General features: G+C 53.1%; 6 protein-coding genes, 3 long non-coding RNA genes and 1 other non-coding gene across 37 annotated transcripts in view; 4 read left to right on the forward strand and 6 right to left on the reverse strand.

Moving 5' to 3' along the window:
* Nucleotides 1-8943: 8943 nt before the first annotated feature.
* LOC140712253 (uncharacterized) lies at nt 8944-27307 on the reverse strand. Of its 5 annotated transcripts, none has more exons than XR_012093790.1 (3): nt 26987-27307; nt 14226-26571; nt 8944-14041 (listed from the first exon to the last, which is right to left on the reverse strand). It is a non-coding gene; the product is annotated as an uncharacterized lncRNA (long non-coding RNA). The 5 variants fall into 5 exon arrangements; XR_012093793.1 differs by having other exon boundaries at nt 8944-13979; nt 14104-26571; XR_012093792.1 differs by having other exon boundaries at nt 8944-13795; nt 13918-26571.
* ZNF623 (zinc finger protein 623) lies at nt 27294-48953 on the forward strand. 7 transcript variants are annotated; one of them, XM_038000034.2, is made up of 6 exons: nt 27314-27419; nt 28925-29095; nt 33602-33964; nt 34470-34620; nt 35124-35192; nt 42422-48953. In XM_038000034.2, the coding sequence occupies exon 6, from the start codon at nt 42492-42494 to the stop codon at nt 44013-44015; it is 1524 nt and encodes a 507-aa protein (XP_037855962.1). In that variant the 5' UTR covers nt 27314-27419; nt 28925-29095; nt 33602-33964; nt 34470-34620; nt 35124-35192; nt 42422-42491; the 3' UTR covers nt 44016-48953. The 7 variants fall into 7 exon arrangements, with proteins under 7 accessions (XP_007999988.1, XP_037855962.1, XP_037855963.1 ...); XM_038000035.2 differs by having other exon boundaries at nt 35124-35183; XM_038000036.2 differs by lacking the exons at nt 34470-34620; nt 35124-35192.
* Nucleotides 38408-38467, reverse strand: LOC119624955 (U7 small nuclear RNA). Its single transcript, XR_005241115.1, has one exon. It is a non-coding gene; the product is annotated as a U7 small nuclear RNA (small nuclear RNA).
* Nucleotides 48954-55510: 6557 nt separating the features above from the next.
* LOC140712254 (uncharacterized) lies at nt 55511-69300 on the reverse strand. The gene is made up of 3 exons (XR_012093794.1): nt 69263-69300; nt 66496-66650; nt 55511-56138 (listed from the first exon to the last, which is right to left on the reverse strand). It is a non-coding gene; the product is annotated as an uncharacterized lncRNA (long non-coding RNA).
* Nucleotides 68309-79544, forward strand: ZNF707 (zinc finger protein 707). 2 transcript variants are annotated; one of them, XM_038000033.2, is made up of 6 exons: nt 68309-68645; nt 68865-68992; nt 74388-74454; nt 75432-75558; nt 76572-76685; nt 77876-79544. In XM_038000033.2, the coding sequence occupies exons 3-6, from the start codon at nt 74440-74442 to the stop codon at nt 78733-78735; spliced, it is 1116 nt and encodes a 371-aa protein (XP_037855961.2). In that variant the 5' UTR covers nt 68309-68645; nt 68865-68992; nt 74388-74439; the 3' UTR covers nt 78736-79544. The 2 variants fall into 2 exon arrangements, with proteins under 2 accessions (XP_037855961.2, XP_072874579.1); XM_073018478.1 differs by lacking the exon at nt 74388-74454.
* Nucleotides 79545-89857: 10313 nt separating this feature from the next.
* CCDC166 (coiled-coil domain containing 166) lies at nt 89858-93848 on the reverse strand. Its single transcript, XM_038000032.2, has 2 exons — nt 92379-93848; nt 89858-92282 (listed from the first exon to the last, which is right to left on the reverse strand). The coding sequence occupies exons 1-2, from the start codon at nt 92820-92822 to the stop codon at nt 91407-91409; spliced, it is 1320 nt and encodes a 439-aa protein (XP_037855960.2). The 5' UTR covers nt 92823-93848; the 3' UTR covers nt 89858-91406.
* Nucleotides 93849-105808: 11960 nt separating this feature from the next.
* On the forward strand, nt 105809-112030 carry MAPK15 (mitogen-activated protein kinase 15). 6 transcript variants are annotated; one of them, XM_008001813.3, is made up of 14 exons: nt 105809-105962; nt 107198-107296; nt 107551-107580; nt 107716-107806; nt 108281-108411; nt 108507-108670; nt 108858-108997; nt 109578-109817; nt 110206-110350; nt 110509-110614; nt 110739-110919; nt 111038-111162; nt 111241-111369; nt 111550-112030. In XM_008001813.3, exons 1-14 carry the CDS (start codon nt 105897-105899, stop codon nt 111724-111726), a joined length of 1824 nt encoding a protein of 607 aa, XP_008000004.3. In that variant the 5' UTR covers nt 105809-105896; the 3' UTR covers nt 111727-112030. The 6 variants fall into 6 exon arrangements, with proteins under 6 accessions (XP_008000004.3, XP_008000005.3, XP_037855955.2 ...); XM_008001814.3 differs by having other exon boundaries at nt 109760-109817; nt 110213-110350; nt 111550-112029; XM_038000027.2 differs by having other exon boundaries at nt 107551-107806.
* LOC140712255 (uncharacterized) lies at nt 110234-112793 on the reverse strand. The gene is made up of 3 exons (XR_012093795.1): nt 112310-112793; nt 110491-110588; nt 110234-110338 (listed from the first exon to the last, which is right to left on the reverse strand). It is a non-coding gene; the product is annotated as an uncharacterized lncRNA (long non-coding RNA).
* Nucleotides 112794-115193: 2400 nt separating this feature from the next.
* FAM83H (family with sequence similarity 83 member H) lies at nt 115194-123612 on the reverse strand. 4 transcript variants are annotated; one of them, XM_073018480.1, is made up of 4 exons: nt 123414-123612; nt 119552-120013; nt 118576-118740; nt 115194-118508 (listed from the first exon to the last, which is right to left on the reverse strand). In XM_073018480.1, the coding sequence occupies exons 2-4, from the start codon at nt 119996-119998 to the stop codon at nt 115302-115304; spliced, it is 3819 nt and encodes a 1272-aa protein (XP_072874581.1). In that variant the 5' UTR covers nt 119999-120013; nt 123414-123612; the 3' UTR covers nt 115194-115301. The 4 variants fall into 4 exon arrangements, with proteins under 4 accessions (XP_072874581.1, XP_072874583.1, XP_072874582.1 ...); XM_073018482.1 differs by lacking the exon at nt 123414-123612 and adding an exon at nt 122565-123392; XM_073018481.1 differs by lacking the exon at nt 123414-123612 and adding an exon at nt 122200-123392.
* Nucleotides 123613-123667: 55 nt separating this feature from the next.
* IQANK1 (IQ motif and ankyrin repeat containing 1) overlaps nt 123668-137779 on the forward strand; it is a 59214-nt gene continuing 45102 nt past the window's right edge. For 2 of the 9 annotated variants that reach the window (XM_073018488.1, XM_073018487.1), the window contains exons 1-2: nt 125187-125686; nt 129551-129640. In XM_073018488.1, coding sequence (XP_072874589.1) covers nt 125200-125686; nt 129551-129640 — 577 coding nt within the window. In that variant the 5' untranslated portion in view covers nt 125187-125199. Of the gene's footprint in view, nt 123967-124873; nt 124956-125186; nt 125687-129550; nt 129641-130000; nt 133049-133528; nt 134634-137779 lie in introns of those variants that run through there. The other 7 variants (XM_073018489.1, XM_073018490.1, XR_012093797.1 and 4 more) reach the window with 7 other exon arrangements.

Consider the following 137779-nt stretch of genomic DNA (forward strand, 5'->3'; position numbering starts at 1 on the left):
CCCCAGAGTTACGGCGGGTCACGATGGGTGACAGTGGGTCACGGCAGTTTAAGGAGGATCACAGCGGATCACGATGGGTCACGGCGAGTCAAGGAGGGCCGTGGCGGCTCACAGTAGGTCCCACGGTCGCGCTGCCAGCCGCCAGCTGCTCCTGCCCTCGGCTCAGAGCCCAGTCCTGCTGTCTGGGGCGGGAGGGGGTGGCAGCCCGGCCCTGGCATCGGGAGGCCCCGGTCAACGTCTTCCGTCGAAGTGCAAGCATTTAAAAGCAGTCACGGCCAAGTGCGGTGGTGGCTCAGGCCTGTAATCCCAGCACTTTGGGAGGCCGAGGCGGGCGGATCATTTGAGGTCAGGCGTTCGAGACCAGCCTGGCCAACATGGCGAAACCCAGTATCTAATAAAAAAACAAAATTAGGCCGGGCGTGGTGGCTCACGCCTGTAATCCCAGCACTTTGGGAGGCCGAGGCGGGCGGATCACGAGGTCAGAAGATCGAGACCATCCTGGTTAACACGGTGAAACCCCCTCTCCACTAAAAATACAAAAAATTAGCCGGGCGTGGTGGCAGGCGCCTGTAGTCCCAGCTACTCGGGAGGCTGAGGCAGGAGAATGACCTGAACCCGGGAGGCAGAGCTTGCAGTGAGCCAAGCTCGTGCCACTGCACTCCAGCCTGGGCAACAGAGCGAGACTCCATCTCAAAAAAAAAAAAAAAAAAAAAAAAGGACATCCATAAAGCGATGGCTTTTATCTGACCGGAAGTCAGCAAAACATTAGAGATGACTGAAGTGAGTCGCTGCTGGGCATGTCCACCTGCTGTGGTGATGGGCAGGCAGCATTGCTTAGTGAAGACTTCATAATTTCTAAATTATTATATATTTCTTCCATAAAAATTGTTTTCTTGTCTCCTTTTCAGCAAAGTTACTAATTGTGTTATTAAAAAGTCACATAATTTGTATTCTATTGACCGTAATGTCCAATTACACAGTCTTTCTTAAGTCATTATACTTTTTTTTTTTTTTTTTGAGAGGGAGTCTTGCTCTGTTGCCCAGGCTGGAGTGCAGTGGCGTGATCTTGGCTCACTGCAAACTCCGCCTCCTGGGTTCACACCATTCTCCTGCCTCAGCCTCCGGAGTAGCTGGGACTACAGGCACCGCCACCATTCCCAGCTAATTTTTTGTATTTCTTAAGAGACTGGGTTTCACCATGTTAGCCAGGATGGTCTCGATCTGCTGACCTCGTGATCCGCCTGCCTCGGCCTCCCAAAGTGCTGGGATTACAGGTGTGAGCCACCACACCAGGCCTGTACTTCTTTTTTGTTTTCGGAGATGCAATCTTGCTGTATTGCCCAGGCTGGTCTCATATTCCTGTTCTGATCACTCAAATTCAAGCAATCCTCCTGCCTTCACCTCCCAAAGCTCTGACATTACAGGCATAAGCCACTGCACTCGGCTTGTACTTTTCTTTTAAAAATTGGTTCCGCAGGGCGTGATGGCTTACACCTGTAATCCCAGCCCTTTGGAAGGCGGAGGTGGGTGGATCACCTGAGGTCTGGAGTTCGAGACCAGTCTGAGCAACATGGAGAAATAATGTCTCTACTAAAAATACAAAATTAGCTGGGCGTGGTGGCTCATGCCTGTAATCCCAGCTACTCGGGAGGCTAAGGCAGGAGAATCGCTTGAACCCTGGAGGTGGTGGTTGCAGTGAGCTGAGATCCTGCCCCTGTACTCCAGCCTGGGTGACAGAGCAAGACTCCGTCTCAAAAAAAAAAAAAAAGACTCTGTCTCAAAAAAAAAAAAAAAAAAAAAAAAGATTCAATTTGGAGACTCTTTTCTGCTGAGTCAGTAGAAACTGAAATTATCAAATAAATCCATAATTTCTTTTTTTTTTTTTTTTTGCATGTTTCTCATGCCTCAGCCTCCCAAGTAGCTGGGACTACAGGTTCGTGCCACCACGCCTGGCTAATTTTTGTATTTTTAGTAGAGATGGGGTTTCACCATGTTAACCAGGATGGTCTTGATCTCCTGACCTCATGATCTGCCTGCCTCCGCCTACCAGAGTGCTGGGATTACAGGCGTGAGCCACCACACCTGGCCTCCATAAGTTCTTTCTTTCTTTCTTTCTTTCTTTCTTTTTTTGAGATGGAGTCTCACTCTGTTGCCCAGTCTGGAGTGCAGTGGGGTGATCTCAGCTCACTGCAAGCTCCGCCTCCCAGGTTCACGCCATTCTCCTGCCTCAGCCTCCGGAGTAGCTGGGACTACAGGCTCCCACCACCGCGCCCGGCTAATTTTTGTATTTTTAGTAGAGACGGAGTTTCACCATATTAGTCAGGATGGTCTCGATCTCCTGACCTTGTGATCCGCCCATCTCAGACTCCCAAAGTGCTGGGATTACAGGCATGAGCCACTGCGCCTGGCCAATACCCCCAAAGTCTTTATTTTATGGTAGTGTCTGTTTTGAGGGGCGAGGGACTGCAGAGCAAAGGACTATCAAGCACACAGCAAAACGAATAAATATAAAAGGACTTTGAAAATCTATTTTTGAAACCAAACATTTATACCTCATACCCATTAAGATGGTTACTATTAAAAAGAGAGAAAATGGGGCCGGGCACGGTGGCTCCCGCCTGTAATCTCAGCACTTTGGGAGGCTGAGGCGGGCAGATCACGAGGTCAAGAGATCGAGACCATCCTGGCCAACATGGTGAAACCCCGTCTCTACTAAAAATACAAAAAAAAATTAGCTGGGCGTGGTGGCGCCTGCCTGTAATCCCACCTACTCAGGAGGCTGAGGCAGGAGAATCACTTGAACCTGGGAGGTGGAGGTTGCGGTGAGCCAAGATCACACCACTCCACTCTAGCCTGGCAACAGAGCAAGACTCTGTCTCACATAAATAAATAGACAGATAGAGAAAATGGCTGGGTGCAGTGATGCACACCTGTAATCTCGGCAGGTGTGCCTCCCTCTTGGGAGGCCGAGGCGGGCGAATCAGTTAAGGTCAGGAGTTTGAGATCAGACTGGGCAACTTGATGAAACACTGTCTCTATTAAAATACAAAAAATTAGCAGGGCGTGGTGACGGGTGCCTATAATCCCAGCTAGTGGGGAGGCTGAGGCACAAGAATCACTTAAACCCAGGAGGCAGAGGTTTCAGTGAGCCAAGATCACATCACTGCATTCCAGCCTGGGCAACAGAGCGAGACCCTGTCTCAAAAATAAATAAATAAATAGAAAATAAGTGTTGAGGCGGGACACGGTGTCTCACACCTGTGATCTCAGCACTTTGGGAGGCTGAGGCAGGCGGATCACTTGAGGTCAGGAGCTCAAGAACAGCTTGGCCAACATGGTGAAACTCCTTCTCTACCAAAATACAAAAATTAGCTGGGTGTGGTGGCGGGTGCCTTAGTCCCCGATACTCAGGAGGTTGAGGCAGGAGAATCACTGGAACCCAGGAGGCGGAGGTTGCAGTGAGCCAAGATCGCATTGCTGTACTTCAGCCTGGGCAACAGAGTGAGACTGTCTTTCAAAAAAAAAAAAAAAATGAAAAAAGAAAATAAAAGTGCTAGCAAGAATATGGAAAAACATTTGTGCACTGCTGTTGGGATGTAAAATAGTGTGGCTGCCATCACCATATGATCCAGCAATCCTGCTTCCCAGTATATTCCAAAAAGAAGTGTAAGTAGGGACTCCAACAGGTATCTGTGTATATCCATGTTCATAGCAATGTTATTCACCAGAGCCAGAAGGTGGCAGCAGCCCCAGTGTCTATGGAGGGATAGAGCCAAAGGTGGCATCTACACATGTGGAATATTCAGCCTTAAAGGAGGGAAATTCTGACACCTACTACACCATGGATGAACCTTGAGAACCTTATCTTAAGTCAAATAAGTCAGTCACAGGCCGAGTGCAGTGGCTCTTGCCTATAATCCCAGCACTTTGGGAGGCTGAGGTGGGAGGATCACTTGAGCCCAGGAGTTTGAGACCAGCCTGGGCAACATATCAAGACCGCATTTCTACAAAAAATACAAAAATTAGCCAGGTGTGGTGGTGCATGCCTATGGTCCCAGCTACTTGGGAAGCTGAAGCTGGAGAATGGCTTGATCCCAGGAGGCGGAGTTTGCAATGAGGGGAGATCATGCCACTGCACTCCAGCCTGGGCAACAGAGCTAGGCCCTGTTAAAATAATAATAATAATAGGCCAGGCACAATGCCTCATGCCTGTAATCCCAGCACTTTGGAAGGCCGAGGTGGCGGATCACGTGAGGTCGGGAATTCAAGACCAGCCTGACCAACATGGAGAAACCCCATCTCTACTAAAAATACAAAATTAGCCAGGCATAGTGCTGCATGCTTGTAATTCCAGCTACTGGGGAGGCTGAGGCAGGAGAGTTGCTTGAACCTGGGAAGCGGAGGTTGCAGTGGGCTGAGATGGCACCATTGCACTCTAGGCTGGGCAACAAGAATGAAACTCCATCTCAAAAAAAAAAAAAAAAAAAAAAAATATATATATATATATATATATATATGGTGGGCACGGTGGCTCACGCTTGTAATCCAGCACTTTGGGAGGCTGAGGCAGGCAGATCACGAGGTCAGGAGTTCGAGACCAGTCTGGCCAACATAGTGAAACCCCGTCTCTACTAAAAATACAAAAATTAGTTGGGCCTGGTGGCACATGCCTGTAGTCCCAGCTACTCAGGAGGCTGAAGAAGGAGGTTTGAACCCAGGAAGGGGAGGTTGCAGTGAGCCGAGATCACGCCACTACACTCCAACTTGGGTGACAGAGCTAGACTCTGTCTCAAAATAATAATAATAGTAATAATTGTGTATGTGTGTGTGCGCGTATGTGTATCGGTAACTGATATGTATCTGTCTGTTTGTCTATCATTTATCTATCTGTCTATCCTAATTCTGTTTCTCTGGAGAACCCTGATTGATAACCTGGGTTCTCTTTACAGTGCTGGGTGGTAAGTGGAGTGTTCACCAAGGAAGACAAAAGAGCTGGAATAAAAATACTTGCAGGGCCAGGCACGGTGGCTCACACCTGTAATCTCAGCACTTTGGGAGGTTGAGGCAGGCAGATTTCTTGAGGCTAGGAGTTTAGCTGGCCAACACAGCAAAACCCCATCTCTACTAAAAATACAAAAATTAGCCAGGTGTGGTGATGTATGCCTGTAATCCCAGCTACTCGGGAGGCTGAGGCAGGAGAATCACTTGAACCCAGTAGGTCGAGGTTGTAGTGAGCCCAGATGGCGCCATTGTACCCCAGCCTGGGCAACAGAGTGAGACTCTGTCTCAAAACAAATAAACAAACAAACAAGCAAACAAAAAATAGTCGCAGAGTGTATTAGTTCGTTGTAACGCTGCTGATAAAGATGCACCCAAGACTGGGAAGAAAAAGAGGTTTAATCGGACTTACAGTTCCACATGGCTGGGGAGTCCTCAGAATCATGGCTGGAGACAAAAGGCAATTCTTACGTGGCAGCAGCAAGAGAAAATGAGGAAGATGCAAAAGGAGAAGCCCCTGATAAAACCATCATATCTGGTGAGACTTACTCACTACCATGAGAACAGTACGGGGGAAATCGCCCCATGATTCAAATGATCTCCCACCAGGTCCCTCCCACAACACGTGGGAATTAGGGGAGTACAATTCAAGGTGAGATCTGGGTGGGGAAACAGAGCCAAACCATATCACAGACTGAAAGAAATATAGCAGCATATTATATGGATAATATACAATGACCAAATGTGATTTATCCCAGAATACAAGTGTGGTTTAACACACAAAAAACTATCTGTATAATACACCACATTAGTAGAATGAAAGAAAAAATTCATAATCATGTCAACTGATGCAGAAAAGGCATCTGACCCAAAGCCAGCACTCTTTTTTTTGTTTTGTTTTGTTTTTTTTGAGACTGAGTCGCGCTCTGTCACCCAGGCTGGAGTGCAGTGGCCGGATCTCAGTTCACTGCAAGCTCCGCCTCCCGGGTTCACGCCATTCTCCTGCCTCAGCCTCCCGAGTAGCTGGGACTACAGGCGCCCACCACCTCGCCCGGCTAATTTTTTTTGTATTTTTTAGTAGAGACGGGGTTTCACTGCGTTAGCCAGGATGATCTTGATCTCCTGACCTCGTGATCCGCCCGTCTCGGCCTCCCAAAGTGTTGGGATTACAGGCGTGAGCCACTGTGCCCGGCAAGCCAGCACTCTTTCATGATAAAAACACTCAACAAACTAGAAATAGAGGAAAACTTCCTCATCCCGAGTTTCTATCTATGATGTGCAGTTCAAGGAAAGAAGCTGTCTCCATAACAAGAACGTGCAAGGTGAAGCAGCAGGTGCTGGTGGAGAGGCTGCAGCAAGCCATCCAGAGCATCTAGCTAAGATCACTGATGAAGGTGGCTACACTAAATGACACACTTTCAATGTAGACAAAGCATTTTCTACTGGAAGAAGATGCCAGCTAGGACTTTCTTAGCTACAGAGGAGAAGTCAATGCCAGGCTTCAAAGCTATAAAGGACACACTGACTCTCTTAAGGGACTAATGCACCTGTCACTTGAGTGCTCTGGTGGAGATGTACAAGGAGATTTATGTTGTTCTTACGCCTCCTAACACAACATCCCTTCTGCAGCCCGTAGGTCAAGGAGTCATTTTGACTTTCAAGTCTTTACATTTAAGAAATACATTTTGGGCCGGGCGCGGTAGCTCACGCCTGTAATCCCAGCACTTTGGGAGGCCAAGACGGGCGGATCACGAGGTCAGGAGATCGAGACCATCCTAGCTAACATGGTGAAACCCAGTCTCTACTAAAAAATGCCAAAAAAAAAACTAGCCAGACGAGGTGGCGGGCGCCTGTAGTCCCAGCTACTCGGGAGGCTGAGGCAGGAGAATGGCGTAAACCCAGGAGGGGGAGCTTGCAGTGAGCCGAGATCGCGCCACTGCACTCCAGCCTGGGGGACAGAGCAAGACTCCGTCTCAAAAAAAAAAAAAAAAAAAAAATACATTTTGTAAGACTACAGCTACCATAGATAGTGATTCCTCTGACGGACACCATACACTTAACAGCTTAAAACAATGTGCTGAGACCAGCTTGGTTGGAGAGACCCTAACCCAGTGGCGCTAGAGGAATTAAAGACACACACACAGAAATATAGAGGTGTGAAGTGGGAAATGAGGGGTCTGACAGCCTTCAGAGCTGAGAGCCCCAAACAGAGCTTTACCCATGTATTTATTAACAGCAAACCAGTAATTAGCATTTTTTCTACAGATATTACATTAACTAAAAATGGGAAATGAAGGGATGGGCCAAATTAAAGGAATAGGTTGGGCTAGTTAACTGCAGCGGGAGCCTGTCCTTAAGGCACAGATCGCTCATGCTATTGTTTGTGGCTTAAGAACGCCTTTAAGGGATTTCCACCCTGGGTGGGCCAGGTGTTCCTTGCCCTCATTCCCGTAAACCCACAACCTTCCAGCTTGGGCGTTAGGGCCATTATGAACATGTTACAGTGCTGCAGAGATTTTGTTTATGGCCAGATTTTGGGGGGCTTGCTCCCAATACGGTGCACATTTATTATCACATTTGTTTCTGTGGATCAGGAGTCTGGAGACAGTTTAGCTGGGTCCTCTGCTCAGGGTCACACAAGGCTGCAGATACTGGGTGCAGTGGTTCACACCTGTAATCCCAGCACTTTCGGAGGCCGAGGCAGGTGGATCACGAGGTCAGGAGTTCAAAACCAGCCTGGCCAAGATGGTGAAACCCTGTCTCTACTAAAAATACAAAAAAAAAAAAAAAAAAAAAAAAAGGGAAAAGCCAGACGTGGTGGTGGGCACCTGTAATCCAGCTACTCGGGAGGCTGAGCCAGAGAATTGCTTGAACCTGGGAGGCAGAGGCTGCAGTGAACCGAGACTGTGTCACTGCACTCCAGCCTGGGTGACAGAGCAAGACTCTGTCTCAAAAAAAAAAAAAAAAAAAAGCTGCAGTCACGGTGACAGCAGGGCTGTGTTCTCATCTGGAGGCATGACTAGGGAAGAATCCACCTCTAGGCTTGTTCAGGTTGTTTCCAGTCCCCATTTCCAGGTGTCTGTGTGACTAAGAGTCTCATTTCTTGCTAGCTGTTTGCTGGGGACCACTCTCAGCAACTATCAGCCACACCTACTTCTGCCATCTGGCCCTCCCACAACATAACAGGTTAGTTCCTCAAAGCCAGTGAGGGGTAATGTTTCTGTCCAGTCTGCTGAGACAGAGCCTTGTATAACATAGCCTCATCAAGGGGTGACATGCCATCACCTTCATCATATTCTATTGCTTAGAAGCAAGGCGGGTTCTCCTTAAACCCAACGGGAGGGGATTATATGGGTACGTGACTCATAGGAGCCACCTTTGGGTGTGCCTACCCCATTAGGGCGAGTCAGCTCAAAGTATTATCATTGTGACTGGTGCCTAATAAATTCTAATGGACTTAATTTGGAGGAATCTACACTATCCCAAACTACATTCAGAGACTGAGAAGCTTTCTGGCTTTTGTTTTGCACTGTATTTCTGCAGACAGTAAGCCCCCTTCCTGTGTGCTCCCCTCCCCTCTCTCTACTGAGAAGGTCATCTTTAAGGCATGGGTGAGAACTGTGCTGGGGAAATCCTGATCTGTGTCCTGAGAAGCTCCAGTTTCCATCAAAACTTAGCGTGGAGGGGCCGCAAGAACACTGGGCATTTATATTGCAGAGAAAGAGGATGCCCCTTGTTGCGTGCAGAACACCAAAGTAGATGTGAACTAGCTAACAAGGGACCCAGAAATATCCAAATGATAAACATCTCTTCATCTTGCAAGAGCCAGTGGAAGGGCCCCTGCCTGGAGGGGCTCGAGGTTTTGTGTCTACTCCCATCACTTTTTTTTTTTTTTTTTTTTTTTGAGACGGAGTCTCGCTCTGTCGCCCAGGCTGGAGTGCAGTGGCCGGATCTCGGCTCACTGCAAGCTCCGCCTCCTGGGTTCACGCCATTCTCCTGCCTCAGCCTCCCGAGTAGCTGGGACTACAGGTGCCCGCCACCTCGCCTGGCTAGTTTTTTTTTGTATTTTTTAGTAGAGACAGGGTTTCACTGGGTTAGCCAGGTTGGTCTCGATCTCCTGACCTTGTGATCGGCCCGTCTTGGCCTCCCAAAGTGCTGGGATTACAGGCTTGAGCCACCGCGCCCAGCCCCCATCACATTTTTTATTCTCTTTTTTACTGAGACAGAGTCTTACTCTTGTCACCCAGGGCTGGAGTACAATGGTGCAATCTCGGCTCACTGCAACCTCCGCCTCCTAGGTTCAAGCAATTCTCCTGCCTCAGCCTCCCGAGTAGCTGGGATTACAGTCACCTGCCACCATGCCTGGCTAATTTTTGTATTTTTAGTAGAGATGGGGTTTTGCCATGTAGGCCAGGCTGGTCTTGAACTCCTGACCTCGGGTGATCTGCCTGCCTCGGCCTTCCAAAGTGCTAGGATTTCAGGCGTGAACCACTGTGCCTGGCCACGTTTCTTCTTCTGTCTTATTGGGCAGTGAGACTGGGCCAGACTTGCCTGAGGTGGGGTGGGCACCAGTGTTGCATGGTCAGGCTGCCACCTGTGCTTTGTGCACTGCACTGAAGCAGGTCTATCCTGAGCAACTGACGCTGCTGGTTCACAGTCATCAGCTGCATCTTCAGGCTGGCCCCCAACATGGGTGCACTCTCCACCGTGATCTGCTGGGGACAATCCACTTGCACTGAAATAGGGCCATAATGCAGTGGCCACCGAGAGCCTGGGAGGCCAGAGAAGGGAGTTGGAAGGAGCCTTGGGAAAACCCCTCAAGCATGAATGTTTCACCTGGACTTAAAAGCAGAGACTAAGCAAAGAGGATTTCAGGAATAGGGAACAGCCTGAGCAAAGCCACCAAAAGGTGAAAGGGCAGTCACAGGCCATGGAGTGGTGGGCGCCTTGTGGCAGAGGCATGGGCAGTGGGCACTGAGTGGGGGCTCATAATCATTCTTTTAAGGCTTAAAATAATAGAGTTTCAACAGCTTAGAATTTTGAATTATTTATTTTCACTGATAATTTACAGCTTCATTTATTGGCAAATCACAAAATTATCTTATGTAAAAGAAAAAAAAATTGGCTGGCTATAGTGGCTCATGCCTGTAATCCCAACACTTTGGGAGGTCAAGGTGGGTGGTTCACGAGGTCAGGAGTTCGAGACCACCCTGGGCAACATGGTGAAACCCTGCCTCTACCAAAAATATAAAAAATTATCTGGGTCTGGTGGCAAGTGCCTGTAATCCCAGCTACTCGGGAGACTGAGGTAGGAGAATTGCTTGAACCTGGGAGGTAGAGGTTGTAGTGAGCCAAGATCACACTACTGCACTCCAGCTTGGGTAACAGAACAAGACACCGGGTGCGGTGGCTCATGCCTGTAATCCCAGCACTTTGGGAGGCCGAGGTCAGCAGATCACCTGAGGTCAGGAGTTCGAGACCAGCCTGACCAATATGGTAAAACCCCATCTCTACTAAAAATACAAAAATTAGCTGGTGTGGTGGCGAGTGACTGTAGTCCCAGCTACTTGGGAGGGTGAGGCAGGAGAATTGCTTGAACCTGGGAGGCAGAGGTTGCAGTGAGCTGAGATCGTGCCACTGCACGCCAGCCTGGGCGACAGAGCAAGACTCAGTCTCAAAAAAAAAAAAAGAAAAAGAAAAAGAAAAAAAAATTGCTCAATCTTTTCTGCTTTCTTTACACACTCTGTACATAAAATTGTTTCTCTCTATTGTGTCACCCAGGCTGGAGTGCAGTGGCATGACATTGGCTCATTGCAACCTCCGCCTCCCAGGTACAAGCAATTCTGCCTCAGCCTCTCAAATAGCTGGGATTACAGGCGCGTGCCACCATGCCCAGCTAATTTTTTTTTTGTATTTTTAGTAGAGACGGGGTTTTGCCATGTTGCCCAGACTGGTCTTGAACTCCTGAGCTCAGGTGATCCGCCTGCCTCGGTTTCCCAAAATGCTAGGATTACAGGCATGAGCCATGGCGGCTGGCCTAAAATTGTTTCTCTTATACCTAGTAGTTTTAATTACATATATTAATTACAATGCTAATTCTTAGTAACTCTAGTTTTCAGTGAAAACCACAGGAAATAAGCAATTTTAATTATGTACCAGATACAGAGCCCAAGATCAAAGTACAGCTGTAAAGACAAAGCCTGAAGGTTCCAACCCCTCCCAGCATGGCCAAGAGGCACAGCTGGATCAGAAAGGAAAGGGCCCAGGCATTGTTCCCAGGCCTCATGATGGCCACTTGTCTAGACCTCAAAATCTAAAGGCTCAAATCCAAGCATATAAGTTCATAAATTAAACAAGTATCAAAAAATATCATAAAACTGATAGCTTTATGATTTTAAAACATCTAGCAGAAATAGTATAAACAGGACTGACCAATAGACCCAGGAAAATGTCTAAATTAAATTCTGAACACATTTCTATTTTATTTTACCAATAATTTAAAAACTATCTTCGTTTATGAAAGATTACTGAAGTCACATGAACTTGAAAAGCATTTGGGTTGATTATTTAATTGATGAGTGCTCCTTTATTTATCAGTCAATGGTACCATATAGACAGTATACAAACTTGTATACATGCATATATAATGCAGATAGACACAAATAAAGACTTTAAGGATTTGATTTTAAAGTTTTGGCCATGGGACAGTAAAACTCACTACTCTAAAAGGACAGTTGGCTGGGCATGGTGGCTCATGCCAGTAATCTCAGCAATTTGGGAGGCCAAGTTAGGAAGATTGCTTGAGCCCAGGGGTCTGAGACCAGCCTGGGCAACATAGTGAGACCCCGTCTCTACAAACACGTTTTAAAAATTGGCCAGGCATGGCCGGGCGCGGTGGCTCACGCCTATAATCCCAGTGCTTTGGGAGGCCGAGGCGGGCGGATCATGAAGTCAGGAGATTGAGACCATCCTGGCTAACATGGTGAAACCCCATCTCTACTAAAAATGCAAAAAAAGTAGCTGGACGTGGTGGCGGGCGCCTGTAGTCCCAGCTACTCAGGAGGCTGAGGCAGGAGAATGGTGTGAACCCAGGAGGTGGAGCTTGCAGTGAGCCAAGATCGCACCACTGAACTCCAGCCTGGGCAACAGAGCAAGACTCCATCTCAAAAAAAAAAAAAAAAAAAAAAAATTGGCCTGGCATGATGGTGTGTACCTGTGGTCCCAGCTTACTCAGGAACCTAAGGTTGGGGGATTGCTTGAGCCTGGGACGTCAACGCTACAGTGAGCCATGATCATGCCACTGCATCCAGCCTGGATGACAGAGTGAGACCATGTCTCAAAAAAAAAAAAAAGAAAAAAAAACAACAACCAGAAAAAAAAATTAAAGTTGGATCCAAACTGTGTCTTTCTATATGGAAAAGGTTAAAGTGTATCTGTCCCACATGCTGAAGCCCTTACCTAGACTTAGGAAGCACAGGGTAGTAAATTTACATCTCAAAGCACACAGAGAGAATTTAAGCTTTTTAAAAGGAGTCTGAGTGTGTTAGAAGATTAAAATAACATAAAATCATAAGAATTTACCATAGGATTTTATAAGAAGACCAACTTCATTAAAATAAGTACCTTTTAATTTATTCTGTTTTCCAACTGAGCCACTGAGCTCAGGGTGGAGACCATTAAGGAACAGGTCCAACAAAGCATTTGCAGTTCTTAGGGCCTAGCAGTTTAAATATGTTGCAAGCAGGCACAAATGGAAGGCAAAGCATTTTTTAAAATCTTTGATAATTCTGGCTGGATGCAGTGGCTCATGCCTGTAATCCCAGCACTTTTGGAGGCTGAGGCAGGTGGATCACTTGAGCCCAGGAGTTTGAGACCAGACTGGGCAAAATGGTAAAAACCCATCCCTACAAAAAATACGAAAATTAGCCAGGCATGGTGGCTCAAGCCTGTAGTCCCAGCTACTCTGGAGTCTGAGGCAGGGGGGTTGCTTGAGCCCAGGAGGCAGAGGTTGCAGTGAGCCGAGAATATGCCACTGCACCCCAGCCTGGGCAATAGGGTGAGACCCTGTGTCAAAAAAAAAATAAAAAATAAAAAAATCAGGAATTCCACTTTTATACTGAATTCCATGTCCCCCAAAAGAAGGAAGCACCATGGGACTGCGCCACGCGATGCTTTCACAGCACACTCTGCTACTAAGACATTTCTCCAAGTGTTTACATGGCGTCTTAGTGATCTAAATGCACAGCAAAATGCATAGCCCCCTGTGTAATAAACACTCACTGTAGACCACTGCTGTCGGCCACCTCCAGAACTGCACAGTCCTCTGTGTAATTCACACTCACTGTGAACCACTGCTGTCGGCCACCTCCAGAACTGCACAGTCCTCTGTGTAATTAACACTCACTGCAGACCACTGCTGTCAGCCACCTCCAGAACTGCACAGTCCTCTGTGTAATTCACACTCACTGTGAACCACTGCTGTCGGCCACCTCCAGAACTGCACAGCCTCTTGTGTAATTAACACTCACTGTAGACCACTGCTGTCGGCCACCTCCAGAACTGCACAGTCCTCTGTGTAATTAACACTCACTGCAGACCACTGCTGTCAGCCACCTCCAGAACTGCAGTCCTCTGTGTAATTCACACTCATTGCAGACCACTGCTGTCAGCCACCTCCAGAACTGCACAGTCCTCTGTGTAATTCACACTCACTGCAGACCACTGCTGTCAGCCACCTCCAGAACTGCACAGTCCTCTGCATAATTAACACTCACTGCAGACCACTGCTGTCAGCCACCTCCAGAACTGCACAGCCTCTTGTGTAATTAACACTCACTGTGAACCACTGCTGTCGGCCACATCCAGAACTGCAGTCCTCTGTGTAATTAACACTCACTGTGAACCACTGCTGTCGGCCACCTCCAGAACTGCACAGTCCTCTGTGTAATTAACACTCACTGCAGACCACTGCTGTCAGCCACCTCCAGAACTGCACAGTCCTCTGTGTAATTCACACTCATTGCAGACCACTGCTGTCAGCCACCTCCAGAACTGCACAGCCTCTTGTGTAATTAACACTCACTGTAGACCACTGCTGTCGGCCACCTCCAGAACTGCACAGCCTCTTGTGTAATTAACACTCACTGTGAACCACTGCTGTCGGCCACATCCAGAACTGCAGTCCTCTGTGTAATTAACACTCACTGTGAACCACTGCTGTCGGCCACCTCCAGAACTGCACAGTCCTCTGTGTAATTAACACTCACTGCAGACCACTGCTGTCAGCCACCTCCAGAACTGCACAGTCCTCTGTGTAATTCACACTCATTGCAGACCACTGCTGTCAGCCACCTCCAGAACTGCACAGCCTCTTGTGTAATTAACACTCACTGTAGACCACTGCTGTCGGCCACATCCAGAACTGCACAGTCCTCTGTGTAATTAACACTCGTTGCAGACCACTGCTGTCGGCCACCTCCAGAACTGCACAGTCCTCTGCATAATTAACACTCACTGCAGACCACTGCTGTCGGCCACCTCCAGAACTGCAGTCCTCTGTGTAATTCACACTCACTGCAGACCACTGCTGTCAGCCACCTCCAGAACTGCACAGTCCTCTGTGTAATTCACACTCGTTGCAGACCACTGCTGTCAGCCACCTCCAGAACTGCAGCTCTCACTTGTGACTAACTAAGCAATCACACACGCAAAAGCACGTAGTCTCTCACAGTACAAAGTAATCTCTGGTGGTCAGGTGCAGTGGTTCACGCCTGTAATCCTAGCACTTTGGGAGGTTGAGGCTGGTGGATCACCTGAGGTCAGGCGTTCAAGACCAGCCTGGCTAACATGGTGAAACCCCATCTCTATGAAAATACAAAAAGTAGCCTGGTGTGGTCATGGTTGCCTGTAATCCCAGCTACTCAGGAGATTGAGGTGGGAGAATTGCTTGAACCCAGGAGGTGGAGGGTGCAGTGAGCCGAGATCGTGCCGTTGCACTCTATCCTGGGCGACAGAACCAGACTCCATCTCAAAAAAATAAAAACCAAAAAACAAAGTAATCTTTGCAGAGATGAGTTCAATTCCTGGATATCCTTGTTAACTTTCTGTCTCGTTGATCTGTCTAATGTTGACAGTGGAGTGTTGAAGTCTCCCATTATTATTGTATGGGAGTCTAAGTCTCTTTGTAAGTCTCTAAGGACTTGCTTTATGAATCTGGGTGCTCCTGTATTGGGTGCATATATATTTAGGATAGTTAGCTCTTCCTGTTGAATTGATCCCTTTACCATTATGTAATGGCCTTCTTTGTCTCTTTTGATCTTTGATGGTTTAAAGTCTATTTTATCAGGGACTAGTATTGCAACCCCTGCTTTTTTTTGTTCTCCATTTGCTTGGTAGATCTTCCTCTATCCCTTTATTTCGAGCCTATGTGTGTCTCTGCATGTGAAATGGGTCTCCTGAATACAGCAAACTGATGGGTCTTGACTCTTTATCCAATTTGCCAGTCTGTGTCTTTTAATTGGAGCATTTAGTCCATTTACATTTAAGGTTAATAATGTTATGTGTGAACTTGATCCTGTCATTGTGATATTAGCTGGTTATTTTGCTCGTTAGTTGATGCAGTTTCTTCCTAGCATCGATGGTCTTTACATTTTGGCATGTTTTTGCAATGGCTGGTACTGGTTGTTCCTTTCCATGTTTAGTGCTTCCTTCAGGATCTCTTGTAGGGCAGGCATGGTGGTGACAAAATCTCTAAGCATTTACTTGTCTGTAAAGGATTTTATTTTTCCTTCACTGATGAAACTTAGTTTGGCTGGATATGAAATTCTGGGTTGAAAATTCTTTTCTTTAAGAATGTTGAATATTGGCCCCCACTCTCTTCTGGCTTGTAGAGTTTCTGCCGAGAGATCTGCTGTTAGTCTGATGGGCTTCCCTTTGTTGGTAACCCGACCTTTCTCTCTGGCTGCCCTTAACATTTTTTCCTTCATTTCAACTTTAGTGAATCTGACAATTATGTGTCTCGGAGTTGCTCTTCTCAAGGAGTATCTTTGTGACGTTCTTTGTATTTCCTGAATTTGAATGTTGGCCTGCCTTAATAGGTTGGGGAAGTTCTCCTGGATGATATCCTGAAGAGTGTTTTCCAACTTGATTCCATTTTCCCCCTCACTTTCAGGCACACCAATCAGACGTAGATTTGGTCTTTTCACATAATCCCATATTTCTTGGAGGCTTTGTTCATTTCTTTCTTTTTTTTTTTTTTTTTTGAGACGGAGTCTCGCTCTGTCGCCCAGGCTGGAGTGCAGTGGCACGATCTCGGCTCACTGCAAGCTCTGCCTCCCGGGTTTACGCCATTCTCCTGCCTCAGCCTCCCGAGTAGCTGGGACTACAGGCGCCCGCCACCTCACCCGGCGAGTTTTTTTTTTTTTTGGTATTTTTGTAGAGATGGGGTTTCACTGTGTTAGCCAGGATGGTCTCGATCTCCTGACCTCGTGATCCGCCCATCTCGGCCTCCCAAAGTGCTGGGATTACAGGCTTGAGCCACCGTGCCCGGCCTGTTCATTTCTTTTTCCTTTTTTTTCTCTAGACTTCTTGCTTCATTTCATTCATTTGATCTTCAATCAGTAATACTCTTTCTTCCAGTTGATCGAGTCGGAAGCTTGTGCATTTGTCACGTATTTCTTGTGTCATGGTTTTTATCTCTGTCAGTTCATTTATGGCCTTCTCTGCATTGATTATTCTAGTTATCCATTCTTCCATTCTTTTTTCAAGATTTTTAGTTTCTTTGCGCTGGGTATATAGTTCCTCCTTTAGCTCTGAGAAGTTTGATCGACTGAAGCCTTCTCCTTTCAACTTGTCAAAGTCATTCTCCATCCAGCTTTGATCCGTTGCTGGTGATGAGCTGCGTTCCTTTGGAGGGGGAGATGCGCTCTGATTTTTTGAATTTCCAGCTTTTCTGCCCTGCTTTTTCCCCCATCTTTGTGGTTTTATCTGCCTTTGGTCTTTGATACTGGTGACGTACTGATGGGATTTTGGTGTGGGTGTCCTTTCTGTTTGTTAGTTTTCCTTCTAACAGTGAGGATCCTCAGCTGTAGGTCTGTTGGAGATTGCTTGAGGTCCACTCCAGACACTGTTTCCCTAGGTATCAGCAGCAGAGGCTGCAGAAGATAGAATATTGCTGAACAGCAAGTGCTGCTGTCTGATTCTTGCTCTGGAAGCTTCGTCTCAGGGGTGTACCCCGCCGTGTGAGGTGTGAGGTGTCAGTCTGCACCTAGTGGAGGATGTCTCCCAGTTAAGCTACTCAGGGGTCAGGGACCCACTTGAGCAGGCAGTCTGTCCGTTCTCAGATCTCAGCCTCCATGCTGGGAGATCCACTGCTCTCTTCAAAGCTGTCAGGCAGGGTCATTAACATCTGCAGAGGTTTCTGCTGCTTTTTGTTAACTATGCCCTGTCTCCAGAGGTAGAGTCTACAGAGACAGGCAGGCCTCCCTGAGCTGTGGTGGGCTCCACCCAGTTCAAGCTTCCCCGTGGCTTTGTTTACCTACTGAAGCCTCAGCAATGGTGGGCACCCCTCCCCAGCCTCGCTGCCGCCTTGCAGTTAGATCTCAGACTGCTGTGCTAGCAATGAGGGAGGCTCCATGGGCGTGGAACCCTCTGGGCCAGGTGTGGGATATAATCTCCTGGTGTGCCGTTTGCTAAGACTCTTGGTAAAGCACAGTATTAGGGTGGGAGTTACCTGATTTTCCAGGTGTTGTGTGTCTCAGTTTCCCTTGGCTAGGAAAAGGGATTCCCTTCCCCTTTGTACTTCCCAGGTGAGGTGATGCCTCGCCCTGCTTCAGCTCTGGCTGGTCGGGCTGCACCAGCTGACCAGCACCAATTGTCCAGCACTTCCCAGTGAGATGAACCTGGTACCTCAGTTGAAAATGCAGAAATTACCCGTCTTCTGTGTCGCTCACTCTGGGAGCTGGAGGCTGGAGCTGTTCCTATTCGGCCATCTTGCTCCCGACCTATAGTTTTTTTTAAAATTCAACTTGAATTCACATTCTCATTTGAAATATTCAAATAAGTATTCAAGGAGGAACCTACTTTTGGTTTGAGGGCTTATATTGTTTTCCAGATTGGGTTCTTCATCTGTTGCATGGAAATTTCTTCTCTCATTGTATTTCTTTTTTTTTATAGTAGGTTTGATAGTTGCTATGTCATTTTTGTTTATCTTCTTCATGTTACATGTGGATAGCTCTGTTTACACCTTTTTGTTTGTAGCTACAGAGTATAGATGAAATATCCTTGATATGTTTCTAGTCTTCTTTGGGACCTATCTCACCCACCCCTGCTCATCCACTATGGTTAGTTGTCGATTGTTGCTTTCATCCTCTTTTCATTTTTCTTTTTCTTTTTCTTTTCTTTTTTTGACATGGAGTTTTGCTCTTGTTGCCCAGGCTGGAATGCAGTGGTGTGATCTTGGCTCACTGCAACCTCCACCTCCCAGGTCCAAGCAATTCTCCTTCTTCAGCCTCCCGAGTAGCTGGGATTACAGGCATGCACCACCATGCCCAGCTAATTTTGTGTTTTTAGTAGAGGTGGGGTTTCACCATGTTGGTCAGACTGGTCTACCTCAGGTGATCCACCTGCTTCGGCCTCCCAAAGTGCTGGGATTACAGGCGTGGGCCACCATGCCTGGCCTCATCCTCTTTAACCTGAGGATATGTGCTGTTGAGAAGCTTGCCACTGAAGGGTTCAGTTATTTTTGGCAGATCTGAGTTCTGTTCTTTTTTCTAAAATCTTTTTAAGTGTGCCATATCCAGGGGGTATATTCCATGTATTTCCGTAGGCTTTGGCTGGTTCTCTCAACTTGGCTCAGTGTTCTGGAAGATGATAAGTTTCAAATACTCACACTGCTTTTCCTGAGGTCCCACTGTGGTTTGTAGAAGTTCTTAATCTTGATGGAATATTTTTAAAACTTTCACAGAATTGCCTCTTGACTCTTCAGTCTCCTCTTTTCAAATTGGAAAATATTTCATATAAGCGTACTCTCCTTTCCTTCTTGCATTTCATTTTGTAAACGTTTTTCCAGTCAGCTGTCCAGGTATAAGAGTTGTATCATCCTATGCTTTAAAAAATTATTATTTTTCGTCTGGGCTCAGTGGCTCATGCCTGTAATCCCAGCACTTTGGGAGGCCGAAGCAGGTGGATCACGAGGTCAGGAGATCGAAACCATCCTGGCTAACACGGTGAAACCCCGTCTCTACTAAAAATACAAAAAACTAGCCAGGCGCAGTGGCGGGCACCTGTAGTCCCAGCTACTCAGGAGGCCGAGGCAGGAGGATGGCGTGAACCCTTAGGTGAAGCTTGCAGTGAGCCGAGATCACACCACTGCAGTCCAGCCTGGGCCAAACAGCAAGACTCTGTCTCAAAAAAAAAAAAAAAAAAAAAAAAATTCAGCTAGATATGATGGCTCATGCCTGTAATCCCACACTTTAGGAGGCCGAGGCAGACGGATTACTGGAGGTCAGGACCTCAGGACCAGCCTGGCCAACATGGCGAAACTCTGTCTCTACTAAAAATGCAAAAATTAGTCGGGTGTGGTGGCAGGTGCCTGTAGTCCCAGCTCGTTGGGAGGCTGAGACAGGATAATCGCTTGAACCCAGGAGGCGAAGGTTGCAGTGAGCCAAGATGGCACCATTGCACTCTAGCCTGGGCAACAAGAGCATGATTCTGTCTCTAGAGGAAAAAAAAAAAAAAAAAAAATTGGCCATGCGCGGTGGCTCACGCCTGTAATCCTAGCACTTTGGGAGGCTGAGGTGGGCAGATCACTTGAGGTCAGGAGTTCAAGGCCAGCCTGGCCAACATGGTGAGCCCCCATCTCTACTAAAAATACAAAAATTAGCTGGGCGTGGTGGTGGATGCCTATAATCCCACCTACTTGGGAGGCTGAGGCAGGAGAATCACTTGAACCCGAGAGGTGGAGGTTGCAGGTTCCATCTCCTTTTTTATTTATTTATTTATTTTAATTGTTAGCCCATCTCTGCTGGCAGGAACTTACGGTTTTTTTACCCAGGAATCTTGGGCATGTATCTTTAAAATGTTTACTAATATAGAAAAACAATATTTGCATGTTTGTAATTTAAAGGAGCTTCCTGCAGTATGGACTAATCTCATTTTGATATTTCAGTTTTCCATGTTAAAATTCCTTTGCACTTCCCTCCTTTCATGTGAAAAAACATTTTAAATGGTTTGTTTTCAAGGCATGATAAATCTAAGTACTGGCAGCTGGCCTGCAAATGTAACAAACCACACAGCTCATGTGCCTAGGAGGTCACAATAAGTGAACCGAATGTAGAGGAGGGATCCGCCCATAAAAGGGAAGAAAGTTTCCTTATTGAGAAATCAAAACTTAAGAGGGGAAGGGAATGGGGTATAACCTTATAAGGGGGATAATAAACTTTGGCAACGTCCAGGAAGATTGTCACCCCACAGTACTCAACCACTGAGGAACTGGCGGAGGGACTTGTACGCTAAGAGATAGATTACCTGTTGTGACTGTCCCAGTGTGCTTGCCCACCAAACACCTGATCTTGCAAGACCATTATTATTATTATTTACTTATTTATTTTTTTGAGATGGAGTTTCACTCTTGTCGCCCAGGCTGGAGTGCAATGGCGCGATCTTGGCTCACCACAACCTCTGCCTCCTGGGTTCAAGTGATTCTCCTGCCTCAGCCTCCTGAGTAGCTGGGATTACAGGCATGCACCACTATGCCCAGCTAATTTTGTATTTTTGGTAGACACGGGGTTTCTCCATGTTGGTCAGGCTGGTCTTGAACTCCCAACCTCAGGTGATCTGCCTGCCTCAGCCTCCCAAAGTGCTGGGCTTACAGGCATGAGCCACTGCACCTGGCTAGACCATTATTAAAAAGTCTCACATTTGCTGTTTTTCGAGCCTCTAAGTCCATTCTTTGGGTTGGTACGGTGAGTGTGTTTCTCATCATTTCACATCCCACCCCCATATATTTTTTACAGCTGTATTTGAGCTGGGAAACCTGAGAAGAGGTTAGATATAAGAAATTCTAGGCCGGGCGGGGTGGCTCAAGCCTGTAATCCCAGCACTTTGGGAGGCCGAGACGGGCGGATCACGAGGTCAGGAGATCAAGACCATCCTGGCTAACACAGTGAAAACCCGCCTCTACTAAAAAAATACAAAAAAACTAGCCGGGCGAGGTGGCGGGCGCCTGTAATCCCAGCTACTTGGGAGGCTGAGGCAGGAGAATGGCGTAAACCCGGGAGGTGGAGCTTGCAGTGAGCTGAGATCCGGCCACTGTACTCCAGCCTGGGCGACAGAGCGAGACTCCGTCTCAAAAAAAAAATAAATAAAATAAAAAACAAAAAAAAAAAACAAAAAAACAAAGTAATCTTTGGTGCCCCCCAAAGCCAAAGAGATCAGGTGATACAATACAAAGAGAGCAGAGTTTTAGACCTGAAAGGACCCCGTCCATGACTCTTCAGCCTCCACAGGAAGAAGACCCAAAAGGGTGTGAGTGGCGCCTTTTTCTGTGTTCCTTAAGGGGTCTGAGACATTGCACATCTTGTGATACCAAAGACAGCAGAGGAGGGAAGAGCTTGAACCTCAGCTTTCAATTAGGTCAACTTTTGACCATAGAGTTTTTTTTTTTTTTTGTAGATGGGAGTCTCACTCTGTCACCCAGGCTGGAGTTCAGTGGCAAGATCTTGGCTCACTGCAACCTTCGCCTCCTGGCTTCAAGCGATTCTCCTGCCTCAGCCTCCCAAGTAGCTGGGATTATAGGTGCACATCACCACGCCCAGCTAATTTTGTATTTTTAGTAGAGATGGGGTTTCACCATGTTAGCCAGGCTGGTCTCAAACTCCTGACCTCAGGCGATCTGCCCGCCCCAGCCTCCCAAAGTTTTAGGATTAGAGGCGAGGGCCACCGTGCCCGGCCAGAGCTCTTAAAAAAATATTTTTGATGAAGGGCAGGCGAGTCCCCAAATTGTGGCTTAGCCCGTGAGGATTCTTGGCTTTGCCCAGGAAAGATTTCAAGAGAGAGCCCATGGTGTTAGATAGCACCTTTGACGGAAGTGGCCGTGTACAGCAGCAGCAGAGGGACTGCTCCTTGCAGAGCAGGGCTACCCTATAGGCAGTGAGCCCAGAAAAGCAACTCAGAGGCACTTCTGCAGTCATATGTATACCCACTTTTAATCATATGCAAATTAAGGGATATCTTATGCAGAAATTTCTAGAGTTAGGCCAGGTGAGGTGGCTCATGCCTGTAATCCCAGCACTTTGGGAGGCTAAGGCAGGCAGATCATCTGAGGTCGGGCGTTCAAGACCAGCCTGGCCAACATGGCGAAAACCCATCTCTACTAAAAATACAAAAATTAGCCAGGTGTGGTAGCGCACGCTTGTAGTCCCACTACTTGGGAAGCTGAGGCAAGAGAATCACTTGAACCCAGGAGGCAGAGGCTGCAGTGAGCTGAGACCACACCATTGCACTCCAACAGAGTGGGCAACAGAGTGAGATCCTGTCTCAAAAAAAAAAAAAAAAGAAAGAAATTTCTTTAGAGTGAGACTCTGTCTCACCAAAAAAAAAAAAAAAAAAAAAGGCTCACACCTGTAATCCCACCACTTTGGGAGGTCGAGGCGGGCGGATTTCCTTAGGTCAGGAATTCAAGAACAGCCTGACCAAGATAGCGAAACCCCGTCTCTACCAAAAATACAAAAAATTAGCCAGGCGTGGTGGCGGGGGCCTGTAGTCCTGTAGCAGGACAAGCCACAGACAAAACTCCTCAGACACCGGATTAAAGAAGGAAAAGATTTTTTATTCGGCCGGGAGTGTCGGCAGACTTGTGTCTTAAGAGCCAAGCTCTCCGAGAAAGAAATACCTGGCCTTTTTAAAGGCTTACAACTTTAAGGGGTCCACGTGAAAGGGTCATGATAAATCGAGCAAGTGTGGGAAACGTGACTGGGGGCTACATGCATCAGCTATAACAGAACAGAAAGTTTTACAACGCTTTTTTCATACAGTGCCTGGAATTTACAGATAACACAAGTAGTTTAGGCCAGGGGTTGATGTTATTATTACTTTGTTTAACTCCTAGGGCCGGGTGGTGGTGCCAAGGTTGTCTGGCTATTTGTCTTACTTTTGTTTCTTTTTCTCTTTACTCCTGTCTTGTGAACTAGGCAAGGTGGGGGGAGGAGGGCAGCAGGAGTAGTAGTGGTCTCCTTCCTTAGTCCCAGCTACTCACAAGGCTGAGGTAGGAGAATGGCATGAACCCGGGAAGCAGAGCTTGCACTGAGCAGATTATCACGCCACTGCACTCCAGCCTGGGCAAGAGCGAGACTCAATCTCAAAAAAAAAAAAGAAAGAAATTTCTAGAATTCGCGTGGTAAGTTCCGCATTGTCTGGTTGTTGCCATGGAAAGAGGCGGGAGCTTCCGGTGCTGTCATGGCAATGGTAAACTGACATGGCACACTGGTTGGTCTGCCTCCTGGGAGGCTCTTCTGCCCTGGACCTGTTTTAGCTAGTCCTCAGTTTGGTCCCGTGTCCAAGCCCCGCCTCCGGAGTTGAGCTCCACCTCCTACCTCATTTTCTTTTTTAGAGACAGAGTTCCACCCTTGTTGCCCAGGCTGCAGTGCAATGGCATGATCTTGGCTCACTGCAACCTCCGCCTCCCAGGTTCAAGCAATTCTCCTGCCTCAGCCTCCCAAGTAGCTGGGATTACAGGTGCATGCCACCACACCCAGCTAATTTTTGTATTTTTAGTAGAGACGAGGTTTCATCACATTGGTCCAGCTGATCTGCCTGCTTCAGCTCCCAAAGTGCTGGGATTACTGGCAAGAGCCACCGCACCCGGCATCATTTACTTTTGGATGTGCTTTGCAATAGTCAGAAGAGACCTGCCTGCAGGCCACCCCCACCTTCTCTCTCCACCTGCAGGCACCTGAGTCCACCTCTGTCTCATCCATCCTGAGTCCAGTGTGGGCTCAGCGATGCTCCTCCTTGCACGCATCTCTCATTTCCTCCTGGGGTCTGTCCCTCAAGATAGCCACTACTGCCACAACTCCCATCTGCTCTTGTCTCAGGTTCCTCTCCAGCTACCAGAAGATTTAAAAAATCTTTTAATTGTTTGGCCTCACTTAGCAACAAGGTCTCAAATGCCCCAAAGTGGCCTTCTGTTCTTCTTTTACCTTTCTCCCACCTGCCCCACCCTGTGTCACCATGGATGTCAGTTTCCTGTCCACTCCCCACCCTCCTGTGGACCCTCCCTCGGCCTTCAGAGCCGGTCCCTGCCTCTCCTTCCTGGCTCAGTCCAGTCTCACCCCGGCTGTTCTTCTGTGTGGCTGCAATTGCCACCGTCCTCATCCTGTCCTCTGTGGTCACTTCGCAGCCAGCATCACTTTCCAGCATCATTTGGCTTTTGTCACACTCCTGCTCAGAAGCCCGCGTGGGCTTCCTGTGTGGCTTGGACCGGGACCACACAATCTGCCCCACCCAGTTACCTCAGAAAGACTGTAATTCCCAAGTTGTCTTCAGTCCTCCATTCATATCAACTTGTCCCCAGACTCCATTCGCCCAAAGCAGGAAAGCTTTGCTCATGGCTTGAAGGCACAGTGGCCTTCCTCGGGGACTTTCCCAGTTTTGTGCTTGCTCTCACACCAAGACCACCCATGGCCTGTTTCCAAACTCCACATCCCAGATAGCTTGAAACTATGTTTTAGGATCTTTTATCAGAATTTCTGCTTTGTCTTCAGAATGGCTCCGTGCCCTCAGATCTCTACAAATTCCCTTTTTGGTTAAATGCAGTTTCTTTGGACAGCTTTCCTTTCTTGAGCTCTGGTTATGGCAACAGCATCAGCCTCATCTTGCATGGCAGCCTCCCCTCAGGCCTTTTGCCTTCCAGGTTTCGGCTTTGTATTTGCTGTAGGTCAAGGGCTTTGGCGGCAGATAGCCACACCTGTGGACTCCTCCAGCATGTCCTGGCTGATGCGTTAGGTGAGTCATTTGGCTTCCCTATTTCTCAGTTTCCTCATCTATAAAATGGAGATAATATTAGAAGTCACCTGACAAAGCTGTTGTGGCTCAAGGGGGTTCCTAAGCAGGGAGCAGACTTATTGCCAAGTGGTATTGGGCCTGTGGAGGGGAAGACACAAGAGGCAGGAGTCAGGCTGTGATGCCATCAAGCATAGCGGATACTGATTCCCTGCAGGGAGCTCTGCAACAGAAGTGGCTCTCAGGGCTGTCCTCGGTTGGACCAAGATGGCCAGGACTTTGCAACGTGAGCTGTCCCAGGGAACAGTGTGACCCTGGTGAGTTGCAACTGATGGCTGAAGACCGCTTACCACACCCTGAACAACTAGGACACCCAGCCTGTCACTGGAGGGGTCTCCCTGGGCCTCTCATCACAGCATCCACCACAGTTGCTGACATTCACATGGGCCAAGCACTGGGCTAGACATGGAATGAGACGGGGGTCCCTGACCTCACGGAGCTTCCTTTCTACTGGCAGGGACAATCAGTACCAAACAAGTAAACTCAAAGTATTAAGTGCCACGATGCAGCCATGTGTTAGCTGTTGGTGGGGTTGAAGTGGCATTTGTCAGGTGTACAAGGCAGATGTTGATCTGTGACAACCTACTCAGGTGGTGTTCTCAAGCTCTTTGGGCCTGCAGACAGAGAGGCTGAAAGGTCTGTAAGCCCTGTGGGGAAGAGGCCCCAAGCCCTTCTTGCCTTAAGAGCTGGGTCCCATGGTAAGCTGGCAATAGGGTTGCAGCAGCCGAGGTCTCCAGGCCTGGATGAAAGGTGGGGTTGCTCAATATAGGGCTTTCACACACAGCCCTGGAACACAGAAGCCTTTCCAAGAGTCGGGAGCCCCTGGAGAATCACAGCAGGACTTCCACATGGACTCTGTCCTGGAATTCCTGTAGACAGTCTTTGGATGAGGGCACGCGCCTAGCGTGTCCCGTTGGCCACAGCTCCTTCTCCCACGTTGCTTCTCTTCCTTTGTTCACCCTGGTACCTGGCCCTGGTACCTGGGCTGTCCTCCTCATCAAAGGGATAATTCAAAACTCTGCAGTTGATTTTAAGAAAGTAGGTGAATTTATTGGCTGGGAAAGATTTAATGTAGTTTTGCACTTTAGGTTACTTCTAATTCTTTGCTTCTGTCAAAATGTAAAAAGGACCTATTCAAGTGGTCAACTGACAGGTCATTACGTACACTTGGTGATAAACTGCTGTTATGTTTTTTGAATGTAAGTCAGAAGGAGCTAAAGAAATTGAGAGTCGACTGGGCACAGTGGCTCACACCTGTAATCCCAGCACTTTGGGAGGCCAAGGCGGGCGGATCACGAGATCAGGAGATCAAGATCATCCTGGCCAACATGGTGAAACTCCGTCTCTACTAAAAATACAAAAATTAGCTGTGCGTGGTGGCGTGTGCCTGTAATCCCAGCTACTCCAGAGGCTGAGGCAGGAGAATCGCTTGAATTAGGGAGCCGTAGGTTGCAGTGAGCCGAGATCACGCCACTGCATTCCAGCACTACAGCCTGGTGACAGGCGAGACTCCGTCTGGAAAAAAAAAAAATTGAGTGTCATTGCTAAAACAAAATTCCTCCCAATCCCATCTAACAATTTAGGTAATCAAGTTCCCTCAGTGCTAGCAGAAAAATGGAAAAAGAAAACCAAAAATACGAATATAATTTTTTTTGGGGGGGGGCAGGGGAATGTAATTAGTTCGGACTGTGACTCATTCTAGCAATGAGTAATGTCTACTAAGAATCAAGGAGCCGGCGCGGTGGCGCGCGCCTGTAGTCCCAGCACTTTGGGAAGCCGAGACGGGAGGACCACCAGAGCCCGGGAGGTCGAGGCTGCAGTGAGCCGAGATCGCGCCACTGCACTGCAGCCTGGGCGACGGAGAGAGACCCTGTCTTAAAAAAAACAAAACCCGAAAACCAAAAAACCCCACAGCGCGCCGCTTCCCCACCTCTCTGGGGCGCAGAAGGAGGTAGTTTGGCCCTCACGGTATTTACTTCCCCTGGGTCCTCGCCTCCTGAGAGGCTGGTCTTGGGCTGCAGCCGGGCCTCGCCGCGAGTTCCAGGCCCGAGTTTCCGAGCCCGCGCTTCCCGGCCCGCAATCCTCTCAACCGCGTAACGACGCCCCGCCCGCCACACGCCCGGCGACCCTCCGGGGGTCTTAGTCCCCGCGGCCGGAAGATCGCACCACCGAGAGGGGAGCCGATCCGTAGCGCTCCTAGAGCGCCACCGGAAGTTTCCCAGGCGGGGCTTCTCGCGACTTCCGGTCGCGGCGGGCTGGCTGAGGTGCGGGCTTTGTCGGCGGGTCTGCTGGGCCCGCGCCCGCGGGGTCCAGTCAACGGCTGCGGGGTCGGGCTGGCGCCGTCCTCTCCCCGCCTGCGCCGGGTGAGTGGCACGTTCCGGGCGGGGGCGGGCAACGCCTTAGTTGCAGCACCGGCTGGCTCCGGAGCCCGGCGGCCTTGCCGGGGCAGAGTCCGCCGGGAGGGCCGGGCGGGGTCCGCAGGCCGCGGCCCGCCCCGCAGGGCGTCCAGGAGCAGGGCCTTGGCTAGCCGGTGTCCCGGACGCAGCCACGGCCGCCCCCGCGAGGCTGCAGCGTCTTTCCAGCGAGCCCACCTCGGACTCGAGCCTGGGGTCTTCTCCCTGAGGAGCGCCGTGTGGGTCCCCCTGGTTCCCTCCTCTTGCCCGAGCCGTAGAGCCGCGGGCTTGAGTTTCCGCGTCGCCGTGTTCAGGCCCGCCAGGCCTGCGTGAGGTTGATGCCGCAGAGATGTTTTACGGTGTGACGGGACTGGGTGTGGGCGTTCCCGCGGCTGTGCCTGAACCCTTCCTCCGCGCCCTGGGGCCTTGAGGCTTCCCAGTGCTGGAGGAGATGCAGCGCCAGCGTCTTCCATGCTGTTGGGGATAGGGGTGGGGAGGGAACCGTGATGAGCAGAATTAGAATTAAGTACAAGACTTGGTCCTGGAGGAGAATTCCCAGATGGGAAGAGGTGGTTTGGCAATCCTGCGTTTTCTCGAAGGTACCCTTTCCTTTCAAGTCTTTAAGAATCCCAGTGGCGGCCGGACGCGGTGGCTCAAGCCTGTAATCCCAGCACTTTGGGAGGCCGAGACGGGCGGATCACGAGGTCAGGAGATCGAGACCATCCTGGCTGACACAGTGAAACCCCGTCTCTACTAAAAAATACAAAAAACTAGCCGGGCGAGGTGGCGGGCGCCTGTAGTCCCAGCTACTCGGGAGGCTGAGGCGGGAGAATGGCGTGAACCCAGGAGGCGGAGGTTGCAGTGAGCCGAAATCCGGCCACTGCACTCCAGCCTGGGCGACAGAGCGAGACTCCGCCTCAAAAAAAAAAAAAAAAAAAAAGGAATCCCAGTGGCTTTCTCTGTTCTTATGTCAAGGCTGTCTTGTCCCCTTTACACATAGGCTACGTCATGGTCCAGCGACCCTCAGGGTCTGAGCAGCGCCTGGATGCGAGCCTCAGACTCGGGTAGTTGGTGTGAAACACCTCAGGGAGCTGCTGAGCTTGTTGGCGCTGCTTCAGGGTCATGGAAGATGACCCAGGAGAGGACACGGGGCTCATCGTTATTCTTAGGCAGAGCCCTGAGCAGCATGCTGGTAGCAGAAGCCAAATGGCCTGCGTGGGGCGGGGGCAGTTGACAGCTGGCTCCAGTTCTCTGACCTTACGCTTGTTACCTCCCTGAACCTCTGCAGCATCTTGGGGAGCACTAGGAAAACAAGCGCTCCCTGCCTAGCGTGTGGCGCACGGTAGGCCCCTTGGTGTGGGGCGGGGCAAGGAAGTCCAGATGTTGGTGGAGCTCTAGTCCTAGGCCCACTCGGCTGCCCTCTGGCTCTGCTTTTCCTGTTTCCTAAGGGTGAAGCTTGGTGTTAATTTCTTCAGGCTGTAAGCAACACACAGTGACTCTGGCTGGGAGTTTGAGGCTGGAATATCCCCTTACCAGTGTGGGTGTAAGAGCTGGGGGCTTCTAGTGCCGGATGGGACACCCTTGGACACCCCAGGGCTGCTGTGGCTTCTGATGATACACAACATCTGCTGTTGAGACAATTTCAGGTGATTTTTATTTATTTTTTATTTATTTATTTATTTATTTGAGATGAAGTCTTGCTCTGTCACCCAGGCTGGAGTGCAGTGGCATAATCTCGACTCACTGCACCCCCAACCTCCCGGGTTCAAGTGATTCTTCTGCCTCAGCCTCCGGAGTTGCTGGGACTACAGGCATACGCCACCACGTCCGGCTAATTTTTGTATTTTTAGTAGAGACAAGGTTTTACCATATTGGCCAGGCTGGTCTCAAACTCCTGACCTCGTGATCCGCCCACCTCGGCTCCCGAAGTCCTGGGATTACAGGCGTGAGCCACCGCGCCTGTCCTCAGGTGATGTTTTATTCAGTAAATTCTGTGTTATAACAGGAGAGGGGTCCATGCTAGCCAGTTTGTTGCGTGGAGCCACAAGTCAGGTGGCTTCTTTTTTTTTTCATTTCATGTCAGTTTCTTTAAATGAAAGTGTATTGATTTAATTTTACTTAAATTCATAAAAGAAAAAGGAGCTAAGCAAAAACTGAAGATAGCTATTTTGAGATAACTGTTTCTTCGAAGCAAGATATTTGCAATTTTAAAAACTTTCTCTAGAGGCAGGCAGATCATGAGGTCAAGAGTTCGAGACCAGCCTGACCAACGTGGTGAAACTCCATCTCTACTAAGTACAGAAGTTAGCCAGATGTGGTGGTGTGCACCTGTAATCCCAGCTAGTCAGGAGGCTGAGGCAGGAGAATCGCTTGAACCAGGGAGGTGAAGGTTGCAGTGAGTGGAGATCACACCATTGCACTCCAGCCTGGGCAACAGAGTGAGATTCCGTCTTAAAAAAAAAAAAAAATTTTCTCAAAAGTTAAAAAAAAATATGAAAATCATTAAGAGGCACACATATGGCTTTAAGATATATTCTTGTAAACAGAAACAGCTTGTTTCTGGCTGGGCGTGGTGGCTTACGCTTGTAATCCAATCCCAGCACTTTGGGAGGCTGAGGTGGGTGGATCACTTGAGGTCAGGAGTTTGAGACCAGCCTGGGTAATGTGGTGAAACCTCATCTGTACTAAAAATGCAAAAAAAATTAGCCGGGTGTGGTGGCAGGCGCCCGTAATCCCAGCTACTTGGGAGGCTGAGGCAGGAGAATAGCTTGAACACACAAGACAGAGATTGCGGTGAGCCGAAATTGTGCCACTGCACTCCAACCTGGGCGACAGAGCGAGACTCCGTCTCAAAAAACAAACAACAACAACAAAAACAGCTTATTTCCAGGTATTATAACAGCCATTTTAAAATTTAAAATCAGAAGGCATCACTGAGTTCCAAAACAAATAAGAAACCAACATCTCCAGCCCACCGTCCCCCCACTTTTTTTTTTGAGATGGAGTTTTGCTCTTGTTGCCCAGGCTGCAGTACAATGGCGCAATCTCAGCTCACTGCACCCTCTGCTGCGCAGTGTCAAGAGATTCTCCTGCCTCAGCCTGTTGAGAAGCCGGGATTACAGGTGTGTGCCACCACACCTGGCTAATTTTGTATTTTTAGTAGAGATGGGGTTTCACCATGTTGGCCAGGCTGGTCTTGAACTCCTGACCTCAGGTGATCTGCCTGCCTCAGCCTCCCAAAGTGCTGGGATTACAGGCGTGAGCCACCATGCCCGGCCCATCTCCTTTTTTATTTTTACTTATTTTTAATTTTTATTTATTTATTTATTTTTGAGGTAGAGTTTTGCTCTTGTTGGCCAGGCTGGAGTGCAATGGCGCCATCTCGGCTCACTGCAGCCTCCACCTCCACCTCCACCTCCACCTCCACCTCCCGGGTTCAAGCGATTCTCCTGCCTCAGCCTCCCTAGTAGCTGGGATTACAGGCATGTGCCACCGTGCTCAGCTTATTTTGTATTTTTAGTGGAGATGGGGTTTCTCCATGTTGGTCAGGCTGGTCTCGAACTCCTGACTTCAGGTGATGTGCCCACTTCAGCCTCCCAAAGTATTGGGATTACAGGTGTGAGCTACTGTGCCCAGCTTACTTTTTTTTGGAGATAGAGTCTTGCTCTGTCGGCCAGGCTGGAGTGCAGTGGCGCAGTCTCGGCTCACTGCAAGCTCCGCCTCCTGGGTTCACGCCATTCTCCTGCCTCAGTCTCCCCAGTAGCTGGGACTACAGGCACCCGCCACCATGCCCGGCTAATTTTTTGTATTTTTAGTAGAAACGGGGTTTCACCGTGTTAGCCAGGATGGTCTCGATCTCCTGACCTCGTGATCCGCCCGCCTCGGCCTCCCAAAATGCTGGAATTACAGGCGTGAGCCACTGCACCAGGCCTTTTTTTTTTTTTTTTTTTTTTTTTTGAGATGGAGTCTTGCCCTGTGACGCAGGCTGGAGTGCAATGGCGTGATCTCGGCTCACAGCAACCTCTGCCCCCTGGATTCAAGTGATTCTTCTGTCTCAGCCTCCCGAGTAGCTGGGATTACAGGCATGCACCACCACGCCTGGCTAATTTTTTCTCTCTTTAATAGAGATGAGGTTTCACCATGTTGACCAGGGTGGTCTCAAACTCCTGACCCTGTGATCCTTCTGCCTCGGCCTCCCAAAGTGCTGGGATTACAGGCGTGAGCCACTGCATCTGGCCTCTCTTTTTAAAACAGAGACTGTGTTTCACCATGTTGACCAGGCTGGTCTCTAACTCCTGAGCTCAAGTAGTCCACCTGCCTCAGCCTCCCAAAGTGCTGGGATTACAGGTGTGAGCCACCATGCCTGGCCCAGTTTGAATATCATCATGGGGAGAATTGAATCTGAATATTTGAGTTGTATATTAGCATTATTTAAGACGTAGGTTAAAGTTGCTGTAACAGATTCAAATATGGTGTTTCAAATAAGAAATTTTAAGAAATTTGAGTTGTCTTACTCTCTCTTTTTTTTTTTTTTTTTTTTTTTTGAGACGGAGTCTCGCCGTGTGGCCAAGGCTGGAGTGCGGTGGCCCGATCTCGGCTCACTGCAAGCTCCACCTCCCGGGTTCACGCCATTCTCCCGCCTCAAGCTCCGAGTAGCTGGGACTACAGGTGTCCGCCACCACGCCCAGCTAGTTTTTTGTATTTTTTTTTTTTAGTAGAGACGGGGTTTCACCATGTTAGCCAGGATGGTCTCGATCTCCTGACCTCGTGATCCACCTGCCTCAGCCTCCCAAAGTGCTGGGATTACAGGCTTGAGCCACCACGCCCGGCCATCTTACTCTCTCTTAAAGGTAGGGGGTGGCCTCCAGGGACTCTGGCTGCCCTGCCTCATCAGCACTGTGGGGAGGGGAGAGAGCGGACGGCATGCACACATCACTTCCCTTCTCGCCTCAGCTTGGTCACAAAGCCACCTCAGTTAAGGGAACACTAGGAAGTGTCATTTGTGGGGCAATCATTAGTAATTTGATGGGGTTTCTAACACTGAAAGGAAGGAGGAAACAGGAAGGCTGGGGAACCACAGCGGCCACCCAAGTGTCCAGTGGACCTTTTATCCCACACATGGGGATGTGCCGGTGTGGGTCCAGATCACTGCGATAAAGTGAATAGCAAAACAAAGCAAGTCACAGGAACTTTTTAGTTTCCCAGTGTATATAAAAGTTAACGTTTAAGCTATGCTGTGGTCACTATTAAGTATGCAATAGCATTATGTCTAAAAAAATGTAAATAATTTAAAGATATTTTATTGCTAAAAGATGATCATCTGAGCCTTAAGTTGTAATCATTTTGCTGTTGGAGGGTCTTGCCTCTCTTGATGTCCCTCCACCTCCCGGGTTCAAGCGATTCTCCTGCTCACTGATCAGGGTGGTGGTTGCTGAAGATTGGTGTGACTGACAGTTTCTTAAAGTGGGACGATGAAATTTGCCACATCAATGGAATCTTGCTTTCACAAAAGATTTCTCTGTATGTAGCGTGCAAAGCTGTTTGCTAGTATTTTACCCACAGTAGAACTTCTTTCAGAATTAGAGTCAAGCCTCTCAAACCCTGCCTGTGTTTTATCAACTAAGTTTATGGAATCTTCAAAATCCTTTGTTGTCATTTCAACAGTGTTCATGGCATCTTCACCAGGAGCAGATTCCATCTCAACAAACTTACTTGTTTTGCTCGTCTCTAAGAAGCAACACCTCAGCCAGGCACGGTGGCTCATGCCTGTAGTCCCAGCACTTTGGGAGGCTGAGGTGGTGGGTGGATCACCTGAGGTCAGGAGTTTGAGACCAGCCTGGCCAACATAGCAAAACCCTATCTCTACTAAAAATACAAAAATTAGCCGGGCGTGGTGGCAGGCGCCTGTAATCCCAGCTACTCAGGAAGCTGAGGCAGGAGAATTGCTTGAACCCGGGAGGTGGAGGTTGCAGTGAGCCGAGATTGTGCCACTGCACTCCACCTGGGGAACAAGAGTGAAACTCCGTCTCAAAAAAAAAAAAAAAGCAACACCTCATCCGTTTAAGTTTGGTCATGAGATTGAAGCAATTCAGTCACATGTTTAGGCTACACTTCTAAATCTAGTTCTCTTGCTGTTTTCACCACATCTGCAGTTGCTTCCTCCACTGAAGTCTCAAACCCCTCAAAGATTCATGAGGGCTGGAATCAAGTTTTTCCAAAATATCAAATGTTGTTATTTTGACCTCCTCCCACGAATCATGAATGTTCTTCATGACGTCTATAATGATGACTCCTTTCCAGAAGATTTTCAGCTGACTGCCCAGATCGATCAGAGGAATCATTATCTATAGCAATTATCTACAGCCTTGTGAAACATATTTCTTAAATAATGAGACTTGAAAGTTGGAGTGACTCCCAGCCACGGGCTGCAGAATGCACGTTGTGTTGGCATAAGAAGAACATCAGTCTCCCTGTTCATCTCTGTCAGAGCTCTTGGGTGACCAGGAGCATTGTCAGTGAGTAGTGTTTCGAAAGGAATATTTTTTTCTGAGCAGTAGGTCTCATTAGTGGACTTAAAATACTCAGTAAACTGCTGTAAACAGATGCGCTGTCATCCAGGCTTTGTTCCATGTCTAGAACACAGGCAGAGTGGATTTAGCATCATTCTCAAGGCTCCTAAAATTTTTAGAATGGGAAATGAGTGTTGGCGTCACGTCACCAGCTGCATTCGCCCCTAACGAGAGAGTCAGCCTGTCATTTCAATCTTTGAAGCCAGGCATTGACTTCTCTCTAGTTACGAACATCCTAGATGCTGTCTTCCAGTAGAAAGCAGTTTTATCCATACTGAAATTATTTTTACAGTAGCCACCTTAGTCAGCCATCTCAGCTAGATCGGGAGAACTTGCTGCAGTTTCTCCCGTAAAACTTGTGACTTCACCTTGCTCTTTTATGTATGGAAGTGACTTCTTTCCTTAAACCTCATGAACCAACCTCCGCTGGCTTTCTGCTTTTCTTCTGCAGCTTACCTCACCTGTCTCGGCCTTCATAGAATTGAGGACGGTTAGGACCTTGCTGTGGATTCATCTTTGGTTGCCAGTCACACCAACCGTCAGGGAAAGTTGTTGTTTTAATCTCTCCAGACCACTCAGACTTCCTCCACATCAGCAATAAGGTGGTCTTGCTGTCCTATCATTTGTGTGTTCACTGGAGCAGCTCCTTTAATTTCCTTCGGGGGCTTTTCCTTTGCATTCCCACTCGGCCATTTGATGCAAGAGGCCCGGTTTTCTGACTGAGTTTTAGACATGCCTTCCTCACGAAGCTTAATCATTTCTAGCTTTTGGTTTAAAGTGAGAGATGCGGGATTCCTCATTTCATGTGAGCACTTAGAGGCCTTGGTAAGGTTACTAATTAGCCTAATCTCAATATTGTTGTGTCCAGGGAAGAGGGAGGCCGGAGGAAAGGGAGAGAGATGGGGAACAGCCAGTTGGTGGTGGATGTAGAAAACACACATTGATAATTCAGCTGCTTTTATGGGTGCGGTTTGTGGTGCCCCAAACAGTGACAGTAGTTTTAGATTCCTGTTACCTGCCCGGTACCTGGCATGGGTGTGGAGGGCAGAGTTCTGAGGTGGCCTCTTAGATTCCTGGCCCCTAATGTACACACCCCTTCTTCCAGTTACTCAGACACTCATCTGGTACTGCCGTGAAGAGACTTGGAGATGTCCAGAAGTCCCAGGTCAGTGAGGTGAGAAGGGAGGCCGTCTGGGAGAGCCTGACCTAATCGCACAGGCCCTGGGAAGCAGAGGTTCCTCCATCTGGTTGGAGAACAGAGGCTGAGATTAGACACCTGAGAAAAATGTGATGTGCTGTGCCTGCCTTGAGGCTTCAGGTGGCCCCTAGGGGCAGCTCCTGCTCACAGCCAGTAAACACACAGGGTTCTCAGTCCTACAGTTGCAGGGAACTGGATTCTGCCACGAAATCTGAGTAAGTTTGGAAAGTAGTTTTCCCCAGGGCCTCCAGATGAGAACTCGGCCCGATGACATACAGTTGCAACTTTGCGTGACCCTGCGTGGAGGTCCCAGCTGGCCTGGATGTGTGACCCGCAGAACTGTGGGGTGACAAATGCATGCTGCTTTAAGCTGCTGAGTTTGTGTAAATTGTTTTTGGAGCAGTGGATAACTGAGTGGGAGAGGGCTTGGCACTGGGCGGGTGGAGTCCCCTTCTTGGAAGCAGTTCCCAGAGTGGAGATTTCCAAACTGCAGGCAGGGGCATTGCCCTCAACAGCGGGACTGGGTAGAGCATCCCAGTGCCTGCGTGAGGTCGCATAATCCCGGGCCTGACTTTTCCATAGTGAGCACCAGTGTGACCCAGGGCACCATGTGCCCCTGCCAGCCACAATGTCTCCTGAACACCATTGCAGCTTACATCCTCCCACCGGGGATTGGCTCTCTGTTTTCTAGCTTTATGTAAATGGAGTCATACAATATGAGCTCTTTTGTGCCTGTCTGGTTTTGCTCAGCACTTCGTCTGTTGTGAGGTCCACCTGCGCTTTTGTGTGTGGCAGTTTTTTTCTGTGCATTATTGTTTTGTGTGAGTCTTCTGTTGCTATTTAGAGTGTTAGAATGCTGCTAAGTGGCCGGGCGCGGTGGCTCAAGCCTGTAATCCCAGCACTTTGGGAGGCCGAGACGGGCGGATCACGAGGTCAGGAGATCGAGACCATCCTGGCTAACACGGTGAAACCCCGTCTCTACTAAAAATACAAAAAAACTAGCCGGGCGAGGTGGCGGGCGCCTGTAGTCCCAGCTACTCCGGAGGCTGAGGCAGGAAAATGGCGTAAACCCGGGAGGCGGAGCTTGCAGTGAGCTGAGATCCGGCCACTGCAGTCCAGCCCGGGCTACAGAGCAAGACTCCGTCTCAAAAAAAAAAAAAAAAAAAAAAAAAAAAAAAAAAAAAAAAAAGAACACTCTAGCTACAGCCTTCTGCAGGGCAGGCTTGCAGTTTCTCCAGCAACCTAATTCCCTTGAAAATATCATCACTGTTGGCGCTGCTTGCTGCCAGTGCATCCCATGTCACAGCTCTGGTTTTGTTATTTTTTATTTTTATTTTTTTAAATTTTATTTGTTTTGAGATGGAGTCTCACTTTGTCACCCAGGCTGGAGTACAGTGGTGTGATCTCTGCTCACTGCAACCTCTGCCTCCCAGGTTCAAGTGATTCTCCTGTCTCAGCCTCCCAAGTAGCTGGGATTATAGGTGCACGCCACCACGCCCGGCTAATCTTTGTATTTTTAGTAGAGATGAGGTTTCACCATAGCCAGGCTGGTCTTGAACTCCTGACCTCAAGTGATCCTCCCACCTTAGCCTCCCAAAGTGCTGGGATTACAGGCTTAAGCAACTGCACCTGGTGCAGCTCTGGTTTTTAAACCAGCAGAAAAATCTCCAGTTTTATTTACTGGATTCTGGGCTGGGCTGATCCCCCCTCTCATTATACTGGCAGTGGCCTTGAGGTATTGGAGACAGTGTAGTGGGTGCGATCTTGGCTCCCACTGCCCAGCAAGAACCCCAAAGAGAAGGCTCTTGAGGCGAGACAGTCAGCTTTCTCATCCTGAGAGCCGCATTAATGGGTCCTCAGTGCATAAGCAGAATATATATGGAAATCAAAAAGGGAATACATGGCCGGGTGTGGTGGCTAACCCCTGTAACCCCAGCACTTTGGGAGGCCAAAGTTGGTGGACCACTTGAGGCCAGGATTTCGAGACCAACCTGGCCAATATGGAGAAACCCCATCTCTACTAAAAATACACAAGAATTGCTTGAACCCAGGAGGCGGAGGTTGCAGTGAGCTGAGATCGCGCCACCATGCAATCAGCCTGTGTGACAGAGCAAGACCCTATCTTAAAAAAAAAAAAAAATGCTGGGCGCAGTTGCTCAAGCCGGTAATCCCAGCACTTTGGGAGACCGAGGTGGATGGATCACCTCAGGTTGGGAGTTCGAGACCAGCCTGACCAGTATGGAGAAACCCCATCTCTACTGAAAATACAAAATTAGCCGGGCGTGGTGGTGCATGCCTATAATCCCAGCTACTTGTGAGGCTGAGGCAGGAGAATCGCTTGAACCCGGGAGCCGGAGATTGCGGTGAGCTGAGATCGTGCCATTGCACTCCAGCCTGGGCAATAAGAGCAAAACTCTGTCTCAGAAAAAAAGAGAAAATACAAATCCTTGGCTGGGCGCTGTGGCTTACTCCTGTAATCCCGGCACTTTGGAAGGCCGAGGCGGGCGGATTATGAGATCAGGAGAGGGAGACCATCCTGGCTAACACAGTGAAACTCCATCTCTACTAAAAATACAAAAAAATTAGCTGGGTGTGGTGGCAGGCGCCTGTAGTCCCAGCTGCTTGGTAGGAGAATGGCGTGAACCTGGGAGGCGGAGCTTGCAGTGAGCAGAGATGGCGCCACTGCACTCCAGCCTGGGCGACAGAGTGAGACACTGTCTAAAAAAAAAAAAGACAAATCCTCAGACTTCAGGCTGGTAAAGTACAGGCGCCAAGAAAGAGACTTTCTCTCAAAGCAATCACCGTTCCTTTGGTCTCTGCTTTCAGAGAGTGGATTCTGGCTTCCTCCCTTTCCATGGCAGAGCCTCAAGTATAGTTTCATTATAACATCTATGAGGGAAAAAGTGATTCCTGGCTGTGAACACCATGTGTGGAGTGTGCACAATCTCCCCACGACTGCCTGGCTTTCCTCCACGTCCCCAAGATGTGTCCATTAGGTGAATTGGGTGTCTCCTTAGTCCCACCATGAGCGAGTTTGGGTGTGTGAGTTGCCCTGCAGTGGGACCCTGTCCTATCCAGGGCTGGTTCTCACTTTGCACCCTGAGCTGCCAGGATAGGCTCCAGCTACCCAGGACCCTGCATTAAAATAAGTGGGTAAATAATTATCTTGTTTTTCTTAATTTTTTTTTATGGGAGATTTTCCAGTAAAAACTGAGAAACCTGCTAGACATTCTAAAAGAGCTGTAGCAAGCACTATTAATCTTTCTTTTTTTTTTTTTTTTTTTTTTTTTTTTTTTTGAGACGGAGTCTTGCTCTGTGCCCCAGGCTGGAGTGCAGTGGCGCGATCTCGGCTCACTGCAAGCTCTGCCCCCCCGGATTCACGCCATTCTCCTGCCTCAGCCTCCTGAGTAGCTGGGACTACAGGCGCCCGCCACCTCGCCCGGCTAATTTTCTTGTATTTTTAGTAGAGACGGGGTTTCACCATGTTAGCCAGGATGGTCTCGATCTCCTGACCTCGTGATCCGCCCGTCTCGGCCTCCCAAAGTGCTGGGATTACAGGCTTGAGCCACCGTGCCCGGCTAATCTTTCTTTAAGGTATGTATAACTCACATTTATTTCAGCGTTTAATACTTTAGAAGTGTTGGAGCTTTTTTTTTTTTTTTTTTTTTTTTTAAGCGACAGGGTCTCACTCTGTCACCTAGGTTGGAGTGCCATGGCACAGTCATGGCTTACTGTAGCATCAAACCTTTGGGCTCAAGTGATCCTGCTGCCTTAGCCTCTCAAATAGCTGGGACCACAGGTATGCAGCATCATACCCAGCTAATTAAAAAAATTTTTTTAGAGATGGGGTCTTGCTGTGTTGCCTAGCCTGGTCTCGGACTCCTGACCTCAAGTAGTCCTCCTCCTCTGGCCATTGGAAATGCTGGGATGATAGGCATGAGCCACTGTACCTGGCTTATTACCCTCTATTGAGTGTATTATGTATGCCTGATTAGAACATTCATTCATACAACAGATATTTATGAAATGTATTACTTTCTGCCGGGAATTGTTTGGGTTGCTGAGGATAAAGAACAGAACAAAGTTCCTGCCCACACAGCACTTACATACTTGTCGGAGAGACAGCAAAACACAGTTTGTTGCCTGTGGGGGAGGGGTTGTGTGTGTGTGCTCACGTGCGTATGTGTGTATATATATCACAATTCGTTGATTGTACGACACACTTTCTCCATATTTTAATATGTCTGAAATTGAGTTGCCTGTTAGAATTGATGGAGTGTTTTTTGTTGTTGTTTGAGACAAGGTTTTACTCTGTCACCCAGGCTGGAATGCTGTGGCACAAGCACAGCTCACTGCAGTCTCAACTTCCTGGGCTCAAATGATTCTCCTGCCTCAGTCTCCCATAGCCGGGACCACAGGTGTGCTACCTTGCCTGGCTGTTTTTAAAAATGTTTTTTGTAGAGATGGGATCTCTCTACCTTGCCCAGGCAGACATTGAACTCCTGGTCTCAAGTGACCCTCCTACCTCTGCCTCCCAAAGTCTTAGGATTACAGGAGTGAGCCACTGTGTCTGGCTTGATGGAGTGTTTTCATTTAAATTGGTACTTTTATTTTCCTTCATGGTTCATAAAGTCGTGTCACATCTCACAGTCGTTGGCTGCTTTGATTGGGTGACTTGTGATTGGTCAGGTGGTCAGAACTGTGCAGAGGAAGCAGAGGCAGGAGAGAGGGCATGCTGAGGGTGAGGGTGCCTGGCTGTTTTATAGCGTGACTAGGAAGGACTCCGATCAGGTGATGTCAACACAGACACCTGAAGGACATCTAGGAGTGAACCATGCAAATATTCTTGGAGTCTTTCTATGAAAGGGCAAAGGCTCCAAGGGGGCTTCTTTGGTCACACTGACCAAAGAAGAGGGAAGGGGAGGGCAGGGGGAGCAGCAGGAGTCCAGGCCCGGTGGCCCTCATGGGGCCTGAGTAGGGGATGGGAAACCCTTGTAAGTTTTGCGTAGAAAAGTGACATCTGATTTATGATTTTAAAGCGTAATTCTGCTGGCTGTGTAGAAAAGAGCTGAAGAAGGGGAGAAGTAAGAAGGTGGGAGGCAGTCACACTTCATGGTGAAAGGCGATGGTGCAGATGGCAGCCTTGTAGGCTGTGGGCATCTGGCGCTGGGCATGGTTTTGAACAGATGTGGTTGGAGGAGTTGCTGGCAGCTCTCAGGCCCCATGAGGCAAGTAGTTAGAACAAAAGGAAAAGGAGTCAAGGGCTGTTGCAATGTCTGTGGCCTGAACAAATGAGACAATGGAGAAGACTATAGGAGGAGGAAAGTCAGAAGTGAGGCAGGACGCGTTAGTGTGGAAACTTCTGGGAGCATCCGATTGAAGGTGTGGGGTGGGGAGCTGGTCAGGTGTGGGGACTGGAAAGAGGGCCAGGTTGGAGGCAGGCATGTGAGTCTTCAGCATAGATGGCATTGCTGTCCGATAATGAGTGCACTTCCCTCTGTAATGGACAAAGATGAGGGCTGAGTCCTAGACACGCCAGCGCTTTGAGGCGTCAGGGGACACTGGGAGGAGCTGTCAGTGAGGCAGGTAAGGAACAGAGAAAGGCTGTCCCAGATTCACATAAGGAGAGTGACTTCTGAAGGAGCGGGGCTGTGTCAGTGCTGCCGCAGGTTGAGTTGGAAGTGTGGCCATAGCTGACCCCTGATGTGGTGACATGGATGTTTGGGGTGAGAGCCCTACTGCAGTAGGCACAGGGGAAGGAGGAAATCGAGAAATCAAGCGTGGGGTGGGGGCTCTGTTAATGTGGCTGTGGAGGAGGAGTGTTATGGGATTGTAATTGGTGGGACATGGGGCCCATGACGTGCATTTTTCAGGTAGTTGGGAACTGGTGCACTTCATGCTGACGGGAGTGGTGGGCTTGGAGGGCAAGGACTTCAGGATGGAGGAGAGGGGTGGGTGCTCAAGTGCTGTCCTTGCATATGTGAGAGGGAAAGGGAGCTCACATACAAGTAGTAGTGTTGACCTTAAGTCAGATCAAGGGCAGTTTAACCCAGGTAACAAGCCTGGCAGAGGATGGGTGGAGATACAAGCTGGCAGGAGATGTGGGAGGCAGTGGATGTCCTTGCCTGATTTCTTCTGTTTTCTCGTTGAAACAAGAAGCAAGGTCACCATTGGGGAGGGAGGAGGGAGTGCTGGGTCTGTAAGAAGACAGGAGAAGTGGAAGGTCCTGTAGGGAGTGGGAAGGGTAGGAGTTGATGGCAGCTCTCAGGCCCCATTAGGCAAGTAGCTCTGAATTTAAAGAACTCAGCTGGCTGGGCATGGTGGCTCATGCCTGTAATCCCAGCACTTTGGGAGGCCAAGGCCAGCGGATCACCTGAGGTCAGGAGATGGAGACCATCCTGGCTAACACAATGAAACCCCGTCTCTACTAAAAATACAAAAAGTTAGCCGGGCGTGGTGGTGGGCGCCTGTAGTCCCAGATGCTCGAGAGGCTGAGGCAGGAGAATGGAGTGAACCCAGGAGGTGGAGTTTGCAGTGAGCCGAGATGGTGCCACTGCACTCCAGCCTAGGCGACAGAGCAAGATTCTGTCTTTAAAAAAAAAAAAAAAAAAACTCAGCAAGAGTGCAGGCGCAAATCAGGACACAGCCTCGTTTTAACCAAAGCTTGGACTTTCCCATCCGAGTATGATGGAGGGAGAAAAGGGCAGGGGAGTCTGGATTCTGTGTAGGAGGGTGATTCTCATGTAATTTACAGTGAACACAGTGCCCCACACCATGGGGTTTAAGCTAGGTACAGAGGGGAGAAGAGGACATGAAGGAAGGAATGAGGAACAGGGAAGAGGTGGCAGGGCTGATACATTTATACGTTTGTTTAAAATACCTGTCTTGGTTTCTTAATGGAGTCCAAGCATATCCCCACCCCTCTGCAACTCATCCAGGATTCACTAACGGTCAGAGGAGTGTGGTGCACCACAGGCCAGTCTGTCCTGGTGTTGTATGTTAAAAGTGGAGCCACAAAGAAGCCATCTTATGTGGGACGGGCTTGGGTGTGAGGCCAGAGCTGTGGGTAGCAGCACTTTGGGTCAGAAGTGAGGAGCAGAGGAAACACTTTCCACCTCTTGGATATGAATTTTATCTGACCCTGATTCAGGGGATCCCCATCTGTTAAGTAAGGGGAAAGATGATTTTGTTGTCTTTTGTTTCAGATTCTAATGTAGGAACTGGTGAGAAGAAGGTGATTGAAGCTGGATTTCTGAGGATGAAAACTCACATAGGATGATGTCAGACAAACTCACAGTGATGGAGCTCCCTTCTCCCGAGTCTGAGGAAGTCCATGAGCCCAGATTAGGGGAGCTTTTGGGAAATCCAGAAGGTCAGGGCCTGGGGAGTTCCCCCTCTCAGGACAGGGGCTGCAAGCAGGTGACAGTGACCCATTGGAAGATCCAAACAGGAGAGACAGCTCAAGTGTGTGCCAAGTCAGGAAGAAACCCTATTCTGAACTCAGACCTTCTTCTGCTTCAGAGAGAGCTCATAGAGGGGGATGCCAATCCTTGCGATATCTGTGGCAAAACCTTCACGTTTAATTCCGACCTAGTTAGGCATCGGATTTCGCATGCTGGGGAGAAACCTTACAGGTGCGATCAGTGTGGGAAAGGCTTTGGCCAGAGCTCACACCTTATGGAGCATCAGAGAATTCACACTGGAGAGAGACTCTATGTCTGTAACGTGTGTGGGAAAGACTTCATTCACTATGCAGGTCTCATTGAGCATCAGCGTGTTCATTCAGGAGACAAGCCCTTCAAATGTGCACAGTGTGGGAAGGCGTTTGGTCACAGTTCAGACCTGATTAGGCACCAGAGAGTTCACACCAGAGAGAGACCTTTCGAATGCAAAGAGTGTGGAAAAGGCTTCAGTCAGAGCTCCTTACTTATTCGTCATCAGAGGATTCACACGGGAGAAAGGCCCTATGAGTGCAATGAATGTGGGAAATCCTTCATAAGGAGCTCGAGCCTCATTCGCCACTATCAGATCCACACAGAAGTGAAACAGTATGAATGCAAAGAATGTGGGAAGGCATTCCGTCATCGCTCAGACCTTATCGAGCACCAGAGGATCCACACCGGAGAGAGACCTTTTGAATGCAATGAGTGCGGGAAAGCCTTTATTCGGAGCTCGAAGCTCATTCAGCATCAGAGGATCCATACTGGGGAGAGGCCTTACGTGTGCAACGAGTGTGGGAAGCGCTTCAGCCAGACGTCAAACTTCACCCAGCATCAGAGAATTCACACTGGAGAAAAACTCTATGAATGTAACGAGTGTGGGAAAGCTTTCTTTCTGAGTTCATACCTTATTCGACACCAAAAGATCCACACTGGAGAGAGAGTGTATGAATGTAAGGAATGCGGGAAAGCGTTTCTCCAGAAAGCCCATCTCACTGAGCACCAGAAGATCCACTCTGGGGACAGGCCCTTCGAATGTAAAGACTGTGGGAAAGCCTTCATCCAGAGCTCCAAGCTGCTTCTGCACCAGATCATTCACACTGGAGAAAAGCCCTATGCCTGCAGTTATTGTGGGAAAGGCTTTATTCAGAGGTCAAACTTCCTTCAGCACCAGAAAATTCATACTGAAGAGAAGCTCTATGAATGTAGTCAGTATGGGAGAGATTTTAACTCAACTACAAACTTTAAAAATAATCAGAGTGTTCACCAAGAGGGACTCTCCTTGAGTAAGGCCCCCATACATTTGGGCGAGAGGTCTGTGGATCAGGGGCAACACATAGATAACTTACAAAATAATTAGTCTCCCGCCCAATGAGTGATGTTTGGAAATGCGTGGAATTAGGATTCATGTGGTTTCTAAGATTTGGACATGTCAGAATTTTGTGAATCATGGATGGAGCTGCTTTTGGAGTGGATGCCACCTGCCACTGTGCAGCACTAGCAGGCTCACCCTTCTCCTCAGCTGTGAGCACTGTCCGCGGGAAAGTCACAGGGCTTGACACCTGACTCTGAGCTGGAACAGTAGGGGCAGGGAGGAGACAGGTCTCAAGAAAAGGTTTTTAAAAAATTTTATCCACATTACAGTCCATCCTTGAGTTAAATCCCTTTTAGAGCAGAACTGTGTATCTAATCTTATTACTTAGGAGAATGTTACCTAGGAAATTTTGATCTATTAAGTTGAAGAAAGATAACTTGTATACAAACCCCCGAGCCATTTCCCTGTTGTCTGGAGGAGGAACTCCAGGTCCCCCATCCTGGGCCCCAAGGCCTCCTGTGTCCTGGAGCCTTGCCTCCCACTGCCTGACTTCCTGCCACACAGTTAATGCTGCAGCAACACCAACTGCTTCATCTTCCCTGTGCTCCACGTGGCTTCCTACCTCTCTCGCCTTTGTTCTTGTTAAAGGGTCTCCTCAGCTAATTAACTCCGAATCATGGTTCAAGACATGCCTCAGGCATCATGTCAAGGGATGTTTCCCTCAGGCTTAGTTGGCAGCGCTTTCCACACTTCTGTGGCTCAGCGATTGCTACTATCACTGTATTTACTTGCATATGTCAGAATGACTTGGTAGACTATCTCTGCTGTTATACTCTGAGTTCCTAAGGACAGTGATCATATCTGATTGATTTACATGTGTCCACTGTCTCTCACAAGGCAATAAAAAATACACCCCTAAATCTACGTGTGATTGGCATCTGTCTTGCTTTGTCCTTTCTATACTGCCATTCTAAAAATTTTCAGCTGTTAGCTGTTTTTTTTTATTATTTGTTCATTTTGTATCAGTATAATCTATGACTCTGTTAGAAGTATCTTCTCAGCCCTGCTACTGTCTGCTGCTCCTACTTAACTCAGAAGTTGCAGGCTATTGCAATAGCCTGTGCACATCCATGCCCTCCTGTGTGCCGCCTTACAGCTCATGCAGAACTGTCCACTTGATCTGGAGGGCATTGACACCTGACTCAGCTGGAGCAGTGGGGACAGGAGGAGGCAGGTCTCAAGAGAAGGCCTTCACTCACTTGTCTGTATCTTTCTGTCTCACTGGAAAGGCACAGTCTCAATGCACTACATAGCTCTTCTGTTTTAGCAGTTCTAAGGTTGAACTGAGCTCTTGTCATTTTCCATGCTGTCTGGCTCATTTTCTTATTTACTTAAAAATGTATTGATATCTATAAGGAATAGTCCTAAATGTTGGGAAAACAGATGAGCAACCCACTACCCCGAAGTCCTCCACAGTGTAGTGGGGAAGACAGAGATCACAGTACGATGAGTCAAGTGTGTGCTCTCAGTTGTGAAGGAGCACAGGTGAGGGGGTGACTGATGTGGCACAGAACTGGGAAGGCACAGAAGAGTGACATTTCAGCTGGGCCAGAGAGATCAGTAGAGATCAGCTAAAGAAAATAGGATTGGAGAGGGAATCCCTGCAGAAACATGGAGTCATGACAGATGGCTCTTTGGCTAGGACTGTTCAAAAGCAGGGGAGGTAAATAGTGGACAGCCACCTCGCAAAACTGTTAGTCTTTGCCTCTGAATTTCATCTGAACATGAACTCCAAAATCCAGTTTTGTAACCATATAGTTTTTCTTTTTCTCATGAGGCCATATTTTGAATTCTTAAATAACTACCAATCCTGAAAGCCTCGGGACAAGTAATTTAAAAAGATGTACATTTTCTGGAAAATGAGCATGACTAGAGATGTTTCACATGTAGATTTTACCAGACCATTTTAATCAACAATTCAATTTTTATATAGTAAAACACCTATTTTAAGTGTACAGGGTTTTGGAAAATCCATACACCTGTGTAACCATCACCACCTGTGTAACCACCACCAACAGAACCAAGAACATTTCTGTCACCCAAAAAGTTCCCTTTTGCCTTTTCCTAGTTAAGCCCAGTCCAGCCCCAGGTAACCACTTTCTATCCGTATAGATTAGTGTTGCTTGGTTTAGAGCCACGTACAAATGGATTCATTTAGTATGTGTTCTTTTGTGTCTGATGTCTTTCACTGTGGCATGTTTTTAGACTCAACCCAGCTGTTTTTGTGTTTCAGTAGTTCTTGCTGAATAGTGTTCCATTGTATAGATAAGCCATCATTTGTTTATTCATCCACATGTTAATGGGTTTCCAGTCTCTGCTCTTAAAACTATGAGCATTTGTGTAAAAGTATGTATTTGCACATGTGTTTTTATTTTGCTTGGGTAAGTACTTAGGACTTTAATTGCTGTGTTGTAAGTGTCTTAGTCCATTCAGGCTGCCATAACAAAATGCCACAAACTGGGAGGCTTGTAAACAACAGAAATTTATGTCTTACAGTTCTGGAGGCTGGGAAGTCCAAGATGAGAGTGTCAACATTTGGTGTCTAGTGAGGGCCTACTTCGTTTTAAGTAGATGTCTTCTCACTGTGACGGTACGTGGTGGAAAGGGACTAGAAAACCTACCCCATTCATGAGGGCTCTCCCCTTGTGATTCTGTCCCCTCCCCGAGACCCCACCTCATATCATCTTACGGGTTAGGAATTTGACATGAATTGTACAAGGATGTAAACGTTCAGTCCATTTCAATAAGTGTTTTTAACTTCCTAAGAAATGGTCACACAGGTTTCCATAGTGGTTGGATCATTTTACACTACTACTACATTATAGGAAGATTTCCAGTTGCTCCATATCTTTGCTAACACTTGGCATTGTCAGTCTCTTCAAATTTAATCAACTCTAGTCTCCTTATGATTTTAATTTGTATTTGCCCACTGAATGATGTTGTATGTCTATGATTTCATCTGCTTATTGCTTTTCTGTGTCGTCTTTAGTGATGTGTCTGTTCATACCTTTCGCCTATTTTTAAGTTGGGATGCTTATTGTTGACTCAAGTTCTTTCCATATTCTAGATGAAAAACATGTATAATATATATAATTGTCTCCATTTGTGATGAATATATATTGTGAATATTTTCATGTTTGGTTTGCCTGTTCATTTTCTTAATGGCGTCTTTTGAATATTTTTAAAGTCTAATTTATCAAATATTTGGGTGAGGTGGCTCATGTCTGTAATCCCAGCACTTTGGGAGGCCAAGGTGGGCAGATCACCTGAGGCCAGAAGTTTGAGACCAGCCTGGCCAACATGGTAAAACCCTGTCTCTACTGAAAATACAAAAATCACCTGGGCACAGTGGCGCACCCCTGTAGTCCCAGCTACTCAGGAGGCTGAGGCAGGAGAATCACTTGAACCCAGGAGGCAGAGGTTGCAGTGAGCCAAGATAATGATTTATGAGATTTTATAATTGAGTTTAAGAAATTTGCCTACTCAAAGGACATGATTTTTTCCTATGTTTTTTATTTTATGGAGCTTTTACAGTTTTTACATTTAAGTCTGTGATCCATTTTGAGTTCACTTTTGTGTACCATATGCGATGAGGATCAAGATTCACTTTGGATCTGTGTGGATAGTTGTTTCGGTTCTGTTTGTTGAAAGAGTCTACTTTCCCAATGACCAAGTCTTCACAGGTTGGTAAAAACTTAACTGACATAGAAGTGGTCTGTTCTGGACACCATTCTTCTTGTATGTGTAGCTTTACACCAATATGACACTATATTGATTACTGTAGTTTTATTTGAGGCAGAATCTCATTCTGTTGCCCAGACTGGAGTGTAGTGGCACAATCATAGCTAATGTAACCTCGAGCATCTGGGCTCAAGTGAGCCTCTTGCCTTAGCCTCCCAAGTAGTTGAGACTGTAGGCATGCATCACCACGTCTTGCTAATTTTTTATATTTTTTTGTAGAGATGGGGTCTCACTATGTTGACCAGGCTGGTCTTGAACTCCTGGCCTCGAGATCCTCCTGCCTCAGCCTCCCAAAGGGATTACAGGTGTGAGCCACCACTCCTGGCCAATTGTAGTTTTATAATAAGTGTTGAACTCAGGTATTGGAAGAGCTTCCGTTTTTGTTCTTTTCCCTTTTTTTTTTTTTTTCTGTTTTTTGTTTTGACTTCTAGATCTTTTGCATTTTCATATAAATTTGGAGTCAACTTTTATCAACTTCAGGCTGGTCCGATGGCTCATGCCTATGTAATCCTAGCACTTTGGGAGGCCAAGGCAGGCGGATCACTTGAGGTCAGGAGTTCAAAACTAGCCTGGCCAACATGGTGAAACCCCGTCTCTACTAAAAATACAAAACAATTAGCCGGGTGTGGTTTTGGGCGCCTCTAGAATCCCAGCTACTTGGGAGGCTGAGGCAAGATGATTGTTGAACCTGGAAGGCGGAGGTTTCGGTGAGAGCTGAGATTGTGGCATTGCACTCCAGCCTGGGCAACCAAGAGCGAAACTCTGTCTCAAAAAACAACTTTTATCAGTGTTTACAAAAAGAAAGTCTTCTGGGATTTATAGTTCAATTTAGGGAGAAATGACATTTTAACAATTCTGAGTTTTCCAATTGTTGAACATGGTGTACTGCCCCATTTATTTAGATCTCTGGATTTCTCTCAGTTTGCAGCTCTTACACATTTTGTTACATTCATGTATTTAATATTTCTGCATGCTATCGCAAGTGAGAAGGTTTTTTAAAAGCTATTTTCTAGTTGTTATTGCTGGTATATAGAAATGCATTAGACTTGTACATTGATCTTGTATCAAGCAACCTAGATCAGTTAACTTATTAGTTCTAGTAGCTTTTTTCTAGATTCTTTAGCATTTTCTATGTAGATAATCATGTCATCTGTGAATAAAGTATTTTACTTTTCCAATTTATATGGACTTTGTTCCTTTTTCTTATTGTACTGACTAGGGCACCTTGTTCTGTTTTCCTTAGAATTGGTAAGAGTATGTCCTTGTTTTGATATCAGGATACTGTTACTCTCAAAGAATTGTGAATTATTCTATCTTCATCTGTTTTCTGAAGTTGCTTATGTAATATTGATACTATTATTTCTTCCTTAAGTGTTTTCTTCCTTCCCTTCCTTCCCTCCTTCCCTCGCTCGCTCTTCTTTTTTTTCTTTTCTTTCCTTCCTTTTTTTTTTTTCTGAGATCCAGTCTCACTCTGTCACCGAGGCTGGAGTGCAGTGATGTGGTCTCGGCACACTGCAACCTCTGTCTCCCAGGTTTAAGTGGTTCTCCCACCTCAGCATCCCGAGTAGCTGGAACTGCAGATGCTTGCCACCGTGGCCGGGTGTTTGTATTTTTAGTAGAGACAGGGTTTCACCATGTTGCACAGGCTGATCTTGAACTCCTGACCTGGTGATCGGCCTACCTTGGCCTCCCAAAGTGTTGAGATTACAGGAGTGAGCCACTGTGCCCAGCCATAAATTCAATTTTTTTGAACAGCTATAATACTTAAGGTTTTTCTATTTCTTCTTGTGCCAAGTTTGGTAACTTTTATCTCTCAAAGAATTACTCATTTCATGTAAAACAGTGAATTATTGGCATAAAATTCAAAACATTCCATTGCATTTTATTTGACATTCTATTTTAATTATATTTAAAAGGATGTCTTCTGGCTGGGCGTAGTGGCTTACTCTGTCGCCCGAGCTGGAGTGCAGTGGTGTGATCTCGGCTCACTGCAACCTCTGCTTCCCGGGTTCAAGCGATTTTCCTGCCTCAGCCTCCTGAGTAGCTGGGAATACAGGCGCCTACCACTATGCCCAGCTAATTTTTTGTATTTTTAGTAGAGATGGGGTTTCACCATGTTGGCCAGGCTGGTCTCAAACCCTTGACCTCGTGATTCGCCCATGTCGGCCTCCCAAAGTGTTGGGATTACAGGCGTGAGCCACTGTGCCCGGCCAAAGTAGATTAATTCATTTATGAGAGCTTCACCTTCATGATCCAATCACCTCTTAGACTCCAGCTCTCAGTACTGCCATATTGGGGATGAAATTTCTTTTTTTTTTTTTTTTTCTGAGACGGAGTCTCGCTCTGTCGCCCAGGCTGGAGTGCAGTGGCCGGATCTCAGCTCACTGCAAGCTCCGCCTCCCGGGTTCACGCCATTCTCCTGCCTCAGCCTCCCGAGTAGCTGGGACTACAGGCGCCGCCACCTCGCCCGGCTTTTTTTTTTTTTTTGTATTTTTAGTAGAGACAGGGTTTCACCGTGTTAGCCAGGATGGTCTCGATCTCCTGACCTCGTGATCCACCCGTCTGGGCCTCCCAAAGTGCTGGGATTACAGGCTTGAGCCACCGCGCCCGGCCGGGGATGAAATTTCTACATGAGTTTTGGAAGGGCAGATACTCAACATAGCTTTCTGTCCAAGACTCATGTCCTTCTCACAAACAGATTTGTTGCAATCCCATAGTCCTCCGATTTTATTCCAGCACTGAATTAAAAGTCCAGAGTCCAGAGTCTCATCTGTGAGCCTGTGAAATCGAACAAGTTACGTCCTTCTGAGATACAATGATGGTGTACAGGCAAAAGACAGATATTCCCACTCCATCAGGGAGGGGTAAGCAGTGAGAAAGGCTTAGCAGGTCCCAAGCAAGTCTGAAACCCTGCAGGGAAGGCCTTAAATTCTGAAGCTGGAGAATCGTCTCTTTTGACTCCATGTGCCACTTCCTGGACACCCCAGGGTGAGGTTGGGTCCCCCAAGGCCTCAGGCAGCCTCACTCTGTGGCTTTGCTCTACCCTCTATGGGTTAGAGTCTGGTGCCTGAAGCTTTTCCAGGCAAGCATGCATGCTGCCAGTGACTCCACAGTTCTTGGTTCCAAGTGGTGGTCCCACTCCCATGCCTCGCTAGACTACCCTGGTGGGGACTCCCCAGCAGCTCCAGCTCCTCATTTCCACTCAGCATTGCTTTAGTGGGGATTCTCTGTAGTGGCTCCACCCCTGCCACAAGTCTCTGCCTGGGCCCCTAGGCTTTCAATGGTATCCTGTGAAATCTGGATGGAGGCTGTCAAGCCTTCGCAGCTCTGACTTTTCTGTAAGTCAGCAGAATTAGCACCACATGGATGCCACCAAGGTTTACGGCTTGTGCCTTCTGGAGTGAGGCATTCACATCTGGGCCTGCTTGAACAGTGGCTGGGTGACCACGGAGCACTACGCTGTGGTGCCTGGAGCAGAGTCCTAAGGTGGCCCTGGGCGAGCCTGTGGAGGGCTCCCAGGGTCTGTCCCCTGAAAGCATTCTGGCTTCCTAGGCCTCTGAGCCTCTGATGGGAGAGGCAGCCTTGATAACCTGAAATGCCTGCTGGGTCTTAGTTTCATTGTCTCGGGAGAATTGCACCTGGCTCCCTTCTATCCAAGCTAATTTCTTTGACAAACTTCACTGGGCTATACCCTTAGTTTCCTCTCCTGAACACACTTTTACTCTACATGGCCAGCCTGAGTTTTCCAAATCTTTCCACTCTGCTTTTAAATTATAAATTCTATTTTTAAACTATTCCTTTGCTCTCCAAGCTCAGCGTAAGACGCCAAAAGTAACCAGCAGCTCCTTTTTCTGTTGTTTTTTGGTTTTTGGTTTTGTTAAGATGAGGTTTTGCTGTTGTTACCCAGGCTGGAGTGCAGTGGTGGGATCTCGGCTCACCGCAACCTCTGCCTCCCGGGTTCAAGCGATTCTCCTGCCTTAGCCTCCCGAGTAGCTGGGATTACAGGCACGCTCCACCACACCCAGCTAATTTTCTATTTTTAGTAGAGATGGGGTTTCTCCATGTTGGCCAGGCTGGTGTCGAACTCCAGACCTCAGGTGATCCGCTGGCCTTGGCCTCCCACAGTGTCGGGATTACAGGTGGGAGCCGCCAGCCTTGGCCGCCCAAAGTGTTGGGATTACAGGTGGGAGCCGCCGCGCCCGGCCTCCCACAGTGCTGGGATTACAGGTGGGAGCCGCTGCGCCCGGCCTCCCACAGTGTTGGGATTACAGGATTAACGCGCCCGGCCACCAGCAGCTCCTTCTCTTTTTTTGCTGCCAGATATCCTAGTTCATCACTCTCAAGTTTGACCTTCCACAAAGCCTGCAAGCATGGACACAATTCAGCGAAGCTCATTGCCAATTTATATTAAGGATGACCTTTACTTCACTGTCCAACACCTTGTTCCTCTGTTCCATCTGAAACTTCATCAGAATGGCCTTTATAGTTCATATTTCTATCTGCATTTTGGTTGTGACCACTTAATGGATCTCCAAGGAGGTCCAGTCTTTCCTTAGTCTTGTCCTCTAAGCTCTCACCAGAATCTAGGCCTTTTCTAGCCTGCTCCCCCAATTCTTCCAGCCTCTGCCCGTTACTCAGTTTCAAAGCTGCTTCTACATTTTTGGTTATTTTTTATTAGCAGCATCCCACTCTCAGTACCAATTTTCTGTCTTAGTCCATTTTCTGTTGCCTACAACAGAATACCTGCAACTGGATTATTTATCTGTTTGTTTGACAGAATCTCACTTTGTTGCCCAGGTTAGAGGGTAGTGATGCCACCCTAGCTCACTGTAACCTCAAACCTCTGGGCTCAAGTGATCTTCCTACCTCAGCCTCCCGAGTAGCTGGGACTACAGGTGTGCAACACCATACCTGGCCTGAAACTGGGTAATTTATAAAAGGATTTTATTTTTTACAGCTATGGAGGCAGAGAAGTCCAAGGCCAAGGGGCTGCATCTGGTGAGAGTCTTCTTGCTAGTGGGGACTCTGCAAAGTCTGGAGATGGTGCAGGGCATCAATGGTGAGGGGCTGAGCATGCTTATGGGATAGCTCAGGTCTCTTCTCTTCTTGTAAAGCCTTCAGATCCCCTCCCTGATAACCCATTGATCTATTAATCCACAAATGAGAGCAGGGTCCTCGTGATCCAGTCACCCCTTAAAGGCCTTACCTCAGTACTGCCACATTGGAGATTGGAGATTAAATTTCTTTCCTTTCCTTTTTTTTTTTTTTTTTCTTTGAGACGGAATTTCACTCTTGTTGCCCAGGATGAAGTGCAGTGGCATGATCTCGGCTCGCTGTAGCCTCTGCCTCCCGGGTTCAAGTGATTCTCCTGCCTCAGCCTCCCGTGCAGCTGGGATTACAGGCTCCCACCACGCCTGGCTAATTTTTTGTATTTTTAATAGAGATGGGGTTTCACCATGTTGGCCAGGCTGGTCTCAAACTCCTGACCTCAGGTGATCTGCCCCCCTCAGCCTCCCAAAGTGCTGGGATTACAGGCATGAGCCACCACACCCAGCTTTTTTTTTTTTTCTTTCTTTCTTTTTTTTTTTTTAAGTCTCGTGCTGTTGCTAAGGCTGGAGTGCAGTGGTGGGATCACAGCTCACTGCAGCCTCAACCTCCTGGGATCAAGCAATCTTCCTTCCTCAGTCCCACTGGTAGCTGGGCCTACAGGTGTGTGCCACCATGCTGGGCTAGTTTTTAAATTTTTAGTAGAGACAGGGTCTCATTATGTTGCCCAGGCTGGTCTGGAACTCCTGGGTTCAAGCAATCTTCCCGCCTTGGCCTCCCAAAGTGCTGGGATTACAGGTGTGAGCCACCATGCTCGGCCAAGGTCTTTCAACTTCTATCTTTGGAAAATATTTTGATTTTGCTTTCATTTTTGAAGGATGTTGCTGCATACAGAATATGTAATTTACTTTGCCTCAGTGCTTGTAAGATTTTCTGTTTATCACTGGCTTTTAGCTGTTTGATTATGATGTGCCTTGGGGTGGATTTCTTTGTTTTTATCCTTCTTGGGGGTTATTGATCTTGGATTTGTGGCTCTATTTTCCTCTTATTTGGAATCTTTTCCATCACAGTTTCTTTCTTTTTCTTTTTTTTTTTTCTTTCCTTTTCTTTCCTTCTTTCCCTTCCTTCCTTCCCTCCCTCCCTCCCCTCCCTCCTCTCCCTCCCTCCCTGCCTCCCTTCCTTCATTCCTTCCTTTTTGAGACAGAGTTTCACTCTTGTTCCCCAGGCTGGAGTGCAATGGCACGATCTTGGTTCACTGCAACCTCCGCCTTCCAGATACAAGCAATTATCCTGTCTCAGCCTCCCGAATAACTGGGACTACAGGTGCCCACCACCACGCCCGGCTAATTTTTGTATTTTTAGTAGAGATGGGGTTTCACTATGTTGACCAGGCTGGTCTCAAACTTCTGACCTCAGTTGATCCACCCGCCTTGGCCTCCCAAAGTGCTGGGATGACAGGCGTGAGCCACCACTCCTAGCCAGGAATTGCAATTTTTTTTTTTTTTTTTTTTTTTGAGATGGAGTCTTGCTCTGTCCCCCTGGCTGGAGTGCAGTGTCGTGATCTCAGCTCACTGCAAGCTCCGCCTCCTGGGTTCCCGCCATTTTCCTGCCTCAACCTCCTAAGTAGCTGGGACTACAGGCGCCCGTAACTGCGCCCGGCTAATTTTTTGTATTTTTAGTAGAGATGGGGTTTCACCGTGGTCTCGATCTCCTGACCTTGTGATCCGCCCGCCTCGGCCTCCCAAAGTGCTGGGATTACAGGCGTGAGCCACCGCGCCCAGCAGGAATTGCAATTTTAGGTAAAGTTTGCTTTCTGTTGCCCTCGGGGCACTGTGGCTCTGTTTGCTGCTGCCTTCCTGCCCCTTCGCTTGCTGTGCTGCAGTGTGGTCATGTTCTGTGGGTTTGTCTTCAAGTCCGTTGACCTTTTCTTTTGCCTTTGAGGTCTTTTTTGTTTGTTTATTTTATTTTGTTTTTATTTCCAAAAGGTCTCCTTGAGTTCAGAAGCCTCTCTGGTCTCATGTTCATTCCACCATTGAATTTTTCATTTCAGATACTAGGTTTTTCAGCTGTAGAAGTTCCACTGGATTCTTTTTTTATACCTTTCATTGCTACATTACCATGTTTTCCTTTAAACCTGTGAGATTACTCACATGGCTTTTTAAAAGTTCTTATCTGACTGGGCGCGGTGGCTCACGCCTGTAATCCCAGCACTTTGGGAGGCTGAGGCAGGTGGATCACGAGGTCAGGAGATCGAGACCATCCTGGCTAACATGGTGAAACCCCGTCTCTACTAAAAATACAAAAAATTAGCCGCACATGGTGGCGGGTGCCTGTAGTCCCAGCTACTCAGGAGGCTGAGGCAGGAGAATGGCCTGAACCCGGGAGGCGGAGCTTGCAGTGAGCCGAGATTGCGCCACTGCACTCCAGCCTGGGCAACAGAGCGAGACTCCCTCTCAGAGAAAAAAAAAAAAAAAAAGCAGGCTGCAAAGAGTCACAGCGTGACCCTGGAGCGACGGCGTTTCCCTGTGCTTTGTGCTTCCTGGAAGAGCTCACAGCCAAGGAAAGGTGAAGACGGTGCGCTGATGCGTGTCTTCCAAGGAAGGGTGAATGCCCAGACCAGCTCGGTCAGGGAGACCGTAACCCAGCGGTGCTAGAGGAATTAAAGACACACACACAGAAATATAGAGGTGTGGAGTGGGAAATCAGGGGTCCCACAGCCTTCAGAGCTGAGAGCCCAGAGCCCCAAACAGAGATTTACTCGTGTATATTAACAGCAAGCCAGTCATTAGCATTGTTTCTATAGATACTAGATTAAAAGTATCCCTTGTGGGAAATGAAGTGATGGGCCGAAATAAAGGGATGGGTTGGGCTAGTTATCTGCAGCAGGAGCACGTCCTTCAGAAAGCGTGTGTAACTGTGTCATAGAGTGATAACATCCAGGCATTATTGCCAGCCAAGATTGATAAATATGCCCAATTAGTATAACTGTTCTCCGTGTCAGCCTTTGTTGAAGGAATACTCATGGCAATGGTGATCATCACTATCATAGCTACCATTAAATTACTCATTGTGACTAGCTGTCCTGCTTTCCTCAGGTTTTCTTCTGCCGTCGGTGACAGCTTCTTGATCTGTCCCCAGGTGGGTGGCTGTGTTCGACAGGTGTTGCTCATGACAGTTGGGGTCCTCCTCAGTGTCAGTCTCAACATGGCTGCAACCGGCGGGGGGGTACTCGGGATCCTCCCAGAATCTCTTCCTTGGCATCTGGCTCATGATAAGGTTTCAGGTGTCTTGATGGTATCCAAATCGGCTGCTGATTTTGACCTGGAGAAATATAAGCATAACCTCTACCCCAAGTTATTATTTTACCTATTTCCTAACTTTTTGTTATCGGATCTCTCCACCAAATCAATTGTTCTGCTTCTTTCTTTGCAGCTGGTTTCTGTAGATGCTGTTCAGCTGCTGATAACATCTGGCCTTTGGGCAGGCTCAAAAAATTGACAGTTAATAATGCTAGATTCAGTTGTGTATGGGCTGTCCCATAATCCCTATTTCTCCCCCTTTTTTGTTTTTGTCATCAGTTGTTTATCTGCATGAAATAGTAACTGAGCATTTTTAATTAACTGTGTGGAGTGAACCACATATGAAGAATCACAAATCACATTAATGGGCATATCAAAAGCAGTCAATACCTCAATTACAGCTACAAGCTCTGCTTTTTGAGCTGAAGTATAAGGCATCTGGAATACTTTTAAAACCAGAACAATAAGCTTTACCATTACGAGTCCCATCTGTGAAACAATGAAAACGCTTAGCAGGCTGCAGGTTGTTTACTGCAGGAATTGTACATGCAAACTGTTCACAGTCTTGCTCAGCTAAGGGCATAGTAAAAACAGTCTTTTAAATCTGTGACTATTAAAGGCCAATTTTTTGGAATTATAGCAGGAGAAGGCAATCCTGGCTGTAATGCTCCCATAGGTTGTATAATGGAATTGATGGCTCTTAAGTCAGTTAACATTCTCTGTTTACCTGATTTTTTCTTAATTACGAAAACTGGAGAATTCCAAGGGGAACATGTTGGAGCTCTGTGCCCATTTCCTTTTTTTTTTTTTTTTTGAGATGGAGTCTCGCTCTGTCGCCCAGGCTGGAGTGCAGTGGCGCAATCTCGGCTCACTGCAAGCTCCGCCTCCCGGGTTCACGCCATTCTCCTACCTCAGCCTCCCCAGTAGCTGGGACTACAGGCGCCCGCCACTGCACCCGGCTAATTTTTTTCTATTTTTTAGTAGAGACGGGGTTTCACCATGGTCTCGATCTCCTGACCTTGTGATCCGCCCGCCTCGGCCTCCCAAAGTGCTGGGATTACAGGCGTGAGCCACGGCGCCCGGCCGCCCATTTCCTAATTGTTCAGTAACTAATTCCTCTAACGCCTCCAGTTTCTCTTTACTTAGCGGCCATTGTTCTATCCAAATTGGCTTATCTGTTAACCATTTTAAAAGTACAGGTTCTGGAGGCTTAACAATGTCCACCATCAAAAATGATATCCTAATCTTTGGCGGGAACTTTGTCTTTCTGCTTGAAGCTGTTCTTTTAAACCTTGCAAATTTTTTTCTAGTCCCATACGAGGGACATACCCCATTTCATACATTGTATGTTGACTTTGAGGAATACATAATTGTTCTGCAATTAGAACTTGTGCTCCCCATTGTTGTAATAAATCTCTCCCCCATAAATTTATAGGTACAGAAGTTATAATTGATTGAATAGTCCCAGGTTGTCCATCGGGCCCTTCACAGTGCAAAATACAACTACTTTGATATACTTCAGGGGTTTTACTGAAAGGAATGAGGCACATCCCCCATATATCTCCCAACTTCCTGAGCCCAGCACAAATACATTCCTCCATATTTCTCTCAAAACTTCAGAAAAACATCACCTGGGAGATCTCCAATAAGGAATGCTAAATGTATAATGTTAACCAATTGTAATGCTGTAACTAAGAGAATTACCTTGTTCCCTGTAACTTTACATATCCTGTTTACATCGGGCTATAAAAAGCAAGCACTCGCATTGTTCGAGGCCCTCTTGTATGCTGTGGAATGGAGGGACCAAGTTCGAACTTGTAGTAAAGATCCTAGCCGCTTGGCTTTGACTCTGGACTCTGGTGGTCTTCTTTGGGGAACAAACGGTCTGGGTATAACATCTGGGGGCTCGTCCGGGATTCCCCAAGCCCACCAGACCCCTGGTCAACGGATCTACTAGGATCGATCTACTGATAGGTGAGCCGGCTCGTCTCCGTTTGTCTGTCTGTGTCTGTTCTGAATCTGAATCTGTGACTCGCGAGGTCTGAAACTGGAGCTGGCGCCATCCTGGTGGACGCGCTATAAGATAGCCAGCAGAGACTGGTAGGAGATGTCCCCTGGCTCTCGTCTGATCTAAATTGTGATCTGGGCTGTTGGAGCGCGATCACGACCCGAGCAGCTAACTCTGACCCGGGCTACCGGTGCGCGCTTGCGATCTGGGCTGCCGGAGCGCAATCGCAACCCAAGCGGCTAACTCTGACCCGGGCTACCGGTGCGCGCTTGCGATCTGGGCTGCCAGAGCGTGATCGCGACCCGAGCGGCTAACTCTGACCTGGGCTACCGGTGCGCGCTTGTGATCTGGGCTGCCGGAGCGCGATCGCGACCCGAGCAGCTAACTCTGACCCGGGCTACCGGTGCGCGCTTGCGATCTGTGCTACTGGAGCCGCTTGTGATCTGTGCTGCCTGAGCACCATTGCGATCCGAGCAGCTGATTCTGACCCAGGCTGCTGGAGCGCACTTGCGACTAGATATTATTATTAAGCCAGATTTCCTTTACAGGGATTCTAACCCATATTCCTTTACAGGAAGAGACTACAAATTAGTACAGGATGGGTAATACCCAGAGCACTCCCCTATCTCTCCTTACAAGTAATTTCAAAGATGTAAGAGCAAGGGGCCATGATCTTAGTTTGGAAATCAGGAGGGGAAAGCTCATTACCCTATGCCGCTCCGAATGGCCTGCCTTTGATGTGGGGTGGCCACCCGAAGGGACGTTCCGACTTGCTGTCATCACTAAAGTCCAAGATTTTCCTACCTGGGCGTGCAGGCCACTTGGATCAAATCCCATATATCCTCATATGGCAGGACCTAGTTGAGAACCCGCCTCCTTGGCTGTCACCTTTCCAATTAGCCCCTGAACCTTGTAAGGCACTGGTTGCTCGACCGCTAAAATCCAAGCAGCCGATTGCCCCCCCCATCCTGTTTTACCTGATAGCGGGGACCCACTGTTCACAGAACCCCCTCCGTACCCCTCTGGGCCATAGGCCCCCGCCCCCCGGGCTGAGCCGCGGGAGGGAGCAGGCGGATAGGTGGCGGCCGGCACACATGGACCCGCTGAGAGTGAAAGTAACTCTGAAGGGCTGGCGGGGCGGACGTGAGGGCGCACTTTGCGGGCTAGCCCCCCCAGCCGCCTGACTCCACAGTTGCTCTACCCCTTCGGGAAATAGGACCCCCAGATGACACGGGAATCCCCAGGCTCCAGTACTGGCCATTCTCTACCAGTGATCTGTATAACTGGAAGACCCAGAGTGCTTGGTTTTCAGACAACCCCAAAGATTTAATGGCTTTACTGGATAGTGTCATGTTCACCCACCAGCCCACTTGGGATGATTGTCAGCAGCTCCTCCAAATCTTGTTCACAACGGAAGAGTGAGAGAGAATACAGGTAGAAGCTAGAAAGCTGGTCCCGGGGGACGACGGTCAACCGACTGCCAACCCCGACCTCATAAATGCGACTTTTCCTCTGACCAGGCCGGCGTGGGACTACAACATGGCAGAAGGTAGGGGACGGCTACGCCTTTATCGTCAGACTCTAACGGCGGGTCTCCGGACAGCTGCTCGCAAGCCCACTAATTTGGCTAAAGTATACTCTGTTCTGCAGGGAAAGACAGAGAGCCCAGCTACCTACTTAGAAAGATTAATAGAAGCTTTTAGACAGTACACCCCCATAGACCCAGAGGCTCCAGGAAGTCAGGCAGCTGTTGTAATGTCTTTCGTAAATCAGGCAGTGCCAGACATTAAAAGGAAACTCCAGAAATTAGAAGACTTAGAGGGAAAGCGGATTCAGGACCTCCTTCAGATAGCCCAGCAGGTTTATAATAACAGAGATACTCCAGAGGAAAAGCAAATAAAGGCCACTGAAAAAATGACCAAAGTCCTGGCAGCAGTAGTACAGAAAGAGCATCTACAGCCAGAGAACACCCAACCTAGGCGGTTCCCCAGATATGATAATCTGAGCAAAGACCAATGTGCCTACTGTAAGGAAGCTGGCCACTGGGTAAGAGACTGCCCCAAAAAGAAACAACGAGGACAGGGACCCCCTAGGTCTACACCCATACTAGTCACTCAAGACGAAGACTAGGGAAGACGGGGTTCGGACCCCCTCCCCGAACCTAGGGTAACTTTGCAAGTGGAGGGGTCCCCAGTCCAGTTCTTGGTCAATACGGGAGCACAGCACTCAGTCCTAGTTAAAACTAATGGAAAATTATCCTCCAAGTCCTCGTGGGTACAAGGGGCCATAGGAGTTAAGAAATACCCATGGACAACACAAAGGACAGTAAACCTCGGAGCCAGGAATGTAACCCATTCTTTCCTGGTCATCCCTGAGAGCCCCTGTCCCCTATTAGGGAGAGACCTGTTAACTAAAATGGGAGCACAGGTCCATTTCCTCCCTGAGGGGCCCGTCATGACCAACTCCCACCATCGGCCCGTATCCGTCCTGACTATAACCCTAGAAGATGAGTACCGGCTCCACCAGGAGCTAGCGGCCCCTGACCAGGACATGGCAACCTGGCTCCAGCAATATCCAGAAGTTTGGGCGGAAACGGGGGGCTTAGGTCTAGCAAAACACCGTCCTGCCTTGTTTGTTGAACTTAAGCCTGGGACAGACCCTGTGCGGGTACGCCAATACCTGATGCCCCTAGAGGCCAGGAAAGGAATTGCCCCGCATATCCGCTGGCTCCTTGACCAAGGGGTCCTTCGCCCATGTCACTCGCTCTGGAATACTCCATTGTTGCCGGTACGAAAACCTAATAGTGGAGAATACAGACCTGTACAAGACTTAAGAGAAATCAATAAGAGGGTTGTGGACATACACCCAACTGTGCCTAACCCGTATACCCTCTCGAGTACCCTAAACCCTAAACATCAATGGTACACTGTTTTAGATTTGAAAGATGCTTTCTTCAGTTTGCCTTTAGCCCCTCAGAGCCAAAAGCTCTTCGCCTTCAAGTGGAATGACTCTGGAAGGGGCATAAGTGGCCAACTGACATGGACCAGGCTGCCGCAAGGATTCAAAAATCCCTTGTACCCACGAGGACTTGTCCAATTAAATGGCTGCTGCCCCCGTGTTGCCTGATACAAGGGTTTAGCCAGTTCTGCGAACCCAGGTATCCATAGTCTACAAAATCCCGCCGACCCCAGGAATTCCCTCACTTGTCGGGTGGATTGTGGCCCAGGGCATCAGAAACCAACCACTCCAACTGCTCAAGGCAACTTTCTGGCAGACCAAACTGCAAGAAATGTGGCAAAGGCTCCCAGCCAACTCCTTGCACTCCAGCTCCCTGACCCGGGCCCCCGGGACTTGTCATATTTCCCTGATTATTCAGAACAAGATCTCCAGTGGATTGACAAACTTCCCCTGAAACAGATCCAGAAGGGGTGGTGGACTGATACTAATGACCAAACCATCCTACCAGAAAAATTAGGACAAGTATTAGAACACATCCACCGAACCATCCACCTGGGTGCTCGGCAGATGATAGACCTGATCAGACGCTCTAAGCTCAAATTCAGACATGCAGCCTAGAAGGCCAGCAGCATCGTGGCAAGTTGCAAAGTCTGCCAGCTTAACAACGCCTACCCCCAATCCCAGACTGCAGCAGGAACAAGCCTCAGGGGAACCAGGCCTGGTATCTACTGGGAAGTAGATTTTACTGAAATAAAGCCAGGAAAGTACGGGTATCGGTACTTACTTGTCTTTGTAGATACTTTTTCAGGGTGGACTGAAGCATTCCCAACCAAAAGAGAAACTGCTCAGGTTGTAGCAAAGAAAATTCTGGAAGATATCCTTCCCAGGTATGGCTTCCCCGTCCAGATAGGGTCAGATAATGGGCCCGCCTTCGTCGCTAAGGTAAGTCAGGATTTGGCTTCCATCCTTGGGGCAAATTGGAAACTACATTGCGCTTACAGGCCCCAGAGTTCAGGACAGGTAGAGAGGATGAATCGGACCTTAAAAGAGACCTTAACTAAATTGACTATGGAGACTGGCGCTAATTGGGTGGTCCTTCTCCCCTACACTCTGTTCCGGGCCCGTAATACCCCTTACAGACTGGGCCTTACCCCTTACGAAATCATGTATGGCAGACCTCCACCCCTGGTTCCCAGCTTAAAAGACGATCTGCTTAAGTCTGAAAGAGAAAATGTCTCTGAATTCTTATTTTCCCTACAAGCCTTGCAGAAAATTCATCAAGAAATCTGGCCCAAGCTGAAGGAACTATATGAGACCGGTCCCCCACCGACACCCCATCCATACCAGCCGGGAGACTGGGTCCTGGTTAAGCGACACCGACAAGAGACCCTAGAACCCAGGTGGAAGGGACCACTCCAGGTACTCCTGACCACACCCACCGCCCTAAAGGTAGAAGGCATCGCATCGTGGATCCACTACACCCACATCAAGCCAGTGGACCCAACCTCCGACCTTCTGGGACCAATCACGGCAGCGGCTGAAGCACCGGCCACGTGGACTGTGGACAGAGCTAAGAACAACCCCTTAAAACTCACCCTGCACCGGCAACATAGCTCACTGCAAACATGCAGTTAGGTAGTCTAGACCTAACGTTAGCCGCCCTAGTGGCCGCTGGGGAAAACACCAAACCAGCATCTAATCCCTTTGTCTGGAGATTCTGGCTTTATGAAAACTGAACCCACCCTAGACAACCTCATAAGCCCGGGAAATTATTGGCCAGTGCTGATTGCCCCTCCTCAGGGTGCAATAGCCCAATCTTACTAAATTTTACTGGCTTTCAAATAGCCAAACCAGTGACACCAATAATATGTTTTGAGTTTGATCAGACTGAATACAATTGTAAACACTATTGGTGGCACCAAAATGCCGGCCGTCCTTATAACTATTGTAACATCCATAGGTCCCGTTATTGGGGAGAGAAAAAACAGTTAGACCCTAAGTGGCCCTTCCATCGTAGACGGGATGGAGACTTTTCATATACATGGATAGTTAGAGACCCCTGGAACTCCCGCTGGACCACGCCTCAACATGGGGCTGTATACTACTCCCCCTCCTCCACATGGCCTAGCAGTCACCTCTATCTGTGGCGAGGCCTAGTGCAAGTACTGCCCCGAGACCACGGGAATATCCAATGACAGGAAAACAGACTAACACAAGACTTACGTCCTTTCTCCTGGTTAAAATTATTACAAGAAGGACTAGAGCTTGCTAACCTTACAGGACTTCACAGCCTGTCTGGCTGCTTTCTGTGTGCCACCCTAGGGCATTCACCGCTAACCGCTGTCCCTCTGCCATGGGGATCCTCTACCTCTGCCCAAGCTAACAACCTCCGAAACCTCTCATATGCCCCTATCCTAAACGTGCCCCTATACCTAAACCCCAGTCAGAAGAAGTTTCCCTACTGCTTCTCAGGAACCAATTCCAGCCTCTGCAGCATCACTACAGTGCCCCCTAATATCACCCTAAGGGCTCCACCGGGCATATTCTTCTGGTGTAACGGGACATTATCTAAGGACCTATCTAGTCCCTCTGTTACCAACCTACTGTGTCTTCCTGTCACATTAGTTCCCCGGTTGACTCTACTAATTGCTGGCGAGTTCCTAGGGTACACCGGTAACTGGACTAGTACTGCTATTCACCCAGTCCCTAGACTGAGACCTGCACGAGCCATATTTCTCCCCCTCATTGCAGGAATCTCCCTCACCACATCCCTCATTGCAGCCAGGATGGCGGGGGGAGCCCTAGGTCACACCCTCATAGAAAGCAACAAGTGGTACCAACAATTTGCCGTTGCTATGGAGGAGTCAGCTGAGTCCCTTGCCTCCCTTCAGCGGCAGCTCACGTCCCTAGCCCAGGTAACCTTGCAGAACTGGAGGGCCCTAGACCTACTCACTGCTGAAAAAGGTGGTACATGTATGTTTCTGAAAGAAGACTGTTGTTTCTACATAAATGAATCAGGGCTTGTAGAAGGCCGGGTCCAACAGTTACGCAAGTTAAGCACTGAAGTAAAAACACAGCAGTTTGCTTCAGCTGCAGACCAATGGTGGAATTCCTCTATGTTTTCTCTGTTAGCCCCCTTCCTTGGACCCCTGCTAAGTCTACTATTTCTGCTGACCGTAGGACCTTGTGTTGTTAACAGAATTTTGCAGTTTGTCAGAGAAAGGTTTGACACTGTTCAGCTCATGGTCCTCAGAGCCCAATACCAACCTGTAAACGGTGAAACAGAGTCAAACTTATAAGACCCAAGATTGGCTCTAGAGTTACCTGAAAAGAAGGGGGGAATGAAAGGAATGAGGCACATCCCCCATATATCTCCCAATTTCCTGAGCCCAGCACAAACACATTCCTCCATATTTCTCTCAAACTTCAGAAAAACATCACCTGGGAGATCTCCGATAAGGAATGCTAAATGTATAATGTTAACCAATTGTAATGCTGTAACTGAGAGAATTACCTTGTTCCCTGTAACTTTACATATCCTGTTTACATCGGGCTATAAAAAGCAAGCACTCGCATTGTTCGAGGCCCTCTTGTATGCTGTGGAATGGAGGGACCAAGTTCGAACTTGTAGTAAAGATCCTTGCCGCTTGGCTTTGACTCTGGACTCTGGTGGTCTTCTTTGGGAACAAACGGTCTGGGTATAACATTACCAACTCCAACTATGTTAAATTGAGCAGGTTGAATTGGCCATGCAGACGGCCAGTGCTGTAGAGAAATGATTGAAATATCTGCTCCTGTATCTACCGAACCTTTAAATTTCTTTCCCTGAGTAGTTATTTCACAGGTAGAACTTTTTTTTTTTTTTTTTTTTTGAGACGGAGTCTCGCTCTGTCGCCCAGGCTGGAGTGCAGTGGCCAGATCTCAGCTCACTGAAAGCTTCGCCTCCCGGGTTTACACCATTCTCCTGCCTCAGCCTCCCGAGGAGCTGGGACTACAGGCGCCCGCCACCTCACCCAGCTACTTTTTTGTATTTTTTAGTAGAGACAGGATTTTACCATGTTAGCCAGGATGGTCTCGATCTCCTGACCTTGTGATCCGCCCGTCTCGGCCTCCCAAAGTGCTGGGATTACAGGCATGAGCCACCGCACCCAGCCTCACAGGTAGAACATTTATCAGTGATTTGATTTACCCAATAAGCTGCTTTGCCTTGTTTATTTGTGCTTCCAAATCCTCCTGTTCATTTAATTTCACTTTTTCCCATTCTCACATATGGCACAATCAGGAGCTGTGCTATGCGCTCTCCTGGCTCTGCTTTCCAGGGAACAGAAGTAGATATAACAATGTGAATTTCCCCGTTATAATCTGAATCAATGACTCTTGTATGTATTTGTACCCCTTTTAAACTTAAACTAGACCTTCCTAGACGTAATCCTCTTGTCTCTGCTGGCAAGGGTCCACAGACTCCTGTTGGGACGTTTTGCGGGAGTTCCCCAGGCAGAAGACTCACAGCTTTTGTGCAGCATAAATCTACTGCAGCACTACCGGCTGTGGCAGGGCACAGACATTGTACAGGGCTGAGGGAATGGCCTGAGCTGGAAATGCCCCGGTTTGGAATGGGGCCTGGGATGGGCCCCTCATGGCATTTCCCGAAATCAGGTTCCCATCTTTATCAAACTTAGAGTGACACTGACTAACCCAGTGTTTTCCTTTTTTACATTTTGGACATATTTCAGGCTCAGCAGTTTCCTTTTTTCCCCTATCTGGCGGCCTGACTCACTGATTTTTTTCTACATTCTTTTTTAGTATGACCATGCTTCCCACAGTTAAAACAAGCTCCAGGAAATGGAGTATTTCCTTTATCCACTCTCAGTCCTGCCACTGCCTGTGCTAGCAGAGTAGGCTTGTGCAGATTACCTCCGATACCATCACAGGCCTTGATATAATCAACTAAATGTGCTTTCCTGAATTTTAAAAAAAAAGGCCCAAATGTAGCTATAATATTTCCCTGTTGATCTTGGGGGTGTATTCTAAGAACTGCCAAGCCTCTAAATCACCCTCTCTTCTAGCTTGCTGAATTTCTGCCTGAATAGAACTGAGAGCGATCGCTTGAGGCACTGCTCGAACAGTCACTGGGGCAACTACTTTTCCCCCAGTGTCCTCTGGAAAAGAAGATCTGGAGGGTCTTTTTCTTCAAAATAATGAGGGGGTGTAGAAGGGTACAGATGAACCTCTCCCTCCTTTGCTGCTTTAGCTTTAGCTGGCAAATAAACCTGCTCTGTACCCTCTTCTGTTACTTCATTATACTCTCCTTCCTCCTCCTCATCAGTGTGAAAAAGCTCCAAGGTGGAATGAACCAGACCCCACACTTGTCCCATTGTTACCCTGATGCTTCCAAGCTCCCCTTCTTACTCACCACGGGCATTGCTTTAAGAGTACTTGGGTGTCCTTCATTTTAGTTCCACGTTCTCTAGCCATCGCTCCGGCAACCCTTCCACCTGGATTGGAGCTCCCACGATGGACGCCACTTGCCAAGACCAGTTCAGTCAGGGAGACGCTAACCCAGTGGCACTAGAGAAATTAAAGACACACACGCAGAAATATAGGGAAGTGAAGTGGGAAATGAGGGAGTCTCACAGCCTTCAGAGCTGAGAGCTCTGAACAGAGGTTTACCCACGTATTTATTAACAGCAAGCCAGTCATTAGCATTGTTTCTATAGATAACAGATTAACTAAAAGTATCCCTTATGGGAAATGAAGGGATGGGCCGAAATAAAGGGATGGGTCTGGCTAGTTATCTGCACTAGGAGCACGTCCTTAAGGCACAGATGGCTCATGCTATTGTTTGCTTTAATTGGTTTTCCGCCCTGGGCGGGTCAGGTGTTCCTTGCCCTCATTCTGGTAAACCCACAACCTTCCAGCATGGGTGTTTACAGCCGTCATGAACATGTCACAGTGCTGCAGGGATTTTGTTTATGGCCAGTTTTGGGGCCAGCTTATGGCCAGTTTTGGGGGGCTGTTCCCAACAGGTGAAGACTGCGCTGCAGGGCGTGGCTTCTAGGCTCTGGAGCTCTAGCACTGGCTTTTGGTTTGGGGACCCGCTGGGCCACTGTGAGGTGGGCTGGAGCTGCCCTTCACCGACTGCCTTGCCGCAGGAGCCCTGCTCTGTCTGGAGGGCCTCAGAGCACACCGGGCCCCTCCATAAGCCAGGTATGAGACTACCCGTCTCCTGCAGCAGGGCTCAGGGACCTCTCCATGGAGCCACAGGCGTGGGCTTGGGGAGAGGCCCAGAAGACAGAGGGTGGCACGGGGACCTGGGCCATCCTTGTGTCTTCTGGACCTGCCCAAGCCCAATCCTAGACTCCACTTCCATCTCCTAGTAAACTGCTGGCCCCTTGGATGTGCGACTGGTAGCTCCAACAGCACCCAGTCATGATGGGCAGCACCAGTCTCATAAACACCTTGGCCTCCACAGTCAGGGCCCAACACTTGTTTGGCACCACCTACTAGCTGGTAGAGTCCCCTGCCCTGTGCCAGCGCCCTTGGGCCTGGGCTGCACATCCTGCATTGTCTTGTATGTGATAAATATCAGCGTGCCCAGCCGTTCGGGGCCACTAACAGTCTCCGCGTCTTTTTTTTTTTTTTTTTTTTTTTTTGAGACGGAGTCTTGCTGTGTAGCCCGGGCTGGAGTGCAGTGGCCGGATCTCAGCTCACTGCAAGCTCCGCCTCCCGGGTTCACGCCATTCTCCTGCCTCAGCCTCCGGAGTAGCTGGGACTACAGGCGCCCGCCACCTCGCCCGGCTAGTTTTTTGTATTTTTTAGTAGAGACGGGGTTTCACCGTGTTAGCCAGGATGGTCTCGATCTCCTGACCTCGTGATCCGCCCGTCTCGGCCTCCCTAAGTGCTGGGATTACAGGCTTGAGCCACCGCGCCTGGCAGTCTCCGCGTCTTGATGGTAGTGGTCCCCTGGGTCCAGCTGTTTTCTCTTTATCTCTTTGTCTTGTGTCTTTATTTATTACAATCTCTCGTCTCGGCACACGGGGAGAACACTCGCTTAGCCCCACAGGGCTGGACCCTACACCCTTGATTGGCTGAAACTGAGTGACTGGTACCAGAGCAAGTGATAGTCTGTTCACACCTCCAGTTAGGTTACAGTTCACTTTGTAGGAGAAACCTTTAGGCCAACTTTAGGTTACGAGGGCCGGGCTCCGTGGCTCACGCCAGTAACCCCAGCACTTTGGGAGGCCAAGGCAGGCGGATCACCTGAGGTCGCAGTTCAAAACCAGCCTGGCCAACATGGTGAAACTCCTGTCTCTACTAAAAAAACAAAAAAATCAGCCGGTCGTGGTGGCGTTTGGCTGTGATGGGGAGGGACCTGCTGGCCGGGGCAGAGCCACAGGCCGGGCCAGACGGGCGGCCTGGACGGACAGCGCGCACCACCGAGACGTGGGCTCCTAGAGGGGCCGGAAGCTGTCGGATAACAACTTCCGCTGGGGAAGTTTGTAAAAGTCTGGGCTACCGGCGCGGCGTAGCGGATGCAGCATCCTTGTTGAGGACGCCCTGGTGGTGAGTGCGCCGTGTCCCCGCCGCCCCTCTGTCCCTGCGTCCCTGGGTCGTGGGCTGTCTGACCTTCTAATTCTGCGGCCGCCCCAGGGCTGTGAAACCCAGCGTGGCGGCTGCTGGGACAGACCCGGGAGGCTGCCTGTGACCCGGGCTATTCGGGGGCTGTTCTTCGGCTTCTTCCGGCTCAGCCTCCTCTTCTCTCCTCGCCCCTTACACTTGCAGGTTTGTCAGGACCCAGTTGTGTATCCTCTTGAAGCTGGTTTCTCCCCGGCTGACCCCGTCCACGATCGTGACCGCATTATCCCTCATAGACACTTTCCACACCTGTGCCTCCAGCCCGCACCGCTCCGGTGAGACCCAAGCGCTTAGACTTAGTTCATAACACTCAAAGCTCCCCTGCCCCAGGCTGAGCTCCTGTAACCTCCACCCCCCACCCACTGGTCCTCCCAGGCATTCCACCGCGAAGGGGAGGAGGCAGAAACCCGAGATTCACTGCTTCCCCTTTCCTGCCCACGCCCAGCCGCACAGTCAGTCACTGGTGCGTTAGCTCCGTAACTGAACCATTTGCCTCCTTGCCATTCCCACCCTGTAAGTCCCAATCCTGGCTCTTCCTCTCTCACCTGATCGCCTCCCTATGTCTCTTCCTCTCTCACCTGATCGCCTCCCTATGGCTCTTCCTCTCTCACCTGATCGCCTCCCTATCTTCTCCCCACCCCCATCTTGTTTTGCTGCTTTCTCATTTGTTCATCACAGAGGATCTTTTTAAAAATGTAGCTTAGCCAGGAGAGGTGACTCCCGCCTGTAATCTCAGCACTTGGGAGGCCGAGGCAGGTGGATCATTGAGTCCAGGAGTTCGAGACCAACTTGGCCAGCATGGTGAAACCCCGTCTCTACAAAAAATACAAAAATTTAGCCGGGTGTGGTGGTGTGCACCTGTAATCCCAGTTACTCTGGGGAGGCTGAGGCAAGAGAATCGTTTGAACCTGGGAGACAGAGGTTGCACTGAGCGGAGATCACGCCACTGCACTCCAGCCTGGGCAACAGAGCGAGACTTCATCTCATTAAAAAAATAATAATAATAATAATACATTTTAAAAATGTAGCTTAGGCCAGATGCTGTGGCTGACGCCTGTAACCCCAGCACTTTGGGAGGCCGAGGCCAGGGGATCTCTTGGGGCCAGGAGTTTGAGATCAGTCTGGGCAATATAGTGAGATCCCCTCTCTGCAAAAAATTTAAACAATTGCAGGACATGGTGGTGCATGCGATTTTGGTTCCAGCTACTGGGGAAACTGAGGTGGGAGGATTACTTGAGCCCAGGAGGTCGAGGCTGCAGTGAGCTGTGATTGGGCTACCACACTCCAGCCTGGGTGACAGAGCGAGACCCTGCCTCAGAAAAAAAAAATCCTGTGTTAATTTGCCTGGGGAAAAAAAGCAGCTATGACAGTATCCTTCTGTTCTCCTGTATTAAACTTCTGTCGCATTACACATGAAACCATGGCTCAGAATGCCTTGAATAATCTGACCTTAGCCCCTTTTCTGGCCTATCTCACGGTTCTCCCCGACTCTGCTTTCCAGGCTGGGAAGCCCAGCCCAGGTTGTAGTGCAAACACAGCTGTTCAGCTGAGGGGAACTGGTGTTTTTGTTTTTGTTTGAGACAGAATCTTGCTCTGTCCCCCAGGCTGAAGTGCAGTGGCACAATCATGGCTCACTGCAACCTCCGCCTCCCTGGTTCAAGCAGTTCTCCTGCTTCAGCCTCGTGAGTAGCCCAGCTAATTTTTTGCACTTGTCGTAGAGACGAGGTTTCACCATGTTAGCCAGGCTGGTCTCAAACTCCTGACCTCAGGTGATCCACCTGCCGTGGCCTCCCAAAGTGCTGAGATTACAGGCGTGAGCCACTGCACCTGGCCGGGAGCTGTTATTTTTATCACTGTGGTCATTGCTACTTGCTAGAGGAACTCAGCAAGTCGTTTGATTGGAAAACACCACCCATGACCCGTGTGCTCAATGTGCCTTTTCATGTTTTTATAGACCGTTGTATCACTTTGGTTGAAGTGTCTGTTCTAATATTTTGCCCAGTTTAAATTTTATTTTTCTTTTTTATTGATTTGTAGGAGTTACAGTTCTTTATATAAGTCGTTTGTCAGATACATGTATTGGGAATATTTTCTCTTATTCTGTGGCTTGCCTTTGTGTCTCTTTTTAAAAAAATTTTTTTTAATTAAATAGTAGAGACAGAGGTCTCCCTATCATGCCCAGGCTGGTCTCAAACTCCTGGCCTCAAGCAATCCTCCTGCCTTAGCTTCCCAAAGTGCTGGGATTACAGGCATGAGCCACTGCACCCAGTCTCCTTTATTTTTTTTCTTGACTGCCATGATAAACAAAAATGTTTAATTCTGATAAATCCAATTTGTGATTTTTTTTTTTTTTTCTTGAGACAGAGCTTTGCTCTTGTTGCCCAGGCTGGAGTGCAGTGGTGCGACCTTGGCTCACCACAACTTCCACCTCCCGGGTTCAAGCAAATCTCCTGCCTTAGCCTCCTGAGTAGCTGGGATGACAGGCATGCGCCACTATGCCCAGCTAATTTTGTATTCTTAGTAGAGAAGAGGTTTCTCCCTTCTCGACTGAAGAGAGAGCCTGTTGGCCAGGCTGGTCTCGAACTCCCCACCTCAGGTGATCCGCCCACCTCAGCCTCCCAGAGTGCTGGGATTACAGGCGTGAGCCACTGCACCCAGCCTGAATTTGTAATTTTTTAAAAATGCTTTTGGGGATCCATGAAGGAAATGTTTGCCTACCCCAATGTTGTGAGGACAGTCTCTCTGTGTCACCCAGGCTGGAGTGCAGTGGCACAATCTTGGCTCACTACAACTTCTACCTCCAATTTGTGAATTTTTTTTTTTTTTTTTGAGATGGAGTTTCGCTCTTGTTGCCCAGGCTGGAGTGCAATGGTGCGATCTTGGCTCACCGCAACCTCCATGTCCTGGGTTCAAGCGATTCCCCTGCCTCAGCCTCCCAAGTAGCTGGGATGACAGGTGCCTGCCACCATGCCTGGCTACTTTTTGTATTTTCAGTAGAGACGAGGTTTCACCATATTGGCCAGGCTGGTCTCAAACTCTCCACCTCAGGTGATCCACCTGCCTCAGTGCCCCAAAGTGCTAGGATTCTAGGCATGAGCCACCACGCCCGACCTACTTCTTTATTTGTAATCTTATGGCTTTATGTATTTTTTCTACCTCCTTGCACTGGCTCAGGCCTCCAATAAGGTGATAAAGAGAAGCAGTGGGTACACAGCCCTGCTTGTTCCTGGTCTCAGAGGGAAAGAGTTCCATAGTGGCCCATGAAGCAGGTTGTTGGTTGCAGGTTTGCCGGGATGAGGAAGTTTTCTTCTGTTCCTTGTTTGCCGAGAGTTTTTGTTGGGATTAGGTCTTGAGTTTTAATAAATGCCTTTTCTGCATCTATTGAGATAATAGCTGTCATATGGTTTTCTCCTTTATTCTGTTAATGTGGTTAGTTACGTCGTTTTCAAATGTTCGGGAAGTCATTGTGATTAAAGTTGATGCCATGCTGTTGAAAGGGTGAAAAAAAAATCTCAAGTTGAAAAGTATATTCCTGAAAACATGTAGCAGTTAATGTAGCCACCCGTGAGTGTCAGAAGGAGAAAGGGAAGGTCTGTGTACCTGCTGTGCTGGAGGTGGGAGGGACGAGGGGCAGGGGTGAACACCGAGGGAGCTGCCCCCTGCAGTGAGTGTTGAACACACGTGGTGGAGGGAGCCTCCTGGGCACCAGCTGCAGCTAATGGGGATCAAACCAGCTGTGTACTCTTAGGGTCCACGTCACTTGGTCATGACCGAGAATTCTTTTTATAAACTGCTGGATTTGGCTTCCTAATATTTTTTGAGAATTTGTGTTTATGAGAGTTTGATAAGTAATTTTTTTGTAATATCTTTTTCTTTTTTTTTTTTTTTTTTTTTTTTTTTTGAGACAGGGTCTCAGTCTGACACCTAGGCTGGAGTGCAGTGGCATGAGCTCAGCTCACTGCAACCTGTGCCTCCCGTATTCAAGCAATACGCCCACCTCAGCCTCCTGAGCAGCTGGGACTGCATATGTCCACCGCCACACCCTGCTAATTCTATTTTTTATAGAGACAGATTGGGCAACTCCTGGCCTCGAACAGTCCTCCTGCCTCAGTCTCCTAGAGTGTTGGGATTATAGGTGTGAGCCACTGTGCTTGGCCCCTTGTAATATCTCTATCAGGTTTTTGGTTTGGGTTTTGCTGGCCTGATTAAGATAGACTGAATAGGCCGGGCGTGGTGGCTCAAGCCTGTAATCCCAGCACTTTGGGAGGCCGAGACGGGTGGATCACGAGGTCAGGAGATCGAGACCATCCTGGCTGACACAGTGAAACCCCATCTCTACTAAAAAATACAAAAAACTAGCCGGGCGAGGTGGCGGGCGCCTGTAGTCCCAGCTACTCGGGAGGCTGAGGCAGGAGAATGGCGTAAATCCGGGAGACGGAGCTTGCAGTGAGCTGAGATCTGGCCACTGCACTCCAACCTGGGCCACAGAGCGAGACTCCGCCTCAAAAAAAAAAAAAAAAAAAAAAAAAAAAGACAGACTGAATAGTGTCTGCTCTTCCTCTGTTCACTAAGTAGCTTCTAAGATCAGTACTGTGCTTCCGTAGGCTTTGGCGGAGCTTACCAGGGAACCCAGTTGGGTGTGGTATTTTCCTCATGGGAAGGGTTCAAGTTACATTTTCAATTCCCTTATCAGAAGAAAGGCTGTGTGGCTTCCCTTTCGTCAGTTTCATAATCCTGTGTTTTTTGTGGAGTTTGTCCGTTTCATCTCAGTTGCTGAACCTGTTTGCATGAGTTGCTCCTGACAGCCCTTTATGATACTTCCGTGTCTGTAGGGTCTAGAGCAACATCTCCTCCCCTCCCCTGACAAGGTAACCAGGCATGGGCCATCTTCCTCCAGCTGGTTCTGTCTCTTCTCAGGGGCGCCTGTGAGGCTGGCCTCTTCTGCATATTGGGGCTCTGAGCTTTACTCAGGAAGGAGGCAAGACCCACTGTGGCAGGAGGGCAGTGGGATGCCAGGGTGGTTCTCCACAGACCTGGGGGTAGAAGCTGGATCTCAGTGGGCCCGAACCCTAAGGTTTAGGGGAGCTCGTGGCTTGACCTGGAGACTGAGTGAAGATTAATGGGATTTCTTGGGGCTTTTTTTTTTTTGAGACAGGGTCTCAGTCTGACACCCAGGCTGGAGTGCAGGTGGGTGAAAACTTTCCCCCAGGTTTTCACTTCGGGGAAGGCTGCCAGGTGGCCTCCTCATAGTGTACCCGAGAGCATCCTCCGGGCACAGCACCGCGGGAACGGCTGCATGCCTGTCTCCTGAGGAGGAGCCCCAGACGCCTCAGTTGCAGTTAGACTCTCCGGTCATGTGTTTGCAGCCAGCAGTGGCTGGCGTCTCTCCTCCTCTGGTGACAGGCCTGGCTTGCTGTCTGGTATTTCAGAGTTCTTGTGTGTGGCAGGTGGCACACCGCACCCAGCTGTCCCTTAAAGATATGTTGACTCCTCAGCACTGCCAAATTTCCCCACACCTGGTGGCTGTCGGTAGTTACAGAGCAGACCCTGCGTGTGCATCACTCATTTTTCCTGAATTCCCCTTGATTTGCTGAGTGGGGGGCTCCTACGGTCAGGTGGGGTGGGCATTCCTGGGCCGGCTACGCCCGCTTACATTTCTTTTCTCCGAAGATCTGCCCTCCTTGGCGCTGTGCTTCCCCAGAGGTGTGGCCTCGCTGTTCCCATGGACATGGCCCAGGTGAGCCCTGCCGCTGCCGAGCGCAGCCTCCCTTCTGCCCTGCTGGCTGCCTGAGACCCCAGCACACACGCGGGGAGGGTCTGTGGCAGCAGCTTCCCTGGCACTGTGCCCATGTCTGCCCTTTTGCCTTCTCTCTTAAGGGGTGGGGAAAGAGAAAAGAAAATTGGGGCTGGGTGCATTGCCTCATGCCTGTAATCCCAGCACTTTGGGAGGCTGAGGTGGGTGGATCACAAGGTCAGGAGATTGAGACCATCCTGGCTAACATGGTGAAACCCCGTCTCTACTAAAAATACAAAATATTAGTTGGGCGTGGTGGCGGACACCTGTAGTCCCAGCTACTCGGGAGACTGAGGCAGGAGAACTGCTTGAACCTGGGAGTTGGAGCTTGCAGTGAGCCGAGATCACGCCACCGCTCCAGCCTGGTGACAGAGCGAAACTCCATCTCAAAAAAGAAAAGAAAGAAAAGAAAATTGGATTCATTGACACTAGGAGAGTAGTGGCTGTTGTAGGAAAATAGACTAGATTCTCTTAGTCCACTAGAGCTGCCGTAACCAAGTACAACACACCGGGCAGTTTACAGACGTGCACTTCCTCTGTTCTGAAGGCTGATGTCCAAGATCAGAGTGCTGCAGATCTGGTTTCTGGCGGGGCCAGTGGCCTGCTTGCAGACAGCCACTGTTGTGCTGTGTTGACTCGTGTTCGGTGAGGGAGGCGGGGAGCTCTCTGGAGTCTCCTGTGAGGACCGGGCCCATGGGTCAGGGCCCCACCCTTCTGACCTCACTTAACCTTAATCTCTTCCACAGAGGCCCATTTCCAGACACAGCCACTCGGGGCTCCGGGCTTCAGTATATGGATTTAGGGGACGCAAACAATCAGTCCACAGCAGGGCCACCCTGATTCCCCCTTCCCGCCCAGACCTGTGGGCTGAGCCTTCTTTTTCTTGGGAATGGCCACTTCGGGAGCTGTGTGTGTTGCAGGAGCCGGTGACCTTCAGGGACGTGGCCATCTACTTCTCAAGGGAGGAGTGGGCGTGTTTGGAGCCCAGCCAGAGGGCCCTCTACCGGGACGTGATGCTGGACAACTTCAGCAGTATGGCTGCCCTGGGTGAGCGCGGGCCGAGTGCTGCGTGAGCGTGGGGTGAGCGCGGGCCGAGCGTGGGGTGAGCGTGGGGTGAGCGCGGGCCGAGTGCGGGGTGAGCGTGGGGTGAGCATGGGGTGAGCGTGGGGTGAGCGCGGGCCGAGCGCGGGGTGAGCGTGGGGTGAGCGTGGGGTGAGCGTGGGGTGAGCGCGGGCCGAGTGCGGGCCGAGCGTGGGGTGAGCGTGGGGTGAGCGCGGGCCGAGTGCGGGCCGAGCGTGGGGTGAGCGTGGGGTGAGCGCGGGCCGAGTGCGGGCCGAGTGCGGGGTGAGCGTGGGGTGAGCGTGGGGTGAGCGCGGGCCGAGCGTGGGGTGAGCGTGGGGTGAGCGTGGGGTGAGCGCGGGCCGAGTGCGGGGTGAGCGTGGGGTGAGCGTGGGCCGAGTGCGGGGTGAGCGTGGGGTGAGCGTGGGGTGAGCGTGGGGTGAGCGTGGGCCGAGCGTGGGGTGAGCGCGGGCCGAGTGCTGCGTGAGCGCGGGGGTGAGCGCGGGCCGAGCGCGGGGGTGAGCGTGGGGTGAGCGCGGGCCGAGCGTGGGGTGAGCCTGGGGTGAGCGCGGGCCGAGTGCTGCGTGAGCGTGGGGTGAGCGCGGGCCGAGTGCTGCGTGAGCGTGGGGTGAGCATGGGGTGAGCTCTGCTGCTGCCTCAGCGCCTGGCTGCTCCAGGATGGTCGTGGAGCCTCCCAGCCAAGGGGGCTCAGAAGCTGGAAGTTCTTGGCCTGTGTAGACAGAGGGGCCCACTCAGCGTTTCTCTCAGGCTCCCTGGAGGCATCCTCATCTTCCTTCCTGTGACCTTGCCAGGGCCTTCCGTGGGCCTTGGTGTCCAGGCCCCTCCCTTCCTGTCATCTCTGCTTCAGGGTAGCTTCTCCAGGGCCGCCCCGAGGGCTGGGCTTGCCTGGCCTCTTAGGCTAATGCAGAACTGCTCTGAGCCTCAACCCTCACTTTGTCCTCAGTACAAGTAAAATAGAACCTTTTCTCTCCTTTGAAAAGGATTTTGCAGCCCCAGACCGGACCTCGTCTCTCGCCTGGAACAGTGGGAGGAGCCGTGGGTTGAAGACCGGGAGAGCCCTGAGCTCCAGGCAGTGCAGAGGGGCCACTGGCCAGGTGAGTGCTGGGTTGTTTGGGCTCGGCTGGCCCCGTCCCTGCGGCCACAGCTCCTGGGTGAGTGCTCAGCACACTGCAGTGACCGAGGGTGCGTCCTTCCCATGGGAGAGTGGGACACACAGCCGCTCCCTAACTTAGGCCTTAGAGACATGGGGCAGCCACGCTCCTGCCCTGATGGCCCTGGCCAGGGGCCGGGGCTCGTAAGGCACGGTGGTGCAGGATGACGTACAGCTGCAGCTTGGGAGGGGCCTGAGGCCAGAGTGACACTTGAAGGCTGCACCTAGCCACCCAGGTGCTGTCTGGCGGAGGCCGTTTGTGTAGGTGTCTGAACTCCCTGTGATGGCCACGTGGGGCCACAGGCCTGGTACTGACTGCACGTGAGGGTCTCCAGGGTACTGACCGGTGCTGACTGCACGTGGCTCTGGGTAGGAGTTTGCTCCACATCCCTGTTTGCAAAACTGGGACAGTGGCCGTGCTTCCCTCCATTAGGTGAGGGGTGCTCTTGGGCCAGTGGTCAGAAGGGGTTTGCTTTTTACTTAGATTTTCAGAATGGGATGGAGCAGCTATGTGAACACGAGCCCTGGGAAGTCCCTGGGCCTGTGGAGCCCCCGGCTGGGGAGTGTCGGGTCCCTGGGCCTGTGGAGCCCCTGGCTGGGGAGTGTCGGGTCCCTGGGCCTGTGGAGTCCCCGGCTGGGAAGTGTCGGGTCCCTGGGCCTGTGGAGCCCCCGGCTGGGGAGTGTCGGGTCCCTGGGCCTGTGGAGTCCCCAGCTGGAGGGAGCTATGGCTCCGAGGCTGAGTGGTTGAGAATCACGTGGAGCTACCCATCTTCCAGATGATATCCTGGCACCACCTCCACCTGCATGAGCGGGGCTTGCTGGCGTGGACAGGGTGAAAGGACATTCTCTTGGCCCAGTTGCTTCTGTTGATTGGCAGCCATGTGTCGGTGCTCCCTCACGTAGCAGTGCCAGGTGTCCTGCGTGCCACCGGGGCTGGGGAACCATCTGAGCTCATCTTGGTTTCCGCTGTTGATCTTTGTGGCTCATCTGTGTTTCTTTGAACGAGTTTTCCTGATCACTTGTAGCCACGTGGAATGAGCTGAGTAGATAGAAGCCAGTTGACGCACACAGCAGGAGGCACTGCCTGGCCATGGGCCACTGGCTTCTGTGTAAGGGTATCTGTTCCTTCCACAGGGGCAAGGAAATCTGCAGACCCCAAGAGACACTGTGACCATCCAGCTTGGGCTCATAAGAAAACCCATGTGAAGCGAGAAAGAACCAGGGAGGGAAGCAGCTTTCAGAAGAGCTTCGGGGTGGACACGGATGACGGGCAGCTTCCCAGAGCTGCTCCAGAAAGGACAGACGCCAAGCCCACGGCTTTTGCTTGTCAGATGCTCACGAAGTGTTGTGGGCAGCGGCCGGGCCGCAGAGAGCGCCGGAAGCAGTGCGCCATGGAGCTGTCGTTCATCTGCGGCACGTGCGGGAAGGCGCTCAGCTGCCACAGCCGGCTGCTCGCTCACCAGACGGTGCACACGGGGACCAAGGCCTTCAAGTGCCCCGAGTGCGGCCAGACCTTCCGGTGGGCTTCAAACCTGCAGCGTCACCAGAAGAACCACACGCACGAGAAGCCCTTCTGCTGCGAGGCTTGTGGGCAGGCGTTCAGCCTGAAGGACCGCCTGGCCCAGCACCGCAAGGTCCACACCGAACACAGGCCCTACTCGTGTGGCGACTGTGGGAAAGCCTTCAAGCAGAAATCCAACCTCCTCAGACACCAGCTGGTGCACACCGGGGAGCGGCCGTTCTACTGCGCGGACTGCGGCAAGGCCTTCCGGACCAAGGAGAACCTCAGCCACCATCAGAGGGTCCACAGCGGGGAGAAACCCTATACCTGTGCCGAGTGTGGCAAGTCCTTCCGGTGGCCCAAGGGCTTCAGCATCCACCGGAGGCTGCACCTGACAAAGAGGTTCTACGAGTGCGGCCACTGCGGGAAAGGATTCCGTCACCTGGGCTTCTTCACGCGGCATCAAAGAACTCACAGGCACGGGGAGGTGTAGGGGCCCCTGAAGCGTGGGGTGCTGTACCGCTGTGGGAGTACTGGGCCCTGAGGGAGAGCTGCAGTGAGAAGTTGCTCTTCAGCCTGGAAAATCAGCCTGAAAAGAAGCCTTCTCAGTCCTCAAAGCTCTCCAGTCCCCCGAGAAGTTTTACTGGGAAAACTGCCAGGTGGGAGAAGCGAATCCATGGGTACGCCGGAGATGGTGGGGGCTCTGGAGATGGCAGGGGCTGCACCCCAGTGCCGGGCACCCTGGGGATGTGCTGAGAGCATGTGTGACCACAGAGCCACATGCCAGGCCAGGCGCAGAGGTGGAGAAGCCTGCCCGGTGCTCACAGCTGTCTGGCTTAGGGACTCCACCCTGGCCCTGAGTCGCTGTCTGCTGGGCCTTTCCTTCCTGGCTCTGCACTCCATGTTTGCTGCCTGGTCTGGCTTCCCTTCCTGTCAATGTCTTGGGCGAGGCATTGCACAGAGGCAAAGACCCTCCTGCAGCCTCTTCACTGGGCCATAGAAACAAGAGCCTTTGTAATACTGAGCCTTATTCAAGGATTAGGGAGTGGTGCTCAGCCGGTTAGGTCAGGGCCACCCCCAGTGTTGCGGGGATGGCCCCCACCTAGCTCTGTTGGTCAGAGCCTGGGTCACACACCTGAAATTGGCAGATCGAGTTGGGTCTCAGGGCAGTGAGGTGGCCATATTCACCATAGTGCATTTTGTGGAGAAGAGGTGACCTCTTTGTTTGAAACTTAAGGTGTCCTATCCAGCCAGAAATAAAAATCTGCCAGTGGTGATCCCAAGGGAAGACCCCTGTGGAAATGGATCGGGGACACTGCCGTGTTTCAGGTTAGCTGAATTGTTGAAGGATTTTTGCTTTTGACTGTTTTTCTTTAAGAATTGCAGCCAGGCCAGGCGCGGTGGCTCACGCCTGAAGTTCCAGCTAGTCGGGAGGCTGAGGCAGGACAATCGCTTGAATCCAGGAGGTGGAGGTTGTAGTGAGCCAAGGTTGTGCCACTGCATTCCAGCCTGGGGAGCAAGACTGAAACTCTGTCTCAAAAAAAAAAAAAAAAAAAAGATTTCCAGCCAACACATGCACACGTAATGCTGGAATCAGAAACGAGTTTACAAGAAACAGGGGGACCAGGAGAAGGTTGAACACACCAAGAGGAAGCCCCGAGCCAGACCCGGCCGGAGATGCCACCAGAAGGCAACCTTTCCTCTGGAAGCCGGGCACACAGAAAGGCCGAGCAGGCTGTATGTGACCCTGATATGAACAAACCAAGTGCAAAGTCACTTTTGAGACAATCGTGGAAATGTGGGCAGGGGCTGAGTCGGGCGGGTGGGCTGAGTCGGGCGGGTGGGCTGAGTCGGGTGGTTGGGCTGTGAGTCGGGCGGGTGGACTGAGTCGGGTGGGTGGACTGAGTCGGGTGGGTGGGCTGAGTCGGGCGGGTGGGCTGTGAGTCGGGCGGGTGGGCTGTGAGTCGGGTGGGTGGGCTGAGTCGGGCGGGTGGGCTGAGTCGGGCGGGTGGACTGAGTCGGGTGGACTGAGTCGGGTGGGTGGGCTGAGTCGGGTGGACTGAGTCGGGTGGGCTGAGTCGGGTGGGCTGAGTCGGGCGGGTGGGCTGAGTCGGGTGGACTGAGTCGGGCGGGTGGACTGAGTCGGGCGGGTGGGCTGAGTCGGGTGGACTGAGTCGGGCGGGTGGGCTGAGTCGGGCGGGTGGGCTGAGTCGGGCGGTTGGGCTGTGAGTCGGGCGGGTGGGCTGAGTCGGGTGGTTGGGCTGTGAGTCGGGCGGGTGGGCTGAGTCGGGCGGGTGGGCTGAGTCGGGCGGGTGGACTGAGTCGGGTGGACTGAGTCGGGCGGGTGGGCTGAGTCGGGTGGACTGAGTCAGGCGGGTGGGCTGAGTCGGGTGGGCTGAGTCGGGTGGGCTGAGTCGGGTGGGCTGAGTCGTGTGGGTGGGCTGAGTCGGGTGGACTGAGTCAGGCGGGTGGACTGAGTCAGGCGGGTGGACTGAGTCGGGCGGACTGAGTCGGGCGGGTGGGCTGAGTCGGGTGGACTGAGTCGGGCGGGTGGACTGAGTCGGGTGGGCTGAGTCGGGTGGACTCAGTCGGGCGGGTGGACTGAGTCGGGCGGGTGGGCTGAGTCGGGCGGGTGGGCTGAGTCGGGTGGGTGGACTGAGTCGGGTGGGTGGGCTGAGTCGGGTGGACTGAGTCGGGTGGGCTGAGTCGGGTGGGCTGAGTCGGGCGGGTGGACTGAGTCGGGCGGGTGGGCTGAGTCGGGCGGGTGGGCTGAGTCGGGTGGGCTGAGTCGGGTGGACTGAGTCAGGCGGGTGGGCTGAGTCGGGTGGGCTGAGTCGGGTGGACTGAGTCGGGCGGGTGGGCTGAGTCGGGTGGACTGAGTCGGGTGGGCTGAGTCGGGTGGGCTGATTCGGGCGGGTGGGCTGAGTCGGGTGGGCTGATTCGGGCGGGTGGGCTGAGTCGGGCGGGTGGGCTGAGTCGGGTGGACTGAGTCGGGTGGGCTGAGTCGGGTGGGTGGGCTGAGTCGGGCGGGTGGGCTGAGTCGGGTGGACTGTCAGGTGGGCTGAGTCGGGCGGGTGGGCTGAGTTGGGTGGTTGGGCTGTGAGTCGGGTGGGGTGAGAAATTGGCTGTTGGCAGTGATAGTGACACAGGGTTACCTGAGAATCCTCACTTAGATGCATTTGGACATGTTTGTGGGGAAATGACGTGGCACCTGGGATGTGCTTTAAAATTCTAATAAAAAGGAGAAAGAACAGTATTGGCTGAACATTGACAGCTGTTGAAGCTGGGAGGTTGGTGTGTTTGAAAATACCCCAGATCTTTTATTTACAGCATGAATATGAGTGTTTTCGTGCTCACTGAAGATTGGAGAGAGCAGCTGTTGGTCATGGAGTTACAAGGCTGCCTCACCAGGACACCGCAGGCGGCAGCACAGAGAACACGGGTTTATGCGCTCCAGCTCTGTGGGCTGGAAGTCCGAGGTAGAGGTGCCAACAGGGTCCGTTTCCGGCGAGCGCCTCCTGGTTCAGAGGTGTTCTGATTTGGGGAGGGACCTTGGTGTCATCTCTTCCTTGTGAGGGCCCAGATTCCATGGGCAGGGCCCACCCCATGACCCCATCGAAGCCAAATCACCTCCTAGAGACCTCCTTATACCATCACATCAGGCCCAGGGCTTCCATGTGGGAATTTCAGAGTGACGATTCAGCCCGTAGCAGAAGCTCCTTTGGGTCTGTCCTGGCCCACAGACCCTGTGCAGGAAAAGCACCTCCGCCTGCAGGGCAGGCCCTGGTAGAGCCCAGTGAGGCCGTGAGGGCCCTGCAGGGTAAGTGGAAATCTCCCCAGGGGGATATGTGGGTGCCTTTCTGTTACAGAGTCCAGGCTGGTAAAAGCGCGTGTGTGTTTTGTGTCTGGTTTGTCCTCTGCCCAGTGGGCTCCGTTGGAAGGGCCTTCAGGTGCTTGAGCGCAGGTGGGGACGGAGCAGCTGATGTCTCTGCAGTAGACACAATGGATCACAAAGACTTGGGTTTTGAGCGCCCTGCAGGAAGCTGCTGGCCGCATCCAGGGTCACCTGTGCCTGGTTGTTAGTCCTTCACGATGCTGTCACTTTGTGATGCACTTGTGCGGGATTAAACGTGAATAGCAGAGATGTGGGCAATGCGCTGCCTCAGCGGATCATGGTCAGTTGTCCAAGCGGGCTGCCTTGGCTCTTGGCCCCGTCATCCAGGGCTCACACACTGGATGGTTGGGCCATAGTCGCGGTGCCCCCCAGGCTGCACCCAGGCTTTCCACCCTGCTTAGCAGGGCTCTGGGTCTCCGGGTAGAGCAGGGGGGTCCCTCCCTTGACATTTCCCCAGGGAGGAGCACGGCCACGCTCAGCTGCGGTCAGGCTGCTGCTCTTAGCTGTCTTTCCTTCTAACTCTCAGGCTTCCCTTCCTGCCTCCCTGGGTCGCTGGAGAAGGTCAGGCCCCACAGAAGAGGCCTGGGGAGAGAATGGTGGTGAGGCCGTGGGGGTGTGGAGGTCTCTCCCTGGGGAGAGAATGGTGGTGAGGAGGCTGTGGGGGTGAGGAGGCCTCCTGGCCCCACATCTTGTCCTGTTGGCTGCCTCACCACGAGCTCCACCCTCCCGGGCGGGGGTGGGGTGACAGGAGGGGCTCACAGCAGGTGTCCCGTAAGGAGCACCTTCCTTCCCAGGGCCAGCAGCCATCACTCCCTGTGGGCCTGTAGAACCGAGTTTTCTCTGCATTTACCGGGCAGAGGATGCATGAAGCTACTTTGTGGCCAGAATGGGTGCACAGCAGCGTCCATTGACAGCCATGCCTGTGACCTAGCCTTCCACCCCTCTGTCTCCAGGGAACACTTGCCTGGCCTTTGTGTCAGCACTTAGTGCACACGTGCTCAGTGTAAAGTCCACCAAGATTAGCTGGGCATGGTAGCAGGCGCCTGTAATCCCAGCTTCTCAGGAGTCTGAGGCAGGAGAATCGCTTGAGCCCAGGAGGCGGAGGTTGCAATGAGCCAAGATCATGCCACTGCACTCCAGCCTGGGCGACAGAGTGAGACTCCATCTCAAAAAGTCCATTGAGACAGCAGGTGGCAAATGCAGCTAAGGGCTCCAGGAACAGGAGGGTCACGTGGTGGCCACTGGCAGCCTTGACTGAAAGATGAAGGAGTCCATGGTGCTAGGAGGAGGAGTTGCATCCCAGCAGGCTCAGCTCCTAGAGCTGCCTCTCTGCACTCTGAAGGGAGGCCCAGTGGCTGCAATATTCTTTGGGAAGTACAATGCCAAGTAAATAAAGATATTTGGGGGTCATTCTGGTTACAACGTATCATCAACTCTACTCACTGTCGTTCTGGGTGTTCATGGGGTCTGCCGTGCATGCCAGTCTTACAGGTCCTCAAACACATCAGGACCCTTCTAACGAAGAGTATGCGTGTGGGGCTGGCAGAACCTGACCTGGGCCAGGGTGGAGGGACAGCTGCGTCACTGAGTGCACGTCCAGCACATCCAGCCCTAATAGCTCGCTTTGTTGTGTTTGTATCTGTGACCTCTTGGGAGCTAAATCACAGGCCCACCAAATGAAACGTTTTGGGGAATGTGAAATGGGTGGGTTTTGAGCTGGTCCCCAGTGTGAGCTTAATGTTGGAGCCACATTGGATTTTAAAACTTCAGAGGCTCCTTTTCCCAGGGCCAACCATCCTGTGTAAAATTCAAGGGCCGATGGTGGAAGCCTGGAGTCCGATTACAGTGGTAACTCGATGAGGGGAGACCAGCTGTCATGCACCTGAGCATGACATCACCAGAATCACTCACTCCCACTCCTCCCCTACCCACACGCACGCTTAAGAAGTGTGGCAACCTGACTGCAGTACCATGATACCTCACACAATCCGAGCAAAGGTAGCGCAGCCCCGCCTTAGGAAAGGTGAACCAGTGGCCTGCACACCCATTGCCACAGCTGGAGGGCTGTGTGCTTTCCACAGAGGGGTTGGCCAGCCTCGTCTTCTAGTCACACTACTTCAAAGGTGCTCCGTCCACTTACCCCACCTCCAGCTGCAGTGTCTCCAGTGGGGACCACGGCCACCGTGTCCATGAGTTGCTGCGGGCCCCTGTCCTGTGGGCACCCTGTCCTGTGGGCCCCGGTCCTGTGGGCACCCTGTCCTGTGGGCCCCTGTCCAGCTGCTCAGCATGTGCATCACGGCCTCAGGGCTTTTTTTTTTTTTTTTTTTGAGACGGAGTCTCGCTCTGTCGCCCAGGCTGAAGTGCAGTGGCACGATCTTGGCTCACTGCAACCTCTGCCTCCCGGGTTCAAGCAATTCTCTGCTTCAGCTTCCCGAGTAGCTGGGATTATAGGCATCCGCCACCACGCCCAGCTAATTTTTGTATTTTTAGTAGAGACGGGGTTTCACCATCTTGGCCAGGCTGGTCTTGAACTCCTGACCTTGTGATCCACCCGTCTCAGCCTCCCAAAGTGCTGGGATTACAGGCATGAGCCACCATGCCTGGCTGCCTCAGGGCCTTTTTGCAACTCCAGATGTGGGAGATGACAAAACCACGATGCGGAGAGGGGAAAGGGCGGAAACAATGGATTTGAAAAGGAATAAGGAAAGTGAGTGGCTAGTTAAAATGTCAGTATTTGGACACTGCTGAAGAGATGTTGGGTGGGTCCAGCAGCCTGGGTGCTGTGGTGGGCTGTACGGCGGCCGCTGAGCAGTAGGACACGCTCTCCATCACGCGTCACCTTCCTTCGGGTTTACTCAGCAACCCGGCTGACCACGCCCCTGGAGCCACACGCCTGAGCATCTAGGGATTTCCTAAAGGGGCCTGAGGTCTGTCACCTGGACACGCGACTTGAGAGACAAAGGGACCCTCTCAGATGACTTACAGTTGGGAGAGGAGAGATGTCTGAAGGGAAATACACCGAGTCTTTTGTGGCACCTCAGCGGAACTGACGGCTTCTGCCTTGTTCTTCAGGGCAGATCCTCCCAGCCAAATCTGTTTAGTGTGCAGATGCAAACCTAGTCCTAGTCTTTTCCTGATTCCGTTTTTCCCTTTAATCCCATAGATAAAATCCAGCCCTGGGCCAGGCGTGGTGTCTCACACCTGTAATCCCAGCACTTTGGGAGGCTGAGGCAAGCGGATCACTTGAGGTCAGGCGCTTGAGACCAGCCTGGCCAACATGGTAAAACCCCGACTCTACTAAAAATACAAAAATTAGCCAGGGGTGGTGGTGGATGCCTGTTGTCCCAGCTACTGGGGAGGCTGAGAACGCACTTCTCCAATCCCCCTGCGGCCACCCCTCCTGGTGGCTGCTGAGCGTTGCTGGCCACAGCCCTCAGGGGCAGCTCCCTTTGCTTTGACCTTGGCTGAAGTGGATGTTTGTCCCCAGGTTACGCCCCTTTCTGGGGTTGCATCCAGGAACTAGGAGATGGAGGGGTGCTGATGCCTGGCCCCGTGGCTCCTCTCTCAAGGACCATCCAGCGGCAGAACCCCCTATACAAGCTCTGCCATGCCTGCATGGAACTTGCCTCTGCACAAGCTCCCCACAGCACATCCCCTGCTGAGTGGCCCGGGGTTGGCCCTGGGTGTCTGGCCCACAGCACAGCAGATGAGACCTTCCACTTGGGGCCCAGAACACCCAGGCTCACATCCTCTTCCTTGCTCGTGTACTGCCCTGTCCTGTCCTTCATACACAGCCAAATGCCCTCACCGTGGATCCCCAGGGGGTCTGATTTGTCTGACGTGAAGAGAGAGGTTCTCTCGCCAGTAGGGGTGGAATACAGTTTGGGTTCCCTTGACCAATACATCAGGCAACTTTTGTCTACAAAAGAGAGCTAAGTGCACGTCATTTTAGTGAAGTTTATTCCCAGTTAAATTCACACAGGACTTCTGCTCTCTGGGAAATACGGCACAAAGGGTAAAGTCCCCTACTGCCCCCGCTCCGGTGGAACGAACTCTCCTGATGGTGGAGTGTGTCCACTGTGAAAGCCGCTGCTACCATGGGGTCGGGGTGGCCCTGAAGTCCTCAGACACAGAGGCCTGTGACAGGACGCAGCCCAAGATGCCTGCGCGGAGACAGTTCCAAGACCCACAGGGCACCCTCAGGGTTGCACTACTCCAGACAGATGCTTGACCAGCAATGACTGTCTTAACCCACGCACTAATTCCAGCTCCTGTAATAGACTCCTGTAAAAGACCCTTGGCTCTGAAAACAGCTTATGTGGGCTTCTTTTTTGTTCTTGTTTTTGTTGTTGTTGTTTTTGAGATAGAGTCTCGCTCTGTCTCCCAGGCTGGAGTGCAGTGGTGCAATCTTGGCTCACCACAACCTCTGCCTCCTGAGTTCAAGCAATTCTCTTGCCCCAGCCTCCCAAGTAGCTGGGATTACAGGCGCAAGCCACCCCACCCAGCTGATTTTTGTAGTTTTAGTAGTGACGGGGTTTCTCCATGTTGGCCAGGCTGGTCTTGAACTCCTGACCTCAGGTGATCCACCTGCCTCGGCCTCCCAAAGTGCTGGGATTACAGGCGTGAGCCACTGCACCTGGCCCTTTTTGTTTTTAAGATTCCCCTCTTCCCCAACTCCCCTGGATACACCTATAGCCTGCCAAAGCTTGCATACCCTGAATTGCAATTCTCCGCCATTCCCAAATAAACTCGCTTATTTGGAGAGCTTGTCTCTGAGTTTCTTTTTAGGTTGACACCACAAATACTTGTCCAACACCTGTGTAGGTTTGTGTGTAGGCACAAACCTGCGTGTGTGTGCTCCTCGTCGTGTGGAGTTGTCCTGCACACCCTGCATGTGCTTCTGTCACTCCGTCTGTGTGCACTCTTTCTAGCAACCTCATGCTGTCCCGTGAATGTGTCCTGCGGAAGGACACAGCCTGCAAGCCCAGCGTTTTGGTGTTGTGAATTCTGCCGCAGCGAATGTCTGCTCTTACATCTGTGTGTGCACGTGCCTATATCCCCGCTTTTGCGTCTGTGTGCACCTGGGCCTTGCCAGGCTCCTGGAGCTGCTGTAACACAGCACCCCAGACCAGATGGCTACAGACAACAGAAACGAATTATCTCCCAGTTCTGGGGCCCGATGTCCAAAATCAAGGCATCAGCAGGGCTGTGCTCCTTCTGTAACCTGTAGGGGAAGGATACGCCCTCGCTTCTTCAAGTTTTCAGTGTTGCCGGCAGTTCCTGGCAGTTCTTGGCATGTAGATCACTCCAATCTCTGCCTCTGTTGGCACACGCATTCTCCCTGTGGCTCTGTCTTCATGTGACCAGCTTCTCATAAGGACACCAGTTACATTGGATTAGGGCCTACCCTCATGACCCCAGCTAATGACACCTGCAACAACCTTCTCTCCAAATACCCTCATGTTCTGAGGTACCGGGGGTTAGGGCTTTAACATATGTATTTCAGGGGACTCTGCAATCCACAATGAAGGCACAGAATGGATTCCTAGAGGCTGATCTGCTGAATCAGAGCAGGGCAGTTTTAGATTTAATAGCAGCAGACAGCCAAAAAAACCCAGGAGCGTTCCACAGTCCCAGGCTCCGCAATGACACGGGTGCCCCCCACAGCCCCTTACTCTGGGTCTTCCTCATCCTGGCACTGCCGCGACTCGCCCCTCGCCGTTTCCTGGGCAGCATGGCTCTCTTCAGACGTGCATCGGCGTTTGTACTTCTTTGGCGTTCAAGTCGTTGGCCTGTGTTTTCCAGTTGGCCGTTGAGTCTTTTCTTACAGCTCCTTATAGAGTTATCCTTCGTCTGTTTTATTTGTTGTAAATACTTTTGCCAAGATTGTCATTTGCCTTCCAATTTATGGTGTAGTTCACCGTAAGTTTTTCACACTGATTTCCTGTCTTCACAGAAAATCTTTTATGCCTCTGAGTTTTGGTTATTTTATTTTATTTTGAAACAGAGTCTCACTCTGTCACCCAGGCTGGAGTACAGTGGTGCGATCTTGGCTTCCTGCAAACTCCACCTCCTGGGTTCAAGTGATTCTCCTGTTTCAGCCTCCCAATTACAGCTGGGATTACAGGCATGTGCCACCACGTCCAGCTAACTTTTTTTTTTTTTTTTTTTTTTTTTAAATAGAGATGGGGTTTTGCCTTGTTGGCCAGGCTGGTCACGAACTCCTGGCCTCAAGTAATCCACCCTCCTTGGCCTCCCAAAGTGCTGGGATTACAGGCGCGAGCCATCATGCCTGGCTTTGGGTTTTCTTTTTTAAAAAATGCTTTCCATGTCCTCAAATTATTTCCAAATTTGCTTCCAATACTTAATGTTTTTACTTTTTAAAGAAGTTAACAGACTTTATATCTTTAGGGCAGTTTTAGGTTTACTGAAAAATTGATCAGAGTACAGAGATTCCATAATACCCCTTCATAGGCACTTTCCCCTATTATATTATTATCATTATTTTGAGACGGAGTCTGACTCTGTCACCCAGGCTGGAGAGCAGTGGTGTGATCTTGGCTCACTGCAACCTCTGCCTTCGAGCAATTCTCCTGCCTCAGCCTCACGAGTAGCTGAGATTACAGGTGCCCGCCACCAGTCCAGGCTAATTTTTGTATTTTTAATAGAGACGGGGTTTCACCATGTTGGCCAGATTAGTCTTGAACTCCTAACCTCAGGTGATCTGCCCGCCTCGGCCTCCTGAAGTGTTGGGATTACAGGCGTGAGCCACCGCACCCAGCCACTTTCCCCTATTATTAACATCTTGCCTTAGTGTGGCTCGTCTTCTGTGACTGACAGGCAATATTGATATGTGACTTTTAACTAAAGCCCACGGTTCACATTAGGGCTTCACTCTTGGTGTTGCAGACCCCATGGTTCAGAAAAACCACGTTTGCACAATTGTAGTATTGTATGGGGTAGTTTTGCTGCCCTAAAAATGCTCCTTGCTTCACATTTTCACCCCATCCTCCCCCAACCCCTGGCAACCACTGGTCCTTTCATTGTCCTCCCCATTTTGCCTTTTCCAGAATGTTGCAGTTGGAATCATACAGCCTGCTGCCTTTTCAGACCGGCTTCTCTCACTTAGCAACGTGCACTTAAGTTTTCTCTGTGTCTTTTTATGGCTTGACAGCTTGTTTCTTTTCAGTGCTGAATAATATTCCATTGTCTGGTTGGATCAGAGTTTATCCATTCACCTACTGAAGGACATCCTGGCTGCTTGAGTTTTGGCCATTATTAATAAAACGTCTATAAACATCCATGTGTGGGATTTTTGTTTTTGGAGATAGCGTCTTGCTCTGTTGCCCAGGCTGGAGTGTAGTGGCAGATCTCAGCTCACTGCAACCTCCGCCTCCCGGGTTCAAGCGATTCATGTGCCTCAGCCTCCCTAGTAGCTGGGATTACAGGTGTGCACCACCACACCTGGCTAACTCCATGTGTGGGTTTTCATATGGACACAAATGTTCAGCTCCTTTGGGCGAATGCCAAGGAGTGCTATTGTGGATGGTATGGTGAGAGTACGTTTAGGACCTGCCAAACTGTCTTCCCCAGTGGCTGTGCCATTTTGCCTTCCCACCAGTAATGAATGGGAGCTCCTGTTGCTCCTCATCCTTGGGCCTTTGGTGGTGTCAGTGTCCTAGATTTATCCACTTACAGGTGTGTTTTACTTTAATGTTTGGATCTTTATTCACAAAGAACCAACCTTCCAGACAGACTGAGTGAGTGGGCTCCCTTTACTTTTTCCAGGGCCCAGCTGTCCCCCTCCTCAATACAGTTCTTGCCCCAGAGCCAGACACCCTTGCACCAAAAAGCGTCACACACAGGGACAACCCAGCTACACAGACCCTAAGGTCAAGGTCCATGCAGGGAGGTGCACGGGGCCCTGCAAGCCAGGAAAGCTGCCCACCTCACAGCAGCTGCACCCACCTCCCTGCTCACCCGCCTGGGACACAGAGCCCCAGCGTTGGCAGCTCCTCGTGAGGGGACAGAGATGGCTCAGGTGGGCCCACCCTGGTCCCTGGGGGAACTGGGGGCACCCACTTGCGTCCAATTTCCAAGCTGCAAGGGAGCTCAGCGCCTGCTTTCCCCGAATGCTCTCTGGGACTCCGCGTTTCTGCCCTCAGCAAAGCCAAGGCTGAGCACCACAGGCCTGCTCAGAGGGAGGAGCCGGCCCGCGGGACAAGGAGCAAGGGAGGCCACCTCCAACCCGCAGAGCCGCAGCCGCCCCCACGCACCCCCGGAACCCACGCCGCCCCGACGCCAAGCGCGGCGCGCTCTAGCCGCGGGCACTCGCTGGTCGCGTCGCGGCCACAATGCAGCATGAGCGCCAGGTGGGCGGGCGTCCCACGCAGTCCAGAAGTCTGACCCTCCACGGAGGGGCATTTTAATAACCGCCTGTACACATCCAGACACGACAACTAAATGCCACACGTGAGCCTGGAACATGGGGACAGCTACAGAAACACTTGGGACGGGTGACAAAACTGTGATGTGAGCGATGATGGGGATAATATTCCTCCACAGTAAACGTCCTGGTTCTGATCACTGCACTGCGACATCGTAGGAGAACATCCTCTGTTCAGGAAATACGCTGGAAAGTACTTCGGGGCTACGGGGCCAGCGTCTCCAACCGCATCTCAAACGGTTCCGAAGCAACGCGCGTGCACAGCGATACACACGGAACAAATTTATGGGCAGCGTCAGCGGCCAGGCATTCGGATAAAGGGTCCATGGCCGTCCCTGTGCTGTTCTTGCAACTTTCTCTAAGTTGGAAAGTATATCAAAGTTTTTAAATTACTAAAAATCTCCCAATAGGTTGGACATAACCCAATAGGTTGTTCTCCTCTTGGCGCGGAGAACAAAGCCCAGGTTCTTCCCCCGGGTCTCTCCGTGGCGGCCCCGCTGCCAGCTGCGGCTTTGCGCCTGTCCGCGCCCGCCGGTGCCCGGGCTTGCTTCTGAGCCTGCCGGCTCGCGGTGGGGCTCCGCTGCGGGCAGGGACGCGGGTCCCAGAGGGCATTCAGGGAAAGCAGGCGCTGAGCTCCCTTGCAGCTTGGAAATTGGAAGCACGAATGAGCGGCTCGGTGCCGGCCGGAAATGCTAGTGCTTGCACGTGGGTGTCAGAGCCGCCTGGGGGCCACGCCTTTATTAACCATTGCATTATCCCCTTAAGCGTCCTGCGCGCCAGGCTCGCCCACACCAGGGCCTCCCGGGCCTCCCTCCCTGCAGGTTCAGGCTCTCCCCGGGGAGGCTTCTGCCGCAGCGTCAACATTCACGCTGTCCTCCGACTGTGGGGGGAGAAGGGCCGGATCCCGATCCCGGGACAGAGCAGAGGGAAGCTTGGGGCCAGACTTCGTGGAGCGGAGAGTGTCCTGTGAGGACACCCTCAATGAGGACCCCGAAGAGATCCGAGAGCCCTCGAGTGACTGCGCCAGCGACAGGGCCCGGGAGCCTGCGCGCGACGCGGTCAGGGACGGGATCCGGGATCGCACCTTTGAAGTGGCCAGCGATGGGACCGTGGAGTCCATGACTGATAGCACCAACGAGGGGACCCGGGAAGCCTCGCGCAACGGGACCACGGACGGGGCCCGGGAGGCCGCGCGCGACGAGCCCACGGACGGGGTCTGGGAGGCCGCCCGCGACGGGCCTATGGGGGCGGCTAATGACCCGGGGCGCGAGATGGGCTGGGAGGAGGCCGGCGGCTCCCAGAGCGGCGGGCCTCCGGGGCCCCTGCACAGCCAACCGTGCACACGCGCCAGGTCCCGCGTGTCCTCGTGCTCGCGGTGCAGCTGCTCGCGCTGTTCCAGCAGCTGGCGCCGCGTGTCGTGCAGCAGCTGGGTCCGGCGGAGCAGCTGCAGCAGCTCCTGCCGCAGGCGCCCGTTGTCCGCCTTGATGGCCTGCGTGTGCGCCACAAGCGCGCGCGCCGCCTCCCGCTCCGCGCGCCGTGCCAGGGACTGCACGCGCTGACGCGCCTCGCGCTCGAAGGCCGCCTTGTCCTCCAGGAAGCGCCCCTTCACGCGGTGGAGCAGCTGTGTGTGCTCCACGCGCATATGCAGAAGATCGCGCTCCAGCGCCCGGATCCGAGCCAGCTGCTCCAGTTGCAGCACCTGCGGCGTGGGCGCCGTCAGCTCACCCCCACCTAGCCCCGGGCCCGGCCGCCAGCCCCGCCCCGCCGCACCCCGGCCGCGGGCGCGCGCACTGGCCTTGTAGGGCTGCAGCTCCTGCACCTGCCGCGCCATCTGTGCCGCGCGCGCCTCCATCTCCAGCAGCTGCGCGCGTACCCCGTCCTCGCGCCGGTGGTAGAGCGAGGCCAGTTCCGCCCGCTGCCAGTGAATCTGCGCCAGGTCCACGCGGTTCTGCTCGTCCAGCCGGACGATGGCGTTGGCGCAGCGCTGCGCACGGGCGCTCACGTAGCTGGCGTAGAGCCGGTTCTCCTCGCACAGGCGCAGCGCCTCGCGGTCCAGGAAGGCGTTCTCCTGCAGCACCTGGTCCACGCGCTCCTCACAGGCGTCCAGCTGCTCCGAGAGCAGCGCGTGTTCGCGTTGCAGATACTGCGCCCGCTCAGACAGCGGCTGCTCGGAACCTGCGGCCGCCGCACCCCCTGGCTGGCTCCCCGCGCTCGGCCCGCGCTTTTTCTTGGGCGCCATGGATTGGTGCCTGGACCACCAGGACTGGTGAGGGCAGCGACCCCGGCCCCTTCCCCAGCTTAGCCCTTCCTCTTACCCGGCCTAAATATTCGAGGCCCCAGGCCTAGAGGTGGGACGCGTCTCAGGGTCACGAGGCTTTCGGGGAGGCAGATCGGGGCTTTGGGTCTCGGGGGTCAGGGCAGCTTTGCCAACCTTCACTCGTGGCTCCCGCTGGACCTTGGCTGTCCGTCTCGGTGCGGTCAGCATTAGTAATGTTGCTGCTCGGCGGGCACGGTCTCTATGGAGACAGAACTTAGTCGTCCTCTCCCACCCCCACCCCGTTACTTGGGCGATGGCCGACTCCTTCATTCCGTACAACTCCCTCCTCCTAAGTTGCCCGCGACTGCTTGTGAATGCGCCCCAGAGACAGGGCCTGAGCTGACAAGACGGCTCAGGCGGACTTCGGACGTGCTTCTGAATCTCCCAGAGCCCAGCAGCGCCCTTGGCCTTCGATTCAGCGATGGGCCTTCTCCCGGGCTGAGGAGCTTCGCCACGTTCCCCCCGCCCCGTTTCCCAAGTGAAATCTCTGCGCTTCCCTGGAGCATTCGCCTCTTCAGGGACCCTTGCTTTCCTTGAGCATTTCGTGATTCCTTCGGTGAGGGCCCCGTGGGAACTGGGGTTCCTGAAGCATGGAGTTCACTGGGCGCCTGGAGAGCGTTTCTCTCTGAAGTTCGTAAACCCGTGAGTGCGGCGCCCGCTCAGCTCATCCGCGGCTCTGCAGCTGGGCAGCTTCCCTTCCCATGTGCCCGGATGGCCGAGGGCATAGGGATCCAACAGGGACTGGCTTTTTCTCCTTTTCTGTTGACTTTGTGGACACAACATTGTTATTGAAACCATCCCTATAAACTTTATTAATCAGGGAAGAAGGGAGGAGAGAGAGGAAAATAAACCCAGCTTGCATTTCGCTCAGCGTTTATGGTGAGGTCGGCCTGCCTCCCAACCCCTTCCTCAGAGCTGTTTGGTGCCTGTGGCCCCAGAATCACACAGACCCTGTCACAAGAGTAGAGGTCCCCATAACTGCTCTATAGGTAACAACTTAAACATTGTAAATGTGAAGTTTTCTATTTGACAGGTCCTGCACATGCATGAAAGGACTGACCCAGCTGGTCTGAAGCACCCCCACCAGGAGCTGGTGCGCCAAAGAATGCAGGGTCCACATCCTGAGGATTTATCCCCTTTTCCCGGCCAATTGATGACCCCATTTTACAGTCCCTCACCCGCCACAATTCCCTTGAAAACCCTAGCCCAGAACTCAGGGACATGGATTTGAAGGTCCCCCCCATCTCCTCGCTCGGTGCCCAGGGATCGGGACACTGTCTCTCTGCTGCAAACTCTGCTGTCTCGATGTATTGGTCGTTACTGCACAGCAGGCATCACAACCTGTTGGTCCTGTAAGATCTGCCTCAGTCTAGACCAGCTGTCCCCAGCTCCCATTCTGTTAGATGCCTCAGGAACAATGTGTGCAGCAGCCTTCGACACACAACTTAAATTGACCCCTATTTTGTGTCTTGTTATCATAGAGTTGAGTTTCTGCCCAGTTTGTCCACACTTGCTGGGATATGGGCAGATTTGAGGATCTTTGACTTGTAGCTTTGTGAGGGACACAGTTTAGAAAACCATGTTTGCACAGAGGTTTGTGGTGGAGACTGTCTGGTGGCTCATGGACATAGCTGGGCTTGCTCTGATCAGCCAACCTGCCTGAAAGGTGCAGCAGGGCCTTTTAAAATTAGGAACACGATTGAGGCATTTTACCCCTTGTAAAAAAATGTATTTTAGGCTGGGGGCGGTAGCTCACGCCTGTAATCCCAGCACTTTGGGAGGCCGAGGCGGGCGGATCATAAGGTAAGGAAATCCAGACCATCCTTGCCAACATGGTGAAACTCCATCTCTACTAAAAATACAAAAAATTAGCTGGGGATGGTGGCAGGCACCTGTAGTCCCAGCTACTTGGGAGGCTGAGGCAGGAGAATGGCGTGAACCTGGGAGGTGGAGCTTGCAGTGAGCCAAGATCACACCACTGCACTCCAGCCTGGGTGACAAAGCGAGACTGTGTCTCAAAAAAAAAAAAAATGTATTTTATAGCTGGGCGTGGTGACTCATGCCTGTAATCCCAGCACTTTGGGAGGCCGAGGTGGATGTCTCACGAGGTCAAGAGCTCGCGACCAGCCTGACCAACATGGTGAAACCCCGTCTCTACTAAAAATAAAAAAAATTAACCAGGCGTGGTGGCGTGCGCCTATAATCCCAGCTACTCGTGAGGCTGAGGCAGGAGAATTGCTTGAACCCTGGAGGCAGAGGTTGCAGTGAGCCCAGATTGTGCCGCTGTATTTCAGCCTGGGTGACAGAGTGAGATTCTGTCTTGAAAAATATTTATATATATTTTATAAGTAAAAATAAGAGAACACAAACTACCAAACAAGGCAGTCTGTAATAGGACATTGTTATAAACTCCTAAACTGCATCTGAATGTTGGCTTTAATATATGGGCTTTTAATATGAAAATGGTGCCTCTCCTTTTACAGAAAATTGAGAAAAGACCACACAGAATCATGAGAAAAACATGAGCCTCCATCCCTGCATCCCTGCAGCAGGGACTCATCTGCCATGGGGGACAGGCTCATGTACAGGGGCCCTTAATGCCCAGTGTTGCCTCTTCTGGTTTCTTGCCATGGCCCCACCCCAGTGCTGTCCACCCCACTACCCTCAGGCCTTGTGTGAGGTCACTGTCCCCATTTGACAGATTGAGAAACTGAGGCAGCAATAGGCAGAGGTCTGCTCACATGGGCCAATCAGGTCCCCCACAGTCTCAGACCCCGTACCACCCCAGGCCACGCCACATCCCGGCTCTGGACTGCTCTTTCCCTATCCCCACTGCACCTGCACCTCTGCACCTGCACGTCTGCCCCTGGAGGGTCTGGGTTGCTCTTTGCCTTTAAATCCCTGGTGAGGTAAGGTTTTTAAGTTTTAAGTTATCCCTGCCTGTGGGTTTCTTGATTTTTCTTTGCTTTAAATCTCACCAATGCCTCCCCACGGAGAGGCCTGGGAGCCTTCTGCTCTCCTCTGTCTGGGCATCCTGGAGGCTTCCTTCTTCCCAGTTATGCAATTCCCACTTCTGCAACCCCTGCCCCACCCACCAACTCCATGGAATAGTTGGGGGAGCCCTGACCCCAGCCCTAGTATAGTCCGGATACTCCTGTCCCTGTGACCACACCCCTGCCCCCCCAGGCCTGTGCCCAGCCCAGCACGTTCACCTCTGCCCTGACCTGGGTCTGGCCACCAGCTGCCCAGCTGCGCCTCTGACCTGTGGGGATGAGGAGCAGGAGGAGACCTTGTTTCTTCTGGGGGGGCCGCGCTGCATGGGGCGATTCTTCGTGGGGAAGTGGGGGGAGTCTGGTCTTGGGGACGGGCTCAAATGCCTCCTCAGGACTCCCCAGGCTTTTCTCTCACTGTGTTAGGAAGGCAGGCGGTCTCTGGGGTTCACCAGGTCCTGCACCGTCCATGGAGACAGAACTCACTTCCTGTGACACAACTCCCACCCTCGGGGGTCTTCCTGGCCCCCTCTGCAAGTGGCATGGTGGTCTTTGTCCCCCCAGGACCCACAGTCACGCCCCCCTCAGACACAGCCTGGCAAACAGGAAAGGCCCTGGGAGGAGGGGCGCCGTCTGCTCCCTGTGAGGCCCTCCCCGCCCACAGCTGGGCCAGCCTCCCTCCTTTCACCACCTGCCCCACCGCCCCGAAGCCGGGCCAGCTTCCCTCCTCCCCACCCACAGCCTGGCCAGCCTCCCTCCTCCCCACCCTCACCACAGCTGGGTTGGCCTCCCTTCCTGACCCCCCACCGCCCCAGCAGCCAGGCCAGCCTCCCTCCCCCACACATCCAGGCAAGCCTCCCTCCTGCCCCCCAGCCCCTTAGGCTGGGCCCTGCTGGGGACCCTGAAGGCTGTAGCACAGGGCTGCCTTGGGTTTGCTCCTGGGGCTCATGGGCTCCCACAGGCTCCCCGGGTGTCCCCCGCCCTCCGTGCCCCTGTCTTTCTGCCCCTGCTGCTTTGCGTGTCCTGCCTGATTCATCTCCTGAGACTGGGGTGAGCCATGCACTGAGTGTAGCCACGGCGGTGGGGCTGTGTGCCTGGCACACTGAGCGTAGCCCTCCCAGCAGCCTCTTTTCCCATTTCACAGATGGAGAAACCGAGGCAAGGTGAGTTGTCCAAAGCCCCCTGGAAATGCTGGGGCTGTGACTTGGACCTGTGAGGGGTTCCTCCCACTTCTCTGCACTCCCTCTGATGGGGTGCCCTCCCCCAAGCTGCTCTGTGCCCTGGGATCAGGACATGGCCAGTGCTGCGACCCTTCCATGCGCCAAGGCTGCCCACCCACCTGGCAAGGCCAGCTCCACCTGTGGAGTTGAGGGTGGGCTGAGCCCACATGGGAGCCCAGGACCCAAGGGGCAGCTCCACTCTGTTCACCTTGTCCCTTGTGCAGCAGCTCAGAGCTGGTGCTGACGGCCAAGAGGGCAAAGGGGACGACGAGCAGGACCACAAGGGACGCCCAGCGGAGCTGCCCACCCCGTGTATCCTCTGGTTGGGGTCAGGCGCTGGGGCCCCAGTCCTGTTTGTTTGGGGGCCCTGGGCCCAACCTGAACCTCTCCTCTGCCCCATATCCCTGGCAGGCCTCCCCGAACCCCCACCCACTGGGGCTGGCTTAGGCAAGGGTGTTTGAGACAAAGACCCTGCCCCCATGGCCAGGTACCTCAGAACCCATGCCAGATCCACTTAAGGCTCTCGGTCAGCCCCGGATGGAAGCTCCAGTCCCAGGCCAGGACATGCATCAGCTCCCACACCCACGGTTGTCCCAGAGAATGCGCTCTGCGCTCCCCCGTCCACACCAGGAGGGCCATGGCTGCACGGCCGCACCTCTGCAGGTATGAGCACGAGGCCCCAGCCAGCAGGCCCTGACCAGGTCATTCCTGATCATCCATAACCAGGGCAGTGGGGGACTGGGGTGTGGTCCAGGTGGGCCTGCATGGGGCCCCTTCAGAGTCATCTACCTCCGTGAGGAAGAGGATGGTCAAAGGAGGGTGTCCAGGGTCCAGAGCCCCTACACAGGCTTCAGTGATGACACCTGCACCCAGCTCCAGAGACATCCCTGAGAGGCAGCCATCAGGGGTGCCCAGCTAAAGACACGCCTCCTTGGGGACCCTCATTTCTGAGTCTATGCCTCCAGATGCATGATCTCAGAGAAAACCACATCCGAAACTGGCGTGTGCCCCCACTGGAGGGGCTCAGGTAAATGACTGGAGTGACCAGGGGGGCTGGGCCTGGGGTACCTAGGTCTGTAGCCTACACTGGAGAAGGAGAGAGGGGAGGCTTGGGGTCCCTGGGTCTATAGCCCAGGCCCAGAGCAGGAGAGAGGGGAGAGCTGGGGTACCTGTACCTCAGGTACAGTATCTGAGTCTGTAGCCCACACCTGGATCAGGAGAGAGGAGAGGGCCATTTTGGAGTCTACCAGGTAGCCCCAGTAGGACAGGGAGAGGCTGTGTATGAGATGGGATGGGTAGTGGGCTGTGGCTGTGACATAGGAGGGGTCAGGATGGTGATACCTTCTCAGACTGTGACACTCAGAGGCAAGGTAGGATCTCAGCCCACACAATGGCACACGGATGGTGCCCTTATGGGAGAGGGTGGGGGTGGTGCATGGGGACTGTCACAGTTTGGGAGGTGGGGGCCAGGGGAGTTCGGTTTCCTGGGTTACGGAATGCTGAGTGTGTGTGAAGTGACAGGCTCCAGCCACACGTTTCACCGGAGGCTGTGATCTGGGCCCCACCCTTGTGGCTTTGGGTCTTCTGGGTGATGACCTCCCCCCAGACCTCACCCATGATTTCCCCATGGATTGGCTAAAAATTCAGTGCAAGGTCCAGGTCAATAACGCACCCGAAATAAAGCTAAAAGTTACAACCGCATGTGACAAAACTTATTGTGACTTAGCCCGGGCGTAGTGGCTTATGCCTGTAATCCCAGCACTTTGGGAGGCCGAAGCGGGCAGATCACATGAGGTCAGGAGTTCGAGACCAGCCTGGCCAACATGGTGAAACCCCGTCTCTACCGAAAATACAAAAATTAGCAGGATGTGGTGGCACGCCCCTTAGTCCCAGCTACTCAGGAGACTGAGGCAGGAGAATCATTTGAACCCAGGAGGTAGAGGTTGCAGTGAGCTGAGATTGTACCACTGCACTCTAGTCTGGGTGACAGAGCAAGACTCCATCTCAGTAAATAAATAAGTAAAATAAATTATAAAAAAACTTATTGTGGCTTATTGTCAGATAAATTTGACTAACAAATGCTGAGAAAAAATAATCTTGACAAAATTTATATCGGCAAGAATATCTGGACAAGGGAAAGTTGGACTTGGTTGAAATAGTGCCCCCAAGAGAAACTACACAATAACAGATTTTTAAAAATCCAACTAGGCCGGGCGTGGTGGCTCACACCTGTAATCCCAGCACTTTGGGAGGCCTCGATGGGCAGATGATGAGGTCAGGAGATCGAGACCATCCTGGCTAACACGGTGAAACCCCGTCTCTACTAAAAATACAAAAAATTAGCCGGGTGTGGTGGTGGGCGCCTGTAGTCCCAGCTACTCAGGAGGCTGAGGCAGGAGAATGGCGTGAACCCGGGAGGCGGAGCTTGCAGTGAGCCGAGATCGTGCCACTGCACTCCAGCCTGGGAGACAGAGTGAAACTCTGTCTCAAAAAAAAAAAAAAAAAAAAAAAAAAATCCGACTAGGTTGGGCATGGTGGCTCACGCCTGTAATCCTACCACTTTGGGAGGCCAAGGCGGGTGGATCACGAGGTCAGGAGTTCAAGACCTGCTTGGCCAAGATGGTGAAACCCTGTCTCTATTAAAAATACAAAAATTAGCTGGGTGTGGTGGTGGGTGCCTGTAATCCCAGCTACTTGGGAGGCTGAGGCAAGGAATTGCTTGAACCAGGGAGGTGGAGGTTGCAGTGAGACGAGATCGTTTCACTGCACTCCAGCCTGGACGACAGGGTGAGACACCATCTCAAAAAAAAAAAAAAAATCCAACTAGGCTGGACATGGTGGCTCATGCCTGTAATCCTAACACTTTGAGAGGCCAAGGCAGGTAGATCACCTGAGGTCAGGCGTTCAAGACCAGCCTGGGCAACATGGTGAAAGCCTGTTTCTACTAAAAGTACAAAAATAAATTAATTAATTAATTAAATTAAATTAAAATTAGCCAGGTGTGGTGGTGGGCGCCTATAATCCCAGCTACTCAGAAGGCTGAGGCAGCAGAATTGCTTGAACCCAGGAGGCGGAGGTTGCAGTGAGCCGAGATCACACAACTGCACTCCAGCGTGGGTGACAAGAGCAAAACTCCATCTCAATAAAATAAATAAACAGATAATCCAACTAGCCTAGGTGCGGCGGCTCACACCTGTAAACCCAGCACTTTGGGAGGCCAAAGTGGGCAGATCACTTGAGGCCAGGAGTTTGAGACCAGCCTGGGCAACATGGCAAAACTCCATCTCTACTTTAAAAAAAAAAAAAAGTCCAGGCGTGGTGGTACTTGCCTGTAATTCCAGCTACTCAGGAGGCTGAGGCAGCAGAATTTCTTGAACCGGGAGGCAGATGTTGCAGTGAGCTAAGATCGCGCACTGTACTCCAGCTTGGGTGACAGAATGAGACTCTGTCTCAAAAATCAACAGCGGCCGGGCCCGGTGGCTCACGCCTATAATCCCAGCACTTTGGGAGGCTGAGGCAGGTGGATCACGAGGTCAGGAGATGGAGACCATCCTGGCCAACATGGTGAAACCCCGTCTCTACTAAAAATACAAAAATTAGCTGGGTGTGGTGGCGCATGCCTATAGTCCCAGCTACTCGGGAAGCTGAGGCAGGAGAATCTCTTGACCCCAGGAGGTGGAGGCTGTGGTGAGCTGAGATCACCCCACTGCACTCCAGCCTGGGCAACAGAGTGAGACTCCATCTCAAAAACAACAACAAAACCCACCCAACTAATGGATAAATCAAATGTCTCCTGGAAAGTGTATATGGGAAATAATAAACCCCAGTGAAAATAACTGCAGTAAAATGAAAAAGGGAAACAGAAAAAGTTGGAAATGGTTTAATTTTGCTGGGTGGAAAACTGATTTAATAATTCAGGGTAGTAACGTTCACTCTAAAGAATTCTTTTTTGCTGACAGTTCACTGGTGTTGGTGTAATTCTGCCTATGGGGCCATTCTCAGAGGCAGAATGACAGGGTCAGGACTTCCTCTCCTTGGGGTTCCCCAGGGAAGGTGAAGAATGGGGGTGCTAGCCTGCCGGTCCTCACCTCTGTTGGCACTGGGGGTGGCTGGGCTTCCTCGCTGCCCCTGGCAGCCGCATCCCAGCCAACCTGAGCTGCTCTGCAGTCTCCGAAGAACCAGCTCTTCTCCATCAGTTCTGCCAAGGCTTCTGCTACCCACTGGCAATTCCTGAATTCAGAACTGTCAGTTGCCTTCCAAGCCTTGCTTTGGGGACATCCTCCATATTCTCATACATTAGAATTTCATTATCTTTCAGTACAAAATTGTTTCTAGTTTACCTTATGATTTCTTTGACTTATTGTTTATTTGGAAGTGTGTTGTTTAATCTTGAAATCTTTGGGGATATTCCAAATATCTTTCTGTTATTTATTTCTAATCCAATTTTGTGGGATCAGAGAACATAATTTACATGATTTCAATTCCCTTTTTTTTTTTTTTTTTTTTTCAAGACGGAGTCTTGCTGTGTCACCCAGGCTGGAGTGCAGTGGTGTGATCTCGGCTCAATGCAACCTCTGCCTCCAGGATTCCAGCGATTCTCCTGCCTCAGCATCCCCAATAGCTGGGATTACAGGCACACACCACCATGCCCAGCTAATTCTTGTATTCTTAGAAGAGATGAGGTTTTACCATGTTGACCAGGCTGGTCTCGAACTCTTGATCTCATGATCTGCCTGCCTTGGCCTCCCAAAGTGCTGGGATTACAGGTGTGAGCCATCATACCCGGCCCAGATTTCAATTATTTTACATTTGTTAAACTTTGTTTTATGGTACTTTGAATGTGGTTTATCTTGCTAAATGTTTCATACACACTTGAAAATAAGGTGTATTCCACCACATTATGGAGGCCTTGTCTTCCGAATGTCCAGTGGTTGCCCTGGATGATAATGTTGCTCAAGTCTACTGCATCTTTATTTTCTGCTTACCTGTTCCAGCAATTACTGACAGAGGAGTGTTAAAGTCTCCGCCTGTAATTGTGGGTTTGATGGTTTCTCCTTTCAGTGATGGCAGGCTTGCTTTATATATATTAGGTGTATATGCGTTCAGAATTATAGTATTCTTGATAAATGGAAACTTTTATCCTAACAAATTATTCTTCTTTATCTCTGGTAATATCCCATGCCCTGGCATATATTTTGCCAGATATTAATATAACTACTAAAGTTTTCTTATGATTAGTGTTTACATGGTATATCCTTTTCCGTCCTTTTTACTATGCCTTTATAGTTGAAGTATATTTATGCCTGGGCAATATAGAAGATTCTGTCCTACAAAAACATTTTTTGTTTATTTTTTGAGACAGAGTCTCACTCCATCACCCAGGCTTGAGTGCAGGGGCACAATCTCAGTTCACTGCAACCTCCACCTCCTGGGTTCAAGCAATTTCTCGTGCCTCAGCCTCTCAAGTAGCTGGAATTACAGGTGCGCACCACCACACCTGGCTAATTTTTGTATTTTTGGTAGAGACGGGTTTTTGCCATGTTGGCCAGGCTGGTCTCAAACTCATGACCTCAAGTGATCCACTCACCTCAGCCTCTCAAAGTGCTGGGATTATAGGCATGAGCCACCATGCCTGGACTCTACAAAAAATTAAAAATTAGCTGAGCACGGTGGCCTGAGCTTGTGGCACCAGCTACTCAAAAGGCTGAAGTGGGAGGATCGTTTCAGCCCAGGAGGCAGAGGTTGCAATGAGCTGAGATCACACCACTGCACCCTAGCCTGGATGACAGAGCGAGACCCTGTCTCAAAAAATAATAATGATAATAATAAGGGGCATATCTTGTATAACTGCATAACATGTAACTATTATATGTATTATGTTTATAATTTTTTTTTGAGATGGAGTTTTGCTCTTGTTGCCCAGGTTGGAGTGCAGTGGTGCCATCTTGGCTCAGTGCAACGTCCACCTCCCGGGTTCAAGTGATTCTCCTGCCTCAGCCTCCCAAGTAGCTGAGATTACAGGCATGTGCCACCGTGCCTGGCTAGTTTTTATATTTTCAGTAGAGGCAGGGTTTTGCCATATTTGGCATGGCTGGTCTCAAACTCCTGACCTCAAGTGATCCACCTGCCTGGGCCTCCCAAAGTGCTGAGATTACAGGTGTGAGCCACCGGGCCTGGCCTATAATTTTACAAACATAATAATTTTGTATAATGAAGGCATATTTGTGTATTTAAATTTTTAAAAAATAAGGTCATATAATCTCCGCCTTTTTATTGGAGTATTTAGACCATTTATATATGTTGTAATAATTAAGAGTGCCAGGCTGGGCGCGGTGGCTCAAGCCTGTGATCCCAGCACTTTGGGAGGCCAAGACAGGCGGATCACAAGGTCAGGAGATCGAGACCATCCTGGCTAACACGGTGACACCTCGTCTCTACTAAAAAATGCAAAAACCTAGCTGGGCGAGGTGGCGGGCACCTGTAGTCCCAGCTACTTGGGAGGCTGAGGCAGGAGAATGGCGTGAACCCGGGAGGCGGAGCTTGCAGTGAGCTGAGATCCGGCCACTGCACTCCAGTCTGGGCGACCAAGTGAGACTCTGTCTCAACAACAACAACAAAAAAAAAGAGTGCCTCTGCCCAGCTGCCAACCATCTGGGAAGTGAGGAGCCCCTCTGCCTGGCCACCGCCCCGTCCAGGAAGTGAGGAGCGCCTCTGCCTGGCCACCGCCCCGTCCGGGAAGTGAGGAGCGCCTCTGCCCGGCCACCAACCGACTGGGAAGTGAGGAGCGCCTCTGCCCGGCCACCAACCGACTGGGAAGTGAGGAGCGCCTCTGTCCGGCCGCTGTGCAACCTTCCAAGTGTGAAGTGACAGCCTTGTGTGTGATCTTTTCTGTCTTCCCAAAGTTTGAATTTTCGACATTAAAGTTTACTTTTTAGTTAAAAATAATAATAATAAAAATAAAATGGTAAGTTTTAAGTCAGCCATCTTTTTTTTTTTTTTTCTTTGAGACGGAGTCTCACTCTGTCGCCCAGGCTGGAGTGCAGTGGTGCAATCTCGGCTCACTGCAACCTCTGCCTCCTGGGTTCAAGCAATTCTCCTGCCTCAGCCTCCCTAGTAGCTGGGATTACGGACGCACGCCACCATGCCCAGCTAATTTTTCTATTTTTAGTAGAAACAAGGTTTCACCATATTGGTCAGGCTAGTCTCAAACTCCTGTGATCCACCTGCCTTGACCTCCCAAAGTGCTGGGATTACAAGCATGAGTCACTGCACCCGGCCTTTTTCTTTTTGAGAAGGAGTCTCGTTCTGTTGCCAGGCTGGAGTTCAGTAGGGCGATCTTGGCTCACTGCAACCTCCGCCTCCTAAGTTCAAGTGATTGTCCTACCTCAGCCTCCCAAACAGCTGGGACTACAGGCATGCGCCACCACACCCAGCTAATTTTTTTGTATTTTTAATAGAGATGAGGTTTCACCATGTTGGCCAGGATGGTCTCGATCTCCTGATCTCATGATCCACCCGCCTCGGCTTCCCAAAGTGCTGGGATTATAGGTATGAGCCACCACACCCGGTCCTGCTATTTGTTTTCTGCTGGTCTTATCTATTCTTTGTTCCTTTTCCTTCTTTTTCTGAATTCTTTTTGAGCAAGTAGTTTGTTGTGGTTGTTGTTTGAGACAGGGTCTGGCACTGTCATCCAGGCTGGAGTGCAGTGGCGCAATCCGGGCTCACTGCAACCTCTGCCTCCTGGCTCAAGTGATCCTCCTACCTCAGCCTCCCAAGTAGCTGGGACAACAAGCTCATGTCACCACACCCAGCTAATTTTCCTATTATTATTATTTTTTAATAGAAATGAGGTTTTATGTTGCCGAAGCTGGTCTCCAACTCCTGAGTTCAAGCCATCTGCCCTCCTTGGCCTCCCAAGGTGCTGAGATTACAGGCGTGAACTACTGTGCCTGGCTATAAGTAGTTTTTAATATTCTGTTCTATCTAGATAATGGGCTTATCAGCTATATCTCTTTATTTTTTATTTTATTTTATTTATTTTTGTGACTGAGTCTCTTTGTGTCACCCAGGCTGGAGTGCAGTGACTCGATCTGGGCTCACTGCAACCTCCGCCTTCCGAATTCAAGCGATTATCCTGCCTTAGCCTCCCGAGTAGGTGGAATTACAAGCGTGCCACTACGCTTGTCTAATTTTTGTATTTTGAGTGGAGATGGGGTTTCACCACGTTGGCCAGGCTGGTCTTGAACTCCTGACCTCGGGTGATCCGCCCGCCTCGGCCTCCCAAAGTGTTGGGATTACAGGCGTGAGCCACCGTGCCCTGCCCAAATAATATTATACTATTAATACTTCACATGTAACTTAAGAACCTTACAATATAGATTCTCATATGTTATTCTGTAACAGTATAAATGTGTATTTCCATTATCCCTCTTCACTTTTTGCTATTGGTGTCATGCATTTTACTTCTACAAGTTATAGAATTCACAACAGATTGTTAAGATTTCTACTTTAGTCAACCGAGCTGGGCGTGGGTCTGCGAGGAGGCTGGCAGGGCGCACAGAGGGGCGGGGTTCACAGAGGGGCGGGGCGCACGGAGGGGCGGGGCCAATGTGGGGCGGGGCCGGGCCTGGGAGGAGGTGGGGGGGCCACTGTGGGGCGGAGCCGGGGCCTGCCGGGGCGGGGGAGGGGGGTTGTTGGGAGGGGCGCCCCGAGGGGAGGGGCCGGGCCGGCGTCGGTTCCCACGGCAACCGACTCCACAGTAAGGTCCCGCGGGCGTCCTGGCCGCCATGTGCAGCGCAGTGGACCCTCGCATCGTCCGGAGATACCTACTCAGGCGGCAGCTCGGGCAAGGGGTGAGTGCCTGGTGGTGCGTCCGCCCTCCGAGGGGCACCGCAGATCTGCGGAGAGAGGACCTGCGGGGCGTGGCCGGTCTCCTCGGAGGCCTGTTCCGTCACACACTGGCGTCCTGCCTCCTCCGTAGGCGGGAGGGGTGATCTGGAGCCCCTTGGTGCCTCAGTTTCCTCATGGGGTAACACGATCCCGACTCCCAGGAACCTGGCTCCTGGAGGCAGGTGACATCCAGGGCCCCCAGCGGCCTCAGGCGGAGGGATCCTGGCGCTCCGCTCCCCACGCACCCACAGTCGCCGCTTCCCGGGTGCACAGGACGCTCTGGGGAGGCTGGGCCCGCGCCTGGGTCACTGAGAGGGAGGGCGGACCCCAGGCTCACGAGCACAAGGGCAAGGCCCGAGAAGGGCCTGAGTGGGTATGGGGTGGGCGCAGAGCGAAGGCCAGAGCCTTCTGTAACATGTGAGCATGTGGGCCTGTGTGTGTGTGCGTGGGCGGGTGGGGGGTGTTCGAGGGTGCAATGGGGAGGGGAGGAAGAGCCTTCCAGGCAGTGCAGAGAGCAAATGCGTAGCCCCAGTGCAGGGTTGTGTGTGCCACTGGGTAGGAGACGGAGGGAGACGGGTGAGTGGTGAGGGTCCGGTCGTTGTGGGGGCTTCAGGGAACTTCCCAGACTTTGGTTTTTACTGTTGCTGACGCTGGGAGCTGTAGCAGCTGCTGGTGTCACTTTACAAGGCCCACTCCTGTGTTGAGGACCCACCATGGGTGTGCACAGGAGTGGCAGGCAGAGATGAGTTAAGGGGTTAGCATGGCCGCCCAGTGAGAGATGGCAGAGGCTGGGACCAGGATGGGGGCAGGGGAGACAGCGGCAAGGGCTAGATTCTGGAGGAATCGGAAGGTGGAGCCAATGGGATTGGGGGTAGATGGGGTGTGAGAGAAAGGGAGGGAGAGCGCCTGGGCAGCTGGAGGGATGGTAGGGCATCCCCGAGCTTCATTTCCTGCCCAGACGCTCGCCTCTGTGGCCCCCTTTCCTCCAGGGCCTCGCCAGCTCACCCTCCCTCCGCTCCACCTCCCTCCTTTGGAAGATGTCGGAGTCTAGGGCAGCCTGCAGTTGCAGAAGCCCACACTCCATCCCCTTTCAGGACCCAGGATGGGAAGGAGGAGCCTCATGTCTGTAGGGACAATCTGGGTGGGTAGGGGATGGCAGGGCAAGGGCCTGGCCCTGTATGATGGCACTCCTTCCCAGGCCTATGGCATCGTGTGGAAGGCAGTGGACCGAAGGACTGGTGAGGTCGTGGCCATCAAGAAAATCTTTGATGCTTTTAGGGATAAGACAGATGCCCAGGTGAGTGTGTGGGGAGAAGCGCAGGAGAGGATGGGGGCTGGGAGGGGCAGCCCCTTGCCCTGGTGCCTGGAAGCTCCAGTGGGAGCTGGAGCCGGGTCATAGCAGATGTTCTGGCCTGTCTCAGAACACTGCCCCCTTGCCATGCCTGGTCTGGTGGACATTGGGTGACAGACATCAGCTCCTTTGGGTCCTCTCAGGACAGGGGCTTCCTTCTTGCTCCGCCCACCCACACACCTGTGTTTCTGTCTCTTCAGAGAACATTTCGGGAAATCATGCTCCTCCAGGTGAGTGGCCTGGGCCCTCCAGCCCAGTCCCCTTCCCCAGGTACAGCTCTCTCCAGACAAGAGAGAAACCCAGCTTCTTGGCCCCCAGAACACAGCCCCTCCTGGCCTTCCAGCCACCTCCAACTCTCTCCCCAGGAGTTTGGGGACCATCCCAATATCATCAGCCTCCTTGATGTGATCCGGGCAGAGAACGATAGGGACATTTACCTGGTGTTTGAGTTTATGGGTGAGTGAGGCCTCAGCCAGGGCCCCAGCCCCACCTCTGTCCTGTCCTTACGCCCTCTGCGTGTCCTTCTGCGGTCCACAGTGGCTTGCTCCCTCACCCTGTACCCTGGACTCAGGGACAGACAGCTGACCAGTGTCAGCCTCCAGAGCCAGCAGCGACCCCCTTCGTCCCACCTGCCCCAGGCTCCTGCTCCGACCACAGTTTGCAGTTGTGTTCTCCTTTTCCTTATTTTATGAAACAAAGGTAACATGAAATAAAGTGTGAAAACTCCTGCAGACCCCACCGCTGTGCCCACAGGCAGTGCGCAGGATGGAGAAGTGGGGTGGCCAGGCTGTGGGCTGGTTCAAAATGGGACAGACCTGCCAGGTGCCCCTCTCCCACTCCCCACAGGTTGCCCCCACCACCCCCCCCACCCCCCCACCCCCCCACCCCCCCACCCCCCACCCCTGACTGGAGTGCGCGGCCTCTCCGCAGACACTGACCTGAACGCAGTCATCCGGAAGGGCGGGCTACTGCAGGACGTCCACGTGCGCTCCATCTTCTACCAGCTTCTGCAGGCCACCCGGTTCCTCCACTCGGGGCACGTTGTGCACCGGGACCAGAAGGTGTGGTCCCCCCGCCTCCAGCCCCCTGCTAGGCCACGTGGCCCAGCTCCTGGCCCCACCCAGCCCCAAGGCCTCAGCCTGCCTCCTCTCTGCAGCCGTCCAATGTGCTCCTGGATGCCAACTGCACGGTGAAGCTGTGTGACTTTGGTCTGGCCCGCTCCCTGGGCGACCTCCCTGAGGGGCCTGAAGACCAGGCCTTGACAGAGTACGTGGCCACACGCTGGTACCGGGCTCCAGAGGTGCTGCTGTCTTCACACCGGTAACAGCCGGACATCCCCAACCCACCCTCCACCTCCCTGCTGCCCTCCTGCCCAGCCAGGGCTCCGAGGCCTCCTGTACTCCCACCCTGCCTTGGTTCACAAGTGTTCCCCCATTCACCCCCCCTAGCAACCCTACCCCTACTTCTGCCTCTGGGCTCTCCGTGCCTACACTCTTTCCTGCCCCAGGTACACCCTTGGGGTGGACATGTGGAGTCTGGGCTGCATCCTGGGGGAGATGCTGCGGGGGAGGCCCCTGTTTCCGGGCACGTCCACCCTCCACCAGCTGGAGCTGATCCTGGCTACCATCCCACCACCATCCAAGGAGGGTGAGCCAGGTGGCTGGGGCTGGGCACCGAGAATGCTGCAGGTCAGATAGCACAGCTGTGGGGAGACAGCAGCTGACAGGCTAGGACTGTGCTGAGAGGAGGGACGGGGTCAGGGAGGATCCAGAGGATGAGGCAGGAACCCCAGGAAGACCAACTGGTGATGGAGGCCCAGGAAGAGCTGCTGGCGGGGGGATGTGGGTAGGCAGCACCTGGCACAGTCACCATGAGGGCCAAGCAGTGACCGTGAAGGGGCCAGCAGGCTGGACAAGTTCCCGGAGGGATTCAGGTAGCAGGGGCAGGGACTGTCACTGTGCTGGGAGCTGGGGTGCGCACAGAGAGCTGGGCAGGAGAGATTCAGGTGCTAGGGGAAGAGGTGGAGGAAGGCAGTGGTAGTGGGGCCATGGGGGTCACTCTTGAGGGTGGGGGCAAGAGGGAGCTGCACTGCCAGGCACATCTGCTTGTCCGGGTGGAGCCTCCTCATCCGTGGAGGTGGGCGCCAGTGTCCACCTGTGTGAGCACGCCCCAGGGCCAGGTGCCAGAGTGTGGAGCAGGGGTTGTGATCGGGTGCTCCCATGCACAGGCTGGGTGGCACACCCTGGCGATGGGGTGTTTGAGCCCTGCCAGACAGCAGAAACCCTGTGGAGAGGCTGTGCTCCCTGGGGCTGGAAGAGATACCCTGAGCCAGATACCCTGGCCCCAGATACCCTGAGCCACCCCAGTCTACCAGGCCTGCCTGGGTCACACCACCTTCTGCTGCCCCAGACCTCCTGGCTCTCGGCTCAGGCTGCCGTGCCTCTGTGCTGCACCGCCTGGGGTCCCGGTGAGTAGGGGCACTTCGGTGAGGGTGAGAGGGTGGCCTGTCTCAAGGGAGCAGGGCCACCTTCCTGCAAGGTTACTGGGTCCAATTTGTACCAGTTCAGATTCTATCTGCTTTCATGATGGCAGTCCCCAACCCAACAACTGTTGGCCACTCTGAAAGCAGGAGCCCCTGGTGGTGGTCCTAGAGGGTGGCCTGGAGGAGCTGTGCTGGGCGTGGAGAGGAGGGCACCAGGGGGCTGCAGGGGTCTCTCCACTGTGCAGGTCAGGCACAGGGGCATCTACCTAGACAGGACAGCAGGGTGGACCCCAGTTTCAAAGCTGAGCCCCACCCATGAATGTGGATCTGAGGAGGGGCCCTTGGGTCGGGCGCTAGAGACGACACACGGCAGCCCACAGGCCACGACAGATGCTGGACGCCCTCCTACCGCCAGACACCTCCCCAGAGGCCTTGGACCTCCTCAGACGACTCCTGGTGTTCACCCCAGACAAGCGGTTAAGCGCCACCCAGGCACTGCAGCACCCCTACGTGCAGAGGTGGGAGTGGGAGAAAGTCCCCTAAGTGCGGGGGACAGAGGTGGGGGCAGGAGAGAGCCAGCCCACGAGGGAGAGCCCCCGCAGCACGGACCCTGCAATGACAGCTTGAGGGGCTCCCTTGGCCACAGCCCAGGCCTCACCTCTCTGGCTTCCTGCAGGTTCCACTGCCCCAGTGATGAGTGGGCACGAAAGGTACATGTGCAGCTCCGGGCACGCGAAGGGGTCCAGCTCTCTGCGCCTGAGTACCGCAGCCGCGTCTATCAGGTGCTCCAGCTCGAGACCCCCATCATCCCCTGTCTACTGCACCCTGGAGGCTGCCTCCTATGTTAGAGACCCCCAAACACCCATGCCCAGGCTGTGCCCTCTGAGCACCCTTCTCCTCTTGCAGATGATCCTGGAGTGCAAAGGCAGCAATGGCACCTCAAGAGAGAAGGGCCTGAAGGGTGTCTCCCCGTCCCAGGCACACCTGCACAAACCCAGAGCTGACCCGCAGCTGCCTTCTGGGACACCTGTGCAGGGTCCCAGACCCAGGCCTCAGAGTAGCCCAAGCCATGACCCCCCCGAGCACGGTGTGTGATCTTTGCTGGCTACCCACACAGAGCATGGCCCGGGCCCCTTCTGCCTGTGGCTGCCAACTGTGCGCAGCGTCGGGTTCCTGACTCTGGGGTTGACCTTCTGACTCCACAGAGCTCCCCCGTGCAGCCAAGAACACTCCCAGGCAGAACTCCGCTCCCATGCTCCAACCTGCACTCCTAGGGAGTGGGGAAAGGCCCCCTGGGGCGAAGGAAGAGCCCCCCTTGACATTCTTGCTGGTAAGTCATGGTGGGGTGGGCACAGGAGGGACCCTTCCTCTGTACCTTTCTGTGACCCTGTGACATGGCCCTCCCCAGGAGAAGCCAGGCCGGAGGGGAGCTGCGCCTTCCCTGACCTCACAGGCTGCAGCTCAGGTGGCCAACCAGGCCCTGATCCGGGGTGACTGGAACCAGGGTGGTGGGGTGAGGGTGGCCAGCACACAACAGGTGAGCCCGGCCCAGTCTGCCCCCATCCCCTTATCCTCCTCTTCCCCTCCTTTTCCCTCCCTTCCCCATCCTTCCCATTGCCCCTCCAATGTCCAGTTCAAATCTCTCGAGGACCTCAAGGCCTCCCCTCCACTGCACCCCCTCTGACACCCTCTTCATGTGACCCTCAACTATACACAGGTCCCTCCCCGGAGTCCTCCGGAGGCCCGGCCCGGCCGGAGGATGTTCAGCACCTCTGCCTTGCAGGGTGCCCAGGGGGCCGCCAGGGCTTTGCTTGGAGGCTACTCCCAAGCCTATGGGACTGTCTGCCACTCGGCACTGGGCCACCTGCCCCTGCAGGAGAGGCACCGTGTATGAGCTGCTCTACTCCCTTCACCTGGCCCCTGTTCCTGCCCCAGCCCCTTCCCCAGACCCCTCCCCGGTATCCTGCACCCCTTAGCCCTCCCTGCTTTGCCAGGCCACGTTGAAGTTCCAGGGAGCTCGCCTGGGTCTCCTCGGGGGAGCAGATGAGGGCCCTGCCCCAGCCCCAGTGACTTCCTCCAATAAAGTCATGTCTGCCCCCAATCTAAGCAGCCATCGTTCCTCCCCTCCCCTCTGAGGTCACAGCATCCACTAGCTGGGGGCCCCGACCCCTTTCCTGGAGCCTCCACTCCTCTGAAGACCCCACCACCCCTGTCCTGAAACCTCCACCCCAGAGCTCAGTGCCACCCGCCCCACTAGAGGCCCTGCCCACTCCACATCCAGCACTGGGCTTTTCCCTCTAGGTTTGCCTGGGGCAGCTTCCTGTCCTTGGTCCATCATTTTCCTACCTGCTGTGGCTTCAGGGTCCAGGCTGCCCCCCAGGGTGGTCCTGTGGGGTAGGGACCTAGGGTCACCCCATGGCCATATTTGTGACTCTGACCCAGAGGAGAGAAAGGGAGAAAGAAGGGGGCAGCCTCACCCCTCCCCTGCTGTCAGGGACTACAGCCTGCGCTCCCTCAGTACAGCTACTGCGCCTGATCTGTCTTCAGGTCTCTGTAGGTGAGGGTGGGAGACAGACATCTCGTGAGGTCAGGGTTACCTCCTCTTGTAACCCCCAGGCAAAAGCCCTGGTATGAGTTCAGGCCAGGGCTGTGCAGGGCTGCAGAGATCAAAGGGGCCCTGTGGGCACAAAGCTGTGTCCTAGGGTGCCAGGTGTCCTCAGCTGCACCTGCCCCTGGGTTGGGGCTGGAACACAGGGAGGCAGCTGGAAAGTTCGCAGGCTGGGAGGAGCTCACAGTCTAAAGGGCGCAGCCTGTGCTGTTGGTAGGGGGGGGTTGGGCTGCCAGACTCACAGTCTGGGAAGCTCACAGGCCGGAGGAGCTCACAGTCAGAAGGGCGCAGCCTGTGCTGTGGTCGGGGGTTGGGCTGCCAGGAGCAGGGACGCCTCTGGGTTGTGGAAGCCATTGCCACCATGTGGGAGGGTGGGGAAGGACAAGATGTGGGTGGGGGAGCTGAGCAGAGGGTGGGAGCTAGCGCTGCCCTGGTGCTAGGCCAGGAACTTGCAAGAGACTCAGGGAGGCTGGGCTTGGGAGAAGGTTGGAGGAGGCGGAAGAGGGAGCGGGAGGGCCCGAGGAAGTGGTGAGCCAGTCAGAGACCCGGCCCAGGGGTTTGTTTCCCGAGTGGGCTGCTTCAAAAGCCCAAGGCGCAGGCCTAGGGTGGGACAGGACGCTGCAGAGAGGCCCGGGGGCTGCAGGGCTGGAGGCTTGGCCTCAGGCTGGGCAGTGTGTGGTAGGGCTGCTGAATGGGGAATCGCAGGTGGGCACTCAGGAGTGTGCCTGCACAGGGGGCATCGGGGACAGGAACAGGAGAGCAGCGTGAAGTCGGAGGGGCCAAGGTGGGCCTTGGAAGTGGAGCTGGGGGGTCTTTAGTGCCCCCCACAGGGCTGGGTGGTGGGTCCACAGGGGAAATCCAGGAGGCCACATGGTTAAAGGCTGCAGGAAATAACTGGGAGATTATACACACTGGGGAACGTGCTAGAATATTTTGTGTGTTATGTTTTATTAACACCGAAATGTGCTGCATCATGGTTTAGAAGATGTGGAGCGTGCAGGCAGGAGGCTCCAAAGGCCCAGGCAGGGCCGCCAGCCTCTGGCCTCTCCATGGGCTCCAGCTGGAGAGCCTGTCCGCTCAGCGACACCCCAGACAGCACACACACAGATGTGCCCACAAGAACATCATGGCCAAGAGACGCTCAGGTGCATCCCACTTCCAGGCACCTTTGCCCCCTGGCCAGAAGTCCCTGCTGTCATCCCTACGTGGGTGGTGGCTTTGGTCACCAGTGGGCTGTCCAGCAGTGAGAGTGGAGTCACTTCCCTTTCTCTCCCAGCTGCTGGAGTCAGAACTGCTGCCTTTGTTTGGTGGCCTTGTTTCTTAAATCAGTTCCCTCTTAGGATTTATTACACTAAAAAGATTATTTTTTGAAAAGAAAGAGAATACAGAAACATGAATTTCACAAGGCTAGCATCTAACAGTGGGGGATGTTCTACACATGTGGTGCCAAAATGTGTCATTCTGAGTCAATTGCAATTCCTCTCTGGGGGTGAAGAGAGATACAAGATAGGCCAGGAACTCTAAACAGATTCTTAGTGTTGGTGACAAAGAGGAAAGGACCTGAGAATGGGGTTGGAGGGGGGTGTCTGCTGGACACCAGGAGGGCAAGGACCACTCCCACCTGCAGGGGTGCCCAGGACCTATGTCTACACAGCTGGGCTTGGCCTGGGCTGCACCTTGTCCCCTGCCCTCACCTAGTCCCATACCTGTCAAGGATAAGCCCCCCCAAATCCGGCCCTTCTGGCACCTGGCTTGGGCTGGGCCTGTGCAGGGGGTGCTCACAAGGCCAGGGCTACAGGTTGTCCAGACCATGTTTTATTGTGCTGCAAAACCCAGTGCCCCTCCCACTCTCACCCAGTGCTGGCTAGAGCCTTGCTGGAGGAGACGGCAGACCTGGCCAAGGCGGACCTTTGGGCTTCCCTGCACCCCCTTCCCAGTGGCCTGCCTTGTCCAGCTTCCTTGCCACTCCAAGGGGCATCTTCTGGTCCAGCTTCACGCCCCTCCCCACCTTGCAAACTGCTCACAGCCAGCCCAGTCTTCCCCCACAGCAAGAGGACGGGCCTCCAAGAAAGATGCTGGGAGGCAGCGAGCCAGAGAATCCAAGTAGAAAAGGAAGTGAAGCCCTGAGGACGGGGGAGACCCTGGGCGGGGGTGGGGGCGGGGAGGAAGGGAGAAGACCCTGAGAGAGGGAGGAGGGAGGGAGGGAGGGGAGAGGCCCTGAGAACAGGAGGCCCTGAGGAGGAAAAGGGCCCAGAGAATGGGGAATTGAGGCACAGAGGTGAGGCCCTTGCAAGAGGATAGAGACTTAGAAGGGTGTGCGGCTCATGCCTGTAATCCCCCTACTTTGGGAGGCTGAGGCGGGTGGATCATTTGAGGCCAGGAGCTGGAGACCAGCCTGGCCAACATAGTGAAACCCTGTCTCTACTAAAAATACAAAAATTACGGAGGCTGAGGCAGGAGAATCGCAGGAACCCAGGAGGCAACGAGCCGACCACTCAACTGCATTCCAGCCCTGGGTCTCAAAAAAAAAAAAAAAAAAAAAAAAAGGTGGGGCGGGACTGAGGCACAGAGATGGCGGAGCCAGATGCTGCACCACGCAAGGCTGACGGTGCAGAGAAGGTGCTGAAGAGAGAAGGTGCTGAGGGGAGAAAGGCACTGGTGGCAAGGGGCTGGAGCCCCGGCGTTGTGGAGGCCAGGGGCAGAGACAGCAGCTGCCAGGTGAGCCTCCAGTGGAGCTGAGGTCTGGCGCACTCAGCCAAGCCCCAAGTGGCCGTGGCCTGACAGCCTCTGCTCAAAACACATGCGCAGGGCTCTCTGTTCCGTGGGGGCTCTGGGTGACCGTGGCAGCGATGCCAGGAGACTCACTTCTTGCCTTTGAACGTGCCCAGGATCTTGGGCACGAACTTGCCCACCTTGCTGTCCCTGGTGCCCTCCTCCGCGGGGCCTTCCCCTGCCCCAGGGCCGCTGGCCTCCTCTTTCTTGCAGAAGACCTCAAAGCGGCTGTACACGCGCTTCTCCTTGCGCATGCTCTCCATGCGGCGCAGCAGCCGATCACGCTCCTCCGCGCTGGCTGGCAGCGTGCGGCTCAGCCGGCCCTGGGTCCCCAGGCTGTCCGAGCGGAAAATGGCTGAACACTTGTCCTTGTCGGACATATCCGGGGCCAGGCCGCCAGCAGCCGGTGGACGGCCTAGCTCGGGGCTGCTGTGGGCCGGGCCAGGGCCCGGGGCAGGGACTGCACGGTGCTTCTGGCCGTGGGCGCTGATCTGCTCCAGAATGACCTTCGTGTCATCCCGAAGGTTGCTGCTGTACAAGGCATTGGCCGTGGCTGAAGTCAGGCGCGCCCGCGGGCCCCGCTCATCTCCTGTGGCAGCCTCTGTGCTGTCACCCCGGCCCAGTGACGGCCGCCGCGGGCTCTCAGGTTGCCCGTTCTCCTGCGGCACTGGGAAGCCACCCTCATCCTCCATGCGCCGCTCGCCCTTGGGGCTCAGCAGCTGCCTAAGGCGCAGGGAGCCTTTGCGCAGGACTTCCATGGGGCCGCTCGGCCCCTCCTCCACGGGCCCGGCCTTCGGGGACTCCCCGGAGAAGGTAAGAGTGAGGCTGCCTCTGCGCTCCGGCACGGGAGGCACCGGACTCCCCCTGCGCTCTGGCACGGGGGGCACGGGACTGCCCCTGCGCTCCGGTACAGGTGGCACCGGACTGCTCCTGCGCTCGGGGTAGGCTGAGGTGGGGCTCCCCTTCTGCTCAATAAATCCTGTAGTTGGACTTCCTCTTCGAGTGGAAAACCCGGGCGTGGGGCTCCCCTTCCGCTCAGGGTAAGCCGAGGTGGGGCTCCCTTTTGGCTCATTATGGAGCACCTGGTGCGCCCCGGGCCCTTCCAAGGGCAGAGGGCTGTCCAGCCCTTCCGGGGAGGTTGCGCGGCCCTGGGCAGAGAGGAAGCGGGAGGGCAGGCGGTCGGAGCCGCTCCGGCCCAGCGTGTCGAGCAGCTGCGCCGCGGTGAGGGAGGCGGCTCCCGGCTGCTGCTCCGCCTCCTGGTGCAGTTGCTGCGCAAAGGAGTCGCGCAGGTCCAGGAGGCAGCTCTCGAGGCTGCGGCGCTCGCCACCCACGCCACCTGGGGCCGCCACCTCTTCCCGCCATGCCTGGGACACGACAGTCTTGCTGTGGTTGGCAACGGTGATGGCGCCCACGCCGCCGCCGGAATCACGGGCTGGGCCTTTGTACTTCTCCAGCAGCTCCGCCACCTTGGTGGAAGCCGCGGAGCGCACGGCCTCTCCGCCGGGCCCCAGCGTCTCGCTGACCGTCTGCTCCTTGTGCAGCAGCTGCACCTTCTCTGTGGCCGCCGCAGTCCCGGCCGTACCCTCAGCCTGTGACGTGCTGAAGATGAGCGAGGAGCGCAGCCTGGAGCTGCGCTGGACCAAGGGGTTCAGGCGCGAGCGGAATGAGTCCTGCTTGGCCAGGCCGGGCTCCTCCGGGCCCTCGCGCTCTGGGCCGTTGCCGCCGCCGCTGCCCGAGCCTGGCACCGGGACCTTCGTGGGGAAGGCTGCAGGGACGCGGAAGGCCGAGGGGAGCAGGTCGCCGGCAGCTGCCCGGCCCCCGGGAGGCAACACGTCGTCTTCGTAAGCCTCCGTTTCCATGGGCGCCGGCAGGCCGTCGTCGCCCCCATCCTCGCCATGGCATCCGCTCAAGTAGGAGGCCAGGCGCCAACGCCGCAGCCCGGCCCGCCCCTCGGGCCCGCCCCTGCGCTCCGGCTCCGCCTCGGGAGTGGAGTCTGGGCCGGGCCTCGCCGCGGCCTGGCATGGGAAGCGCTGGGTCAGGTTGGGGCGCGGGGCCCCGCTGGGCTCCAGGCCGCGGGGTCCGGGCCCAAAGGCGGGGTCCGAGCCGTGGCGCACCTCGCGGGACGCGCTGGACGGCACGTAGTCCAGCCGCTGGTGCCCGTCGGGTCCGAGCTCCGGGAAGCGGGGCCCGGCGCCCAAGGTGAAGTCATCTGGGTCCGCGAAACCCGCGCGGCCCCCGCGAAGCTTCTCAAACAGGCCCTGCGGGCGCGCCGGCGCGAGCTGCGGGTCCCACTGGTACTGCTGCTGGTAGAGCTGGTCGCGGTGGAAGTGGCTGGTCTGGAAGCGGAAGTCGTCGCCATGGCTGAGGAACGTCTGCCGCGACACCTGCCGCGCGGCCGCGAAGTTCTCCACGGCGCCTGCGCCCTCGGTGGCGAAGCTGTGCCGCTTGAAGGCGTCCATCTCCAGGTGCCGCGCCTGGAAGAAGCCCCGGGCGCCCGCGAGCTCCCCAGCCGGCCCGGCCTCGGCCTCCAGGCGCCGCGAGAGCGGCCGCAGGCCCGCGTGCGGCTCCAGCGCGCCCCCCGGCATCCGCGGAGGCTCCTCCCGGCGGAAGGCCGACAGGAAGTGGCGGTCCGGGTCGAGGAAGGAGGGGAAGCCCAGGCCCTCTTCCCGGGGTGGCGGGAACAGGAGGTGCGCTCGTTTCGGGAAGGAGAAAGGGGTTGGCGCCCCGACCCCAGGGACGCCCACAAGGGGCCCGGCCCCGGCATACGGAGCCAGGGCATAGGCATCCATGCGGGCCAGGGCCGCGGCCGAGGGCACAAGCGGCTCGGACTGCGCGAAGAGGATGCGGAACTCCTCATCGAAACTGGAGACCAGCTCTCCTTGGAACACGTGTGCCAGGCTGCGGTGGATCTTCTCAAAGGACCACATGAAGCTGTGGGGGGTCAGGGCCAGAGTCAAACCGAGCTGGAGCGAGGGCACTGCAGCCCCGTGGGCATCGGGTGGGGCGGGGAGGACGCAGGGATGTGAGGTCTGCAAGGACCTGGGCCCTGCTAGGCTGTGCAGGGGGCTACAGGACAAGGGCTCCTGGCAAGGAGGGCCCTGGTGTGGAAAGGGGGTGCTGGGGCTACAGGAGGAGGCCCCAGAGAAGGGAGAGGGAAGCTCGCGGGCGCACCTGTAGCTCCCACTCATCACCACGGCACAGTCCACCAGCAGGAACTTCTCCTTGACGTGGCCCTTGAAGGACTTCCCAGTGCGGCAGTAGTAGGTGGGACCCGCCACAGTCCGTACCCGCAGGAACTGGGGAGGGAGGGGAGTCAGATCTCTGCCACGGGTCCTCCCCAGTCTCCCACTCCCGGGAACTCACATCCACGTGATGCAGGTTGACACGACACTTGTCGGCCATATCCAGGAAGTGCTGCGCGTTCATCTCATCCAGCAGGATGTAGACTGGGACCCGACGGGCGGCGGCCTCCAGCACTTCGCTGAGCAGGTCCACATCAGTGAACATGTCCATCACCACGGCCACCACCTGCAGGGGCGGGTCAGGACAGAGAGGAGAGGCCCCTGCTGTCCCCACTATTGTCCAGCCTCCCCACCATGCCCAGGAGGCGTCTGGATCACCCACAACCACTGTGAAACAAGCTAGTCCATCCCTGGGAGTGGGGCCATGTCTGGATGATGGGTAGGAGGAAGGGACCACAGGACCAGAAGGAGAAGAGGTGGGGAGTGGCTGGCCATGAGGAGGGAGCCGAGGCAGGTGCAGGGCAGAGAACCCTGGACGAGGGTGGGCCAGGTTGGGGTATGGGGCCCCGCTGGGGGCACAGCAAGGGCACCTCAAAATCCCCTCCACCCTACAGACGGCTGAGCTGCCCCCACTCAGGACAGCTGTCAGGGCTGAGTCCCAGGCTCCAGTTCTGCCCTGGGACAGGGTTGCTGCCATGGGCAGGGGAGAAAGTCATGGGCCTTTAGCGTCTGGACCTGATGCACCCTGCACTGTCTGCTAGCTGTTTGGTGAGGGTTAGAAGCCCTCAGCTGGCCAAGGGCCACTGGGCAGGATGAGAGGTAATTATCTGAACAATGAACCCAGGCTGGTGCGGTGCCCACCCATCTCAGAGCCCCTGAGTTTCTGGGCACTGGCCATGACCATGGGCAAGCAGACCTGTGCAGAGCCTGTAGCCTCTGATGACCGAGACCTGGCAGCCCTGAAGATTGTTGCCAGGAACCCCCCCTCCAGCTGGAGCTCAGGGTTCACCCAAGCTGATCATGCTCATGTGTCTCCTCCACCCTGGTGCCTCTAGCCCTGGCCCCTCCCCACTACCCTCGAGCCCAAGATGGCGCACCTGCTGGGCGGAACGGATCATCCTGCGGGCCTCATCCTTGATGCTGGGGCTGTCGGGGGGCGGTGGCTGCACCAAGGTGGTCACCTCGGTGCCCTGGAAGCCGAAGGTCAGAGGCCAGCCCAGGTCAAGCTCAGGCACAGCCTGGTCTGAGTTCACTGGCCAGTATGTACCTGAGGAGCCATCCATGTCCACGTCGAGAAGGCTGCCTTCGGGTGGCTCTCGGGTAACATACTGTGGAGGCCGAAGGTGTCGGCTCACATGTTCCAGCTCTTCAGGGCACAGGAAGTCTGGTGCCCCCTCAGTTGCCAGGAAGCGGCTGTAGGCCTCCGAGCCACCCTCGGCCAGTGCATCCACCGCCAGGCGGTAGTACTCTTTGTAGTGAGGCGGCAGGTACCCGGGTGCCAGTGGGTTGTCCCCTTGCGAGGAGCTCTGGGAGCGACGGGCCATGTTGGGGCCAGGGGTCTGGAGGGGCAGGGAGACACATGACTAGGGGTGGGGGCACTGGGACCACTCCTACCCTCTAGCATGGACACACTGTGGAAGGGGCTGTCAGTGACTTGGGTAGGCTGAAGTTTAGCCCATGCCCAGGAGGCCTTCCAGGACACCAGCCGAGCCAGGCTCACAGAGGGCAACGCAGACTGTGGGACACCCCAAGCTGAGGGGATACTGGTAGAGGGTGGGGCACAGGTATCCCAGCCTTGTCTCTCCTTCCTCTGGGAGGCTGAGGCAGGATAACTGCTTGAAGCCAAGAGTTTGAAACCAGCCTGAGCAACACAGCAAGACCCCATCTCTACAAAAAATTTTAAACATCAGGCAGGCATGGTGGCGTGCACATGCAGTCCCAGCCACTTGGGAAGCTGAGACAAGGATTGTTTGAGCCCAGGAGTTGGAGGCTGCTATGAGTTATGATTTTTTTTTTTTTAATTCTTTTTTTTTTGAGACGGAGTCTCGCTCTGTCACCCAGGCTGGAGTGCAGTGGCCGGATCTCGGCTCACAGCAAGCTCCGCCTCCCGGGTTCACGCCATTCTCCTGCCTCAGCCTCCCGAGTAGCTGGGACTACAAGTGCCCGCCACCTCACCCGGCTAGTTTTTTGTATTTTTTAGTAGAGACGGGGTTTCACCGTGTTAGCCAGGATGGTCTCGATCTCCTGACCTCGTGATCCGCCCGTCTCGGCCTCCCAAGGTGCTGGGATTACAGGCGTGAGCCACCGCAGCCGGCCATGAGTTATGATTGTGACACTGCACTCCTGCCTGGGTGATAGAGTGAGACCGCATCGCTACAAAAAATGAAAATAAAACCACCCCCCCCCCCAAAATATTTTATGACTGTTGGCTTAAAGACAAACATAATTCAGGCTGTATTCATCATTATAGTATTCACTTTTTTCTTATTTTAAGACATTCACAGGCCCCTGGCACTGTGCCTACTGGACAAGCTGGTGCCACCCATGCTGCCATGTGTCTGTCCCTGACTGCCTGGGAGACCGTGGGTAGGTCACTGCACCTCTCTGGCCTACCTCTACTGCACAACACAGCTGAGGGTCCACAAGACACTGTGCCTAGCCAAGGTGAGCGCAGCAAACAGGGCTGTGACCACCCTCCTCCTGGAATGGCAACCCTAAGCCCTACGCATAGCCCCGGGCGACACCTCCTCCCCATCCTCAGGGTTTCACAATTGGGTTCCCACAGCCCATTCTATGACTGCCCAGCCCTGCAACACTGACCCCTAGACTCTGTCCCTGTCTACCAGCCCCCCTCCTTCCCTTGACCTTTCTTGTCACTGTCCCTCTCAGATAAAACCTCCCTGGACCACAACCCCTTGGTGCCCACAGGGCTCTGCAGGGCCTGCACTCCACATCGCCCAGATCTGGCTCCCCACTTAAAAGTCCTGTTGCCACCAGCCCCCCCCGTCCAGGGCAGCAGGGACCTTTCCAGGTCTTGGGCTCCCCACCATCATCCATACTTGGCTGCCCCACAGCCCACTCTGTTCTCCAAAGGGTCCCTGCAGGGTACCTGGCCTCTCCAGAAAGGTCAGATGGGGCGCACCCAGGGCCCACGCACATGGGGTCACCGAGCTACCTGGGTACCTCTCCCTGGAAGGAGAGCCCTAGGGACTGCTCAGCCCATCCCACTGCTCCTCGGGTTGGGGAGGGAGGCAGGACACCTATCCCCACCTAGCACACAGGTTCCCGAATGTTGGCCCTGGCTGGGAAGGTGGTTCAGCCCAGACAGAGGAGTGTGCCCTGGGGCGCTGACAGGATGGGCGCTGGCCAGCTGGACTGCACAGGTGCTAGCCGGAGCCACTAGGCTGAGAATGTTGGGGTCAGGAGGCTGCCGTCCTGCCTGGTACCCCTGGGGGTGACATGGAGTTGGGACATGGGAAATAACGTGCTACTCAACAGCCCCAGATGCCAACTGGCCTGGGAGAAGCTGTCCCAACATTTCTTTGTTGGGGCATTGTCCTCATGGTTGACATATGGGGCTGGTTAGGGCACACTGTTCTGGTTGTGCCAGGGGCAGATCGAGGCCAACCACATGGGGGTGAGGTGTAGGCCTGTCTGGCTGGGCCGGGGCGCCCACTCACCACTGCCAGCCTAGCTGTAGGGGTGCTGTCTGACCATACAGGGCAGGGGGAACAACCCTGCTAACCTTGTTTGAGGGCACTTCCCGACGCTGGGGGACACTCTAGAAAGGACCCCCACTGTCCCTTTGGATTTCACAGGAGAGGGATCCAGGCTCCAGGCTGCGTGTAATGGGGGCAGGGATCATCTGGACTGTGGAATCCCCCGTTGCCAGGAGCCCTCCCAGCAGACACCCCTCATCATCACAGGGTGATGCCCAGACCTCCAATGGCTTCATTCCTCACATCGTGTCCTTTCATGGGTACGTGTCTGCTGGGCTATGGACGGGGCCGCAGACACTCCCAAGCCCGAGATGGAGCACCCCAGTGGCCTGCATGCCCACACATTTGCCTACCAAACGCCTGCCCAAGGGAGGGAGGGCACGGAACCCACCCATGGTCAATGACTCAGCACGAATCCACTCTTCTGCTGCTGACCCCTGACCTCTGACTCGAAGTCAGGGCCCTCAGCTGGCCTTCAAGGACCCCATCCTCTCCACCCTGGCAGGAAGTGGGGTTCCTATCTGGAAGGAGGACCCCATGGAAGGATCCGGAGTTCCTACGCAAAGTGGGGTGAGCCTGTGCCAAGTTCCGATGGGCCCAGGAGGGCGCGGAGGCTCTAGGCGGCGGAAAGGTGGGGTGCGGAGGACAGGGCTCACAGACCGGAAGTCGCTCAGTGATAGCTTGCGGGGTGGGCACCCCAGCCCCCAACGGGGTCAGTGCACCCTGTGAGCTCGCGGCTGCGGCGGCTGGGTGCCCCATCCACCCACCACAGCCCTGGAACATGGGCGCTACGGGCAGCCCTCCCGTCACTCGCCCTGCTTGCCACGCGGGGATCCAGGCCGCACCCTGGCCACCCCAGTCCACGGCAGCCCGGGCGGGCGTCCCCAGGGAAGGGTCCTGGCCGTGCCCGGCACCCAGACTCAAGCTAGGCCGCGAGGGCAGCGGCGAGTCGGGACGGCCAGGCAGGCTCGACCCAGATCCCGGGCCGCTTCCCACTCGGCTCTTCTCGGGCTGCCGTCGTGCGAGGGCGCTCGCGTCCATATCCGCACAGCGGCGCCCCCTGTCCGAGCTGACCCGCCGCCCCGGCCCCGCGCACGCGGCCGCGCTCCACTCCCACCGCCCCTCTCTGGGTCGCGCGGCCCCGGCCCAGGTGCGGGCGCGAGGGTAGCCCAGGTGGGACCGCACCGAGGGGCGCCCGCCCCCGCCTCGCCCCGCCCGGGCCGGGGGAGGGGGGCCCTACCTGGCCAGGTGCGCGGGGTCTCGGCACAGGGGCAGCAGGAGCCGACCGCCGCCCAGCGGCCTCGCGGTCCGGTCGGTCCGGCAGCCACTCCCTGCCGCGGCCCGCCCGGCCTGATTCACGCTCCCGCCCCCGCCCCGCCCGTCGCTCCTGCCTCCTGCCTGCCCGGGCAGCACCTGGGGGCGGAGCGGCCCCACCCGCGGCGCGCCCGCATTCCTGCGCCCCGCGCCCGCCGCGGCCCCGCCGCCCGCCCCGGACCGCGCCCCCGGCCCGCGCCCCGACCCTCCACCCCGACCCGCCCGTGCCCTGCGGCCGCGTGCGCAGAAACCCCGGCTGAGCGCCGCCGGAGACCGTGAGGCCCACACTTCAAAGGCCTCGACCCCCGGGAGCCCAACTGTTGACCCCAGGCTCAAAGTTCCTAGCCTGACCCCTGACCCTCGCCCCGGAAGTTGGGGTGACTCGGAAGTTCCGGCTCAGTCGCTAGGAAACGAGCCAGCCCGACGCAAGGGGCGGAGCTCTGACCTCCTCGCCGAGTTGGTGAAGGCAGGTGCGGCAGGTGAGGGCTCTGGGGCGGCGTCGAGCCCCGGGCGGGGCCGGGTCTGGGAGCCCCGAAAGCACAGGGGATCCTTTCACCACACACCGGTCTCCCACCGCACCAGCGTCCCACACGTAGAGGGGACCCCGCCCACACAGAGGACCCCCAGGCCCCGACCCCCACCACACACACACACTGATGCCCACAAGTACCTGGGGTCCCCCATCTTTCTCCCTCATCCCTTCACATCGATGTCCACACTTGTAGGGGACTCTGCTGCAGTGACCCCCAATGCACATGCAGACCCCGAATGACCTGTCCCTCGTGTGCACCAACCCCCCAAGCACAGGAGACTCCTCAGGAAGACAGAGCCCAACATGCACACCCAGTCCTGTCCACTCCAGTCACCCACAGACACGCTGACGTCCGCACACGTAGGGAACCCCACCTGCATATGAGATCCCTCAGACACCGATCCCACACACAAACAGGGATGCCATATTCACACTGACTCTGAGAGACCGGGGGACCTCCCTCACACATACAGAACCCTGGGTGTACACTCGAGGACCCCGCGAAAACCAAGCCCCAACACGGACAAGGGACCCAGTGTGCACACCAAGCCTCACATACCGGACGCCCCCGCATGAACACAGCAACCCCCACACACCACCCCGAGCTGCCCCTGGGTGCTCCAGTACCCCCAAATCCCCCTCAGGCCCTCACTTAGGGCCTCTCCCCCCACTTAGGCCCTGCCCTGCACTGGATTACCTGCACCACCCTTCACCCCTGCCACTCCCACCCCAAGGACTGGCCCTGCCTGAACCCTTTCTGATGGTATCAGTCACCTTTCTCTTTGTCCCTCTTGCCATGTGATCCTATTTTCTGTTTTCAGGGTCACTCCCAGTTTCATTTGTTCTTTCCCCAGACAGTGACACCCCACTGGTACCAGTATGCTGGAAACATGGGTGGGGGGTCAGACCAGTGCCCAGGCAACTGTGCTGCAGCAGGTGAGGGGCATGGGGCACCAGGGAGGACCCCGACAGGCCAAAGCAGGCAGGAGGAGCCTCCCAGGGAAATGAACTTGGGGGTCAGCTGTGTGGACTGGGGAGAGGGGTATTACTCCAGGACCTGACAACACCATCTGCCAAGGCCGGGACCACATAGGGTCTGAGGGTGTGGAGGGGTGAGTGCCTTGGGTGGGCTGGGGAGCAGGCTCAGGGGTGGGCTGGGTTCCCAGGGCAGTGGAGAGGCATGGAGGCTTCAGCAGAGAGGGCCGTGCTCATGCTTATGGTGAGAACAAAGACCGTCCCACTGGCAACCCAGCACCTTGGGGCAGTGAGAAGAGTGCTGGACTCCAGATCCTGGGCCTGGCAGGATGGGCTGAGCCTGGGGCGGAGGGGCAGGCAAGCCACGGCCGGGGGGATGGGATGTGGCCAAGTGCTCTTGCCAGGCATCCTGGCTCAAGCTTCTGGGCACACACCTGGGGCGGGCAGGCAGACAGGACACCAGCTGGGAAGCCTTGGGGGAGCCCATGTTCCTGCTGTTATCCACTCAGGCCCCCGTGGTGTGCCCTGTTCCCCACTGCCGCTGTCCCTGCCCTCTGCCACTCTGAGCACCCCCTCCCTGGTCCTTCCCTACCCACCCCCCAGGAGAATGCACAGTAAGAAGGGGGGACCCAAAGCTGCAGCTGGGAAGTGGCAGACGCTCCACCCTGGGCCCAAGCCGAGAGCCACTGCTGGTGAGTGCACCCTCTGACCTCCAGGGCACTGTCACCCAAACACTGACCTGTGAGACCTTCTGTGTAACCACTGAGAGACACCCCCTCTGAGGATAGCCCTTCTTCCAAGAGTGGCTCTCAGGGGATCTCTGAGTTGGGATTAGGTGTGACTGACTGAGGGTTCATTCATTCATATCAGGCCTTGAGTCTGAATCTTTTTTTTTTTTTTGAGACGGAGTCTCGCTCTTGTCGCCTAGTTGAGTGCAATCCCGACTCAGTGCAACCTCCACCTCCTGGGTTCAAGTGATTCTTCTGCTTCGGCCGCCTGAGTAGCTGGGATTATGGATGTGCGCCACCACACCCTGCTAATTTTTGTATTTTTGTTTTAGTAGGGAAGGGGTTTCGCCATGTTGGCCAGGCTGGTCTCGAATTCCTGACCTCAGGTGATCCGCCCACCTCAGCCTCCCAAAGTGCTGGGTTACAGGCTTCAGCCACCGGGCCTGGCCCAGCCTTAATCTTATACCCCTGGGGTTGGGGTGGGGGCCTGGGGGTAGCGCTCAGAGAAGCCCAGTTTTGGGGGATGGGAAGGGGGCAGGAGCCAGTGGGAGGGGCCTAGGTGGCCAAAAATGGGTTTTGAAACAGGAGGGCTTGAGTCCAAGTTGGGGATTCTCAGTCTAAATATGTGTTCCGCTCTGGCTCTGCTCCATCTGGCCGTCCTGTGCTGCCCTCTGCCTGCCGCTTTGCTCCCAGTCACCTTCTCCGTAGTCACTTCCAGGTTGGATGGTGACAACTCACCTGGGCTGGGTTTTCCTGTGGGTCGGGAAGGGGACTTCCCCCAGATCCCCCCCGACCCCGCCTTCACTGTTGTCACTCCCTTGCCCCAACTCCCATTTATTCTCTGTGCTGGCTGTGAACACATTCCAGGCTGCAGATCTGGGGTCCTTCAGCACCCAGGCCTGCGCTGGGGTCTGTGATTACTAAGAGAGTACCCCAGACTGCTCCCCAGACTGCCCCTCTGCTTAGAGTGGGCCTGGCCTAACACCCCTGGATGCCAGAGAGCTCCCAGATTCACAGGAGCAGGTGGGATGATGGTGACCACTCCTCCACACCAGGCTGGGGTTAGATCCTAGTTCCCCAAAATAGCCCCAGCTGCGTCTGAGGCCAGCAGCCCTCCTGGAATGAGGATAATGGGCACAGGCGCCGCATGCTGCTTCCGCAGTCTCTAGCCCTGAGTGCACTGCACTCCAATAAACGGGGCAGGGCAGGCGGACCAGCAGGCCGGCCAGGAAACTGGGTTGCGTGGGTGGGGGCTGTGCTCTTCAGTTCTGCTACCTACTGACTGCACCCCCAGGCCTTCGCCCTGTACCGCAGCCCATACACTGCCCTGGACAGCTCTGGCCCAGCATACCTGGGTCTGCTGCAGGGACACCTCTGTCCCTGAACAAGTATCTGCCCTCAGTGCCCATTTCCACCAAGCGCTGGGCCAGCCTGGGCAGGCTTGCTGTCCCTTGGTCTTGCAGTGCCCTGTGTGGCGGGCACGGGCTTCACTTGGCAGATGTGAAGATGGGCCCACAGATGCCCTGCATCCAGCCTGGCTTCCTGCCCTCCACAGGCATCCCTAGGTTGCTGGAGTGGCCACTGCACCAACATAAGGGTCCGGGGTCCCCTCCCCGCCACCCCATCCAGGCCTTACCTGGCCTTGGGTCTGCAGTGCTTCGAGGCCCTCACTCCGGAGCTGCTCCAGGGCCATGGCCAGCTGCAGCCCCTCCATGTGCACCCAGGCCTGCTCCTCCTGCAGCTGCTGCAGCCACAGCTGCTCCTCCTGTAGCTGCTGCAGCCACAGCTGCTCCTCCCGCCACAGCTGCATCTGCAGCTGGACCTGCCTCCACCGGTCCTCCAGCAGCAGCTGCTCCTGGGCCAGGCAAAGCTGGACCTCATGGAGCCTCAGCAGTTCAGGGCCCAGGGCCGGCATGGGGCCTCCTGCTCCACAGCCTTCCATGTGCCCAGTGAGAACCAGCACCAGTTCAGACCCTGGAGCAGCAGCCGGCACCGGCCTCGAGGCTGCCTGTGGCTGCTCTGGCCTGGCCACCCTGGGGTGTCCCTGAGGTGCTGGCTCGATGCTGGTCACGTGCCCTGTAGGGGCCACCCCCGCATCACCCTGAGGGCCCCCTGGGGTGAGGGGCGGGGGCTCGACCTCAGGGCCCTGCTGCCCAGCTGCCGGCTGGGCCCTGCCTGCCCTCCTGGCCCGGTGTTTGCGAACTCGACCTCGTTTCCCAGACATGGCCCTGGATCCAGCGTCTCCTTCACCAGGTGTCTGCTCCCCAGGGGCCCTGGCTCATCGACTGGCCGGCCTCAGGCCAGCTCAGAGGGCGTCCCTGGAGGCCACAGTGGCTGTGTGCTCCCACGCCAGGCTCGGCCCCCTGTTCCAGGTCCTGCCCCTTGGCTGGTGCCCGCAGCACCGCAGCTCGGGACTCTGGCTCTGCCTGTGGGCCTCACTGACCCCACTCGGTGGGGCTGGGCCACACCAGGGAGTTTATAGGGACTCCGCGGCGTGGTGGCTCGCCTGGGCTGAGGCTGACTAACGCGCTGACACGGCGGCACGGGGTTTTACAGGCCGCAGGCCCTGCTGGCGAGACTGGGAGGGAGGCTGAGAAGCTGGAGGAGGCAGCGCAGCAGCCAGAGCGCCGGCTGTGCACAGCAACGGGCGTGCCTGGTCCTGCCCTGGCGGCACCAATGCCCCCGCCCCCGCCTCACCCCAGCTCCCCCAGTCCCACAGCTGGTCGAGGGAACTGCATCCTGGCCACACTGACCCTCAGGGCCCAGACCCTCCCTGGCCACAGACAACCTGAGCCCAGCTGGCCATGGGAACCCCCAGCCCGCACTCCGGAGGGCTCCAGGGCAGCTAGCACGCTCACAGGAGCACCACTGGGCTTTGGGCTTGCCCGTGGTGTTCGGTGGTGACAAAGGACCCAGGGACACAGTGGGAGCTAGGGCAGGGTTTGGGCCACTGCACTGTGGCTGGCGGGAGAGACTGGGCCCTCAAAGGCCTGCGTGGCACTTTGTGAACGGATGTGGGGCCCAAAGAAAAGTCCTGGCGGTCATGGAGGTGGGGCCGGGGCTCTTGGTGCCATCCTGCCTGGGGGCTGGCTATCCTGCACACTGCAACAAGGGCCTGACTGGACCAGAGCTGCCTTTGGGTCTTGGGGCCGGAGGTGGGGGTACAGGGCTAGCCCCAAACACCGGCGTCCTCTGGGCTTCTTATTGGGAGGGTGGGCTCCAGGTGGCCTCCTCCCTAGTGTTTCCCCAGCCCGGGGCCGCTGACTCACACCCACGCCCAGGGCCCCATCCCAGCTGGTTCAGTCACACTGGCCCGACTGGTTTGCCTGGCCCAACCCTGCCTGGAGCAGTGCTCCCGCTCCTCTTCAGTCCTAGCCCCAGAAGCTCAGGAGCAGAGGGACAGCCACCTGCCAGGGGAGTGCCGAAGTGGACACACAGAGAGGGGAAGGGCCTGGGGGAGGGACGTGGCACAAGGTGGTGGACAATGTAAGGGGTGGGGCAGGGCCAGCAGGCAGCACTGCCAGCCCACAGGGTCCTTCTAGCAGAGATGCAACCTGCCTATTCTTGGCCCATAAGAGCCTGGGTGCGTTCCTGCTGGCTGGCTGTCGCCTGTGCCTCCCTGAGGCCTGCTGTGCAGTGGAGTATGTGCTGCTGGAGGAGCCCGTGCTCCTTAAGGTTGTCCGTGTGCCTCCCTCAGGAGGAGGCCCGGGTGGGGGGCTCCCTATCTGCCAGGATGCACGGCCCTTTTGGTGCCCCATAAGTGTCTCTTGAGACTGATGGGTATGGGGGCCTCTCATCCCAAGCTCACTGACGGTCCTTTTCCCCTAGGGAAGCCCGGTGAGAACCGCCCACTGCAGAGGAAAGCGGGCGGGCAGGCAAGGGAGCCGGCGCCGGCTGAGAGCCCACAGGCCCCTCCAGGTGAGAGCCCGCGCGTCCTGCGCCCGCTGGGGGTGAGCGGGTGAGCTGTTGGCAGGGGGCTGCCCTGGGCCGGGACACGCTCGGAGTGGGCGCGCGCTTGCATGTCATATACACGTGTGCTTGTGCGCGTGTGCAGGTGGGTGCACGTGTGTGTATGCGCGTGTACCCTCACCTGTGAGTGCTCGGCGCAGACCCGCGACACACCCAAGCCCCTCCCGCCGCGCCCGGCTCTCGCCCGCCGCCCGGGTGCGTAGCCTCTCGGGAAGACCCAGCCCTGCGCCACTCGCCCTCGCGGGGGTCGGGGCCGCCTCCATCCCGGGTCCGCCTTCATCGCGGGTCCACCGCATCGTGCCCGCCCAGCGCGCGCCGCCCTCCGGTGGCAGGAAACGGGACACCGCGCCGTCGCCTCGGGCCAGATCGCCGCCTTAGGCTCCGCAGCTCCCACCCTGCGCTGCTCCCGAAGCTCCCACCCTGCGCTGCTCCCGACCGGGGTCGGCCGCTCAAACGTTGTGCCGGGCCCGGAACCGCCCTGAGGCTCAGCAGCGCCTCCCAACGCGAACTCGTCGGTTTCCACGCGCCCGCCGCCTTCCTCACTGCTCATTCTGTCCTCGCGGCTGCCCGCCCTCCTGCTTCTGCGCTGGTGCCGCGGGCCTACTTCACCCACGGTTCCGCCTGCTCTTCCCTGGGCTCCTCTCCACGGAGCCCATAGGGCCTCGCGGCCCACATCAGGTCTGACCCTGACGCCCCTGCTGGGGCCATGCTGGCTGCAGCGTCCAGATAGATGCAGGCCTGGCACCAACAGCCAGCTGTATCCCTCAGCTCAGGCCCGGCACCGCCCATCGCCTGATTGCCTGTATACCCCCTCACACCGCGCCCCAGGTGCCAGGATAAGGAGCTCAACCCTGTCCTGAGGACGGAAGTAGTGGCAGTTGTTTGATAAGAGCCACAGGTGCGCGGAAGCACCGCCGCGGAAGGACCCGTGGGATGTAAGCAGTGGAGCCTGTCCAATAGATGGGAATTTGGCCTTGGCAAGAGGCGGCTGTGAGAGGAAGCGGGGAACACAGGCAAGGTCAGACCCTAGGAAAATCTGGGGAGGATGTCCCTTCTGTCACTGAAGGCCAGAACTGGGGCTCTGCCCAGGATCATCTCCAATCATTCCAGTGTCTTGGTGTCATTTTCTCCAGGTGCAGGCTCCTGATGGGAAACCAAGAGGCTGCTCTTCTGCTCTCGGTGTCAGGGAAAGGCAGGGAAGCCCCCATTTTGCTTTCTGTAGTTTGAGGTGGACTCCTAGCCTTCCTCCAGTACAGCCCTGCCTCACTCGCTCTGCGGGGTGTGGGGCAGACAGGACCAGGAAGCTTCATCTGGTCGAGGGAAACTCAGACTGGAGGCCACAGGGCCAGGAGCTGCATCCTGGCTGCACTGACCCTCAGGGCTTCCCATCAGGAGCCCGCACCTGGAGAAAGTGACACCAAGACACAGGGAGCTCCATGACTCCTGCCATGGTGCCTCTTTTTGCTACAAAGTGGGTTTCCGGCTCAGAAGCAGGGCTGCTAGGGGTGCTGGGACCGCACCGGTGGGGTTGGCAGGGGGGATTCTCCACATCTGCTAGGAAGTCTATTTTAGCCAGAACAGGCTGTGTCCCCTTCAGAGCAGCAGGTGTCAAGTGAGACTGCCCTGCCTCCAGACGGTAGGCTCAGGGCTGGGCACTTAGTGTTGAGGATGTGCGAGGCTCCAGCCCACAGCCGTGGCCACCCAGCTCACGTGCCTTCGGAGGAGTCCATGCTGCTGACTCAGCGCCTTCTGTGCTTCGGGGACACCTGGTGGCCATCACATGGACACGCTATTTTTGCACTCGGAGGCTATTCCAGGAAGTCCATCCAGACAGAGCACGCCTTCCCCAGCCTCCTCCTCTCGGCCTGCAGCCCTGCTCTCCCCACATGTCTGATGATCTGTAAAGAGGGCTTGTTCTGCGTGGGTAGGACTTGCTCTAGATCAGTCTTGGAAAAGGAGCTCATGCTGTTGGTGTAGCCACCATTCCTGCCCCCATGCCACTCTGCCCCAGGGCCTGCTGGCTGCTGTCCATGGTGTGGTCATGATGTCCACCTGCTTGTCTGTGCCCCGCCGTGGCCGACTCTCTATAGGGGCGTCCCTGCAGGATGCAGAGCCTCCCCCTGAGCTTGGCTTTCCCTGCTCCTCACAGACCCATCCCCCAGCCTTTTCCAACTCTCCGCATCACCACTGTCTGGGGCCCTGGAGAGCCAGCCCCAGCCCTCACTGGTGTCCGGAGTTAGTGATACACAGGAAGTGGGTGATCAGGTGCCCCCGGGGGGCTGTCCCTCACCGCTGCCCCCCAGGACCTCCCTGCATGGGACTGCAGAGTGCGGGGGAGGTCAGGCTGGAGTTGATGCCAGCGTGTGGGAGCCTTTCCCAGCCTTTCCTCTGCATTGGTGCCCTCCCCAGGCAGCATCTGTGCTGCAAAAGGGGGCAATGCGATGGGCCCAGGGACTCACCTGTGTCGTCTGGGCTGGGCCCGCAAACACCGTTCCCACCACGCAGTAGTTGGCTGCTGGGCTGCCCAAGGGCATGACTGTGGAGCAGGGAAACCCAGCCTGGGAAGGCAGCATTCCAGGAGCTGCTTTCCAAAAGAAGAATAGCCTCCACTAGGAAGGTGTGGCTGAGCCCCAGAGCCCCAGAGCCCCAGAAACCTGTGGGAGGCTCCACAGGGGCCTGCCGGAGGCTCCACACCCACCCTACCTCCTGCACACTGGATCCTCGGGACAGACAGTGTGGTCCAAGCAGCCAGGAAACTTTCACCGTAGCCAGCAGCCCTGGGCCACACTGGGGACGGCGAGCCTCTGGGCCTCTCAGTCAGCGGGTGGGGCAGTGACCCCAAACACAGCCTGTGCTGCTGCCACGGTGCTAAGGGGCCTGCCGAGCATGGGGTCTTTCTTGCTGGATGGAGGCACAGGTGCCAGAATCTGTCTTTTGCCCTGTGGTGTCCTGGCACAGCCTAGATCTATGGACCCCTTCACCGGGTGCTTTATCCCCCGCCCCCCAGAACTCCGGGGACCATTGAGATGCCCAGGAGATGGGGGGTTCCTGTGCCTGTGTCCCCTTGCCGCTGTAGCAGCCGCCACATCTACCAGCTCTGCAGGGTGGCCACTAGGCATGGCCTTGGCAGGCTGACGTGGAGGAAAGCCAGCCGTGCTGCAGGTTTCCTTCCCTCTGGCTCTCCACTTCTGCCTCCCTCTTCCACTGTTTTTGGTTTGGGTTTTTTAATGTTTTGTTTTGTTTTTTTGAGACGGGGTCAGCTGTCTTGCCCAGGCTGGAGTTCAGGGACTATTCCCAGGCGTAACCCCAGCTCACTGCAGCCTCCACCTCTTGGGCTCAAGTGATCCTCCCGCCTCAGCCTAAGTAGCTGGGACTACAGGTGTGTGCTCACATGTCCGGCAAGCCTCTTTCAGTGTCACGATAGGTTTTTCTCCATCTTTTTTTCATCTTTGGACTTGGGCTGTTTGACTTGAGTCTTCCAGTCTGGATTTTGCTGTTAAGATGGAAAACTTAAGAGACTGCGTCTTTGTTTAGCATTTAGACATACGGCCCCCGCTTCATTTGCTCAGTGGAATTACAATTGCACTTGGAAATGCATCGTCTTGGGTGTGTTCTTTAAGCTGAACTTTTGTAGATCTGGCATTTAACACCAGGCCATGAAGCCTGCTTCAGAAGTGACTGAAACATCTGCCTTATAGTGTGTGTTTTAAAAAATCATTTTGTCATATGAATAATTACACTGCCATTTACAGAGAAATGAGGTCAGAAACATTCGTTTCATATGTTGTAGTTTTTAGTTTCTGAATACCTATTGGATTCTTTTTCTTTTTTTTTGAGATGGAGTTTCCCTCTGTTGCCAGGCTGGAGTGCACTGGGGGTTGGCTCACTGCAGCCTCCTCCTCCCAGGTTCAGGCAATTCTGCCTCAGCCTCCTGAGAAGCTGGAACTACAGGTGTGTGCCACCACACCCGGCTAATTTTTGTGTTTTTAGAGACAGGGTTTCACCATGTTGGCCAGGATGGTCTCGATCTCTTAACCTTGTGATCTGCCCGCCTCGGCCTCCCAAAGTGCTGGGATTACAGGCGTAAGCCACTGCTCCCAGCCGCTGGATTTGCTTTTAATACATCTTAGTTCCTTTTTGAAAATTATCCATATTTGCATCCATTTCATTCATATTTTCCTTAATATACTTACAATACCTATTTAAAGCTCTTTTCTGCTAAATTTAACATCTGGGCCAGCCATTCATCTGCTTCTATTAGCCAGCTTTTCTCTCTATCTTTTTTTTTTTTTTTCTTTTCTTTGTTTTTTTGAGACAGCATCTTGCTATGTTGCCCAGGCTGGTCTCGAAATCCTAGGCCCGAGCCATCCTCCTGCCTTGGCCTCCAAAGTAGCTGGGATTGCAGGCTTGAACCATCAGGTCTGGCTCCTCTTCCAATTTTACAGACCCTCGTGATTGCATTGGATCTCCCCGGGTAATCTGGGATGGTCTTCCTGGCCTAAGGTCAGCCGATGAGCAACCTTAATTCATCTGCAATCTCCATTCCATTTTTGCTGCATCACCTCAAGTATTCACAAGTTCCAGGGGGCAGGAGGTGGACATCTTTGGGAGACATTATTCCGCCCACCAGAAAGCCCAGGAGCAGCCACAGCCCTGAGACGAGGCAGGGAAGGAGTGCTGCTGTCTGCTGGTGAAGATGAACTGCTTCTGACCCTCCCAAGTGAGGATATGGAGAAGAAAGACTTTGCCAAGATGCTAGTCACACACCAGCTGCAGAGGCTATGTTGATCTGCTGTGGCAAAAAGACCACTCGCGGCATGGCAGCTCTCACAGGCCCTGCTGCCTCTTCGGGTTTGCTGCAGTCTGTCACCCACGGTCGTTATTAATTTGTTGTCACAAAGGCCGGGCAGGTGAACCTAATAGGAAGAGATAGGAACCACCACACCTGCTTCCCTGGTCTCCGATGTTGGTGTTAACCTCTGCAATTCCTCAAGCAAAGCACTTCTTCTGTCAGGCTCACTGTCTTGCTGGAGGGAAGAAGTTCCACAGGCTCTCACTTGGTTCTTCCTACCGTAACCACCCTTACTCCTCTGGCCAAGGAGCCAATGTGAGCGTTCAGCTGGCAGCTAAGAATGTGTATCCCAATAAACAGGGCAGATCTGCAGACCCACTGGACCCATTAGGGATGGACTTGGGCCACAGTGCCTTCCATGACTTCCATAAACAGAGGGGCGTGGTGATCCTATCAAAGTCCTGGCGTCAATGTCAGTGTCCGGCTACACACCATGTTCCCGTCCTCGAAAAGCCTCTCTGTGCCCCTCTATGTCGGTGACACTTAACCCTGGCAAATGGCCACAGACTCCTTCGGGGACAGAGTAGGAGCGTAACTGGTGGGAGTGGTTGGCATGCTTTGTGTTGGGAGAGCTTCCAGCCTCCTCTTCACTTTGGCAGTTGTGAATCTGAATTTCACTTACATCTGGAGACTGGGAGAGACAGTGGCAGCTGCTGTCTGGCTGGCAGAGCCTGATGTGTCTCTGATCATACTCACTGGGTCAGCAATACCCTACTGACCTCTTCTTATCCAGAATCCCACATCCCAGTTGATAGTAGGGCAACCAGTTCCCTGGCTGTTTTCTCCAGTGTCAACCCAAGCTTACAGAAGACAGTCACCATAGAGCTCCTGAAAGATGCCAGGAGTTCACTCATTCATGCATTTCTTTTTTTTTTTTTCTTTTTGAGATGGAGTCTCGCTCTGTTGCCCAGGCTGGAGTGCAGGGGGTGATCTTGACTCATGGCAACCTCCGCCTCCCGGGTTCAAGCGATTCTCTTGCCTCAGCCTCCTGAGTAGCTGGGACTATAGGTATGTGCCACCATGCGTGGCTAAATTTTTAATTTTTTGAAGAGATGGGTTCTCACTATGTTGTCCAGGCTGCTCTTGAACTCCTAGGCTCAGGTGATCCTCCCACCTTGGTTTCCCAAAGTGTTGAGATTATAGGTGTGAGCCACCATGCCCAGTCTTTGGAGATTTTTGATTACTCATTTAATCTCCTTGCTAGTTATATGTCTATTCAGATTTTCTATTTCTTCATGATTTAGTCTTGTTAAGTTTTGTGTTTCTAGGAATTTGTCCACTTCATCTAGGTCACTCAATTTGTTGGCATCTAATTGTTCAGAGTACTCTCTTATGATATTTTTTATTTCTTTTTTTTTTATATTATTTATTTATTTATTTTTGAGATGGAGTCTCACTCTGTCGCCCAGGCTGGAGTGCAGTGGCACGATCTTGGCTTACTGCAAGCTCCACCTCCCGGGTTCACGCCATTCTCCTGCCTCAGCCTCCCGAGTAGCTGAGACTACAGGCACCTGCCACCACGCCTGGCTAATTTTTTGTATTTTTAGTAGAGACAGGATTTCACCATGTTAGCCAGGGTGGTCTCGATCTCCTGACCTGGTGATCCACCCGCCTTGGCCTCCCAAAGTGCTGGGATTACAAGCGTGAGCCACCGTGCCCGGCCAATATTTTTTTGTTTCTATAGAATCAGTAGTAATGTTCCCACTTTTGTTTCTGGTCTTGGTAATTTTAGCCTTCTCTCTCTTTTTTTTTCTTAGTCCATCTAGCTAAAAGTTTGTCAATTTTGTTGATCCTTCCAAAAAATCAACTTTTAGTTTCATTTTTTTCTCTACGTTTTTGTATTCTCTATTTTGTCTATCTCTGCCCTAATCTTTATTATTTCTTTCCTTCTGCTAGCTTTGGCTTTAGTTTGGTCTTCTTTCTGTATTTCCTTAAGTTGTAAAGTTAGGTAGGTTATTGATTTGAGATCTTATTTATTTATTTGAGCATTTATAGCTGTAAATTTCCCCCTTAGCACTGCTTTTGCTGTATCTCCTAAGTTTGGTATGTTGTGTTTTTGCTTCCATTTGTTTCTAAGTATTTCCTAATTTTCTTTGTGATTTCTTTTTTGATCGATTGACTGTTTAAGAGTGTATTGTTAGCCAGGCGCGGTGGCTCAAGCCTGTAATCCCAGCACTTTGGGAGGCCGAGACGGGCGGATCACGAGGTCAGGAGATCGAGACCATCCTGGCTAACTCGGTGAAACCCCGTCTCTACTAAAAATACAAAAAAACTAGCCGGGCGAGGTGGCGGGCGCCTGTAGTCCCAGCTACTCCGGAGGCTGAGGCAGGAGAATGGCGTAAACCCGGGAGGCGGAGCTTGCAGTGAGCTGAGATCCGGCCACTGCAGTCCAGCCCGGGCTACAGAGCAAGACTCCGTCTCAAAAAAAAAAAAAAAAAAAAAAGAGTGTATTGTTGGCCAGGTGCAGTGGCTCACGCCTGTAATCCCAGCACTTTGGGAGGCCGAGATGGGCGGATCACGAGGTCGGGAGATCGAGACCACCCTGGCTAACATGGTGAAACCCCGTCTCTACTACAAATACAAAACTTAGCCAGGCGTGGTGGCGGCGCCTGTAGTCCCGGCTACTGGGGATGCTGAGGCAGGAGAATGGCGTGAACCCGGGAGGCGGAGCTTGCAGTGAGTGGAGATCCTGCCACTGCACTCCAGCCTGTACGACAGAGACTCCGTCTCAAAAAAAAAAAAAAAAAAAGAGTGTATTTTTTTTTTAAATAGTATATTGTTTAATTCCACCATTTTGTGAATTTTCCACTTTTACTTCTGTTATTGATTTCTAACCTTATCCCACTGTGGTCAGAGAAGATACTTTGTACAGTGTGATTTTAAAAAATCTATTGAGAATTAATCTGTGGCCTAACATATGGTCTACCCTTGAAAATATCCCATATACAGTTGAGAAGAATGTATATGCTATTATTGGGTAGAGTGTTACTGTATGTCTGTTAGATCTAGTTGGTTGATTGTGTTAAGTCCTTTTCTTTTCTTCTCCTTTCGTTTATTTTCTTAGGGTTTTACTCCTGTCACCCAGGCTGGAGTGCAACGGCACAATCTCAGCTCACTGCAACCTCTGCCTCCCGGGCTCAAGCGATTCTCTTGTCTCAGCCTTCCAAGTAGCTGGGATTACAGGCATACACCACTGCGCCTGGCTAATTTTTGTATTTTTTGTAGAGACAGGGTTT

The sequence above is a fragment of the Chlorocebus sabaeus genome, chromosome 8, assembly GCF_047675955.1.
Source record: "Chlorocebus sabaeus isolate Y175 chromosome 8, mChlSab1.0.hap1, whole genome shotgun sequence".
Classification (NCBI taxonomy): Eukaryota; Metazoa; Chordata; class Mammalia; order Primates; family Cercopithecidae; genus Chlorocebus; species Chlorocebus sabaeus.

Coding starts and splice junctions, on each gene's coding strand:
- ZNF707 (XM_038000033.2), top strand. Junction 75,559..76,571: donor CAGCAGTATGGCTGCCCTGG/GTGAGCGCGGGC, acceptor TCCTTTGAAAAG/GATTTTGCAGCCCCAGACCG. Junction 76,686..77,875: donor GCAGAGGGGCCACTGGCCAG/GTGAGTGCTGGG, acceptor TTCCTTCCACAG/GGGCAAGGAAATCTGCAGAC.
- MAPK15 (XM_008001809.3), top strand. CDS start 107,102: ATGGGAAGGAGGAGCCTCATGTCTGTAGGGACAATCTGGGTGGGTAGG. Junction 108,412..108,506: donor TTGTGCACCGGGACCAGAAG/GTGTGGTCCCCC, acceptor TCCTCTCTGCAG/CCGTCCAATGTGCTCCTGGA. Junction 110,615..110,738: donor ACCGCAGCCGCGTCTATCAG/GTGCTCCAGCTC, acceptor CTCCTCTTGCAG/ATGATCCTGGAGTGCAAAGG.
- CCDC166 (XM_038000032.2), bottom strand. CDS start 92,822: ATGGCGCCCAAGAAAAAGCGCGGGCCGAGCGCGGGGAGCCAGCCAGGG. Junction 92,283..92,378: donor AGGAGCTGCAGCCCTACAAG/GCCAGTGCGCGC, acceptor CCCACGCCGCAG/GTGCTGCAACTGGAGCAGCT.
- FAM83H (XM_073018480.1), bottom strand. CDS start 119,998: ATGGCCCGTCGCTCCCAGAGCTCCTCGCAAGGGGACAACCCACTGGCA. Junction 118,741..119,551: donor TGATCCGTTCCGCCCAGCAG/GTGCGCCATCTT, acceptor CCGCCCCTGCAG/GTGGTGGCCGTGGTGATGGA. Junction 118,509..118,575: donor TCAACCTGCATCACGTGGAT/GTGAGTTCCCGG, acceptor CTCCCTCCCCAG/TTCCTGCGGGTACGGACTGT.
- ZNF623 (XM_008001797.3), top strand. CDS start 42,492: ATGATGTCAGACAAACTCACAGTGATGGAGCTCCCTTCTCCCGAGTCT.